The sequence below is a fragment of the Macaca mulatta genome, chromosome 4, assembly GCF_049350105.2.
Source record: "Macaca mulatta isolate MMU2019108-1 chromosome 4, T2T-MMU8v2.0, whole genome shotgun sequence".
NCBI lineage: Eukaryota > Metazoa > Chordata > Mammalia > Primates > Cercopithecidae > Macaca > Macaca mulatta.
In genome coordinates this window covers 4,817,494-4,953,933 of record NC_133409.1, presented here as the reverse complement: position 1 = coordinate 4,953,933, position 136,440 = coordinate 4,817,494, and the positions used below count along the sequence as shown (strand labels likewise).

General features: G+C 44.2%; 2 protein-coding genes and 1 long non-coding RNA gene across 3 annotated transcripts; 2 read left to right on the top strand and 1 right to left on the bottom strand.

Moving 5' to 3' along the window:
* Window positions 1-16,003: 16,003 nt before the first annotated feature.
* On the bottom strand, window positions 16,004-18,893 carry GPR31 (G protein-coupled receptor 31). Its single transcript, XM_015137662.3, has one exon. It carries the CDS (start codon window positions 18,706-18,708, stop codon window positions 17,623-17,625), a length of 1,086 nt encoding a protein of 361 aa, XP_014993148.3. The 5' UTR covers window positions 18,709-18,893; the 3' UTR covers window positions 16,004-17,622.
* An 11,061-nt stretch (window positions 18,894-29,954) lies between these two features.
* LOC100423845 (uncharacterized) lies at window positions 29,955-45,691 on the top strand. Its single transcript, XM_078001026.1, is given in 15 exon segments — window positions 29,955-29,985; window positions 30,331-30,723; window positions 32,964-33,072; window positions 33,147-33,293; window positions 33,388-33,463; window positions 33,984-34,133; window positions 35,163-35,313; window positions 35,316-35,377; window positions 36,063-36,067; window positions 38,577-38,669; window positions 38,908-39,032; window positions 39,407-39,474; window positions 39,992-40,150; window positions 40,640-40,751; window positions 42,257-45,691. Coding segments are annotated over 15 exon segments (1,851 nt in total). The 3' UTR covers window positions 42,427-45,691.
* A 4,800-nt stretch (window positions 45,692-50,491) lies between these two features.
* On the top strand, window positions 50,492-134,556 carry LOC144340703 (uncharacterized). Its single transcript, XR_013416971.1, has 3 exons — window positions 50,492-59,735; window positions 61,498-61,606; window positions 132,756-134,556. It is a non-coding gene; the product is annotated as an uncharacterized LOC144340703 (long non-coding RNA).
* The last annotated feature ends 1,884 nt before the right edge of the window (window positions 134,557-136,440 follow it).

Here is a 136,440-nt window from a genome sequence, read left to right as displayed (position 1 = left end):
TAAATGTTCAGATAAATGAAACTGACTTCTTTAAGAATAACTTTTTAAACATTTTAGCTATGATGTATAAAAATGTTTCTAAAATATACCACATACTGTATTTCTTCTTAAATATAGTACATTAGGTAACATCATTTTTCTTGCTGTCTTGGGCATCAGAACAGGTGCCATGGTAACTTGACACTCTTAGGAGACATTAAGATAGAAGGGGCTGTTCTTCAGTGGTTCCCATTGATTCTCCCCATATCGTTTCGCTTTCAGGCTCTGACCGTCTCTTCCTGAACCTTAACTGTCTGCCCTTAGTCCTCCTCTCCACTCATTGCAACCATTATTCTATATGTTTGGTGGGGAATTTAGCTCTCTGCGCTTGTCAGAATTGTCTGTTAATAGTGGCAATGTGTTAGAACCTCCCAGTATTCAATTATTTCTAGATACGTGAGATCTTACTATATGTAAATCTCAACATTTAGGTTCTTAAGTATTACCTTACAAATTGTACATGATTTGCTTCTAAGGACAGACAGACTGGATTTTAAATGAGGCCAGGAAAACACAGTATTTTCAAATCCTTTTAAGACTTGTAATGTGTGCAAATGACAGGCATTCTGGAGATATATGTACAGAGAATGTGGTCTCCATGAATGTAGTATATATGCTAAAGTACGCTAGAACATTGGTTTGCTGGGGCTGCCCTGACAAAATACCACAGACTGAGTGGCTTGAACAGCACATTTATGTCTCACATTTTTAGAGGCTGGTTAAGGTGTTGGCAGGGTTGGTTTCTCCTGAGGCCTCAAATGGCTTTTCCTCTGTGAGCTGAAACTTCTTATAAGGACACTAGTCAGATTGGATTATAGCCCACCCAAAAGGCCCTTTTCAACTTAATCACTGGTCTAAAATGCTTGTCTGTAAATATCATCACTTTCTGAGATACCGAGGGTTAGGACTTTGACATATGAATTTTAACGGGACACCATTTGGCCCCTAACATCTATTTCCCTGAAGGTAGGGCATATTTTCCTATTAAAGTTAACCTAGACACGTGAGAATTTCTTTCTACATAGTTTCCTCCTTTCCAATAAGTTATGTTCCAAACATTCATTCCCATTTCGGCTTTTCAGGTGCAGATCTCACAGAGAGACAGCAGAGAAGGGCTGTGGTCCCTGGTGAGACAACACCTGCCTTTCTAACCTGCACAGCCTTGAGCTCCAGCACCCACCCGTGCACAGCCTTGAGCTCCAGCACCCACCCGTGCACAGCCTTGAGCTCCAGCACCCACCCGTGCACAGCCTTGAGCTCCAGCACCCACCCGTGCACAGCCTTGAGCTCCAGCACCCACCCGTGCACAGCCTTGAGCTCCAGCACCCACCCGTGGTGCAAGTTTCAGTATCTGATCCCAGTGGTTCACCTCCTGCCTTGGTCCCTGCCCTGAGGGGTAGCATCTCCTCCCCTCCCAGTTCTCTGGCAGGGAAGTGGGGAATTTCCCCAAGTCTGAGTGGCCTCCATATTCAAAGCAGAGACATCCCCCTCTCAAGGACCTGAGGATGGTGATCTCAGCTGTGACAGCAGAAAGCAGCTGTGATAGTCCAGGGGGGGGCCAGGCCCTGTTGTGCCCCCTATTTGTATAAACAGAGCATTCAAGACTCATGACTTCAGGGGGACTCTCTCTTGTCTTAATCTCATTCTTGGGGCACATTCTTCTGTAGGACACAGAAGGAGGTGGCATTTTACATTTACCATTAGACGATTTGAGTCATTGCAGCCTCACAGAGCACAGCTGCCCTAATGCATTCTACATTCTGCTGGCTGCTCTGTGGAGAACCCGACGTATTCATGGTCTTTGTGCTCAGGGATTTCACGGAATAAAGAGGCTGCAGCATTCGGATGAAGGCCACCCTCGCTCTGGCGTGTTTGCAGAGCTTGGGGTGGTCTGCATGCTACATTCTGCTGGCTGCTCTGAGAACCTGACGCACTCACAATCTTGTGATTTCACAGAATAAAGAGGCTGCAGCATTTGGACGCAGGCCCCTCACTCTGGTGTGTTTGTGGAGCTCAGGGTGGTCTGTTATGACCTGATTTCATGCTTATGACTCAATATGCACAGCTGCAATCTTCTTCCTTGCACTGCATTTGCCAATAGATGATATTCCTGATGCCTTATTTTAGTAAATTCATATAAGAGCGAAGGCAGGAATGATGATGATATTCCTGTGCCTTATTTAGGTAAATCCATATAAGAGAGAAGGCAGGAATGATTTATATTTTCTACTTCTTGGCTGATTCCTCTCTCGAGTCCAGGTGGACAGCCGGGGATGATGGGCAGAGTACTGTTCTCCTTACCTCAAAGCTGTCCTCAGCCCAAGGGAGCTGCGGTACCTCCTTCCAGCCCATTTCCATTCTAGACAACAAGAAGCAGGATGGGGGAAGCAGGTGGCCTTAAAGACACAACTGGAGAGCTGTGGAAGTCATTTCTGCTCCCAGCGTGGGAGCCTTCACTTAGTCACATGGTTACACCCAGGTGAAAGAAAGTCTGGGACGCTCTTTAGCGGGTGGTCATGTGTCCACGTGCACTCAGTAATCACAAACACACCATGTATGAAGGGCGAGAGATACTGAGAAAAGCAGTTTCATGGAGGGGAGGCAGCCGGACTCCTCTCTTTAACCAGAGGGGAGGGCCTGCCTCTCCACAGCGGTAGATGAGTGGTAGCCGAGGCAGCCTACGAGGCCAAGGCCGTTCAGGAGTTATGGCTGGCGCTGTGCAGCGAGGCTGGGGTCACCTGGGATGCGCCTTGTACACAGGAGCCTTTTCTCCTGTAGCCCACTAATAATTACCACGGTGCCCGCGGCCGGGCCATCTAAATGTTCAGAACACTGTATTTAGAATTAGTGTTAACATTTGAAGAAGGTTTCATTTTCCTGCCTAACATTGAAAGAACTGGATTCTTGGATGTCACATGACATTTTGGGTCCCCTTTTCTGAACCTGGAATGTAAACAGATGAGCTCGCACTTCACGCCAGTGGGGAGCAAATGTGATTCCTAAAGTTCTGGCTTTACCAGGAGCCGAGCTCCTGAGCCGGCCGAGAGTGCCCCTGCCCTGGACGGGGTGCTACTGCCCTCTGGTGCACGAGCCGCCTCCCAGTGCCTGCACCTTTTCCTGGAGTCTCTCACCTTCCTTAGTGGGGAAACTCTACAGCTTATTTTGGATAACAAGTATGTGAAATTAATAGAATCTTATACTAACTTTTTGCACCCGTGGCGAAAAATCTTCAGAAAAATATCCCTGCACTATTGCTCCTGTTCATTTTTTTTCTTTGTTGCTTTTAACATTCGCAATAGTAGATTGGCTCTTTCCTTTTTATTTTATTTTATGTTTTTGCTATGTGAACATATACGTAGCAGAATAAATATATATTTATTCCTGTGTAAATCAGGAAATACAGCCTCTCTATATTTTTATGGCAGATAATGTAGAATGACATTTAGGATATTAAGTTAATAAAAAGAAGATATATAAAATGATGTGATCTCTACTCACCAAGAATTCATTATACAAGTCCAAAATTGAGGAGAAAGGTGAATAATCATTCCAGGCAACCTCTCTTTTCCAGCTTGGTGAATCCTGGCACATAGGACTATTTTCCTCTGATTGTGCACTAGGACGGCAGAGGAGTGCGTGTGGCCCTGGGCGAGCTGGCTTTCATGGTTGTCCTTGCTGTCTTTGGGCCCCCAGGTGTCCGGGTGGGGCGGGAGAGGTGGTTCTGCCTGGAGGCAGCCTCTCCTTAGGAAAAGCCTTCTCAGGACCCCTCTTTCTCTAGTCCTCCGCAGACCTGACTTGACTCTGTCTCACACAAATGCATCAGAGGCCGTGGCCAGGGGTGCCCTCTGAGAACCAGCACCCTGGCCCTGTCCCTCAGCCTCCTGGGCCTCCTCACTCACATTTCTCCAGGGAACGTGACAGAGACAATGTGGCTGTGTGGCGGGGCTGGGGGTGCAACCAGGGAAGTGTTCATGACCTGAGATCTCTCCTATCAGCTGTTTGCTCGGCTCGCCGCTCACTCTAACCAGCTACAGAGCATCTATTTTGCAGCGTGGACAGCTGCCCACCACCCTTGCCTCCTGGGCCCATGGCTGAGCCACCTTGCCCAGCCCCTGGGGACTCTGTGGGGCATGGAACTGAGGTCTGGCCGGAGATGCTTGAACACAGGTGAAATGCATCATTTCCAGGTCTGGTGCTCAGAACCACTCACGGGTGCGCCTGCTGGCTTTCTCCTGATGGCCGGAGGGAGCAGGCCCAGGAGATCTTGGAAGCAGCTGCTGGAAACAGCAGAACCTGAATACACTGACCCTCCACGTGCCTGGTGCTCCTGTGTGAGCAAGAAATGAACTTCTGTTGGGTTTGAGTCAACCTACATTGAATTTTGTTTCATGATTTACTCATCTGAGGCATGGGCCATCGTTCTGAGCTGTCCCCAGGCCTGACGCTCCATGGCTTTGGCCAGGGTCCTTCCACCTGCCCCCCTTCTTCCCCACTCACGTGTGCCCATAGGCCTTGGTGGAAGCTTTGCACAGGAGATGTGGCATTGTAGGGGCTCTGCCATCTTCTGTGGCCAGTTCCAGGGCCCAGGGCTTTGGCTCTCCCCTGATCCTTTTTTTTTTTTTTTTTTTTTTTTTTTTTGAGACGGAGTCTCGCTCTGTCGCCCAGGCTGGAGTGCAGTGGCGCAATCTCTGCTCACTGCAAGCTCCGCCTCCCGGGTTCACGCCATTCTCCGGCCTCAGCCTCCCGAGTAGCTGGGACTACAGGCGCCCGCCACTGCCCCCGGCTAATTTTTTTCTATTTTTAGTAGAGACGGGGTTTCACCATGGTCTCGATCTCCTGACCTTGTGATCCGCCCGCCTCGGCCTTCCAAAGTGCTGGGATTACAGGCGTGAGCCACCGCGCCCGGCCTCCCCTGATCCTTTGTCGCCAGCTTCAAAGGTAGAAGTCACCCTTCCCAGCAAAGGCCGACCTGGTCTGGGCTTGGATGCACCTGTGGTGCCTGTTGATTGTCCTAAACTCCACTCCCAGTAGCGGTGCTGCCACGCCCACACCCCTGCCCCGGGCCTGCCGTGGGTCAAGTGGAAGATTGTTCCCATCTAATAGTAAAAAGGAAAGTGAGATGGACACAAACTCTGAACCCCACTTCTGTATTCTGCCCTCTCTCCTCGTCTTCTACCTGTTTCCAATGCTCCCATTCACTCTGGAGCCCCTGAAGTTTGGCCCCTGCCCCTATCCCACCAAGCTATCTTTGAGAAGGCTGCCCTGTGCTTTATGCAGCCAATGCAGCAGACGCCTCTCAGCTGCCTCCTGCAGGTAGCACGAGCCCCTCTCCAGGGCCTGGGCAGTGGGCTTTGCTCTCCTCCCTCTTAGGTGGGCAGCTCCATCTCTGCCTCACTTTGGCCCCTCCAACTCTATTTGACCCTGACATGCAGTAGTGGTCCTGATGCCAGGCTGGGTTTCCCTTTCTCCTCTCCCTGCATGCTCTCCCCAGGCCACCCTGTCACCCCTGGACTTCAGGACGGCACATAGGCTGATGGCACCAGCATGTGCACCTCAACTCTAGACCTTCCTCAAAGACCCTGCCAGGCCTGACCCCATGCAGTCCTCACTGCCACACTCATCTCTGGCCCCTTGGCATGGATCAGGTGGGCTCACCCTGTAAGGTTGTACTTGAGGACCCTCCTGCCAATGCTGTACCCTCTTCTTGGCCTCCTTGCTTCACATACACTCGCCTATCTGCCTGTTCATGGATTTGTCCTGTGCATCTTACCTTCCATAGCCTATGTCTCCCATGGAGGTGAAGCAAAGTTAGGGCTGCATTGTGTCATGCAGAGTCATGCACTCAAGACCCATGTCTAGTTAATATGCAGGTAAAGAAAAGGCTGTTAGTACCACTTCAAGGGCCATGTCCATCCAACCATCCTTGACTTCTTGGTTTGGGCTGCACTTCTGTTTCCAATGTGCTTTGTAAATAAATACCACCTAGAGCAATTACAAATGCATCACATTTATTTTCGTTTGCATGATAGGAGGCCCCTAAAGTGAGTTCTTTGGCAGGGAATAGCTTTTCAACTCTGAGTCCCTAGTTCGTCCATCAGGCATATAATTGTCACTCAGATGTTTTCTTCTCCATAAACTCTTCAGTCCAACCTACAGCACCAATATTGCTGTTACAGGCTTGTCTTGGTAAGATGAGTCACAGGGGTGGGTGAGATGTTTTGAGGTTGCATCATGGAATAAGCAGTGAATTTATTAAGCCATGGTTAGTAGTAATAAGTTGAGTGTGAGGTGGGTCAAAGCAACATGTGCTATTATATGAGTCTGTTTTGATGCCAAATTTCTCCGAGAAGCAAATGTGTAACCCTCTTTTTGGGTATTACGTAGATCTTGTCTTTTAAATGGTAGGTTTGGCTTCCTTGACTCTTGTCTGGAGATTTTCAGACCATGTCAATATTTTGCAACTGAAGAAGGGATGCTGGGCCGGCCGGCTGCCAACCACGGCTACCCTGAGGCTCCTGCTGGCTGTTACAGTTGCCATGGTTCAGAGGGCAGCTGGGGCCCCACAGGGTCCCAGTGAGGGTGGGCTGGGCTGAGGGGAGGGTGCCCACCTACCAACCACCAGTGCCCCGTAGGGTCCCTCCATCTGCCATCTGGATATGAATGGGTGTTGCGCCTGTGGTGGTTCCAGATCAGTCTGTGTCATCTTCTAGTCCCACCCCTCTGCCACCCATGAAGGGTGGTGGGTATCCTCTGCCCCGTCTGCCAATGAAGCTATTTTCATCAGTTCCCTCACCCACACACTCCTTACGTACCAAGCAATTCGATGATGAAGTCACTTGTTGTCAGTATATTTTGCCTACATTTTAATTGTTTCCTTCCTTTGTTTTTTTTTTTTGTTTTTTTTTAAAGCAGGTTTTTATTTGTAACCTTACTATTGGCAAAAGAAACAACTAATGCATTTTTCTAGACAGCAAGCTCTTAAAATTGTGGGATTCTGGTGTTCGAAATTTTTTGAAATACAAAATGTTTTGGAATACAATAAAAGCTCTAATTGCTTTTAGACCAATTGTAGGTAAAATAATGCAATCACACGTGTGCTCCAGGCACCGTGGACTCCTTATTATGGAACTGGATTGGAGCCTTTTGAAAACAGATATATGAGGGCTTCAGAGTTTTAGTAAATATGAGAAGAAGGAGTCGTTAAAGACGAGAGTGTTTCCTTTCCCGGAGGAATTCTCCTAGCCACTGATGTGCGCGTTAGAAACCAAAACCCTCCTGGCAGGTTCTGCCAGCAGCACAGAGGGGCCATGTTCCGGCAACACGTTTCCTGCTCTAGAACGTCCAGTGTGCTCCAGCCCAAGTGCCTGCTCAGGTTTAAAGGGGGTTCCTTTTGCCAGTACTTAAAAAAGTTAAAAATAATCACTATTGTTAAATAGATCTTTAATGTGTTTTAAATGGCAAAAGCACTTCACTCAGAATTGGTGATTCATTTCACGCATGTGTTAAGTGGGGATAGGTTTGTGGCGAGAGTTGGCTGCTTTTATCTTGCTGAATGAAGAAAGTATAATATAAATATATAGCTAACAGAGCAATTTGAGTTTCTGGGCCCTGTCCAGAGGTCAATAGGAAATCTGGTGAATTTCCATTTTTTAACAGCACTATACAAATATACGACTGGTGTGGTGTTGCGTGAGAACTGTTTGGTTTTGTGTAGAACAGAGCCATGCCACAGCTCTGGGGGCCACAGAGCACAGCATAGTAGGGGAGTCTGGGGGTCACCATGCTGTGTGATGCGGGGGGCACGGGGTGGGAGGAGAGGAAAGCCTGAAAGTAAGAGGCACAAAGCACACGTGGGTGAGAGAAGCTGGAGGTGGTGAAAATGGAAATGAAGGGGTAAAAGGAAACCTTTTGAAAATCTGCACCACCAGCCATCCCCGAAATCGCTGCCTCTGGTTGCACAGCACATTCCTGACTGTCAGCCGTGGCTCTCCAGGAAGGCAGAATCACAAGTGGTGCATGTAGATTAAGGGATTTATTTAAAGGCATTGGTGCCCAAGCTTGAGGCAGGCGAGTCTGAGACCCGTAGGGCAAGCTGGCAGGAGGGAAACTCAAGCGCAGATTGGAGGCGGGATTCCTTCTCCAGGAACCCGCGGATTTTGCTCTTAAAGCCAAGGGATGGGATGAGGCCCACAGGCATTGTGGAGGGTCACCTGCTCTACTCAGAGTCAACTGAGAATAGGCGCTCATCACAGCCGCAGTGAACCTCCGCCGCAGCGTCTAGACTTGCGTCTGACCATCGGGCACCATGGCCCAGCCAGGTTCACTTATGAAATTAAGCATTATACTTCCCAAGGAAGGGACACCAAAATGATGTTTGAAACCCAGTGAGGTGTGGTCCACACACATACATGCCTGCAGGGATGAGGCAGGGACCTGAATGGGAGAAGGGTGAGCACACCCCACCTCTGGGCGCCAGCTCCTCGGCCCAGCCAATGCAGAGCGGGAGTGAGGGCTCAGGGCTTGCAAATCTTCTGGTGTTCAAGAAGAGCTGAAATCTAGCCTTTTAAAAATGCAGAGACTCACCTGAAAAACAAAAATAACTCAACTAAATATAATGTGCACATTTTAAAATTATTTGTGAGCCAATCAAAATTTGTCGGTCAGCTGAATTTAGGCCTTGGACAGCCAGTTAAAGGGTTGTGAGATGAAAGGTATTTAAGTGGCCAATACACAGCCGCCAGCCCGGGAACTTGCTCCCCACCCTAACTGCCAGGTCTGTGACGGCAAAGCAGGTGTTCTGGGTCTAATAGAGAGCGCATGTCTGGGTCTGATGTCTTCTCTCCTTCCCTCTCATCTACTTCCTCCTCCTCCCCCTTCTCCCTCTGTAGACAGAGATGCCTCTTGCCTGGAAGGGCTGCCTTGGCATCTAGGAGCAAAGGGAAACTCTCTGGGGCTGATTTCCATCCCACTCTTGTCTCCAGAAACTGCTAGAGATGTAAAGTGAAAATGGTAGCAGAAATGTCACAGAAGGAAGACTCAATTCCCTTGTTGACTCAAAGTGGTGCATTAAGCAAACTGTCCCTTTTGAATGAAGATGTGGGGAGCATTTTGTTCTCCTTTCTATGGGCTGAGCTGGGCTGACAGAGAGGATTCCCTCATGTGCTCCAAGCGGCCACAGCCTGAGTTGGCAGCCACATCCCAGGGGAGGAGGTTGACACACACAAAGTTAGTGGTCTTGGCCCAACTCATTTCCTTGGCAAACTCAGTTTTTTTTGTCTTTGTATGACTTTTGGAAGCAGGTGGCTGCTGGGAAATGCAGTCCGTAGGTTTCACCAGCAGATAGGAGAGAGGGCAGAGCCATCCCCTAGAGCCTACATCTGGCATTTGAGTCCTAGTCTTGTCCCTTGCTGGTTGTGTGAGTTTGTGTGAGTTATTCCAACCCTCACATTCCCAGTTTTCTTATCTGTAAAATGGGCATTAATGATAGTACTTATCCCATGTGTGTTTAAGATAAATAAATACTGTCTTAGAGTAAATATGTCATAAACATCGTCACAATTCAGACAAGAGCATCCTGGGGCCTGCATGGGAAGGTGGGGTGTAGGCAAGAAAGTCAGGGTGGACAGGGTGGAAACTGGTTACCAACTGCTAATGAGCCATGGAGGAGACCCAGCCTCTTCCCCAATTCCTACAATTCCTACCATGTTGGACTCAGTTGGCTTAACTTAGGAAACAAGAAGTAGTTTGGGCCCAATATTAATGCTGCTATCCTTTATTGGAATGTTAAATACAACAAAACAACTGTTCCATGTTATTGTATACTTTTGGAAGAAAATCTGTAAAAGAGAAATCCTGCAAAAGAGAAATCTGTAAAAGAGCACTTTTTGGTTGCTCTTACATGTCTAAGTTTTCTTTTCACTTAAAATATTCCCTCAAAATAAACTTAATTTCCCATATCCATAGATGCATTGCTGTTTTATTCACTCATTACAAAAAAGCAGAGTCTGATCCATTGAGGGTGCAGAATTCAGTGTTTCCCAAACATACTTCATCATGGAACTTTCTTGTGGGGCATCTCCAAGGACAAGCGTTGGCATGAACTCATGTTTAAGGAGGCTGCTTTAGCAATTCAATGTTTCCAAGAACCTTACTGGGTACAGATTAGCATGACCTCCCTTTTATAGACATGAAACAAGGTAGTTATGTGACTTACTGAAGAGTGTAAGTTACAACTGACACATGGAGAACCTGAAACTTTAATCCAAGGATGTCTGGCTCTATGCACCATCTATCTCAGCCTCTTGCCTTGTTTCAGTTCTTTGGAAATCAAAGGCCTTGCCTTTGTCATCCTCCAGTTACTAAATGATAAAGCTGTGAAGCATTTCACTGAGTTTCTTCTGGGTGCCTGGGTTTGGTGACTGTATGGTGGCCTTTAAGAAGATATTTCATGGCAAGATGTTTCCAGGTGCAGGTGATGCATTTGAGTTGACAGCAAGCATGTTGCCAGGGTCAAATGCTGGCCAGGACCACCGGCTTCTGGCACCTTTCCAAGTCCAAGCTTAGCATCTGTTCTCCTTGCCAACACTTGTAGACGGTTTTCTATTGGGGTCTGCAGGCAATTCTTCTTTGGATGCCTTTAATATATTTCAGTTCTATTCTAGTCTTCTATTCTGCACGGGTGACAGCAGGTCAAGAGTGGCAGACACACAGCTCTTGGGGACTTGATGGCACAGCAGAGAAGGGGTCATAGGCAGTGACGTTCTGGAGAGTCGGCTGTGAAATATTTAGAAATTTGGACAGCCAGTTGTTAAAACTGCTGGTAGCTTAACATCAGCCATGCTGGGAGTATATATACAATGGAAACTAGAAAATGCTACTTTTCTACTACTTTCCTTTTTCTACAGAGAGTCGGTTTGCCAGAACACCTCTGGATATAAAGAAAATCAAAATATAAGTGAGCAAACATAAGCCCAAAGACAAAGGTGACAAAGAGGAGAAAAATGGGGTCTATAGTCTGAAGGTTAGTGTTTCCCACAAAATTCATGTTAAAACCTGTGGTGGTAGGATTGGGCATGGTGGCTCATGCCTCTAATCCCAGCACTTCAGGAGGCCGAGGTGGGTAGATCACTTGAGGCCAGGAGTTTGATACCAACTTGGGCAGCATAGCGAAACTCTGTCTCAACTAAAAACACAAAAATTAGCTAGACATGATGGTGTGCACCTGTAATCCCAGCTGTGTGAGGGCACAGCAACATGGTGCCATCTTTGAAGCTGAGAACAGCCCTCACCAGACACTGAATCTGCTGGCACCTTATCTTGGACTTCACAGGCTCCAGAGTTGCAATCAACGCATTTCTGCTATTTATAAATTACCCAGTCTACAGTGTTGTGTTAGAGTAGCCCAAAGAGACTAAGACAAGAGGAGACCACAACATAAGAGTGCTGGAGCAGTTCCAGGAGATCTAGGACTGCATCTCGGTTTTGTCATTTAGTGGCCATGCAGGCTTGGCCAAGCTCCTGAGCCTCTTGGAGTATCAGTTTTCTGATCTATAAATGAGGATATTGATACCTTCCTTGCTTATCTCATAGGTTTTGTCAACAACAACTACTTATTATACCACAACACTGGGGCCTTTTGCATTTTGGCTGTGCTGGCTTATGGAAGCAGACATACATAGACTGTCTACACTCTCAAACCATGTGTCTGATTTATGGAAAGGTGTGTCAGTGTATGAGTCCATTTTCTCTTGCTGTAACTGAATACTACAGACAGGGTAATTTATAAAGAATAGAGGTTGATTTAACTCATGGTTCTGGAGGCTGGGAAGTACAGGATCAGCAGCTGCATCTCATGAGGGCCTTCTTACTATGTTATCTCACAACGGAAGAGTAGAAGGGCAAGCAAGTGTGTGTGAAAGAGAAAGCCCAAGGGGCCCATTCTTGCTATAACTAACCCATTCATTCATGTGGGTGGGGCCCCATGACCTAATCACTTCTTAAAGTCTCACCTCTCGCCCTGTTAGAATGACAATTAAGTTTCACCTTGAGTTTTGGAGGGGACATTCAAATCACAGCAGGCTGATTATGAGGAATCAAGATAAAATAGCCAGGGCCATATAGGAGTGCCTGTCACATTCTCATAAAGGAAGGTCATTAAATGAACTGGGTTTTGAAATGTCAGAGAGTGAAGGAGTAAGGGAGCATTACCTGAAGAGAAAGAAGAAAACAAGAGGGCTGGGCTCTCTGTGTAACAGCAGCATTGCTGCAATGCTGGGAGGAAGAAAGGTGAAAGGGTCCTACCCAAGGAAGACAAAAGAGAAGATCTTTTGCTCTTCTGTTTTCACTGTCCCTTTGTTTTCTCACCACAACCCACACAATATTTTTTAAGGGTCCCCTTTTTATTGAAAAATCTTGTGCCATTTGTGGAAAGGAGAATGTGGCCTTCTAAGTTACACTGAGGGAAATGCTGATCTCTTCTCTGCATGTTGGGCAGGGCCTGGCCTGCAGGCAGCTGAATCCCCATGGTTGGTTTTGAGTGGTACTTCCATGTGTTTGTTCAGCCGTCTTCACAGTCCCTTGAAGGTGTCACTGTCTTCATTTTTTCAGATAAAAAAGTAGACACCACGTGATGATGTGCCCAAGATGACACAGCTACAGAGCAGCAGAGACAAGACCCAAACTAAGGGCCTACAAACTTCCAGTCCAGGGAACCCACAAACCAAAATGTGGAGTATGAGATGAGTGGAGATGCTGCAGTTTCCTGGACTCGAGGCCTGTAGGCCCTTAGTTTGAGTCTTATCGCTGCTGCTTTTTAGCTGTGTGATGGAACAGGAGGTTCAGGCTCCTATTCTAATTGCAGAGCTCGGGGGCATGAGAGGAGATGATCCAATGGCACATGGAGCTGCCACGAGGACACTCTGCTGCTGACCACGGTCATGCTGACAGAATTCCTGGATACACTTGTCCTCTAACTTTCGATTTCAGTGACAAAGGAGACTTAAAAATGGAAATGGCCTGTGATCTCATGGACTAGAGTGTGGTGTGGCCACATTATACACTTATTGTTGGCCTAGTTGTAGTGTCCAGGGTCCAGGTTCTTCTTAGTTTCTGAAGATACTAAGCATTTCCTGATTTTCAAAGAAGCATTTCTCCACCTCACATCATTAGGAGAGCTACTGTAAAAACAAACAGACAAACAAGCTGGAGAAGAACAAGTGCTGGTGAGGATGTGAAGAAACTGGAACCCTTGTGTGCTGTTGGTGGGAATGCAAAAAGTGCAGCTGCTGTGGAAAACAATATGGCAGTTCCTCAAAACATCAAACATTGAATTGTCATATGACTCAGAAATTCCACTCCTGGGTAAATATGCAAAAGAACTCAAGTAGTTTCCAAGAGATGTTTGTACACCTGTGTTCACAACAGCACTATTTACGACAACCAAAAGGTGGAGGTAACCCACGGATGAGTGGATAAGCAGAATGTGGTGTATGCAAGCGGTGGAATATTATTCATCCTTCAAAAAAAGAGGAAATTCTGGCATAGGCTGTCACATGGGTGAGCCTTGAGGATATTCTGCTCAGTAGAATAATCTAGCCATAAAAGGAAAATCCTATAGGTTTCCAGTCATAGAAGGAACATGGAGCGGTCAAATCCATAGTGAGAAGAAGTAGAGTGGTTGTTGACGGGGGCCGGGGAAAGGGAAGTCTGGGGTTGCTGTATAATGGGGCAGAGTTTCAGTTTTACCAGCTGAGGAGAGTTCTGGAGATGGCTGGTGGTGGTGGTTGCACAGCAATGTGAATGTACTTAATGCCAATGAATTGCACTTAAAAATGATGAGAATGATACGTTTTATGTGTCTTTTACCACACATGCTAAAGAGGCATTGTGAGGATGGTTATTATTTGAGGACCTCACAAGCACTTAGTGGAATGTTCTGGAAGCCCCTGAGAGTCTCAAAATGCATTTCACAGTCCCCAGCCACGCCCACAAGCAAATGCAGAGTCCTTTTATTGTCCTGACCTTTAAGAAAATCGAAAGCGTTTATTTTATTACTGGCAGAAATGATCATGAGAAGACAGACGACGAGCTTTCTCTAGCTGTTGCCCAGTAGGTTTTAGAAAGAGAAACAACTAGCGGAGTTTCCCAGCCGATAGCATTGCCTCTGTACGGAGAAGAAATTCATTCCTCCCGTGGAGACTGAAGCTCCCAGCGGTCCTTCCTGGATCTGCCAGAATTCTGACCGTGCTGATTTGCATGGCTCTCAGACATGACAGTGCCCTTGCCTCATCACAACAAGTGAGTCACAGCAGAAAAGAAACTGGAACTTGCTACTGGCAGCAAAACAGTCGTGGTCCTGAGACTCGCCACTCACCGTCTGTCCACACTTCCCTTTTGAGTCATTTCCTTATTCAGAGACAATAACCTGGAGAAAATAAGACCCTTGCTATCTCATCTCCTTGAAGAAGAAACACCATCTGTGTGCAGTGCTGTGGATGCTCCTTTGATGCTATGGGGCTGGACACGTGAGAAATATCCCCAGAGGTGGTGGCCACTCACGTGATCCTCAGCCTCCTGAGGGACAAGAAAAGTCCCATTTCATAGATGTGAGAAGCAAAATGAGGCACACGGAAGGACCACAGAAGATCCCAAAAGGATCTGCTACCCAAGAAGAATGATAATCAACCTTTGATTTCACAGAACTTGTCAACTTCCAGTTCATAAAACACCCTTCCCATGCCAGGTTCTGTGTTGAGAATACAGAGGGGAAAACCATGTCCCCAAAGGCCCCACAGTCTGGTTGGGGAAGTAAGCAATGAAAATAGAATTGTGTGATCACTGAAAAACAGCAAATTAGTATTTACTGAACGCTTATGACATACCAGGCTCTGTGCTAAATGTTTTGTGCTATTTTACCTCATCCCCACCATAATCCCACAAGGTACATTTTTATCCCCATTTTACAGAAGGGGAAAGTTGAGAGTAGTGAAGTGATTTGTCCCGGGTCACAGAGCTAAGAAGTGATGGGGCAGGATGTTGTTGCCCAGGCCCTGAGCCACTCACCTGGTGAGTCTCAGACTTGGCTGCCCATGGATAGAATTAATGAGGGGACTTCAGACCTACCAGGGCCCAGGCTCCTCCCCAGGCCAAGTGAACCAGAACACCTGGGGCTGGCCGAGGTATCAGGGCCTCCTAAAAGCTCTGGACCCCCTAGGCTTGCAGCACTGCATCAGGCACACCTGTGAGCAGAGTGGAGGGCGGCCAGCTCCACCCAGGCGATGTCAGAAAGAATTCGAGAGACAGCAGTGTGGAGCTGAGACCTCCCCAGAGACAGGGGATTTCGCCCAAGCTAAAAATGCATGCAGTGAGGGCAGAGAGTACAGAAAGTCGCAGCATGCTGGAGAAAAGACAGTGCACCCCTAGGGAAAAAGGCATAGATCACGGCGTTTGGGAGAGTTGGTAGCCCCATGAAGTCCCCATGCAGAGTGCTGACCTGCAGAGCCTTTCCTGTGAGTGGAGGGGCGGGCTGTATCCCTCCTGTGGGGGTCTATTCCTGCAGGGCGCCTGTCCCCATCTGTGGGGGTCTGTTCCTACAGGGCGTCTGTCGGGGGGTCTAATCCTACAGGGCGTCTGCCAGGAGGTCAACTCCTACAGGGCGTCTATCGGGGGGTCTAATCCTACAGGGCGTCTGCCAGGGGACCATGCCACTTCACTGCGTGGATTCCACCTGCGCAGAGTTACGGATCTCAACATCCAACAGCAGAAAAACAGTTAAGAAACACCCATGGTGTAGACTATTGTGAATGCTTATGGGGGGTTTATTATGATATAAAAAATGATTCTGTTAAATGTTAGGTTTTTCAAAGCGGCATTTAAAATTTATATATGCGTTAAGATCAGGGGGAGAAAAACGAAGATATTTCTTTTCTGTTTCAAGGGGGAGAAAACAGGCACAGCGTAGAACATGTCCACCTTAAAGAATTTTATTCAGCCATCTCACAACTATCTGGTCACTGTTCCTTTCTTAGCCCTTTGAAATTCTTTTAACTTAGGAGGAAATAAAACCTCAGACAGTAGCAAAGTAATGCTGGTAGAATTCCAAATGATACTCCTTTTGTTAGGCAGATTTTTACATCCTTTCTTAGAACAGGCGGAACCCACTCCCGCATTTCAAATTTGGTTCTGATAAGGAACCTCCCTGGCAAGCCGTCAGCTCTGCAGATGGGAGATTTGCCATTTTCTGTTGCCTAAAGCCATTATTTTTGGCCTCGAATTTGACAGAAAGCTTGGGACTACCCCTGTGGGATAATCGAAGGCATCAAAACACCATAGAACTGATATTTAGTACAAAAGTGTTGTATCGTGTTAGGAGATAAAGAATAGCTTCTGTACACGAATAACAGGAGTGCAGCTGCAGGGAGGCTGAAGGGAGGCTCAGGAGGCCCATGTCGGTGACAAGGCAGGCCTTCCACCTCCTCTGGGCATGGTGGTGACTGCTTTTTGGTCCTAAGCAAACTTCGAGGTTTGAGCAGAGAATGAGAGATAAGGCAACAAGGAAAGTGACTTTGGAAATCTTTTATCATCATCATGAGACTCAGTTTTGGAACACAATTCACAAGGAATGAGATGAAAAGATGGAGCCATTGTAACGGCATCCAGGGGCTGGGGTTGGACACCTGCCCAGCTTCACACTGTGGCCCATGGAACCCTGGCAGGTCCCGTGTACCGTTGTCCACCAGCTGTGCCAGCGGGGTTAGAAATGACCATTTCAAACGCCACGAGATATCTTACATTGTGTACTTCTCCCAGGAGGCATAAAGTTCTGTGACCCTTTTTTCACATCAGGGGAAGCAAAGTACATTTCAAAAGCCTTTTAGGCATTCAAACTTAAAAAGCAGCTCTAGAGGCAAATTCCAGAAATGTATCAGGAAAAAGTTTCTAACAGTAAACTAGAGAACTCACTACATTTTCCTTAACATGATGTATAATCTAGAAAAATGAAGCAAAATTTTATGAAAACAAAAACGTTATGCTCCAAATAAAGCCTAGCATGGACAACAGTACCTTATAGACAGCAGAGCCTCCTTTTAGAACCAGGGCACTTTCTGATGTCGGTCATCCCCAGTCTGCATAGCAGGTGAGAAGAAAACATAGCTTTTTTTGCATTTAAAACTGAAGCACAGTAAATGAAAGTGACTTGCTGAGACCAAGTAGAGTTGCAAAGATGCCAGCACCCGGCTTTCTTCTCTTCCTTCACTGATTTAGCAAATTACATTTCTTCAAGTGTGGAGATGCAGTAGCTGCCCGACTTTTCAGTTCAGCGACTGAATCTGCATCATAGTTGGGTAGGAGGAGGTTCTGGCTTGTTCATTTTGATTTGCCACTCTACAAGGTAAAATCACAGAGGACCATCCCGGTCAACAAAGTATAAGACCACACCTGCAGCAACTGTGCCCATGTTTATGCTCTGATCCTTGTATTGCAGTCTCAAGATTTCCTCTTCTTCCAGAATCCCAAAGTAGGAGTGATTATGATTTAGGTCGCAGGTAGTTCCATAAACACGGGTGTTGAGGACGCTGGCTGTTGTCAGGAATAGGAGTCTCTGGGGTCGAAACCTGGGGGCTCTGCTGCCTGCCCTTTGCCTCGGAGGGTGTGGAAGACCCTCCGATAGGAGCTCCTGAAGGTGGGGCTGGAGAAGCAGTACACCACGGGGTTGAGCACACTGTGCAGGTAGGTGAGGCTGTCCGTGACTTCCGAGGTATGAGCCACTGCGCACAGGGCCCTGAAGCTCCCCAGATTCTGGAAGATGTGCATCAGGACTCTGGTCAGGAAGCAGGGCAGAAAGCATAGAGTAAACAGCACCACCACCACGGTGACCAGTGCCTGGGCCCGCCGAAGCTTGGGCTGTTTCTCAGGCTCCCGGAGTCTTTTCTGGAGAGCTCTGATGATGCCTGCATTGCAGAACACGATGAGGCCAAAGGGGAGGACAAACTGAAGGCAGGAGAGTGCTTCCTGCCAGACGACGCTGAAGGAGCCATCTGCCGTGGGGTAGAAACTGTGGCACCTGGTGAAGTTCTGGGCGGCCTCAGAGATGAGCAAGCCTGGGCAGGTGAGGGCAACCATCAGGAGCCAGACGAGGCCCGAGACCCCCAGGGCTGCCCGAGGAGACAGCAGGTTGACCTTAAGCTGACGGTGGACCACACGGAGGTACCGGTCCAAGGCCACGGCGGCCAGGAAGGCCACCCCCACGCCGCGGCTGAGGTCCAGCAGGAAGCGCAGGGCCCAGCAGCCCACGTGGCCCAGATGCCAAGCCTGGAGGCTCAGGTAGAAGATGGCCAGGAACGGCAGACACGAGGCCAACAGCAGGTCAGCCAGGGCCAGGTTGAGCAGGTAGACGGCATACGGCTTCCACACCCTGACCCGGAACAGGAAGGTCCACAGCGCCACTGCGTTGCCCAGCAGACCCAGCCAGCACTCCAGCCCCAGCAGGACACCCACAGCTGTGGCCACCACAGTGTTGGGGGCTGAGCAGTTTGGGAATGGCATCACCTGGCTGTGCTGGGCTGCAGGCACCGCTGGAGCAGATGCAGGAGGAACTCTGTGCTCTTTCTTACAAAATGAAAGAAAAGGCCTTTTCCTGCCACAGAGTAGGCAAGATCTACATTTCCCCATCAAGAACAGTTCCTCAGCCAAACAGGGTTCACAGCAAACCAAAATTCATTTGGGGAAAGAGGACGAGCAGGGGAGGGAAAAGCCCCTTGCTGTTGTGTTCTGTTTTCTTCCACCATAAGAAAGGGGAAATCGTGTTTCGCTTCACATCACCAGGCTGCAAAGCTGAGGAGTAACGTCCTACGACGTCTGGGGGACCAGGGCTTTGCATCCAGTTATGAAAGAAGGAAAGGTTTAACTATGCAAAGACCCCTATGTCTGTATACAATTAAAATAACAATGGAATCAAAAAGATTGTTCTCTACTTTGAGTATGTTTCACGGGGAAATTTTCTTCTTCCTTTTCATACGTAAAGGACGCTTGCTGGAATCCTTCTGCATGGGACTTGATTTTACACACTGGTCAGATGTGGTCTCCCCATTTACTTGAAAGGGGAACTGAGACAACCTGCTCATTCCATAGTCGATGGTTTCATTTGTACTTCTATTTTGTTAAATACAAATTTATCTTATTTTCTCTGCTGGACTCTTTCCTGCCTAGTATACCACTTGAATTGGGATCTGGACCAGCAGGGCCTGGAGTGGGCTCTGGAAGCATGGAAAAATCAATGGCTTGTAAAGATGCGTAGAATCCACTAGAAAGTTAGGTTCGTCAGCCAGGGACATACTCCACATATCCATGCGTCGCTAGTGACAAACGACGCCTGGCACACAGCATTATCAACAGGTATTTCTTGGATGGATAAATGTGTGCAGTCATCGTTACCCTCTGGTGACCCTAATACATCTCAGTCCTTATCCATCGATAACACTATTATGCTTGGTTCTCACCCAATGTTGAACCTAATTTACCTTGGTCCTTACCCACTATTGACCCTAATTCATCTTGGTCTTCACTCAACGTTGACCCTACTTCATCTTGATCTTTTCCCACTTTTGATCTTACTGCATCTTGGTCCTTACCCACTGATGATCCTAATTTATCTCAGTCCTAACCATTCTTGATCCTACTTCATCTTGGTCCTTACCAACTGGTGACCCTACTTCATCGTGAGTCTTACCCCCGTTGACCCTAATTTATGTTGGTCCTCTCCCACTGTTGACTCTAATTTATCTTGGTTCCATTCAGCCTGGTTTGAATTTTGGAGTTAAGTAAACTTCAGTTATAATTTTTGTTTCTCCACTTATTAGCAGTGTGGTTTTGGGAAAGCAAGTTAACTTCTCTGTACTCCAAGTTCTTCACCTGAGAGGTAAAGATGGTAACACTTCCTTGTAGAGTTCTTTTGAGTAGTCAAGGTACTGTTACGGGTAAAGCACTTAGAGCCATGTCTGGGCATTGTGAGAGCTTGATGCTTCTATTAGAATATTTATTAATGCCTCTCTGAGGCATAGGCTTAAAAAAACTATTCTTATTATCTCCAAACACGATAAAACACTTTTGTATGAAATATCAGTTCTATGGTGTTTTGATGCCTTCAATTATAAGATCCAAGTTTAAGACTTTAATAATTATTATACTAAAGTATACTGCATGTTTATTGCATGTCAATAATTGTTAGTGCTGGCCTAAGTTATTTCAATGAACCAAACAATAGTGAGATGAAGTAGATACAATGTGAAGCTCTATTTTATGAATAAAGAAATGGAGGCATGGTAAGATTAGGTAATTTGCTCAAGGTCCCAGGCAGGTAAGTGGTGGGACCAGGACCCTCCCAGCCCAAATTTCAACCAGAACTGGGTTCATAGCTTCCCTATAGTCCTATGGCTAATGGGTTATGCTTCACTCCTTTTCAAGTCCCACAGTGCTGTGAATTTGTATGATATCGAGGTAATTTGACTTGCATTCTTCTTGCTTTCATTATTCTGGTATTTTTAAAAATGAGACTACCAGCCCACAAATCATCCCATTTCTGTGTCATACAAATCCGCATGCCTTTTCGTTTTCTAAGGAGGTGAATTTGGAGAGCCCTCCAAGCATCTGGAATTGTGGAAATGTCCCAACTAGTCTCTGCACAGTGACACCTTCTATGAATGAGGATCTCTGGTTGCATGCTCATTACGACTTGGTTCTTGGGGAGCAAGAGGATGGAGCACAGCACTGACCTTTGGGTGGTGTGGTTAGTCTCATTTGGACGAATGTTGTCAGGCACAAAATGACCCTCAGAAAAGCTGGCAGCAAATTCAACTCTTTAGTGCTTAAAGTTTCATAAATGCAGGACAGAAATGGATTGAAATATATCTCTTGCAACACATTAAAAACTTTAACAGACATTAAAAACTACTCCTTAATTTCAGATTTCAGTTTATACCAATAACTTCCTAAATTATAAATATTTTAGCTCAACTGGCATGTGAACATTAATAATTACATATTTTCCTTTTTAAAAACTTCTGCACCTTTTTGAAGTATTTTGATTCATCTTCTTAACTTCTGAAAGACACTAAATTGTTTTTCAGACCATCTCTTTTAAAGTTATAATATTTGAGCTTCTCCCTTAGGGATTTTGATTTATTAAACCTTATCACCCCTAGAGACTATTTTCAGTCATTACTACTATTTCTTCAATACTCTACTTGTTTAGGAAACTTCTTTGTGCTCATTTTAATTTTTATGATGTATATTTTATTTACACGTGTGCCTAACTTTAAATGAAAACTAAATTATTGCTTAAACCCACACATACACTTAAGAGTTTTTTGTTTGTTTGTTTGTTTAGAGACAGGGTCTTGTTCTGTTGCCCAGACTGGAGTGCAGTGGCACTATCATAGCTCACTGTAATCTCCAACTCCTAGGCTCAAGGGATCCTCCTGCCTCAGCCTCCTGAGTAGTTAAGACTACAGGTGTGTGCCACCAGACTCAGATACAGAAATTTAATTCTCTGCATTTTTCCTTTCTAATTTTTCTGTTATATCTTATAATAATCAGAGAGATGGTTATTCATAAAGAATGAATGAATACTCAGACTTAGATTCTCCTGCTACTTATTGCGTAGTTAGCCCGCTGTGAGGTCTAGGGAGACAATACAGTTCCCACAAGACCACCTTCTGCCTGACATTAACTTAAAATTTGGGGATCCCCAAGACCACTCTCAGGTTAGATAATTCTCTAGAAGGACTCACAGAACTCACAGGAAGCTGTTACATTCTTAGCCATATCTTTTTTTTACAGTGAAAAGACACAGGTTAAAATCAGCCAAGGGAAGAGGTACATGGAACAGAACCCAGGATAATTGTAAGCATGGGGCTCTTTTTGCTGTGTTTTTGTCCTTTTGCTGTGAGTCAGAACAGTGTTACTTTCTCAGTATCGATGGATGACAGTGCCCAGACCACTGCCACGCTGCGAAGATCACCTGGGTCTCCTCATCCAGAGTCTTTACTGGAGTCCCTCACCCAGGCATAGCTGGCCACCTGTGAGGCTGTCTTTAGTCTCCAGCTGCTCTGAGGGCTGAGCCAAGGCTGCAGGACCAAAGCCCCCACCCTAAACCACATTATTACTGTCTGTCTAGCTGAGGGTCCCCAGGCAAACAAAGACACCTCCATTGGGCATGACATCCTAAAGCCTGGGAGATGACCTCCTGGCTACTGAGGGCCAGGATCAGACCTCTTTAACTTTGCCTTTTGGGAAAAGTTAAGCTCTTTTCTTATTTACTCAACAAATTTAGAACACATTGCATGTTACTCATTTCATACTGAGGATACAAATGCTTATAGTGTTACCAGAAAGGGGTCCAGATCCAGACCCCAAGAAAAGGTTCTTGGACCTAGTGCAGGAAAGTATTCAGGATGAATTCATAGAGTAAAGTGAGAGCAACTTTATTAAGAAAGTAAAGAATGGCTACTCCATAGGCAGAGCAGCCCCAAGGACTGCTAGTTGGCTATTTTTATGGTTATTTCTTGATTATATGCTAAAAAAGGGAAGGATTATTCTTGATTATTCCTCCCCTTTTTAGACCAGATGGGGTAACTTCCTGGCATTTGTAAACTGTCATGGCACTGGTGGCAGTGTCTTTTTAGCATGCTAATGCATTATAATGAGCATATAATGAATAGTGAGGATGAGCAGAGCTCACTTTTGTTACCATCTTGGTTTTGGTAAGTTTTGGACAGCTTCTTTACCACATTCGTTTATCAGCAAGGTCTCTGCAGCCTGTATCTTCTGCTGACCTCCTATCCCATCCTGTGACTAAGAATGCCTAACCATCTCGGAATGCCGTCCAGTAGGTCTCAGCCTTATTTTCCCCAGCGCCTATTCAAGATGGAGTTACTCTGGATCAAACAATAGTACACTCTGACTTTAAGGGGCTTATGTTCTAGTGGGAAAGACGAATGTGGGAACAGACTTGTAGAGAACAATATGATACAACTAGCTAGAAGGTGCCCCTGCAGTGGGGGTGGGTGTTATGGAGAGAGGTGTCATGGAGAGAGGAGAATGAAGAGATGTCAGCTAGGGGGCCGAGGGAAAGGGGAAGCTCTGGACAGGGAATGTCCAGTTGGGCATAAGGAAGGAGACCACCCCTCATATCATCTTGTGCCCAATTTCTGCCTCCAAAGAAAGAAGAAGTAAAAACTAAAAGGCAGAAATGAAATCCACAGGCAGACAGCCTGGTGCCACACCCTGGGCCTGGTAGTTAAAGATTGACCCCTGACCTAATCGGTTATGTTATCTATAGATTACAGACATTGTATAGAAATGCACTGTGAAAATCCCTATCCTGTTTTGTTCCGATCTAATTACTGGTGCATGCAGCCCCCTGTCACATACCCCCTGCTTGCTCAATCAATCATGACCCCCTCACACACACCCTCTTCGAGTTGTGAGCCCTTAAAAGGGACAGGAATTGCCCACTCAGGGAGCTTGGCTCTTGAGACAGGAGTCTTGCCGATGCCCCTGGAAGAATAAACCCCTTCCTTCTTTAACTCGGTGTCTGAGGAGTACTGTCTGTGGCTCACCCTGCTACACTTAGGCAGTATTTGAAGGACTCCTATGGGTATAGGGAACATACTGGGGAAAGGAAAGACACAGTGTTTTTCTTAGAATTTGAAGAAATTTCTGTAATTGTTTTTTGGAAGAAGAAGTAAAGTATGGAACGCCATAATTTAAAATGAGATACTAAATTGTACTCTTGGTTATAAAAATTAAAACACTCTCATCATGATGCAGAAATAGGAAGATCCATGGAAGAGAAGAAAAAAGAAAATAAAGTTGAGAATGTGGAATATGATAAAGGTGCCTCCACGTGCATTGTACTTGTTTTAAAGAATGTATTCTGCACATTGTTTTCTGTTCCACAATACAGAATTACAGATGCTCTTCCAGGTGGCAGACCTGAGTCAGTCAGGAACTGTCAACCTGGAGATAAGGTGCCTCACTGGGTGGCCTGTGCATCATGTGTGATGAGGGAAGTGCCCCTGCTGTCACTCAGCCATGAATTCCTGCACATGGTGGGTTCCAGCAGTCAGCCAGAGGCCATCATCAAAATTGTTTTGCTTTGTATTAAATTAAACTCTAGAAACAGTACCAGGTCAGGAAAGGCAGTCATCAAGGCCATCGACCTCTAGGACTTTACATTTGCTGTGAGTAGACCTTAGTGTGCCAGAAGAAGTTACACATTGAAACCCAGCTTCCACCAGCAAAGAAAGGAGGAAGCCAAGTCAGGACCAGAGCCCCCTCTCTCCTGCAGATGGAGGATACATTCAGGAACTCAGAACCTGTAAGAGAGGTGAGCAGGGGGTTAGCAATGATATGGTTTGGATTTGTGTTCCCTCCCAAATCTCATGTCGAATTGTAATTCTCAATGTTGGAGGAGGGGCCTAGTGGGAGGTGATTGGATCATGGGGGCAGATTTCCCCTTTGGTGCTGTTCTCATGATAGTAAGTGAGTTCTCAGGAGATGTAATTGTTTGAAAGTGTGTGTCCCCTCCCCTTTCTCGTGATAGTGAGTTCTCAGGAGATCCAATTGTTTGAAAGTGTGTAGCCTCTCCCCCTCCTTGTGATAGTGAGTGAGTTCTCACGAGATCTAATTGATTGAAAGTGTGTGGCCCCTCCCCTTTCTCTCTCTTCCTCCTGCTCTGGCCATGTAAGATGTGCCTGCTTCCCCTTCACGTTCCACCATAACTGTAAGTTTCCTGAGGCCTCCCTGCTGCCATGATTCCTGTGCAATCTGTGGAACCGTGAGACAATTAAACCTCTTTTCTTTATAAATTACCCAGTTTCAGGTAGTTATTTATAGCAATGAGAGAATGGACTAACACAGCAATGATGTCTGACATTGCAAATAACTCATAGCTTCCCTTTCCCAGAGAGTGTGCTCCCACAGGAACATAATTCATCAAATGGCACAATTCCTGTGCACTCGATCTCATGGGCTGAGGATTCTGCCACAGCAATTCTTTCTCATGTTTAAACTCACCATTCTGTAACTTAATTTTAAAATTTATAATTGGTTTCTTATTATCAAGGTAATGTATTCTGTTATAGAAAATATAGGAAAGTGTAAAGTGACATAGAAATAATAATCATCATTTGTAATCCTGCTACCTAGAGATAGCTTCTTGCTAAGATTTTAGTAAATTTCCTCCTAGTATTTTATATAAAGAAGCAAATTGGGTGCTACCGCACACATAATTTGCATTGTGACTTTTTCTCCTCCATTTAATCTGTAATCTTATATAACTTATCATATTAATGTTATTTGAAATATTTAGAACATGAAAAATTTAGTACCATAAGCACAGTATAATGCATATCCATTCAGCCACATCTTTGTTTATTTAATTAGCTTTGCTTTATGAAAGATTTCAATAACTGGAATTGTGTGTGAAAGGCTCTAGAAGAATTTTTTGCATGTGTTTGATTTTATTTTTTTCTGTTTGCTTTTAAATAATTAAGTGTAAAGTCAACCAAGAATATTTTACATTCCTTTTGTATTCTTTCTACACTTGCTAGGCCAGGAATTGAGGAAAGAAAATAGTACTTTGGAAGAATTTGCTGAGGAACAACATAAGATGGATTCTCTGAAAATAGAAAATTGCGTCCAGCTACTCAGGGCACAGGTGCAGCTCCTTGGTGTAGACGGGCTATGGGGTCGTTTTGTCCATCCATGGGGAATATGTTTGTATCCTGTACAAAGTGTGGCCCTGTCACCTTGTCAGTGGCCTGAAGAGTTGTGGCATGAAGAGGGATGTTTTAAATTCTAATTGAAACTGACTTTCTGTGAGCCTGGATTCCGAGAAGTGCTGCCTGATTTCCATCCAGCTCGAGGCCCTTGGATCCTGCATTTTAGGGACAGGCCCTCATTTTTGTTTCTCTGACTCATGGCTGGCGTTTCTTCCCCAAGCTGTGATGCTCCATGAGTCAGGCCCTTGTATGGTTAAGTGGTGGGTTCCCACAGGGGTCAGGAGGAGCCCCAGGGCTTGGAGGTCAGGACAATTTTTAAAGACAATCAGATTTTATCAATCAAATATTCATTTTCATGTATCTATAGTCATACAAAAACTGAAATGACACTCGTACATAAGTCCTCACAGTTTGGGAGGCTCAGGGAGAAGGAGACTCTGACTTGATACTCAGATGGCAGAGAGTGATGTCTGGGGGAGGTGGGCCTGCCCCTAATATGGCCAACTTCCACAATAGAGAGCTTCACTATGACAGAGGAAAGGAGAGGAGAAGAGGAGCTGGTGCTCCCAGAGGACCTCATGCAGGGCCAGCAGGGCCCCTCAACCTGAGATCTTCCGTGGGGTGGGGGAGTCAAGGGAGCATTTTATATTGTGCCCTAAAATACAACATCTTGGCCACAGTAAACTAGACATTCTCCAGTGCATTTGAAGAATGTTATGATCTGATTTATGAAATTGTTCTTATTGAGGAGATTATAAGGCACAATTACTATATATTATTTTCAGTGTTTTTTCCTCAATGGTCATCCTTAACCACAAATGATCTATGAAATCATAGAATCACAGCTTTTTGGAACTAATTGAGGTCTCAGAAATTAACTGAAATCTCTCACTTTATAGATGAAGAAAACAAACCCTGTGGAGATTTATTGCTTTGACTTTGACCAGGTTCCCTTGATTCATGTCTTTTTTCTCCTTGCATCTTCCTAGAATCCTCGACTGCATCCAATGCTGTGGACAATACTCTCCTGCAATGCCTGGTGCCCTCAGGGCCCGCATGGCCCTGATTCTTCTAATCTGCTGTTTTGTTGGCCAGCCCTCTCTCCTCCTCCAGGTCTATGGTTCCCTGTGGGCAGATCCTTGCCCGGTCCCTCTCTCCTTGTAACTCCAATAACCCGATCTAACTTCTTCCCCTCGACTATCAAACTTGTGCAGCGAGTTGACTCTGTATCTTCAGTATCCTGCTTGTAGCTTAGCTTCGAGCCCACAGTTTCGGATGCTTCCTGCATTAGGGCACCTGGTCAGCCATGCTGCAGACCCAGTGCAACCAAGAGGGGACTCTCCCCTCTGCGGGCCTTTCCTCTGTGCAGCCACTCAGCCTCCTCCTTCCTCTCTGGCTGGAAACGTGAGACCCATCCTGGCCCGGGTGCTTCTTCATCATCATCAGAGCCTCATCGATTTCCGGAACCTCCATTTCTGTCCGCCTAGAGTTAGTAGTGGTGGCTCTTTCTTCATATTTCTGTTCCTTACCATCAGCCATGTTTTCTTAAAGTGTCATTCTTGGCACTTGGTCAGAGTAACTTGGGGCACTTATTCCAAATTCATATTCTCAGCCCAGAACTATTGAATCAGAATTTATGTGGGTAAGGCCTAGGAATGTACATTTAAAAAGAGTTTCTGCTGTAACAAAGTACTGAAACTTAGTGGTTTAAAACAACAATCATATGTTCTCTTACAGTTCTGTATGTCAGAATCCTGGCTGAGTCTCGTGGAGCTACAGATCAGGCCTTGGCAGGCTCGTTCCTTCCAGAGGCTGGAAGTGGGCTCTGCTTTCTTGCCTTTTCTGAGGTTGAGAGCTCCTGGGCTCCTGGTCCCTTCCTCTCTTCAGGCAGGAGTGGAGCCTTCTCAAACCTCTCTTTTCCTTTTTTCTTTCTTCTTCCTTTATTTCTTCTTTCTTTCTTTATTTATCTCTTTCTCTTTCTTTCTTTTCTTTCTTTCCTTTTCTTTCTTTCCTTTTATTTTCTTTCTTCTTCCTTTTTAATTTCTTCTTTCTTACTTTCTCTCTTTCTTCCTTTCTTTCTTCTTTTTCTCTTTCTTCTTTCCCCTTCCCTTCCTTCCTTTCTTTTTCTTTCTTTCTCCTTTTTGTTCCTTCCTTCCTTCCTTCCTTCCTTCCTTCCTTCCTTCCTTCCTTCCTTCCTTCCTTCCTTCCTTCCTTCTGTTCTTTCTTTCTTTATTTTCTTTTCTCTCTTTCTTTCTTTCCTTATTTATTTATTGAGACAAAGTCTCACTCGTCTGCCCAGGCTGAAATGCAGCAGCACTATCTTGGCTCACTGCAGCCTCTGCTTCCCAGGCTCAAGTGATCTTCCCACTCCAGCCTCCCAAGTAGCTGGGACTACAGGTGTGCACCACCACACCTGGCTAATTTTTGTATTTTTCATAGAGATGCGGTTTCATCATGTTGGCCAGACTGGTCTTGAACTCCTGGCCTCAAGTCATCCACCCACCTCAGCCTGCCAAACTATTGGGATTACAGGCATGAGCCACCACACCCGGCTGCCCTCCTTTCATTGTCACATTGTCTCTGACTCTGACCCTCTGGCCTCCTTCATGTAAAGACCCTAGTGATGACATTGAGCCCGCCCAGATCATCCAGGATAACCCCTCCATCTCGAGATCCTTGACTTCAGCACCCCACAGTCCCTTTTGTAAGGTGACATATTTCCAAGTTCCAAGGATTAGGATGTGGGCATCTCTGGCGACCATTATTCTGTCTATCACACATTTTATGCACTAAATATGTAAACTTGGTAGCTTAGACCTTTTTCCCTCATGACTGGATTACTAAGTGGTTTCCTAACTGGGCTTGGCTTCTCTCTCCTCCTCTTCCAATTTCTTTATATGCTTCTGCCAGAATAGTCTTTTATAATCTACAAATTTCATCATGGTAAACTTAAAACCATTCTGTTGATGACCATGTTAAGTCCAGGTTGAGTGTCTGAATTTTGAAAGGATCATGATCTGAGCCATACTATACCTCCAGGTTTATGTCCTGAAGAACAGCTCCTCTACCATTGGGCCAGTCTTTACACAGCTCCCCACAGGTGAGGAAGCACAGGAGGGGAGGCACAGGTGAGGAGGCACAGGTGACGAGATGTAGGTGAGGTGGCACAGGTGAGGAGGTGCAGGTGAGGAGGCACAGGTGAGGAAGTACAAGTGAGGAGGTGCAGGTGAGGAGGCACAGGTGAGGAGGTGCAGGTGAGGAGGTGCGGGTGAGGAGGCACAGGTGAGGAAGTGCAGGTGAGGAGGTGCAGATGAGGAGGTGCAGGTGAAGAGGTGTGGGTGAGGAGGTGTGGGTGAGGAGGTGCAGGTGAGGAAGCACAGGTGAGGAGGCAGGGTGAGGAAGCACAGGTGAGGAGATGCAGGTGAGGTGGCACAGGTGAGGAGGTGCAGGTGAGAAAGTACAGGTGAGGAGGCACAGGTGAGGAGGTGCACGTGAGGAGATGCAGATGAGGTGGCACAGGTGAGGAGGTGCAGGTAAGGAGGTGCAGGTGAGGAGGTGCAGGTGAGGAGGTGCAGATGAGGAAGTACAGGTGAGGAGGTGCAGGTGAGGAGGCACAGGTGAGGAGGCACAGGTGAGGAGGTGCAGGTGAGGAGGTGCAGATGAGGAAGTACAGGTGAGGAGGTGCAGGTGAGGAGGTGCAGATGAGGAAGTACAGGTGAGGAGGTGCAGGTGAGGAGGCACAGGTGAGGAGGCACAGGTGAGGAGGCGCAGGTGAGGAGGCACAGGTGAGGAGGCACAGGTGAGGAGGCGCAGGTGAGGAAGCACAGGTGAGGAGGCGCAGGTGATGAAGCACAGGTGCAGAAACACAGGTGAGGAGGCACCCACTGCTTCCTCCTGGGCTTTGGTTGACCACCTTCCTTTGGAAATATCCCTTCTCTCTCTCTGATTCTACAGAAAGCTGCCTCAGCTCAAGACCTGGAAAGGTGTCCCCTCTTGTGTGAAATATTCTGCTCAGCACCATGCTATTAATATCTAGATGCTAATTGTCCTACTGCAGTCTCTTTGTCTCTCTTACTATGCCCTGACTTCTCAGGCACCCGGGACCACATCTCATACTCGTCTTTAAGCCTTGCAATGGCCTGCACAGTGCTGGGCACTGGAGATTGTCGGTTAGTTTACAGTTAATGAATTAGAATATAACAAGTAACAGAATAGAAACATGTTGCATTGAGCTTTTACCTTCACTGATGACTCAAAAGTCCCATGATTTTGTAGTATTTCGAGACTAATATTATGAGCATTATTTTCATTTTTCTGGCAACTATTTTAGTTATGTCTAACAGAGCTCTGACTGGATAAGTATCAGGTCACAGAATATTTACCATGGGTTCATATGATGGAGTAAACCTGTGTCTTTCATGGGGGCTTTTAGCTAAAGTAGTAATTAGAGGTATCTGTAAGATGAACTCCTTAGCTAATTGTTAAGCTGTACCTGACGTCTCCCGTGAAGACAAGCAGTTAGATCCTGACGTCTCTCATAGTGACGAGCAGTCAGATCCTGACGTCTCCCGTGAAGACAAGCAGTTAGATCCTGACGTCTCCCATGGTGACGAGCAGTCAGATCCTGACGTCTCCCGTGATGACGAGCAGTCAGATCCTGAAGTCTCCCGTGGTGATGAGCAGTCAGATCCTGACATCTCCCATGGTGATGAGCAGTCAGATCCTGATGTCTGCCATGGTGACGAGCAGTCAGATCCTGAGGTATCCCGTGGTGACGAGCAGTCAGATCCTGACATCTCCTGTGATGACGAGCAGTCAGATCCTGAGGTCTCCCATGGTGACGAGCAGTCAGATCCTGATGTCTCCCATGGTGATGAGCAGTCAGATCCTGAAATCCATGACGGTGACTTGTGAAAGTCTAATGGATATTCTGCAATGATGTGTCATGAGCCTCTGTCATTTCACCTCACTATCATGCCACAAATTACTACTCACAGCTGAGAGTTTAGACCTAGAAGAGGCAATAAAATTGAGTTCAAATACTGTATTAAGGGACTTGTCCAAAATTACATAATTCTTTTGTGTAAAGGCCAAATTATACAAATCCTTAGATTCTGAGGTCAGAGTTTCTTTTCCTATAACATGTTTCTTCAAACATGGCTGTATCCACATTTCATATCGAGCAGATCCAGGAAAAATCATGAATAATCAGATAGCATGAGATGGACACAAGGTCATGAGCAATAAAGGGTTTGGATAGAGCTATTAGGAAGAGCATGAGGCCCACGAGCAGTAGGAACATTGTTCTATGTATTTATTGGCCTTGTAACTATGGTTTAGAAGTGGTGGGGATCCACAGAGGTATACCTACAGAAAGATTTAAAAGAAGTAAAACTCCCAGCCTCAATGTGGTATCATCCCACCCTCAGCACCACTGTCTCAATCTTGGCCTTCATACACATATCAAGAAACTTTCCACTTCTTGTAATACAAGAACTTTCAGATATTAAAAGCCTTCTCGGGATTCTCTCTCCTCTGTGGCCTCTTCAGCACTGGTATTGGAAGCCATGAGTTGATGTTATCTGGCTGCGTGGCTTATCTAGAAATGTCTCCTGACCCCAGTCCCTTTAGGTCTAAGTTAGCTTCTTCCCCTGTCCGCACTCATTCTCAGCTGGTCACTGACTATGTGATATCCTTTCTAATCACTTGGGTCCTACTACAAAACAAAATAACACAACATAGAGTAAATACATTATCGGGATGGCTAACAATTATTGGACATTCTTCTCTGTTCATTACCTTGAAGAGCATAATGTGCTCTCCCAATTCGTTTTAAACAAAAAACTTTAGAATGTAATTATTGTAAGTACTCACTAATGTGGATTAAGTAGTTTCTGTATGTTGCCTTATCACCTTGTTTAAAGGGGCAATGTCTTTTCTTATTCTCAATTTTTACAAAATATTGTACAGAGAACATGCTTAAAGAGTGTGTAATCCCAGCACTTTAAGAGGCTGAGGTAGGTGGATCGCGTGAGTCCAGAAGTTCAAGACCAGCCAGTGCAGCACCTGAGAGGAGCACAGAAACTAACACAACCCTCACACACCTCAGGACACACACACAACACCTCACACACCTCAGGACACACACAAAACCCTCACACACCTCAGGACACAGACACACACACACACAACTCCTCACACACCTTAGGACTCACACAACCCCTCACACACCTCAGAGACCCACACACAACCACTCACACAGCTCAGGACACACACACAACACCTCACACACCTCAGGACACACACACAACCCTCACACACCTCAGGACACAGACACACACACACACACAACTCCTCACACACCTTAGGACTCACACAACCCCTCACACACCTCAGAGACCCACACACAACCACTCACACAGCTCAGGACACACATACGACCTCTCACACACCTCAGGACACACACACACACCCTCACATACCTCAGGACCCACGCTCCCACGGTTAGAATGACGCTCAGGGACAAAAGTGCCTCTGTTTCCTCTTTGTGGTAGTTTCTTCATTCATTCACGATGTCGGTGTTTACTGCCTATTGCATATGAGTCGCTTGCAGAACTATCCAGGTGACACACAGCATAAGCAGGCTCAGGGGAGCCCCAGGCGTGTTTTCCACAGGCAGCACGTGGATGAGAAGGACGGCCAGGGCTTAACAGGAACATGGACTCTCACTTGCTCCTCATTCTCTTCTCTATCACAAAAATCACATGACAATTCAGATGGAGATGCATTTTGTGAAATGATGAAAATTTGAATCCTGTCTCCTATTTAAACTCACATATAGTATTTTCCCTTCATAAAATTTTTTTTCTAGTAAATAATTTGACATCCAAAGAAAGTTTATATTTCTGAAGAATGTATGCTCAGAGAAATGAGCTCTTACTACACGTTGCATATTGAAGACCTGACATTAAACACATGGTTTTTGTCAATGAGAAGGAGCAGTTTGACTCTTTCCAATGTCCTTTGTGGATGGATGGACTCCACTGACGAGCTTCTTTGTTCGAATTGCAGGTTTGGGATGTTTAATTATTGTCTGAGCTGGTCCAGTGGTGATGCTGAGTGAGACGCTCATGCCCCTTTAAGACAGAAAGTCCGTTGGAACCGTCTGCTGCTCCCTGGTCTCCGGAGATGAGGCGGGAGGACTTGGGGACAGCTGTGGGGACACGGCCCAGATGATCCGGTCCCGGCAGAAGTGACTGGCGGGGATCAGGTGAGGTGAGGAGGTCTGGTGTTGGGGCTGAGGGAAGGGGTCTTCCCTGGACTAAGGGGTCACGAGTTTGGGGTCAAGGACACTGGGGTATCCCCTCGGAGGAGCCGGAAAGAAGGAGCTTTCTCAGGGCTGAGGACCCGCCCACTTCCGCAGAAACTGTCCCAGTCCCCGCGGGGAGGGAACGGCCAGGGATCTGCTTACTGGTTGGTCTTGCTCTTGACCTTCGATTCGCTTCCATCAGGAGACTCTTTTAAACAGCATTTCTGCGATCACTGTGGTTAAACTGTTCATTCTCAGGTTTGTATACAGTGAGAAGTTTATGAATAAACAGTCGGGGTTTTGTTGGGGTCACTCGCTTCCTAAAACCGAGAGGGTGAGGCAGGGGTGGGAGCGGCTTTCAGAGAGGACCCTGCGGGCTTGCAGGAAGGTTTGCGTTTTCTCTTTTGTTTTAGTTTTCTGATTGCTGTGAGCTTCCTAGAACTGGCATAAATGCTGTACCTATAAAAAGGGGTTTCCTTTCCACATCTTCACCACGAATTCACAAAAGACATCTGATGGTTCAAGACTCAGACTAAACACAGTGGAGGGTCTGCCTGTGTCCTCACACCCTGTGACCATCCTGCTCACACCCGCTCACACTCTGTGACCATTCCATTCACATCCCACTCACATCTGCTCACACCTGCTCACATCCTGCTCACACTCAGTCCCTCCATCTGTGGTGTCCTTTCACCTGGTCAGCTTCAGGCTTAGGAATGTGCACAGGACCCCAGGGGAGAAGAGCGGCTGTGGTTCCTGCTCGCCCTTAGGTTGAGGTTGGGGCCTTTAGCCCACACTGACAGGGTAGCGGGGGTCCATTCAGGCCTCACTGTAGCCCTTCACTTCCCAACCAGGATGCTGGAGGGTCAGGCCAGTTCGAGGCCGGGGAGCCTAAGGAGGGCACTCACCCGGAGGACCTGTGCCCAGGAGCTGGGGCTGCCATGGATAAGACAGCTGCAGCAGCTGAATTCCCCAGGGAGGATGGCAATGCCAGGGAGATGCTGGTGAGCTGAGCTTTGTGGGGACAGTCAGTCTCACCAGGCGGGACCCTGATTCCTGTCCCTGAGGCCTGTCATTGGAGTTTCCCTCGCTGGGCCCCTGTAGGAATGATCCACCCTGGGATGCTGATGCTGAACTTCCTCTCTGAGGGGCACGTGGCTCTCTTCCTCTCTGCAACCTTCTCTCTTGGTGGATGGGAGGCAGGGCAGGGAGTTAAAGAAAATATTAACATTCCAGCTTTGCTCCTTTAATCCAGAAGAAGGCACCAGACTTTAAAAACTTCATTAAAGACAATCAGAAGGTTGATATGCCTCACATCATCCCAGCACCACCTTCCTCACCAGACCCTGTTGGACAGTGCTTGCTCTGATGAAAGTGCCACGGGTCCCTGTGGCCAGGGCCACGCAGTGCAGGGCTGTACCTTTATCACGATCCTGCTTATTATTCAAAAAAGGAAGGAAAAAGAATACCAGCCTCTTATTGCTGTAGTAGTGTTTTAACAAAGAATCATAATTCACTAACCATCTTTATCTGGTTATAGTATGTGGACTAACTCATAATAAACACTACTTAATAAGAATAAAGTTGTGGCCAGGCTTGGTAGCTTATGCCTGTAATCCCAGCACTTTGGAAGACTGAGGTGGGTGGATTGTTTGAGCCCAGGAGTTTGAGATCAGTCTGGGCAACATGGTGAAACCCCATCTCTACTAAAAATGCAAAAGTTAGTCAAGTGTGGTGGTGCATGCCTATAGTCCCAGCTACATCAGAGGCTGAGGCAAAAGGATCACTTAAGCTCATGAAGTTGAAGCTTCAGTGAGCTGAGATCATGCCACTGCACTCCAGCCTGGGTGACAGAGTGAGACCCTGCCTCAAAAAAAAAAAAAAAAAGACTGCGATTGTCCTGTTTATCTCATCGGGTATCTTTTTGTCTAGAAAGATGTTGGTCTTACATCAGAGAGGGCTTAAGTATTTTGCAGATGAATGTGCTGGTTGTGTGTCTGAGAGATTTTCTGGTGTTCTTTTCCCAATAACAGCCATTACAGCAGCAGATCACCAGACTCCACCAAGAGCTCGGGAGATAGGAGTCTCTGTGGGCTGATGTTCACAGAAAACTACAGAGTCAAATAGATGCTTTGAGGAAGCAGAACCTGGAGCTCTGAGAAGAGCTGAGAGGTCTGCAGTGGCAGAGTGGAAAGCCAGGAAGAAACCTGCAGTGTCCCGACACGCAGGGCGAGAATCACACACTCTGGTACCAAAAGTGCATTTCCGTTTTTGTGTCGTTTGCATTATGTAAAAATAGCGTCCCCGTAAAGATGTGTATTTTATCGCTGGGTGACGTGGTATCACTCACGCTCCAGGTGGTGGGGGGTTCCCTATCTTTCCATCAACTCCATTTCCCATAAGTTCCCATGATTAAAGAACTGGATACATCAGGCCTCTCAGCTGGCGCTCCAGCAGGCAGAAGCACAGCCGCCTCCAGGCTGCGTGTCTCATGTCTAGAATTCTAAGACATCTCATAATGCTTCAGGGCAACAGCAGCAGACCCTTACTGTGGACTTTACATGGGCTAGGTAGGGAGCTTTACCGTCTTACTCTCTACGACGACCCTATGAAATGGATATTATTACTAACTCCATCACAGTCATGGGCTGGAGAAAGCAGAGCTGGGATTCGAACCCAGACTGACTCCAGAGACAGCTCAGGGGCCTGGTGTCCTTCTGTTCATCCACTAGGACAGCTGTGTAGAATGCAATAGAGACCTGTTGAAATGGGAAAAGTTCCCTTGTCCTCCTCACAGGGTGTGCGATGCGGGTGTGGCTCACTTCCTCAGTGTCCCACTGCTCAAACCTCCAGGGGAGTGTAGAGACCGGCAGGCTGTGCAGCTCTGACCCCACGGCAGTGTCTGGGGTGAATGTTTACAGCTGAAGCCCCAGTGGGCGTGTGTTACAGGGCGCTCTTTCAGTTTAGCTGTCTGTAGGCGGCTTGTGTTTATCAGCTCAGTTAGACCCTCTGCCCTATCACTAGGACAGAGGGCTTTCTGTATCCTGGGTTCTTGCTTTGGTGTACTGGAAAAATAAGATCACATGTGGGCTTGGAGGATGGGTGCAAGGATTTTTACTGGGTGATGGTAGCTCTCAGCAGACGGGGGAGCCAGAATGGAGATGGAGTGGGAAGGTGGTTTTCCCATGGAGTTGGGCTGCCCAGCGGCCATGCTCTCCTCTGACTGCCCTGACCAATCTCGGTGTCATTCAGCCAGTCAATGGCTTGCTGGCATCTGCCAATGTGTTCCTTTTGAGGCCAGCCACTTGTGTCTCTGCCTGCTAGGGTCTTGGGATTTTTATAGGCATAATATGGGAGTGTGGTGGGCCAGGGTTTTTGGGCACAAAAGCAGAAATGCCTGGGTCCGTGGGCACAGGCCCGGGGGCGGAGCCCTAGCCAGGGACCTGCCCTTCTCTACCCAGGACTTTCCTGCCCCCGTCCCGTGTCACTGCCCTGCTCTCTCCCAAAGGAAGAACCAGCATTCTCATGCTGAAGTAGTCAGTGCCTCCCAGCACCTGCCTGCCTTTATAGAACACTGAGCTTTCGAGTTTGATCACATGTGGCTCAAAGACCGAGCCTAAGAGAGTGTGAATGTGGCCAGCGTTACCACTGCCTTGTCTGGGCTCTGTTTCCCGCACATGGGTCTAAACAGCTTGAATCATTAAAATTGTATGTACAGGTAACGACACATGGAACCATGTGAACACCCTCCAAATGTAAGTGAAGATGTTTCTCAGTGGGTTAAGAAAAGTACTAACATTTCCTATCTGCACTTATGGTGTGAACTTTTAAATCGGTACTTCCAGGACTTAGAATAGTTCCTATACGGCACAGTGATTACAACACACACACACACACACACTCACACACACACATACACACACACGCGCACACACACGCATGCACACACGCACCCACGCACACACGCATGCACACACGCACACGCATGCACACACGTGCACATGCACGCATGCATGCACACACGCACACCCGCACACGCACGCACATACACACACGCACACATACACACACACATACACACACACACGCACACACATACACACAGGCACCCACGGAATACATTCCAGAGGAGCTTGCTCTGTGGTCGGTTCTCCCAGCATGGCAAGAACAGCCACAAATTCCTCTACAAGAAATTACGGGAAATCTTGGAAGTTACTCCCACTCTTCGGGAGCTCTGCGAGAGCTTTTTCTCCATGGAGATGGCTTCTGTTGCCTCAGAAAGAAAGCGGGTTTAGCCTCTCAGCACAGCAAAGCACCCAGTCCTTCGGTGGAAGGAAGAGTGGAAGCCGGGCAGGCTGTTCCTCCGTCAGAGGTAGAGAGAGGGAAATTGCCACAAATACTGGCCGGGATTGTTTGCCTTCTGTGGGGAGACCCTGAAAAGACCCACAGGGACTTTTTTCGCTGCGTATACTGTATGCCAGTTCCTAAAAAATAGCATCTACTGCCCCATTTGCATCATTGTATGTTGGTCGAAATGTTACCATAACAATAACCCCAAGAGTCAATGAAGTCTCATTCTGTCTTCACACTCCCTGCAGTTTTGATCATTCTCTTATTTCGAGACTGGAGTTTGGTGAATTTCCAAATGTTTTTGATTCTGTGCATCGTACTGGCCACCATGGGGCTGTTTATGAGAAGAGGATCTATGCTCACAAGAGCAGACCTGATGTGAAGAAAGAGGACGGGACATGTGAATCCCACACTTCAAATATGCGTAGGTGTATCTGTGTAGTCGCAGTTTTAGGGACTGAGTATCTAAAAGGCTGAGGCACGAGCACCCACGGAACGCAGGCACGGCTGTGTGGGTGAGCCACTCCGGATCTGGTATTAAGGGTTCATTCATTGCAACCGTCTCCCCTTCTCACTCCCTCCTCCTCCTCAGAGGGGACAGCGGGGGATAATTAGACATTCCAGACCGAACACACCTCCTCCCACCTGAAGGATCATGCTGTTCAGGTCAGTCTGCTGGTAACAGGGAAAGTTGGGAATTTGCATTTCGAATCTTAGACAAGTTATAAAGACAACACTAGAATGAGCATCACACTTTCCTCCTCCGTTACCACATTCCCTGTTGAAGACACAGGAGCCTAAAGGACGATACGTTGGGTATTGTGTATTCTGTGGCCTTTGGGAGCCTGTGATCATTTTGAAACAGGGAACCACAATAAGAAACACAAAGCAAACATGGGCTCCGCAAAGGTTCCTTCACAAACGCTGGGTGAGGGTTTGTGTTCTTATCAACATGTTAGGGGGAAAACCCAGTCCAAGTCCCCCCACCTTGTACCCTAATATTTTCTAGGACTGTCCAGTTATTTTTGATTGTATTAAAATTTGAATTTATTTTCCCTTCGAAAATGTGAACATTTTCCCTGCATTTTGTCTTTTAGGCATGGGAATCTGCTTTTGGAAAAATTTCATCTCTGTCATTTGATGAGGAGACGATGCCCAAACACATTTGCCACAAGAGTCAGAGTGCCACTGTCCTGAGACAAAGGTCGTCATCTAACAACTTAACTCCTTCAAAGGTGACCCTTCATGCTTATCATCTATAAAGAGCAGCAGAGGTTCTGGACGCAAACACACACACCCCGTCAGCTCCTCACCACACAATCTCACCTCCCTGGGCGAGCATGGTGCTCCCTGGAGTCCCGCGTTCTTCTAAGGACCTGGGTGCGTGCCTTTCAAACAAGATCCTAACCCACAGCACTTCCGCTGTAGAGCACATTCCAAGTCCTCCCAGCGGCTTCCCTCTGAGCACACTCACAGCAGCAAATGTCTGGCTGGGGCCAAGTGGACTCAGGGCTTTGCTTCCGTGGATGCCACCCATGGAAGTGACATGCATGGTGCTCTCTCCACACGCCGTGGCCCATGTGTCTTGGGGCTCACAGCCTCCTGAGCTCCCTGCTTCTGCACTGCGGTCTTGCACCTGCTGCTTGTCAGCGTGGACCCCTCAGAATGGGGGCTGTGCTGCTTGCTTGGGAGCCACAGTGCAGGATGCTATTTTGTCTCCATCACATTTTTCCTTGTTAAAATTAGCTCCTCTTTAGAACATTCTGCTGGCCAGTGTGTCTCTTCCCGTCCCAGCTTTGTGTCACCCTCACACTTGGGAGGAAATCTCGTGAGTCCTCAGCCAACAACTGAAACTAGTTGATGTGGATGGAGAAGACAGCCCCCCAACTCCTGAAGATGATTTATCCCCTCGCATTCTTTCCCAAAGCAACTGCTGAGCAGATAATACTTTATTCCCTGAAGGAAGATCAGATGTACTCCAAGCATTTGTCACAAGTAGGAAAATAGCCTTTTCAGATCCTATGAGTACAAAACATCGAAAGTCTCAGGATGGACTGCATATGTCCAGCCTCCTGTGAGATGTGGACTCCTCTCACACTCCCTCATTGACCTGAGTTAATCACAGGTGTGCCGGGCAATGTACGAGTAAATAGATAACTGAATGGGTGGCTTATCCACGCCTCGAAACCATGAATTTTTAAACAGCAGAAAAGGTAGAACATTATTTTCATTATGCATTTTTGAATTGAGTTTCAAACACTTTATTTCACTGTTGACTTTATTCTACAATATCAGCCATACAGTTCCTGAATTCCTCAGGAGCGTGGAAGGTAAAGTGTAAAACGTAAAATGGGGAATGAGAGACACCAAGCGTGGATGCCTCATGTGTCCTTCTGTAGGAAACGGGGGTAGAATCATCTAGATTCTGTGGTAGCTGGTGTGATGTGTTGCTTAACATTTTAAAATAATATGATGGTTACTAATGCAAAAATATTCCCACATTTATTTTCAGCCAATGAGTTTAAAGACAGAAAGAATTAGCTTGGGGAAAACACCACCACAGGAAGATAGAGAGAAAGGTCCTCCCGGGAGACATCAAGACGGAAATCCGACACCCACTGGAAGGCCGACTTCCGGTGCAGAAAGACGGGGGGTGTCTGAAGACGGAAAGGTGACTTTGGAAACCTGGGTCACTCTACACTGGCCGCATGGAAAATTCAGATTCAGATAAACTTCCACTTAGGTCTATTAAGAGTACTCAATTTGGTATTCAAAATAGACCTAGTATTAACCTAATTATGTTTTAATTTATGTATTAATATAAATAAATAACATTATTTATTAACCTAAATATGTTTCTATAGATAAAACCTTGAATTTCTTCAGACATGTCTTTAATGCTAAAAAACTGAACAACTTGAATTGGGTTTGAAAAATCAATTGCTTTCTCGAGCTCTGGAGTTGGTACATTTCTGCAGAGTCTTTAAAAGAATTGACCTACCTTGTAGTGTGGAGTGCAGGGCTGTTGGGTGAGCCCTGGGTTCTTGCTGGAAACTGTGGATGGCTGAAGATGGCTTCATGCTCCCAGCCTTTGGGCACGAGGCATTGCTGGCTGCAGGGACCTTGTGACAAGGGGGGCCTCTGACTGTCGTTGCCCCAGGTTATTCACCCATCTTCCCGAAGTCCACAGAACTCCAGTGGCAGAAAATCACCAGTGCAGGCTTCCCAGGCCGCCACGCTGCAGGAGCAGACGGCAGCAGCTGGAGGAGCTGGTGAGCAGGGTTGGGGACTCCTGTTTCCATGCTTCCTGTAAAATGTGGGGCTTTCTTGTCGATACGCATGAGTAGAACATCCTACTATAGCAAGGACATGTCCTTCATGGAGCTGCCTAATTTCTGGCCACTTTTTGTCTGATTCCCTCATTGGGTCCTCACCTGGGAGTCTTGCCGACACCCCCAACTGCCACCCCACACACAGCCCACATGCTGGTCTCCAGGGCCTGTGGCTGCAGATTCCGAATCCTACTGGCTGCTTCCCCCTGAGCACACTCCTAGCAGAAGGCTGGGCCTGGGTGGCCTCAGGGGCTCTGTTCCATTTTCTCTGTTTGCCTGCGCATGGCATTGCTGCCACCCTGATGGAGTGCCCTCTCATCTGGCACCTGCCTGGCCCCTTTCCCAAGCCCCAGCTCTGTCCATGCAGCTGTGGGTGCTTTCTGCATCAGGGGTCCCAGCAGGAGGAGCCAAGAGTGCCCCTGGGAGAGTCGGGAAATAATTCCTTCCTCACGTTGCTGCCAGAAAATGACCATAGCAGCTTCACGAATCCCGCAGGAACCTATCTTGGTAAAGAAACAGAGGCCTTGTAGTGGGCAAGCCTCAGGTGTGGTCCTTATGCACAACACAGCCCAACCCCGTGGGCACCACATCCCCTGGGCTGCTGGCACCTGGACTCCTTCCCATCCTTGGCCCAGGCCTGGGTGGCCCTGCAGGGCAGAGCCCAACACTGTTTTCTTCCCAGGTCTGCTCCCTAGGCCTTCTGTCCCCCAGGCTGCTTCATGGCCTCTGCAGGGAGCTTCGTAGAGGTGAGGCTGGTGCCATCTGTCCGCTTCAGATCACCCCAGGCTCTGCGTGCCCTCACAGTACCCTCTGTGCTCCTCTGCGGGGCAGGGAAGCCCTTCCCATCGGGTCTGCACCAGCCTGGCCACCTTGTTCCTGCCGCCCCTTTCCCTTCAGGTGCCCAGAAAAGACATTAGTTTACTTGCTGGTGCCCGGCAGAACGGGAGGCCTTGTCTCCCACATACCTGCTGGCACCTCCGCAACCTCCAGGCATCATCTCAGCTGCCAGTGAGGCCACCCTGGGGAAGCCCCCGCTGATCCCTGGCTCTCCTGGAAGCCTGTGATGCTCCTTCACCACGGCCCTGTCCCTTCGTAGGTCCCATAAGCCAGTGGCGCAGGGATCCGGCTTTTCTCTCCTGTGTCTGCCTCCCGCAGTACCGGGAGAAGCTTCAGGGCCGAGGCAGTGCCTTTCCATCCATGAATCACCTGATCCATCAGAATACTCGAAAGAGAGCGAAGCCCAAGAAATACTGACTGAGTGTATTCATTAAAGAAGTAATGTTCCTTACAGGATCACCTGTTGTTGAACTGACCTGACATGTGTATAGTGATCTCATGAACAAGAGAGAACCTGTTCACCCGTTCACTTAGCAATTGCATTAGAATAATGATATTTCCACAATATATATGCACTGTCCTTCTAAATTTAACTTTTTGCATTTTAGACGGAAGCTCATCAGTCTTAGAGAGTTCTGAAGGCAGATTTCTCAGCCACGTTGAAGCTGACGAGTTGACCGGTTCTTCCCCAAACATTGAAGAGCGGCAGGTAGGTGAGCTGAGTGGCTTCTGCGAGGGTGGCTGGCCCAGCTCTCCTCAGGGAGACCTGAGAAGGTGACCTTTTCATCTTGGGGAAGTGAGATTCGGAGCGGGTGTCAAAAGACGGTTGCATCTTCCCATTTTCTCGACAAGAACAGAAAATTAAGATGATTCCAAATGTCTCTTTATTTCCTGAGGTTCAGCCTTTCAAACAGAGACTTTCTTTTAAAGCTTTAAGTTGGTTGCGTTTAGCACATAGTCAAACAAGATTAATATTTTTCATGACTTATGAGTTCCCCGTGTCAAAATTTCATTTTTTATCATTTTGATTTACAGTTTTCAGTTGACATTAATAGACTGGAAGGCAAGAATAGCAAACATACTTCTAAGCCCTAGCTAGTGGTCCACTTGTAACATGCTATATTTTACAAAAAAGTGTCTGTAAAATGAAATTATTTTCTCTATGGCAGGAAATTTGGGCTGTGAACTTACATATGATGTAAAAGTAGGCACCTGGCAGAAGCCCACATTCTGTTCTACCCTTTCCGACATCTTCAGTTGGGGGATGGGTAGGAACATCTTTCTTAGGGTTTTGTTTTGTTTGGAGATCCAGCTAATGAGTTCACCTGGAAGCCTCAGGGCTAATGATCTGCATTTAGAAAGGGCGGTAGCCACAGCAGGTGGTGTCTCTGTATTGTTTGTATCAGGTGTTGAATGGGGCAGTTGTCACTGTGGCCACCCTGGCCCCAGGGCAAACATACAAGTAGGAGATAAGCACTTTAATAAAACATACAAGTAGGAGACAAGCACTTTAGTAAAACACAAAACATAGTCCAAAGTCCTGGTGCTGATTGTCTGGGGCTCAGCTGCGCCCACCGACTTAGAGGCAGAGGCTGCAAAATGCCAGGGCGAGGTGCATTTCTCCCACCTCATACTGCAGTGTTCATGGAGACTACGGGAGACTAGGATTATGCTCTTTCTGCAGAATCTTCCTGTAAACCCACCCCCTTCCCTAGAAACAGCACAGGCCATGGACACTAAGATGAAAAAGGAGGAAATACAGGAAGAAAAACGACATCCAAATGGCAAGGCAGATGGCAGCCGGTGGTCCGGTTTCCCCGAGTCAATTTCCAGGAGCTCTGCATTCCGCTCCCTCCAGACAGGCCACGGGGCCCTGACCTGGAGGCCAGACATTTCTAGCATTGTTGACTGCCAGTTTATTTCCAGCAAATAAAGCAATACACTTTTCAGGAGGAAAATTTGTTTTAAATACTTAAAAATTCCCCAAAACTATAGCCTCAAGTATCTTCCAGCCACATTTTAGCCCTTGAGGAGAGCTCAGTTCCGGAACACGTCAGTTCCAGACACGTCAGAGTGGCGGTGGTCGGCATTGACTCAGGAAGGGGTTAGAAGAGGCACCAGCTGAGGCTGCAGCCACGGTGTTTTGTGAGCTCTGAGGAGACCCAGTCCTGCTTGGGGCAGCACATCATTGCTGCTTCTTCAGCTCGACAGGTCGTTCATCTCGCACCTCTTGTTGGTCTGTTAGAAACTGGAAGTCGGCCTCATGCTTGCTTTGCTGAGTAAACTCTGCCTCAGTGAAGGCGAATTTATGTCTTGCAAGTGCATAAAGCATTTGGACAAGTGAGCAACAGGGAATGCTACTTGCAGTAACAGTTTGAATTCACTGAAATGCTTTTGTCTTTAGTGCAGTGGTTGTAGCAGTTTGTCAGGGGAAAAGGAAACCCACATCATTTGAGTACCTGATCTTGCCGTCTCCATAGGTAGGTCCATGAGACATAAGTGATGTTCCTCCTTGGCTAAGTGCATGGAGGAATGAATCACTCAAGCTCATGAAACTGTAAAGGTGAGGACATAAAAACTAGGTAACGTGCTGTGCCCTCTGCTAGTGCCATCCTTCCCTTCTCCCCACAACCAATGGTCTCCCACCTCTGCCTGCCCCTATGTCCGTGGCTCCCCCACCCTCCCTCCCAGGTCTTCATCATGTTCCTCTTCTCGTGACTCATCTTGCCTCTACTTCTTGTGTATCTTGCACTGGATATGCCAAAGTTCTTTCCGTGTTTTGTTTCTTTTAATAATATAAACTCCAAAATAGATTGTATGATTCTTTTCATGTGGAACGTTTTAAAAATTATTTGTGCTTTATTACTTCTGATTCTTTAAACGATGCTGGAGTTTTTAGTGTTGGTTAAAAATTCACCTTCGGATACAGAACTGAACACATCCTTGCTTCATTCACCGAGTTGGTTTGAGAGTAGGTGAAGGAGTCGTCTTGGTTCAAACCCCATCAAATAGGAGGCTGCTGTCCCGGCCAGCAGGTGGCGCACACCGTCAAGGTTTGTTTGGTGGATGGTTGAAGACAGTTTAAGCAGTCAAGCATTCGCTTTTATTCCCTTTGTGTTTTCTCAGCTGAATTAACGCCTATATTTCTGAGCTATGGTTAAGAGTGACAGTGTGATATAAATAACGAAAACACATTTTGCCATTTGGAATTTTCAAATGCACTTATCTTAACTCCCCAGATCTTGAGACTATTTCTCTCAGATATTTTCTTTTGCTAATTTTCACGAGTAATATTTTCAATGCGAAGACAAAGATATTCTTTCTACATTCCTTGTCAAGCATTATGCATATGAGGTTATATAATATTTGCTGATAGTTAATGAGAATCAATATATCTTTGGGATGGGCCGTAGGAGCATACAGATCAGAAGAATGGGATGAAAAGGAAAGAAAAAGGTGCCAAGAGTAATTTTTACATAGTAATTACCACAATTCCTATGGCCCAGGATTCTAAACTCACCAAGTCACCAGCCATGGATGATCTAGACTGATGGCCACTGTGTGACACAAGCTCATAAAAGACGGATGTTTGTGGGACAGATTGTAGCACTTATTCATTACTGATAACCACACTCATGGATGGGAATTTGGACCTGATCTATTCCGTTAGTACAATCTGGGGGGAAATATCACAGCTGGTGTCAAGAATGCTATGTAGGCGATAATCATATAACAATTCTGAATAGGAGAAAAAAAAATGAAACCACAATAATCAGGCTTTACATCATTTTTCATCTTGGAGTTTTTGTGTTTCCATGAAGGTAGGACGGGCACCGAGCGAAGGTTGTGCCATCACCACCTTCCCCGACACCAGCCAGAAGGACCCGAGCATGGATAAGAAGACGACCATCATCCGGTTTTCTAACGGCAACGTGAAGAAGGTCAAACCCGATCAGAGAGTGGTGTGTACAATGGATCTTTTTTTTTTTAAAGAGTCTTTTTTTTAAAGAAATCAAAACTAACTCAGTTATTAGGAACGATTTTGCACGTCCCATACCCCTTTCCTCTGGGTGTTCAGGATGGGTTGAGGGGGAACAGGCAGAGCACAGGCTGTGGAGTCGGGCAAGCCTGTGTGTTAGCCTGGCTGTTCTGCTTCCTCGGTGCACTCAGGCGAGTAAGACCCTGTTGTCAAGACCCTCCGATGTGCGTGGTGACACAAGAGTGCACCAGCACCCCTCCTGGCTCTGAGTTCAGTCATTGTTTTCAGCTTTTCTAAACCTCTGCAAAATGTGGTGGATAATTACGAACTAACTCAACAGATGGCTATGGAAGTTAACTAACATAGTCTACTAAATAAAGTCTCTTCTGCAGAACTCTCTAGAAACACAATGGCAAACACTTAGTAAATGTGCATTGATTGTAGAACTAGCATTAGTATTGCAACAAAGTTAGAGTCAGGAGCTAATCCCTGGTACAAGCTGGAGGTGAGATCCAGGGAGATGGTTTTTACAGCCGGGAGGAGGCACTGTGCCCGGCAGCCACCTCGCAGGTGGAGCAGAAAGCATGGACTTGGGGTTCACAGGCTTGGCCGACTCGCAGCTCTGCCAGACCAGCTGTGCCAACACCAGCCAATTAATTGATCTCATCAATTTCTGCATCGAAAAAAATCAGGAAATATTCCCAGGTCTTCTTCTCAACTGGGGGCAATTATTCTCCCTGCCTTGAGGGCATTTGCAATGTCTGGAGACATATTTGGTTGTCACAACTGGGGGTGGTGTGGGTGCTACTGGCATCTAGATAGTGGGGCCTGGGGATGTTGTTAAACATCCCAATGCCCAGGAGAGCCCCCCCAACCCCACAAAGTTATCCTGCCCAAATTGTCAATAGTTCTGAGGCTGGGAAAGCCCCTTGTAGGTTATTATAAGGACCAAAGTTATGCCATGCATGTATTGCTTGGCACACAGCAAGTACTCAGCAGTTGACAGCTGCTGCTACCATGACGATCTTCACTGGTCAAAGCCCATGAGGTGTTTGTGGAAGAAAAGCCGCAGATGACAGTAGTTGGGGCCCACTTGATGCTGAGGAGCTGTGAAGACACTGTGACCCCTGGTTCCCACTACATGTCTCTGTGTGTCCAGGGGTCACAGACGGAAAACACAGACGTTGAGGAGTCTGGAGGGTTTCCAGTCAAGGTCTCCAGGGTGGTAACACTTTTGTACAGATAATCCAGGGTATAACTTGATTCTAACTGAAGAAAACCTGGGTAATTTACAAAACAGATTGTAAATAAGGTGAGATAAGGGAGGTTAGGGCAGGGCTTGTAGTGCATTGAGAATAGTCTCTTAGTACCCACACATTACCAAATTGTATTCTAAACATTTCCTTCTTTAGAATGATCAATTTCCCTGTTGTTAGCCAAGCTTTGGGTACAAATTTAGAGGCACAGGGTCCAGGAGTTCCAAGAGACTGCAGAGCGCGTCTCTGGTTTTTGTGTTACTTGCTTTAATGAGAGGTGCCTATTTGTGGCTCTGTGATTTTTATCCCAGCTGAGCTTCTCAGCCCTTCCTGAGGGTGGATGCTAGAAGCCCTGAGTGTGGACACAGGCGTGGTGTGCCCATCACGTGCTCTTCCACCAACCTGAACTAACTCGCATGCTCCCTTTTTCACAGGGAAATGCAAACAAGGAGAGCTTGGATGACCCCCTTTAGACGGTGGCCTGTGTTATACCACGGCCCAGTGGAGGAATCTGTGATACTGATCTCATAGCCTGCCCCAGCCTTTCATTGTGAGGTCTGGGTTTCTGTCACTTTAGAGTAGGAAATAGCTATTTCTTAGCCAGACGTGCAGGTGTAGAGAGTCAGAGTGTGACAATTTAAGAATTGATGAGGTGAGGATGAGTCAGTGGGAGAGAAAAGGGCCTGGCACAGGTCTTGGAAGGACATCCTCGTGTTCCAACCTTTTGCGTAGTCAGAGGTAATGGCCACTGCAGGCTAGTGAGTGTGCACCTCCCCAGGTCTCCTGAGGGCACCTCCATTCCCTTCAAACCTCTCTGGTCTCCTAAGGGAACCTCAACCCCAGCAAGGAGCCAGAGCTTGGACTTGATCATTATTGGAATGATGCAGAATTGAGCATTTGTGGCTTTCTTCTGACATTTGGACAAATTTCCCATGTGAGAAAAATGCCTTTAAAATAATGGCACAGAAATAGTTCCTTCGACTTCAGTGTGGTGGTTTTTCTAAATAAGTCACCTCTCCTATTCTCTCCTGCCTTCTCTCAGCCTTTCTTTGACGGGCAGCGATGCTCTTGCCATGATAGATGCAGACACACAGTGACCTGCCAGGGTCCCAGAGCTCGGGAGAGAGTGGATGCCTGTCCGTGGTCCCTCTGCAAAACGAACATGTACTTCCCACGGTTTTCTAGTTCTGAATCCTTAATTTTTAAATAATTCCCCCTCCCCTCTTGGATGACTGTCCTCTTCCAAAGCAGCTCTTCCCCTCTTTTTTTCCCCAGTTTATTGGAAACCAGAGGGGGTCACAATGGTGGGAAACTTCACAGTAACATGACAATTCGAGGCACAACCCGGGGACAGTTGATGACTGGAGCATTTATGTTGTTTGGAGCTGCTGGGAGACCCTTGGTCTGTGAGCTGTGGGGTTTGGGTCTTAGGGTCTTAGCTTTAATTTTGAAGATTATATTGATTTCATTTGCTCTTTTTCAAATCCACCAAAAATTTTTTCTCTTTCATTTTTAATTTTTAAAATATTCTACAAACATTTGCCTTATATCTGTTTCTGGTAGCATGATACTTGCCGTCTCAGAGCTCTGTGTGGTGCTGGCTGCCACTGGCTTGTCTCTGCTGGTACTTCCTCATGGTGTTGCATTCCCTCACCTATTTTATGTTTGTGCTGGCAGCTTGTGTTGGTGGCAGTCCTATGGGGCCCAGTCTGGGAGATACTATCCAGAAAGCTTTGTGTTTGCTTCTGCCAGGTGGCCCAGGGCACGACCAGCCTGGAATCACTTCACATTAGCTTCTTAGTTTAAGGTGTTCCAGGTACAGGTAGCAGAACTGCAATTGCTGATGGTAAATGAGGGTCACCCGGTAGTGACACATTTTTTGGAAATAGCTCAGAGATAGACAGCCACACTCCTTGTGCTCTCCATCTGCCAGCAGGGAGATATTTTCTAGTTCCCTCTTTCCTTGGGGCTCTAACCTTCAGAGAGTGTCCTCTTTAAGCATGGACGCAGTTTCAATTCCCAGACAAAGCCCTTCATCCTATCCCAGCAGAGTGACTAAGGGCCAAACCTCCTGGAGACTGCAGAGGACAACAGGGCAGCCGCAGGTCAGGTTCGGGTCTGCGTTCCAGCACCCTCTGGGATTTGTGGCCCCTTCCATGAACTTGGGTATTCATTTCCCAGGATTTTTGTGATTTGCTTGAGCATTCCTCAGGATTTGTAGTGGATGTGTGGGTGGGATGTCTGATCTGCCCACTGCAATGGCAGAATCAAGGCCTCTGTGGGTCATCTCCTCCTCTGTGACACAACAAACCTCCAGATGGGCCCTTGAAGCTGCTGAGACTTAGGCTGTCCTACGAGTTCCTGGCTCCCAACCCTTTTTCTTTTTGTCCTAATATTTCAGCCAGTGCAGCTGTGTGTCTTGTTAGAATTTTTGCCGTCATAAACTGTCATTTAGGCTCTGACTGGGTATGTAGCAGCAAAGTGGGCACTAGAGCAATTATTTTCTTGAGTGACCTCCAGCAAACATTCAACAAAAAAAAATTACACTTGCTAGTTTGCAAAGGCCATGCTGAGCGATTGATTAATATTAGTGCCAGTCTTTTGAAAAGTATTTATAGGTCTGTATTTTATTTTTGTTTAAAAGGCCTAAAACTGACTCTCAGCTGGTCCATGTAGAAGGTCTCTGATCAGTTCATTTTCCAGCAGGAATTCTAAGTTCTGTTACTATTCTTGGATATATTTGTCATACGTTCAACAGTTTTGCCTATGGCTGACATTTCCAGAACAGAGTGAAGCAGAAGTGCCATTGTTTCCACTCCTTCCATTTTACAGGTGCAATTGTGTGTGACGTGCATGGTTCTTATACATTCAGTCAAGAGTCGTGCATTGATATGGACCAGGCAGTGAGTGAATTCATTTGCTCTCAGCTGTGGACACAAAGAAGAGCCCCCGTTTCTCCAGGGTGTTCCATTAATACACAACAGGAAAACAATCTTTTACAATTTTGTGCTAAAAATCATTTTAAGGGGTAGAATTTTTCCTCAGTTGTCAGGTTCTTCACTGTATTCATTTTTCTTAAATATATTTTGTGGGTTGGGCACACACTTAAATATATTTTAGTGTGTGGGCTCACACTAGTTATCCTGGTGCTTTGGGAGGCCACAGTGGGAGGGTCTCTTGAGGCCAGGAGTTAGAGACCACCTGGGAAACATAACAAGACCCTGGTCCTACAAAAAATAAAAAATTAGCTGGGCATCGTGGCATGCTGTTATAGTCCTAGCTACTTGGGAGGCTGAGGCAGGAGGATCACTTGAGCTCTGAGTCTGAGGCTGCAGTGAGCCATGATCACACCACTGCACTCCAGCCTGGGCGACAGAGTGAGGCCTTGTCTCTAAACACACACACACACACACATACACACACACTAAAAAAGAGGCAAATGGATGTTAAAAGAACAAACGGAGGCCGTGCATGGTGGTTCACACTTGTAATCCCAGCACTTTGGGAGGCTGAGGCAGGCAAATAACTTGAGATCAGGAGTTCGAGACCAGCTTGGCCAACATGGTGAAACCCTGTCTCTACTAAAAATACAAAAATTGCCAGGTGTGATGATGTGTGCCTGTAATCCCAGCTATTGGGAGGCTGAGGCAGGAAAATCGCTTGAACCTGGGAGGTGGAGGTTACAGTGAGCTGAGATCACACCACTGCACTCCAGCCTGGGTGACACAGTGAGACTCTGTCTCAATGAAAAAAAGAACAAATGGAAACTCATCAATTAAGTTTAATTTGGCAGCTTTTCTTTTGTTCACAAACACATCAAGCAGCTGTGCATGTACCCCACACGCAGGCACTGTAATCACGTTCCTGTTCCTATAATGAAATAGGCACAGTGCAGCAGTATTTCAGCAGGCTCCACAGCCAGTTCCTCTGCGTCCAAGGGTTCTGTCTCCAGTACAAGGTGAAAATCACTGTTAATCATCCCTGGAAGATACTGTAGAGGGTGAATTGTGGCCCTTTCCTACAATTTATTATCCAGCTGAAAACTGCAAATCAATATGAAAATGTAAAGTTGAATGTTTACCATAGTGAGTCAAAAGCATTCAGAAGCAGAGGGCACTGACTGTGCGGTTAATAATGGACCTTTGACCTCAAACACAGGGACTCAGGGAGTCAGACAGCATATGGGAGGGAAAGGAAAATTTCAGCCAGAGATGACTCAGCAAAGTTGGGAGAATCTAAATTTTGTGTTTTAATGAGACCAAGATCATTCTGCCTCGAGCAAGACGTTCAAGTGTAAATAAAAAATGACAGAGCAGGTACAAAACTGCATGTTGAATATCGGTTCTTTATGGAGTGTGCCTTATCCTGTTCAGGCTGCCATAGCAAAATGCCACAGACTGGCTGGCTTGCCAACAACGGTGTTGGGGGCTGGAAGTCCATAATGAAGGTGCCGGCAGCTGCAATGTCTGGTGAGGAGTGCTGCCTGGTTCACAGGTGGCATCTTCTCTTTGCAGCCTCACAAGGTGGAAGGGGCGAGACAGCTCTCTGGGGTCCCTTTAGTAAAGGCGCTAATCCCATTCATGGGGCTCCACCCTCATGACCGCATCACTGCTCAAAGGCCTCATCTCCCAACACCATTGCTTTGGGGATTAGGTTTCAACACAGGAATTTGGGGAGGGCACAGCATTCAGCCCATGGTAGAGCAGATCACCACAAAATATATTTAAGCATCTAAGTGACACACAAGTGTCCTGGTTTACAAATACAAATCTACTGAATTTGCAAAGATAGGTGTGTATGTTATTTACATCCTGGTTGAAACAGTGAAACACAGTAAATGCGCTCGCAGATGTTCACACAGTTTTTCTTCTTGAGTATTTTCATATAGTATTGAAGTCCTTAAACTCTTATTATAAGTAGGGTTGCCAGATTTAACAAATAAAGATTCAAGTCCCTCACTGAATTTGAAATATCAGATACTCAACAAGTAATTTTTGGTATAAAAGTATGTTCCATGCAATATTTGAAATATACTTATGTTAAAAAGTATTCATCATTTGGCCAGGCACAGTGGCTCACGTCTGTAATCCTAGCACCCTGGGAGGCCGAGGGAGGTGGATCACCCGAGTTCAGGAGTTCAAGACCAGCCTGGCCAACATGGTGAAACCCTGTCTCTATTAAAAATACAAAAATTAGCCAAGCCTGGTGATGCATGCCTGTAATCCCAGCTACTCAGGAGGCTCAGGCAGGAGAATTGCTTGAACTGGGGGGGCAGAGGTTGTAGTGAGCCGAGATCATGCCACTGTACTCCAGCCTGGGCAACAGAGTGAGATTCTGTCTCAAAAAAAATAATAATATAAATAAATTATTCATCATTTATCTAAAATTCAAACTTCACTGGCCATTTTGTATTATACCTGGCAACCCTAGTTATAAAGCCAGATGATTAGAAAATACTCTCTATATAAATCTCAGGAATATTTTATAGATTACTAGGATAGAACATGTTTCTAAACAGATTCAATGTAACATACACTTAAAAACTGCATTCTGCAGAAAAATTCTACCCCGATGGCTCCAAAGAAATTGTGTTTCCTGCCGGGACAGTGAAACATCTCAAGGATGGACAGGAAGAGACCTTATTTCCTGATGGGACAATCGTAAGGGTGGAAAGGTCAGTAATGTCAGACAATGCGAACCCGAAACATCCCCAGTTTTTGTTTGTGTATTTAATAATTTCCTTATATTAATTTAGATTTTTGCAAACATTTAAGTGCTTGTATAAAAAAATAGAAAATAATGTCATTGACTCTAGAAGTTTCGTCTTATGGCCTTGATTTAAATCCCTTTATAGAGACTGTGGGTTTCAAATGGACTTTTAGGTATTTACTTCACCGACATTAGCTGCCTTTGAATTACAACCGTAAAAATCACTCCAGTTTTCAGTGCCCACTTCAGACCACGTGGTCTAGAAGCCCGAGTCTATTGCAGAACATGTGCAAGCAAATATTTAAGGCACACCAAGGAAGAGCTCATCAGAGCTACAATTTCAATGCTAGTTTGTGCAGAAAGTAAAGATCCACCCAGCTGCCTGAGGGAAAGTGTGGGAAGTTTAGACCTTCCCTTTCTTTCCTGATATCAAAGTGAACACCGAGCGCTGTGGGCTCTGTCTCCTCGCTGCCCCACCTCCACCCTTTCTTTGAGTTCTGCCGTCTCCCCCTCTCACCATTTCTCTCCTGGACAATTACAATAGACTCCCATAGCTTCCTCATGGCAGTCAGAATCTTTTCTGAAATGATTCAACGTGTGTCTCTGTCACTCCCTGTGTCAACCCTGCTGTCCCTCTCACCATCAGAGCCAGCTGTCAGCACAGGCTTCAGCCTGCAGGTGAGCAGATGCGACTGACCTCCCGCCCTGCCTCCTGGCCCTCCCCACCTGCCCCCTCTCACCCACACTGAGTTTCTGCCAATTCCCTGAGCTCCCCGTGCACCTTTCCTGCCCCTGCCTATGGCCTTCTGCACCCTCATCTAACGAGATTTGGAAGGAAGGCTCCAGACCCGGGTGGGGGCATTATTCTGTGCTCCCTCACCCCCCACTGGCCGCCACACTGGCAGCACTGGCCCTGGTGCAGGCCACCTTACCATGTGTTTCTCCTCTTCTGGGAATGGCGACAAAACCATTGTGCTCACCAATGGGCAGAAAGAAATCCACAAGACCCAGTTCAAGAGAAGGGAGTACCCAGATGACACCGTAAAGACTGTGTATTGCAGCGGCTGTCAGGAAACCAGGTACATCTCCGGGAGGGTAAAGATCAAAGATGAAGCTGGAAACATCATCCTGGGCAAGAAACAGATGAGCCTGCAACACGCAGCATCACATGGGAAATGCCAATTGCAGTTTTTTGCTAAAACAGACGAAAACTAATAACACATTAGCTGCCCTAAATGATCTTGGAGAACCACCAAAACTTTAGGACTACCCAAGTCATCTAGAAATTGCAAAGGAAAAGACATTCTCTCCTCTATTTAGGAAACTTGGTTAGAGCAGCACGCATCGGAGAACAGGAGGCTCACAAAATAATGATTTCCAGTGCCCCCAGCAAGGCTGCACCCTCTTTGATCATGACGGGACATTTCTGCCTTGTGATGAATCCAGGAGGTCTCTGCAGAGCAACTGCCCTTGGAACAGCTGATTCACAAAGTGCTGAGCCCCTCTTCCCTGTGTGGCCCACCCCAGGCATGGCTCATTCCTCCAGCATTACAGAAACTTAGCCTGGAAAGTTCACCTCTGCTCACCGACACCCCTGTCCTCGCTGGGACAAGAGGGAGACAATTCTAGTCACTACAAGGATACTCAAGTGGCGTCCAAGTCAGGTCAGGTCTCCAATAGTGCAGTTATCATGGCCTGTCGCTGCCCGGGGAGCATGTTGCCTCCTGAAACTCGAGATTTTTAAAATCCCGATATAAAAATAATAACCAGTTACTTACTTCTTTTGTTGTTTTGCAGGCCACCTAGAAATATAAAAGCAGACTGGCATTCATCTAATTTTTACACTGAAATGTAGATGCCCCCAAACGTGATTTTGGAAAGAGATAATTTCTTGAAAATCTTATCAGAAGATGCATAGTTATTTAATTTTTTCCAGTATGTACTCATGTTTTTATGAAATACAATACCATATTTTAGTGCCAGGGATTATTTTAACCTTAAACAATATTGTGCACACATCATCGTAGTCCTCAATATATAGTAATGCTATTTACAGTAACTCAAGAACCATGTGCTACCTGGCTTTGAAGGAAAAAAAAAGAATTCTACTACATTACAGTGGATGGAGGCCTTTTGTTTTCAGATGAATGCTACAGCAATGCGAGGCCGTTTGTCAGGCATAACTGGCAAAACAAATCCATTATTAAAAAGCCACTTTGGACTTTCCTATTGCTCTGATTGTTTTAAATCAGTTTATACTAAAAATTGTCACTGAAGCAAACAAAACGATACACGGCTGTACTGAAAAAATGCACTTCTCTTTATCTGTGGGAGATCAGGGAAGAATCAAACATGCAATTTTATCAGGAAGCCGTGCGCAGGCATCAGATCACCTGCCTGACTGGAAGTTTTCATTAAATATCATCTGCAGTACACTCTCCAGTAGTGACGGGTGCAAAATCTGTCATCCAAATAAGATTAATTCAGTGTGCGCATTCGGCGGGAAGCCCTTTGTGGAATATATATTCTGCAATATTGTAAATCAGTACAAGCTTATTAAAACAACATTTCATATTGATTTGCAAAAAGCCAGAATTTACTTTTAGTTCTTAACAATTTCCTGAAGGCTTCTCATTAGATGTACAATCTGATTTATTACATTAATTTTGAGGAGGGGGGTCTCTATCCAACTATTTGCAAACACGTTTATTTGAAAATCGTACCAAGCATGTTTACTTGTTCAAAAAGGTAGCATTAAGACAATCATAAAACAACGATGGAGTATAAAGAGCTGGAAGATGGGATGAGTCACACCTATCTGGGTCACTGTCTACTGCCACCTTGGAAAAAACCCTCAGCTGTCCCCCACTTCCTTTTCCCTAAGTGGGTGACATTTCATCCCCCGCATGGCTCAGGGATGCTGGGGGATGGATGAGAAGGGACCAGGACAGAGTCGTCCCATCCATTCCACCCAGGTGCTGCTCCTGAAGGGAGTCTTGGATGCAGCCCTCCTCTCTCTGCACGTGGAGTCCTGTGGAGCTCCATGTTTTCCTAAGGAGCACAGGCCCTTTCAGAGCACGGGCCCCAAGTTTCATGGCCATCAGGTGCAGCCCCTCTGCCTCTTCTGTCCTTGCAACAGAGCAAGTCACACAAATATTTTGTTTTCCCAGTGCCTATAAAAGTTTGGTTTATGTTATACTGTAGTCTATTAAGTGTATAATAGCATTATGTCTAAAACACGAACATATCTTAAAAGTACTATATTGTTTATAAAAAGGCTAATGATCATCTGAGCCGTCAGTGAGTTATAATTGTTTTACTGGTGGAGGGCTTTGCCTGGATGTTGATGGCTGCTGACTGATCGGGGTGGAGGTTGCTGAAGGTTGGGGTGACTGTGGCAATATCTGAAATAAGACCACAATGAAGTTGACTGCATTGATTGAATCTTCCTCTCATGAAAGGTTTCTCTGTAGCATGTGATGCTGTTTGATAACATTTTACCCACAGTATGACTTCTTTTAAAATTGAAGTCAATCCCCTCAAACCTTACCCACTGCCTCATCAACTAAGTTTACGGACTATTCGAAATCCTTTGTTGTCATATCAATAATGTTCACAGCATCTTCACCAGGAGTCAATTCTATCTCAAGAAACCACTTTCTTTGCACAACCATAAGAAGCCGCTCCTAATCTGTTCAAATTTTATCCTGATATTGCAGCAATTCAGCCACATTTTTAGGCCCCACTTCTAATTCTAGCTCTTTTGTTATTTCCACCTCATCTACAGTTACTTCCTGCACTGAAGGCTTGAACCCCTCAAAATCCTCCATGAGGAATGAAATCGACTTCTTCTAAACTCCTGTTAATGTTGATATTGTTTCTCCTCCCATGAATCATGCATGTTTTTAATGGCATCTAGAATGGTGAATGCTTTCTAGATGGTTTTTAATTGACTGCCCAGATCCATCAGAGGAATCACTATGTATGGCAGTTACAGCCTTTTGAGATGTATTTCTCAAGTAACAAGACTTGAAAGCTGAAATTACTCCTTGATCCATGGGCTGCAGAATGGATGTGGTGTTTGCAGGCATGAAAGCAACATTACTCTCCTTGCACATCTCCAACAGAGCCCTTGGGTGCATTGCCAACGAACAGTAATATTTTGAAAACGGTCTTTTTTCTGAGCAGTAGGTCTAAACAGTGGGCTCAAAATATTTAGTCAACCATTCTGTGAACAGATGTGCTGCCATCCTGGCTTTGTTGTTCTACTTATAGAGCAAAGACAGAGTAGATTTAGCATAATTCTTTTTTTTTTCTTCTTCTTTCCGAGATGGAGTTTCGCTCTTGTTGCCCAGGCTGGAGTGCAATGGCACGATCTTCTCTCACCGCAACCTCTGCCTCCTGGGTTCAAGCAATTCTACTGCCTCAGTCTCCTGAGTAGGTGGGACTATAAGCACGTACCACCATGCCTGGCTAATTTTTGTATTTTTTTTTTTTTTTTTTTTAGTAGAGACGGGGTTTCTCCATGTTAGTCAGGCTGGCCTTGAACTCCCAACTTCTGGTGATCCACCCACCTTGGCCTCCCGATTTAGCATAATTCTTAAGGCCCCTAGGATTTTTGGAATAGTAAATGAGATTGGCTGCAAGTTTAAGTCACCAGCTGCATTAGCTCTTAACAAGAGACATCCTGTCCTTTGAAGCTTTGAAGACAGGCATTGACTTTTCCTCTCTAGCTATGAAAGTCCTGGATGGCATCTTCTTCCAACAGAAGGTTGTTTCATCTACACTGACAATCTGTGGTTTGGTGTAGCCACCTCCATCACTTATCTTCACTAGGTCTCTGGATAACTTGCTGCAGCTTCTCCATCAGCACTTGTTGCTTCATCTTGCACTTTTATGCTATGGATATGGTTTATTTTCTTAAACCTAATGAGCCAACCTCTGCCACTTTCAAACTTTTCTTCTGTAGCTTTCTCACTCCTCTTAGCCTTTGTGGAACTGGAGAGAGTTGGGGCTTTACTCTGGAGTAGGCTTTGGCTTGAGGGAATGCTGTGGCTGATTTGATCTTGCATCCAGACTACTCAAACTTTCTTCATATCAGCAATAAAGCTGTTTCACTTTCTTGTCATTAATGTGTTCACGGAAGCAGCACTTTTAATTTTCTTTAAGAGGTTTTTCTTTGCATTCACAACTGGGCTAACTCCTGGGTGCAAAAGGCCTTGCTTTCAGCCTATCTCAACTTTGAACAGGCCTTCTGCACTAAGCTTAATCATCTCTAGCTTTCAATTTAAAGTGAGAGATGTGTGTCTCTTCCTTTCACTTGAACACTTAGGGGCCATTGTGGGTTATTAATGGTATAATTCCACAATTGTGTCTCAGGGAATAGGGAGGCCTGAGGGGAGGGAAAGAGATGGCGGCAGCTGGTCAGTGGAGCACATGGAACACACCTGACATTTATTATGTTTTCCGTCTTACCTGGGTGTGGTTGTTGGTTCCCCAAAACAATTACAAAGTAAAATCGAAGATCACTAAGTACAGATCACCATGACAGGGATAATTATAATGAGAAAATTCAAAATATTACAAGAATTACCAAAATGTGACACAGAGATATGAAGTGAGCACAAGCTGTTTGAAAATGGGACCCATTCATGTGCCCCAACGGAGTTGCCACAGACTTTCAATTTGTAAAAACAAGTGCAGTATCTGCAAGGCACAATAGAGCAAGGCGCAATAAAACGAGGTCGGCCTGTGCGTGCAAACCCCTCACAGAGCGCTGAAAACACAATGTAGGAACATCATGGAAAAGCCCGTTCTGAGCACCGGGCTACAGGGGGCGCTGTTGGGTAAACAGGTTATTTGGCGGCACAAAGCAGCTCACGGCCCATCTCTGAGGTAACGCGGTCAGATCTACCTTTTCAGCATGTGCCGGGCCACAAACTGGGTCACTGAAAACCGCGGAAGTTCATTCTTCGCCCCCGGACCAGGCGGGCTGCGCCCTCAGGGAGCTGAGCGGTCCCCGTGAGGCCCCTTCGCTGCCCGCGCAATTCAGCTGTGCCGACCCCAGCGCGGCGGTGCCGGGACCTGGTGTGCAGAGGAATCGTGGTGAGAAATGTGCACACGTCGTCCAGACAGACGGCCCCGTGAGTCTCCCGACAGAAAAGAGGACGGCGAGGCGGAGTCCTGAAGGCGAGGCTTGCAGAGGCGGAAGAACCAGGCAGACGGCCGCGGGCCTGCGGGGCTCCAGACGGCGACGAGGGCGGCGCCCCCCACACGCCTGCGCTCCGGGAAGGCGGAGTCTGTCAGCGCCGCCTGCGGGGTGTGGGAGCTGCGCGCTCCTTCCCTGTGGGGCGGAGCTGGCTGGAGCCTCCGCCTGAAGAAACTGGGCTGTGTCCTCCGCTCCGGGGAGGGGAACGTGGCCAGTGGAAGCCGAGTTCCTTCTGTTGCCTCCCGCAGCCCACAGCGAAGTCACTCTGAAGAGCACCTCGCGGGCCTGCCCTTCTGCTTCTCGTTGCCTTCTAGGCGGCTCTGACCCTGACACCCCTTTCCTCCTCTTGTCTCCTCGAATCCTACAGTAAGGGAAATGGGGGTCCTGTTTTGAAACAAAATGAGAAAGAACCGTAACCTTCAACTTCAAAACACTTCCAGTCTCTTGAAGATTTTTCACATTCAGAGATCTCCACCCATTTCCCAGGGTCCTTGAAATATTTCCTGGAGCCGCGCCTCTCCCAGTGCTCTGGCTGGAGACAGCAGCGGGGGCTGTCTTCCTTTGCGTCCTCGTGAACACCCAGTTTGGGGTGGAAGAGTCAAAAAGAAAACCCAGGAACGCCCCATCCTGTCGTTCTCAGGGTCCCCCAGATCCTCGGGGCTTCGTCTCTCCGCCCCTGGTCTTCCTGCGTTTGTTTGACGGGCCCTGCCCGAAGTTTCCGGTTGCACCTGCGGGAAGGAGGAAAACGCACGCCTGTTCCATCTTCCTAGGAGGGGAAATCTGAGGCTTTTTGAATGGCCACCGTATATTGCCTTAATTCTCCTTCACTTTCAGCGGTTTTGTCTGCCCCACCTCAGGAAGACCGTCTGTGTTCTCCATAGCCCGGGCACCGAAGGCACATGCCTATAAATTTCCTGTCTGCTGTCAAACTCTAGGTGAGCTCGTTATTTCTTCAGTTTAATCTGCGCACGTTTCACCCTAGGAGAGACACTGCCCAGATGTGGCAGCTTTTCCTGACAGATAGCCCGAGGCTATTCTTGCCCTAAAACTTGAAATGCTCACTTAAAATCATCCTTCATAACAACACAGGTTTTCCCATTTCTATGAGGTTGACCTTTACACCTGAAGAGTCATCAAAACCCAGCTGGTGATGAAGAAGTGACGATTTCAAAAAAACGGAGGGAGAATGGAATCTGGTCTGTGGTTTTCAAGTGATTCCAGTTGCTTGATTTGGTCTCATTGGAATGTCTGAGTATTTGTGGAAAAGGCCCTTAACTCGATTTGCCAAACCCCATAAAGCAGGAGCTAAACTGACATTTAAGTCTTTCTTGTGTCCTTTAAATCTTTTCTGGAAAGATTTTTCTCTGGGTTCACTCTTACATTGCATGAAAACAGGCAATGAACAAAGTGTTCATTCCAGCCTCATGTCGAAACCCCTGGAACATGTTTTTTCTCTTGTCTTTTTTTCTGAACTCCTTGCTGGTCAAGTCACAGGCCTTATTATTTTTTTTTTTTAAAGACAGATTCTCACTCTGTGGCCCAGGCTGGAGTGCAGTGGCGCGATCTCAGCTCACTGCAACCTCCACCTCCCAGGTTCAAGTGATTCTCATGCTTCAGCTGAGAGTAGTTGGGATTACGGGCACACCCCCATGCCTGGCTGAGGTCATAGGCTTTATCAGCTGTACCCTCAGCCTCCCTGTGACCCAGCCACGGTTAGAGGTTGCTATATTGACCCTGACAGTGACCCTTGCTCTTTGCAGTTGTGCCGCCCACTCTGCATTCCTATTCGCAGCAGCTCAATCTTGTCTCTTTCAAAATAATTTCAAACAACAATAATTATATATATGTATTAGGTACAATGTGAATATATGTTTTGATATATGTTTGCATTGTGAAATGATAGAATCAAGCTAAATAACATTACTGCACATCTTTTTTTGTGAAGAAACCATTGAAAATCTGTTATTTTAGCAATTTTGAAATATGCAATACAATATGTTGACTATCATCACCATGCTATGCAACAGATCACTAGAGCTTCTTTAAAAAAAAAACACACTTAACTTTATTTCTTCATTTTTCACTTAAAGCTTGATTTTATAAAACAAGTGTTTTTAAGAATTCTGCATCACAAGACACTAAACAGCAGAAATATTCATTGCTTCACAGGTTCAAGTTATAGAAATTAAATCTGTAAATTTATTCAATATGGAAAGCTAGATGATGACATAAATGTGAAAAGGTCCCGGTAGAGCAATATTGCTTTGCTTATGGATTATTGGTTACTTTCAGGATTTAAATAAAGATTCTAAGTTTAGACTTCTTTCATTGTATTTTATATTTAAATATCTCCCTACCTGTACTGAGTTAAGCTACTTGACCAAAATGTCTGATTTAGGGAAGCATTTCATTTTTTCCATCTACAGTTACCATCTGCAATGGAATTTACATTAGGGTGCTGACAAAAACCTCCTGGTTCCTTTTGAACAATGTGCAATGAATTCATTATGTCAACCCCATGGTGAGTCAAACAGGTATCAAAAAACATGGAACAATTACACACAGTTCAGTAAAGTATAAAATTGATTTTTCCCATGTAAACATTAACCAATGAAATAAAATGTATCAGCTGTAGTTGACTTGGTTTCAGGAAAACCACATTCGAAAATTACATTATCTTCCTCTTGTCATCCTCAGTCGTTGTGGGCCACCATGCTGTGAGCTGTGTGGATGTAGCAGTAAGTGAACGAAGGCAAATTTCCTCGGATTGGTAATGAACTGAGGTCCTCACTCTTCCATCTTCCAGGTACAACCAGATCTTTGCATAAATCACATATCAAATAAACATGAAAATTCCAACAGTGGCAGAAATGTCATTAACTATGGGGCATCTGATCCCTGGATGGATTGTGTCCTGGATAGCTCTCTGAGGCTTTTCTCAGGGTCCACTGTCGTCTTCTCTCAGGGCACACTGTCTTTTCTCTGGGTTCACTGTCACCTTTTCTCTGGGTGCACTGTCATCTTTTCTCTGGGTTCACTGTTGTACTTTCTGTGAATTCACTGTCGTCTTTTCTTTGGGTTCACCGTCATCTTTTCTCTGGGTCACTGTTGTCTTTTCTCTGGGTTCACTGTTGTTTTTTCTCTGAGTTCACTGTCGTCTTTTCTTTGGGTGTACTATCATCTTTTCTCTGGGTTCACTGTTGTCTTTTCTCTGGGTTCACTGTTGTATTTTCTCTGGGTGCACCGTTGTCTTTTCTCTGGGTGAACTGTCATCTTTTCTCTGGGGTCACTGATTTATTTTTTCTGGCTTCTCGTTTTTTCTCTGGGTTCACTCATATTTTCTCTGGGTGCACTGTCGTCCTTTCTCTCGGTGAACTGTCATCTTTTCTCTGGGGTCATTGTCATCTTTTCTCTGGGTTCACCATTGTCCTTTCTCTGAGTGAACTGTCATCTTTTCTCTGGGGTCACTGATGTATTTCTCTGGGTTCACTGTTGTTTTTTCTCTGGTTTCACTGTTAACGTTTTCTCTGGATGCACTGTCATCTTTTCTTGAGGTTCACCATTGTCCTTTCTCTGGATTCACTGTCACCTTTTCTCTGGGTGCACTGTCATCTTTTCCCTGGGTGCACCGTTATCTTTTCTCTGGGTTCACCGTTGTATTTTCTCTGGGTTCACTATTGTCTTTTCCCTGAGATGGCTATTGTATATTCTCTGGATTCACCATCGTCTTTTCTCTGAATTCACTGTCATCTTTTCTCTGGGTTCACTGTTGTTTTTTCTCTAGGTTCACCATCATCTTTCCTCTGGGTGCATTTTCATCTTTTCTTTGGGTTCATCGTCATCTTTTCTTTGGGTTCACTGCCGTGTTTTCTCTGGGTGCACCGTCATCTTTTCTCTGGGTAAACTGTCATCTTTTCTCTGGGTTCACTGTCGTCTTTTCTCTGGGTTCACTGTCGTCTTTTCTCTGGGTTCACTGTCCTCTTTTCTCTGGGTTCACTGTTGTTTTCTCTGGGTACACTGTCATCTTTTCTCTGGGTGCACCATTGTCTTTTCTCCAGGTTCACCGGCTTCTTTCCTCTGGGTTCACTGTTATCTTTTCTGTGGGTGCACTGTAGTCTTTTCTCTGGGTTCACTGTCATATTTTCTCTGGGTTCACTGCTGTATTTTCTCTTGTTTCACCGTCATCTTTTCTGTGGGTTCACTGTCGTCTTTTCTCTGGGTTCACCGTCGTCTTTTCTCTGGGTTCACTGTCGTCTTTTCTCTGGGTTCTCTGTTGTCTTTTCTCTGGGTTCACTGTTGTATTTTCTCTGGGTTCATGGTTGTCTTTGCTCTGGGTTCACTGTCCAATTTTCTTTATGTTCACCGTCGTCCTTTCTCTAAATGCACTGTCATCTTTTCTCTGGGTTCAGTGTTGTCTTTTCTTAGGGTGCACTGTCATCTTTTCTGTGGATTCATGGTCATCTTTTCTCTGGGTTCACTGTCGAATTTTCTCTATGTTCACTGTTGAATTTTCTCTACATTCACCGTCATTCTTTCTGTAAATGCACTGTCATCTTTTCTCTGGGTTCACTGTCGTCTTTTCTCTTGATTGACTATCGTCTCTTCTCTGGTTTCACTGTCATCTTTTCTCTGAGTGCACTATCGTCTTTTCTCTGGGTTCACTATCATGTTTTTTCTGGGTTCACTGTGGCCTTTTCTCTGTATTCACTGTTGTCATTTCTCTGGGTTCACTGTCCGTTGTCTGATTTCACTATAGTCTTTTCTCTTGGTTCACCGTCGTCTTTTCTCTGGGTTAAGTGTGGCCTTTTTTCTGGGTTCAGTGTGGCCTTTTCTCTGTATTCACTGTTATCTTTTGTCTGGGTTCATTGTTGTATTTTCTGTGGGTTCACTGTAGTATTTTCTCTGAATTCACATCTTTTCTCTGGTTACACTCTTGCTTTTTCTTGGGGTTCACCTTTGTCTTTTCTCTGGGTTCACTGTTGTATTTTCTCTGGATTCACCATCATCTTTTCTGTGGGTGCACTGCTGTTTTTTTCAGGGTTCACCTTCATCTTTTTTCTGGGTTCACTTGTCTTTTCTCTGGGTTCACTGTTGTCTTTTCTCTAGGTTCACTGTCATCATTCCTCTGGGTTCACTGTCATCATTCCTCTGGGTTCACTGTCATCTTTTATCTAGGTTCACTCTTGTTTTTTCTTTGGGTTCACTGTTATATTTTCTCTGGATTCACTGTCATCTTTCCTCTGGGATCACTGTCATGTTTTCTCTGGGTGCACCATCGTCTTTTCTCTGGGTAAATGTCTTTTCTCTGGGTTCACTGTTGTCTTTTCTTTGGGTGCACTGTCATCTTTTCTCTGGATTCACTGTTGTCTTCTCTGGGTTCACTGTTATATTTTCTCTGGGTGCACCATCATCTTTTCTCTGGGTTCACTGTTGTATTTTCTCTGCGTGCACCATCATCTTTTCTCTGGGTTCACTGTTGTATTTTCTCTGGGTGCACCGTCATCTTTTCTCTGGGTTCACTGTTGTATTTTCTCTGAGTTCACTGTTGTATTTTCTCTGAGTGCACTGTCATCTTTTCTCTGGATTCACTGTTGTATTTTCTCTGGGTGCACTGTCATCTTTTCTCTGGGAGCACCGTCGTCTTTTATCTGTGTTCACTGTATTTTCTCTGGGTCCACTGTCATATTTTCTCTGGGTTCACTGTTGTATTTTCTCTGGGTGCAGTCGTCTTTTCTCTGGGTTCACTGCTGTATTTTCTCTTGGATCACCGTCGTGTTTTCTCTGGGTTCACCATCATCTTTTCTCTGGGTTTACTGTCATGTTTTCTCTGGGTGCACTGTTGTATTTTTTCTGGATTCACTGGTGTATTTTCACTGGGTTCACTGTCATCTTTTCTTTGGGTTTGCTGTCATCTTTTCTCTGGGTTCACTGTTGTATTGTCTCTGGGTGCACTGTCATCTTTTCTCTGGATTCTTTGTCTATTTTCTCTGGGTTCACTGTCATCTTTTCTCTGTGTTCATCGTCGTCTTTTCTCTAAGTTCACTGTTGTCTTTTCTCTGGGTTCACTCTCATCTTTTCTCTGGGTTGACTGTCATCTTTTCTCTATGTGAACTGTTGTCTTTTCTCTGGGTTCACTGTTGTATTTTCTCTGGGTTCACTGTCGAATTTTCTCTGGGTTCACTGTCGAATTTTCTCTGTGTTCACCATCGTCCTTTCTCTGAATGCACTATTGTCTTTTCACTGGGTTTACTGTAGTTATTTCTTTTGGTTCACTGTTGTCTTTTCTCTGGGTGTACTTTCATCTTTTCTCTGGGTTCACTGTGGCCTTTTCTCTGGGTCGACTGTTGTTTTTTCTCTGGGTTCATTGTCATATTTCCTGGGGGTTCACAATTGTATTTTCCCTGAATTCACCATCGTCTTTTCTCTGGGTGCACTGTTGCACTGTTGTTTTTTCTCAGGGTTCACCTCTGTCTTTTTTCTGGGTTCACCAATGTCTTTTCTCTGTGTTCACTGTGGCCTTTACTCTGGGTACACTTTTGTCTTTTCTCTGGGTTCACTGTGGCCTTTTCTCTGGGTTCACTGTGGCCTTTTCTCTGGGTTCACTGTTGTCTTTTCTCTGGGTTCACTGTTGTCTTTTCTTTGGGTTCACTGTTGTCTTTTCTCTGGATTCACTGTTGTATTTTCTGTGGGTTCACTGTCGTATTTTCTCTGAATTCACCATCGTCTTCTCTCTGGGTTCACTGTCATTTTTTCTCAGGGTTCACCTTCGTCTTTTCTCTGGGTTCACTGACATCTTTTCTCTGGGTTCACTGTCATCTTTTCTCTGAGTTCACTGTTGTATTTCCTCTATGTGCACTGTCATATGTTTTCTGGGTTCACTGTCATCTTTTCTCTACGTTCACTGTCGTCTTTTCTCTGTTCTCAGTCGTCTTTTCTCTGGATTCACCATCACCTTTTCTTTGGGTTCACTTTTGTGTTTTCTCTAGGTTAATTTTTTTATCTCTCAGGGCGCTATCATTTTTCCTCTGGGGTCACTACTGTCTTTTCTCTGGGTTCACTGCTGTCTTTTCTCTGTGTTCACAATCGTCATTTCTCTGGGTTCACCGTCATCTTTTTTGGGGGTTTACTGTTGCCTTTTCTTTAGGTTCATTGTCGTTTTTTTCTCTGTGTGCACTATCATCTTTTCTTTGGGTGCCCTCTAATTTTTTCTCTGGGTTCACTGTCATCTTTTCTTTGGGTGCACTCTCATCTTTTCTCTGGGTGCACGGTCATCTTTTCTCTTGGTTCACTGTTGTATTTTTTCTGGGTACACTTTCATCTTTTGTCTGGGTTCACTATCGTCTTTTCTCTGGGTCCACTGTTATATTTTCTTTGGGTTCATTGTTGTATTTTTTCTGGGTTCACTGTTGTATTTTCTCTCTTCACTGTTATTTTTTCTCTGGGTTCACTGTTGTTTTTTCTTTGGGTGTGCTGTCGTCTTTTCTCTGGGTGTACCGTCATCTTTTCTCTGGTGTCACTGTCATCTTTTCTCTGGATTCACTGTATTTTCTGTGGGTTCACTGTCGTATTTTCTCTGGCTTCACTATCGTCTCTTCTCTTGGTTCACTGTCATCTTTTCTCTGGGTTCTCTATCGTCTTTCCTCTGGGTGCACCATTATGTTTCTCTGCGTTTCTCTGTTGTATTTTTTCTGGGTTCAATGTCGTCTTTTCTCTCGGTGCGTTGTCATCTTTTTTCTGGGTTCACTGTTGTCTTTTTCCTGGGCTTACCATCGTCTTTTTTCTATGTTCACTGTCAAATTTTTTCTAAGTTCACCTTCGTGTTTTCTCTGGGTTCACTGTTATCTTTTGTCTGGGTGTACCGTCGTCTTTCTCTGCATTTCTCTGTTGTATTTTCCCTGTGTTCACTGTTGTATTTTATCTTGATTCACCGTTGTCTTTTCCTGTTTCACTGTCATCTTTTCTCTGGTTTCACTGTTGTGTTTTCTGTGAGTTCATCATCTTCTTTCCTCAGGGTTCACCATTGTCTTTTTTTCTAAGTTCACTGTCATCTTTTCTCTGGGTTCACTGTTGTATTTTCTCTGTGTTCACTGTCGTCTTTTTGCTAAGTTCACTGTTTTCTTTTTAGGTTTTGCTGTCATCTTTTCTCTTGGTGCACCATCGTCTTTTCTCTGGGGTCATTGTTGTCTTTTCTCTGGGTTCACTGTATTTTCTCTGGGTTCACTGTATTTTCTCTGGCTTCACTGTCGTGCTTTCTCTGGGTTCTCCATTGTCTTTTTTCTGGGTTCACTGTCTTCTCTGGGTTCACTGTCGCACTTTCTCTGAGTTCACCATTGTCTATTCTCTGGGTGCACCATCATCTTTCTCTGCATTTCTCTGTTGTATGTTTTCTGGGTTCACTGTCATCTTTTTTCTGGGTGCTCTGTTGTCTTTTCTCTGGGTTTGCTGTCATCTTTCCTCTGGGTTCACTGTCGTCTTATCTCTGAGTTCACTGTCATCTTTTCTGTAGGTTCACTGTTGTCTTTTTTCTGAGTTCACTGTTGTATTTTCTTTAGGTCTGCCATCGTATTTTTTCTGGATGCGCTGTCATCTTTTCTCTGCATGTCTTTTCTCTGGGTTCACTGTTGTCTTTTCTCTGGGTTCACCTTCGTCTTTTCTCTGGCCTCACTGTTTTCTTTTCTCTAGGTTTACTGTCATCTTTTCTCTGGGTTCACTGTTGTCTTTTTTCTGAGTTCACTGTCATGATTTCTCTTAGTTCAATGCTGTCTTTTCTCTGGGTGAACCTTCGCATTTTCTCTTCGTCTACCGTCGTCTTTTCTCTGGGTTCACTGTTTTATATTCTCCGGGTTCACTGTCGTCTTTTCTTTGAGTGCACTATTGTCTTTACTCTCGTTTCATTGTCTTTTCTCTGAAAGCAACGTCGTCTTTTCTCTGGGTTCACCATCTGTTTTCTCTGGGTTCACTGTCATATTTTCTCTCGATTCAGTGTCATATTTTCTCTGGGTTCACGTTGTATTTTCTCTGTGTTCTTTTTTGTCTTTTCTGTGGATCCACCATGTTTTCTCTGGGTGCACTCTCATCTTTTCTCTAGGGTCACTTCTGTATTTTCACTGGACTCACTGTCATCTTTTTTATTGGGTCACTGTCATCTTTTTTTGTGGGTTCACTGTTGTCTTTTCTCTGCGTTCACCATCATCGTTTCTCTGCGTGAACTGTTGTCTTTTATCTGGGGTCACTTTTGTATCTTCACTGATTCACTGTCATCTTTTTTCTTGTGTTACTGTCATCTTTTTTCTGGGTTCACCATTGTCTTTTGTCTGGGTTCATGGTCATCTTTTCTCTTGGTTCACTGTCATCTTTTCTCTGGGGTCGTTGCCTTTTCTTTGGGTACATGCTCCTCTTTTATCTGGGGTCCTGTTGTCTTTTCTCTGGGTTCACTGTCTTATTTTCTCTGGGTTCATCATTGTCTTTTCTCTGGGTTCACTGTCACCTCTTCTCTGGGTTCACTGTCATACTTTCTCTGAGTTCACCGCCATCTTTTCTCTGGGTGCACAGTCATATTTCTCTGCCTTTCTCTGTTGTATTTTTTCTGAATTTACTGTGTTTTTCTCTGAAAGTACTCTCATCTTTCCTCTGGGTTCATTGTCACGTTTTCTCTGGGGTCACTGTTGTATTTGCTCTGGATTCACTGTCTTGTCTTCTCTGGGTTCACTGTCTTCTTTTCCCTTGGTTTACTGTCATCTTTTCTCTGGGTTCATTGTCATCTTTTCTCTGTGTTCATTGTTGTCTTTTCTCTGGGTGCACTGTCATCTTTTCTCTGGGTTCACTGTTATATTTTTCTCTAGGTGAACTGTCGTATTTTTTCTGGGTGCACTGTTGTCTTTTTTCTATATTCACTGTCGTCTTTTTTCTAGGTTCACTGTCATCTTTTCTCTGTGTTCTCAGTTGTCTATTCTCTAGGTTCATCATCATCTTTTCTTTGAGTTCACTTTCATCTTTTTCTAGGTTCGTTTTCTTTTCTGTCGGTACACTATCATCTTTTCTCTTGGTACACTATCATCTTCTCTCTGGCTTCACCGTTGTCTTTTTTTCTGGGTTCACTGTTGTATATTTTCTGTGTGCACTTTTGTCTTTTGTCTGGGTTCACTATCTTTTATCTGGGTTCACTGTTGAATTTTCTTTGGATTCATTGTTGTCTTTTCTCTGGGTTCACTGTTGTAGTTTCTCTTTGTTCACTGTCATCTTTTCTCTGGTTTCACTGTTGTTTTTTCCTCAAGTGCACTGTCATCTTTTCTCTGGGTGCACCATCATGTTTTCTCTGGGGTCACCATCGTCTTTTCTCTGGGTTCACTGTATTTTCTGTAGATTCACTGTCATATTTTCTTTGGCTTCACCATCGTCTATTCTCTGGGTTCACTGTCATCTTTTCTCTTGGGTTCACTGTCCTACTTTCTCTGAGTTCACTGCCATCTTTTCTCTGGGTGCACCATCATGTTTCACTGCGTTTCTCTCTTGTATTTTTTCTGGGTTCACTGTCATCTTTTCTCTGGGTATACTTTCATCTTTTTTCTGTGTTCACTGTTGTCTTTTCTCTGGGGTCACTCTTTAATTTTTGGATTCACTGTATTCTTTTCTCTGGGTTCACTGTTGTCTTTTCTCTGGGTTCACTGTCATCTTTTCTGTGAGTTCACTGTGTATTTTCTCTGGGTTCACTCTCATCTCTTGTCTGCATTCACCATTATCTTTTCTTCAGGTTCACCATTGTCATTTCTCTGACTTCACTGTCATCTTTTTTCTTTGTGCACCATGTCTTTTCTTTGGGTTCACTGTTGTATTTTCTCTGGGTTCACCATCGTCTTTTCTCTTGGTTCACTCTTCTTTTCTGTGGGTGCACCATCCTCTCATCTCTGGGTTCTTTTTTCTCTATTCTTTAGGTTCATTGTTATATTTTCTCTTCATTCATTGTCGTTTTTTCTCTGGTGGCACTGTCGTGATTTCTCTGGGTTCACTGTTGCCTTTTTTCTGCATGCATCTTCTTGTTTTCTCTTGATTCACTATCATCTTTTCTCTGAGTTCACTGTTGTATATTTTCTGGATTCACTATTGTGTTTTCTCTCGGTATACCGTCATCTTTTTTCTGGGTTTGCTGTCATCTTTTTCCTGGGTTTACCATCGTCTTTTTGCTACATTCACTGTTACATTTTCTCTAAGTTAACCATTGTCTTTTCTCTGGGTTCACTGTCTTCTTTTCTCTGGGTGCACTGTCATCTTTCTCTGCATTTGTCGGTTGTATTTTCTCTGTGTTCATTGTTGTATTTTCTCTTGATTCACTGTTGTCTTTTCTCTTGATTCACTGTTGTCTTTTCTTGATTCACTGTCATAATTTCTCTGGTTTCTCTGTCGTTTTTTCTCTGGGTTCACCATCTTTCCTCTGGGTTCACCATCGTCTTTTCTCTGAGTTCACTGTTGTCTTTTCTCTGGGTTCACTGTTGTATTTTTTTGGGTTCACTGTCTTTTTTTTTCTAAGTTCATTGTTGTTTTCTCTTTGGGTGCACTGTCATCTTTTTTCTGGGTGCAGTGTTAACTTTTCTCTGGGATCACTGTTGTCTTTTTTCTGGGTTCACTGTGTTTTCTGTGGGTTCACTGTTGTATTTTTTCTGGGTTCACCGTTGTCTTTTCTCTCTGTTCATTGTTGTATTTTCTCTGAGTTCACTGTCGTCTTTTCTCTGGGTGTGCCGCCATCTTTCTCTGCATTTCTCTGTTGTATTTTTTCTGGGTTCACTGTCGTCTTTTCTCTGAGTTCACTGTCATCTTTCCTCTGGCTTCACTGGTGTCTTTTCTCTGGGTTTACTGTCATGTTTTCTCTGGGTTCACTGTCATCTTTTCTCTGAGTTCACTGTTGTATATTCTCTAGGTGCACAATTGTATTTTTTGTAAGTGCACTGTCGTCTTTCTTTACATTCACTGTCGTCTTTTCTCTAGGTTCACTGTTGTCTTTTCTTGGTGTTCACAGTCATCTCTTCTCTGGGTTCACCATCATCTTTACTCTGGGTTCACTGTCATCTTTTCTGTCGTTCAGTTCGTCTTTTCTCTGAATGAACTATTATCTTTTCTCTGGGTTAACTGTTGTCTTTTCTCTGGGTGAACCTTTGTGCTTTCTCTTGGTCCACCATCATATTTTCTCTGAGTTCACTGTTGTACACTCTCTGGGTGCTCCATTGTTTTTTTCCTCTGTGTTCTCTGTTGTCTTTTTCCTGTGTTCACCATCATTTTCTTCTACATTCAGTGTCGCGTTTTCTCTCAGTTCGGCGTCATGTTTTTTCTAGGTCCACTGTTATCTTTACTCCTGGTGAATCATCATCTTTCTCTGTGTTTCTCTATTGTATTTTGTCTGGGTTCACTGTTGTATTTTCTCTTGATTCACTGTCGTCTTTTCTCTTTTCGCTGTTGCCTTTTCTCTGGTTTCAGTGTTGTGTTTTCTCTGGGTTCACCGTTGTCTTTTCTCTGGGTTTGCTGTTGGTCTTTTCTGTTAGCTCATCGATGCCTTTTTCCGGGTTTATTTTCTGTTCTCTGGGTTAACTGTCGTCTTTTCTCTCAGTTCCCTGTTGTCATTTCTCTGGGTGCACCGTCGTCTTTTCACTGGGTTCGCTGTTGTGTTTTCTTTACATTCATTGTTATCTTTTCTCTGTGTGCACTATCATCATGTCTCTGGGTTAGTTGTTGTCTTTTCTTTGTGTGCACCTTCATCTTTTCTCTGGGTTCACCTTCGTCTTTTCTCTGGGTTCACTGTCATCTTTTCTCTCGGTTCACTGTCATCTTTTCTCTGATTTCACTGTCGTCTTTTTTTTCTGGGTTCACTGTCATCTTTTCTCTGAGTACACTATCATCTTTTCTCTGGGTTCACTATTGTCATTTCTCTGGGAGTACTGATGTCTTTTTTCTGGGTTCACTGTCATCTTTTCTCTATTTGCACCATCATATTTTCTCTGGGTGCACTGTCATCTTTTCTTTATGTTCCCTGTCGTCTTTTCTCTAGGTTCACTGTTGTCTTTTTTCTGTGTTCACAGTCGTCTTTTCTCTGGTTTCACCATCATCTTTTCTTTGAGTTCACTGTCATCTTTTCTCTAGGTTCATTGTTATCTTTTCTCTAAGTGCACTATCATCTTTTCTCAGGATTAACTGTCATCTCTTTTCTGCGTTCTCTGTCATCTTTTCTCTGTGTTCACAGTCGTCTTTTCTATAGATTCACCGTCATGTTTTATTTGGGTTCACCGTGGTCTTTCCTCTGTCTTCATTGTCACCTTTTCTCTGGGTGCACTATCAATTTTTCTCTGGGTGCACTATCATTTGTTCTCTTAGTTCACTGTTGTCTTTCCTCTGTGTTCACAGATGTCTTTGCGCTGGGTTCACTGTCATCTTTTCTTTGGGGTCACTGTCATCTTTTCTCTAGGTTCATTGTCGTCTTTCTTGTGGGTACATTATTATCTTTTCTCTGGGTTCACTGTTGTCTTTTCTCTGGGTTCACCATCATCTTTTCTCTCGGTACACCATCATCTTTTTCTGTTGTGCACCATCAGCTTTTCTCTGGCTTCACTGTCGTCTTTTCTCTCAGTGCACTGTCATCTTTTCTGTGCGTTCACTGTCATCTTTACTCTGGGTGTACCATCGTCTTTTCTCTGTGTTCACCATCATCTTTTTTGCTGGGTTCACTTTTGTATTTTCTCTGAATTCACTGTCATCTTTTCTCTGGGTGCACTGTCATCTTTTCTCTTAGTTCACAGTCATCTTTACTCTGGGTGTACCATTGTCTTTCCTCTGGGTTCATTATCATCTTATTTCTTGATTCATTGTCATATTTTTTGTGGGTTCACTGTCGTTTTTTCTCTGTGTGCGCAGTCATCTTTTCACTGGGGTCAGTGTTGTCTTTTCTCGGGGTTCACCGTCGTCTTTTCCCTGGGTTCATCATCGTCTTTTCTATGGGCGCGCTGTCATCTTTTCTCTGGGTGCACCATCATCTTTTCTCTTGGTTCAGTTTTATTTTCCATGGGTTTACCGTCATCGTTTTTCTGGGTTCACTGTTGTATTTTTTCTGGATGCACTTTCGTCTTATGTCTGGGTTCATTATCATCTTTTCTCCAGGTTTACTGTTGTATGTTGTTTTGGTTTCATTGTTGTCTTTTCTCTGGGTTCACTGTTGTATTTTTTCTGTGTTCACTATTGTCTTTTCTCTGGGTTCACTGTTGTTTTTTCTTTGGGTGCACTGTCATCTTTTCTCTGGGTGCACCATCATCTTTTCTGTGGGGTCTCTGTCATCTTCTCTGTGGGTTCACTGTATTTTCTGTGGGTTCACTGTTGTATTTTCTCTGGCTTTAACATGGTCTATTCTCTGGGTTCACTGTCATCTTTTCTCTGGGTTCACTGTCATAGTTTCTCTGAGTTCACCGTTGTCTTTTCTCTTGTGTTTCTCTGTTGTATTTTTTTCTGGGTTCACTGTCATCTTTTTCTTGGGTACGCTTTTGTCTTTCTTCTGTGTTCACTGTCATCTTTTTTCTGGGGTCACTGTTGTATTTTCTCTGGATTCACTCTCTTCTCTGGGTTCACTGTCATCTTTTCTGTGAGTTCACTGTTGTATTTTCTCTAGGTTCACTCTCCTCTCTTCTCTGCGTTCACTGTTATCTTTTCTTCAGGTTCACCATCATCATTTCTTTGGGTTCACTGTCTGTTCTCTGGCTTCATTGTCGTCTTTTCTCTTTCTTCACTGTTGTGTTTTTTCTTTGTGCACCGTTGGCTTTTTTTTGGTTGCACTGTTGTATTTTCTTGGTGTTCACCATTGTCTTTTCTCTTGGTTCATTTTCGTCTTTTCTGTGGGTGCACCGTCCTCTCATCTCTGGGTTCTTTGTTCTCTATTCTCTAGGTTCACTGTTGTATTTTCTCTTCATTCATTGTCATTTCTTCTCTGGCTTCACTGTCATTATTTCTCTGGGTTCACTGTCGTCTTCTGTCTGGGTGCACCTTCGTGTTTTCTCTTGGTCCACCATTGTCTTTTCTCTGGGTTCACTGTTGTATATTTTCTTTGTTCACTGTTGTCTTTTCTGTCGGTGCACCGTGATCTTTTTTCTGGGTTCACTGTTGTCTTTTTCCTTGGTTTACCCTCATCTTTTTTCTATGTTCACTGTGACATTTTCCCTAAGTTCACCGTCATCTTTTCTGTGGGTTCACTGTCATGTTTTGTCTGGGTGTACTTTCATCTTTCTCTGCATTTCTCTATTGTATTTTCCCTGTGTTTGCTGTTGTATTTTTTCTTGATTCACTGATTTTTTTCTTGGTTCACTGTCATATTTTCTCTGGTTTGACTCGTGTTTTCTCTGGGTTCACCATCTTCTTTCTTCTGGGTTCACCGTCATCTTTTCTCTAAGTTCACTGTTGTCTTTTCTCTGGGTTCGATGTTGCATTTTCTTTGGGTTCACTGTTGTGTTTTTTCTAAGTTTACTGTTGTTTTCTGTTTAGGTGCACTGTCATCTTTTCTTTGGGTGCACCGTTATCTTTTTTACTGGGGTCACTATTGTTTTTTCTCTGGGTTCACTGTATTTTCTGTGGGTTCACTGTCATATTTTCTCTAGATTCAACATTGTCTTTTCTGTGGGTTCACTGTCATCTCTTCTTTGGTTTCACTGTCATACTTTCTCTGAGTTTACAGTCATCTTCTCTCTGGGTGCACTGTTATCTTTCTCTGCATTTCTCTGTTGTATTTTTTCTGGGTTCATTGTCATCTTTCTTCTAGGTACACTGTCGTCTTTCCTCTGGGTTCACTGTCATCTTTTCTCTAGGTTCACTGTCGTCTTTTCTCTGGATTCACTGTTGTCTTTTCTCTGAGTTCACTGTTGTATTTTCTCTAGGTGCACTGTCCCATCATTTCTGGGGGCACTGTCATCTTTTCTCTACATTCACTGTCATCTTTTCTCTGGATTCCCTGTCATCTTTTCTCTGGGTTAACTGTCGTCTTTTCTCTGTGTTCACTGTTGTTTTTTCTCTGGGTTCATTGTCGTCTTTTCACTGAGTTCACTGTCGTATTTACTCTGGATTCACCATTGTTGTCTCATCTTTTCTCTAGGTTCATTCTTGTCTTTTCTCTGTGTTCACAGTTGTCTTTTCTCTGGGTTAATCATCGTCTTTTCTCTGGGTTCACTGTCGTCTTTTCTCTAGGTTCACTGTCATCTTTTCTCTGGGTGAGCTATGTTCACCTTCATCTTTTCTCTGGGTTCACTGCTGTCTTTTCTTTGGGTTTACCGTCCTCTTTTCTCTGGGTTCACTGCCATCTTTTCCCTGTGTTTACTGTCGTCTTTTCTCTGCATTCACTCTCGTCTTTTTTCTGGGTGGACCCTCGTCTTCTTCTTGGTGCACTATCTTCTTTTCTCTGGTATCACTGTCATCTTTTCTCTGGATTTACCAGTCTCTTTTCTCTGGGTTCACTGTCGTCTTTTATCTGAGTTCGCTTTTGTCTTTTCTCTGGGTTTACTGTCATCTTTTTTCTGGGTGGACCATCATCTTTTGTCTGGGTGCACTGTCATCTCTTCTCTGGTTTCACCGTCGTCTTTTCTCCAGGTGCAGTGTCATCTTTTTTCTGGGTTAACCATTGACATTTCTCTGGGTTCACTGTCATATTTTCTCTGGGTTCACTGTTGTATTTTCTCTGGGTTCACCGTTGTACATTCTCTGGGTTCAGCATCATCTTTTCCCTGGGTTCACTGTCATCTTTTCTCTGGGTTCACCAGAGTCTTTTCTCTGGGTTCACCATCGTCTTTTCTCGGGTTTCTCTTTCATCTTTTTTCTGGGTTCACTGTTGTTTTTTCTCTAGCTGCACCTTCATCTTTTCTCTGGTTGAACTGTCATCTTTTCTCTGGATTCACTGTCATCTTTTCTCTGGGTTAACTGTCGTCTTTTCTCTGTGTTCACTGTTGTTTTTTCTCTGGGTTCATTGTCGTCTTTTACTGAGTTCACTGTCGTATTTACTCTGGATTCACCATTGTTGTCTCTGTGGGTTCATCATTGTCTTTTCTCTGGATTCACTTTTATTTTCTCTGGGTTCACTGTCATCTTTTCACTGGGTTCACTGTAGTGTTTTCTCTGGGTTCACTGTTGTTGATTCTCTGGGTTCACTCTCATATTTTCTCTGGATGCACCGTCCTGTATTCTCTGGGTTCTGTTTTATCTTTTCTCTCGGTTCACTGTAGATTTTTCTCTGGGTTCACCATCATTTATTCTCTGGGTTCTGTTTTATCTTTTTTCTGGGTTCACTGTCATCTTTTCTCTGGGTTCACTGTCATCTTTTCTCAGGGTTTCCTGTTGTCTTTTCTCTGGGTTCAGTGGCATCTTTTCTCTGGGTGCACTAAGATCTTTTCTCTGAGTACCCTGATGTCTTTTCTCTGGGTTCACTCTTGTATTTTCTCTGGATGCACAGTCATCTTTTCTCTGTGTTCACTATCATCTTTTCTCTGGGTCAGTGTCGTATTTTCTCTGTGTTCACCATTGTCTTTTCTCTGGGTTCACAGTCGTCTTTTCTCTGGGTTCACCTTTGTCGCTTCTATGGGTTCACTGTCATATTTTCTCTGGGTGCACCGTGCTCTATTCTCTGGGTTCATTTTCATCTTTTCTCCGGATTCACTGTAGAATTTTCTCTGGGTTCACTGTCGTCTTTTCTCTGGGTTCACCATCGTCTTTGGCTGCACCTTTGTCCTTTCTCTGGGTTCACTGTTGTATTTTCTCTGGGTTCACTGCCGTCTTATCTCTGGATGCACCATCTTCTTTTCTCTGGAATCACTCTTGTCTTTTCTCTGGGATCACTGTTGTATTTTCTCTGGATTCCCGGAGGTCTTTTTTGCTGGTTCACTGTTGTCTTTTCTGTGTGTGCACTGTCATGTTTTCTCCGGCTGCACTGTGGTATTTTTCCCAGGTTCCTTGTCATCTTTTCTCTGAGTTTTCTATTGTATTTTGTCTAGGTTCACTGTCATCTATTCACCGAGTTCACTGTCATCTGTTTCCTTGGTTCACCATCATCTTTTCTCTGGGTTCCCTGTCATCTTTTCTCTGGGTTGACAGTCTTTCGCATGAGTGCGCTGTCATCTCTTTTCTGGGTTTATCATCGTCTTTTTTCTGGGTTCACTGTTATATTTTCTTTGGGTTTAACCTCCTCTTTTCTCTGGATTCACTTTGCATTTTCTCTGGGTTCACTGTCATCTGTTTTCTGGGTGGATGATCATCTTTTGTCTCGGTGCACTATCATCTCTTCTCTGGCTTTATCGTCGTTTTTTTCTCTGAGTTTACCATCCTCTTTTCTCAGGGTTCACTGTCATCTTTTCTCTGTGTGGACCGTCATTTTTTGTCTGGGTGCACTGTCATTTCTTCTCTGGGTTCACCGTCGTCTTTTCTCTGATTCACTGTAGTATTTTCTCTGGGTTCACCATTGTTGATTCTCAGGGTTCACTGTCATATTTTCTCTGGGTGTACCATCTTCTATATTCTGGGTTCAGTTTTATCTTTTCTCTGGCTTCACTGTAGAATTTTTTCTTAGTTCACCTTCATCTTTTCTCTGGGTTCACCATCATCTTTTCTCTGGGTTCACCATCATCTTTTCTCTGGATTTACCGTCATCTTTTCTCTGCATTCACTGTTGTCTTTTCTGTGGGTGCACTATGCTCTTTTCTCTGGGTACACTGATGTCTTTTCTCTGTGTTCTCTGTTGCCTTTTCTCTGGATTCACTGTTGTGTTTTCTCTGGGTGCACCATCGTTTCTTCTCTGTGTTCACTGTCATCTTTTCTCTTGGTCACCACCGTATTTTCTCTGGGTCCACCATTGTCTTTCCTCTGGGTTCACCATCATCTTTTCTCTGGGTTCACTGTCATCTTTTCTCTGGGTTCACTGTCAGATGTTCTCAGGGTGCACTGTCATCTTTTCTCTGGGTTCACAATTGTCTTTTCTTTGGGTTCACTATTGTCAATTCTTTGGGTTCACTTTTTTATTTTCTCTGAATGCACCATCCTCTATTCTCTGGATTCACTTTCATATATTCTCTGGGTTCACCTTAGGTTATTTTCTCTGGGTTCACCTTAGTATTTTCTCTGGGTTCACCACCATCTTTTCTCTGGGTGCAGTATCATTATCTTTTCTTTGGGTTCAACGTTGTCTTTTCTGGGTTCACTGGTGTCCTTTCTCTGGGTGCACTGTCGTCTTTTCTTGGGGTTCATTGTCATCTTTTCTCTGTGTTCGCTGTTGTCTTTTTTCTGGGTTCACTGTCATCTTTCTCTGGGTGCACTGTCATCTTTTCTCTGGGTGCAGTGTCTTTTCTCTGGGTGCAGCGTCTTCTTTGCTATAGATTCACTGTCATATTTTCTCTGGGTTCACCATCGTTTTTTCTGTGGCTTCTCCTGTATTTTCTCTGGGTACATGGTTATCTTTTCTCTGGGTTCACTGTCATCTTTTTTCTGGGTCATTCTCGAATTTTCTCTGGATGCCCCATTGTCTTTCTCTGGGTTCACTGTTGTCTTTTCACCGTCATTTTTTTCAGTGGGTTCACTGTTGTCTTTTTTCTAAGTTCAATGTTCTCTGGCTTCACTGTTGTCTTTTCTGTGGGTGCACTTTCTTCTTTTCTGTGAGTTCGCCGTGGTCTCTTCTTTGAGTGCACGGTCATCTTCTCTCTGGGTTCACTGTCATATTTTTCTGGGTTTACTTTTATATTTTCCCTGGGTTCATCATTGTATTTTATTGGGTTCCCTGACGTCTTTCCTCAGGGTTCACTGTCATCTTATTTCTGGCTTCACTCTCATCTTTTTTCTGGGTTCTCTGTCGTATTTTCTCTGGGTTCATCGTATTTTCTCTGCGTTCATCATCGTGTTTTTATGGGCTCACTGTTGTATTTTCTCTGGGTTCACTGTCATTTTTTCTCTGGGTTCACCATCATCTTTTCTCTAGTTTGATCATTGTCTTTTCTCTGGGTGCATTGTCATCTTCTCTGGGTTCACTCTTGTCTTTTCTCTAGGTTCACTATTTCTCTGGGTTCACTATCTTTTTTCTTCTTTCCCTGTCATATTTTCTCTGGATTTATTGTCATCTTTTCTCTGGGTTCACTATCATCTTTTCTCGGGGTTCATTTTCATGTTTTCTCTGGGTTCACTGTCGTGTTTTCTCTGGTTTCACCATCGTCTTTTCTCTAGGTTCCCTGTTGTCTTTTCTTTGGGTGCACTATTATCTTTTTTCTTGATTCCATGTTGTATTTTCTCTGGGTTCACTGTCATCTTTTCTCTGGGTTCAACATCATCTTTTCTGTGGGTTCACTGTAGTCTTTTCTCTGATTTCACTCTCTTTTCTCTGGGTACACTGTCATCTTTTCTCTAGGTTCACTGTTGTATTTTCTCTAGGTTCACTGTTGCCTTTTCTCTGGGTTCACTTATGTATTTCCTCTGGTTACACTATCATCTTTCCTCTGGGTTCACTGTCGTCCTTTCTTTGGGTTCACTGTCATCTTTTCTCTGGTTTCTCCATCATCCCTCTCTGGGTTCACTACCTTATTTTCTCTTGGTTCACCATCATCTTTTCTCTGAGTGCACTGTCATCTTTCTCTGCGTTTCTCTGTTGTATTTTTTTCTGGGTTCACCATCATCTTTTCTCTGGGTCCAATGTTGTCTTTTCTCTGGGTTCACTGTTATCTTTTCTCTTTGTTCACTGTTGTATTATCTCTGGGGTCACTGTCATCTTTTCTCTGGGGTCACTGTCGTCCTTTCTTTGGGTTCACTTGCATCTTTTCTCTTACTTAACTGTCATTATTTCTCTTGGTTCATTGTCATATTTTCTCTGGGTTCACTGCCATCTTTTCTGTGGGTGCACCATCATCGTTTCTCTGAATTCTCTGTCATATTTACTGTGGGTTCACTGTTTAATTTTCTGTGGGTTAACCGTCATCTTTCCTGTGGGTTCACTGTGGTCTTTCTTTGGGTGCCCTGTCATCTTTTCTCTGGATTCACTGTCATCTTATCTCTGGACTCACTGTTGTCTTTTCTCTGAGTGTACCATCGTCTTTTCTCTGGGTGCAGTGTCATTTTTTCTTTGGGTACTTAGTTGTCTTTTCTCTGGGTAAACTGTCTTGTTTTCTCTGGGTTCACAGTCATCATTTCTCTGGGTTCACCATCGTCTTTTCTCTGGGTTCACTGTTTTTTTCTTTTGGTTCACAGTCATCTTCTCCTTGGTTTCGTCGTCATCTTTTCTCTAGATTCACTCTCATCTTTTCCTTGACTGCACCGTCATCTTTTCTTTGGGTGCACCATCCTCTTTTCTTTGGGTGCACCGTCATCTTTTCTTTGGGTGCATCGTCATCTTTTCTCTGTGTTCACTGTCATCGTCTTTGGGTCACTCTCGAATTTTCTCTGGGTTCATTGTCTTTTTTTCTCTCGTTTCACCACTGTTTTTTCTCTGGGTTCACTGTCATCTTTTCTCTCGGTTCTCCATTGTCTTTTCTCTGGGTTGACTGTCGTCTTTCCTCTGGGTTCCCTGTTGTCTTTTCTCTGGGTTCACCATTGTCTTTTCTCTGGCTTCACCGACATCTTTTCTTTGGGTGCACTATCATCTTTCCTCTGATTTCACCATCATCTTTTCCCTGTATTCACTGTCTTTTTTTCACTGGTTCACTGTCGTCTTTTCTTTAAGTTCACTATTCTCTGGCTTTACTGTTGTCTTTACTCTGGGTGCACTTTCTTCTTTTCTGGGAGTTTACCATCATCTTTTCTTTGGGTGCATGGTTGTCTTTTCTCTGGGTTCACTGTTGTATTTTTTTTGGGTGCAGCATCATTTTCTTTCTAGGTTCACTGTCATCCTTTCTCTTGTTTTACTGTCATCTTTCCTCTGGGTTCACCATCGTATTTTCTCTGGGTTCTCTGTCGTCTTTTTTGGGTGGTTCACTGTCAATTTTAGTTTCCCTGTCGTCTTTTCTCTGGGTTTTCTGTTGTCGTTTTCTGGTTTCACCATCATCTTTTCTCTGGGTGCCCTGTCATCTTTTCTGAGGTTCACTCTTGCATTTTCCCTGGGTTCACTGTTGTATTTTCTCTGCGTTCACTGTTGTATTTTCTCTGGGTTTACTGTTGTATTTCCTCTGGGTGCACCTTCATCTTTTCTTTGGTTTCATCGTCATCTTTTCTCTGGTTTATCCACTGTCCCTTCTCAGGGTTCGTGGTCTTATATTCTCGGGGTTCACCATCATGATTTCTCTGAGTGCACTGTCATCTTTCTCTGCGTTTCTCTGTTGTATTTTTTCTGGGTTTACTGTCGTCATTTGTCTGGGTGCACCATCCTCTTTTCTCTGAGTTTACCATCATCTGTTTTCTGGGGTCACTGTTTTACTTTCTCTGGATTCACTGTTGTCTTTCCTACGTGTTCACTGTCATATTCTCTTGTAATTCACTGTCGTCTTTTCTCTGGGTTCACCATCTTTTCTCTGGTTTAACTGTCATCTTTTTTTCTGGGTGCACTGCCTTCTTTTCCCCAGATGTACCGTTGTCTTTTCTCTGAGTTAACTGTCATCTTTTCTCTGCGGTCACCTTTTTCTTTTCTGTTGGTTCACTGTCGTATATTCTCTGGGTTCACTGTCACATGTTCTCTGGGTTCACTGTCATTTTTTCTCTAGGTTCAGGGTCATCTTTTCTCTGGAGTCACTGCCATCTTTTCTCTGGCATCACTGTTGTCTTTTCTCTTGGTTCACTGTCATCTTTCTCCGCATTTCTCTGTTGTTTTCTGGGGTGGGGGAGTCACTATTGTCTTTTCTCTGAGTTAACCATCATCTTTTCTCTGGTTTCACCATTGTCTTTTCTCTGTGTGCATTGTCCTCTTTTCTTAGAGTTCACTCTTGTCTTTTCTCTGGGTTCACTATTTCTGTGGATTCACTATCTTTTCTTTTCTTTCTGTGTCATATTCTTTCTTGGTTCACTGTTGTCTTTTCTCTGGTTTCACCGTCATCTTTTGCCTGGGTGCCCCATCGTCTTTTCTCTGGGTTCACTGTCGTATTTTCTCTAGGTTCACTGTCATCTTTTCTCTGGGTACACCATCGTCTTTTCTCTGAGTTCATCGTATTCTTTTCTCTGATTTAACTGTCATCTTTTCCTGGTTTCACCATCATCTTTTCTCTGGCCGCCCTATCATCTTTTCTCTAAGTTCACTCTTGCACTTTCTCTGGGTTCACTGTTGTATTTCCTTTGAGTGCACCCTCGTCTTTTGTTTTGGTTCACTGTCATCTTTTTTCTGGTTTCCCCATCATCCCTTCTCAGGGTTCATGGTCTTATATTCTCGGGGTTCACGGTCATCTTATCTCTTAGTGCACTCTCATCTTTCTCTGCATTTCTCTGTTGTGTTTTTTCTTGGTTTACTGTCATCATTTCTCTGGGTGCACCATCCTCTTTTCTTTGGGTTCTCTATCGTCTTTTTTCTAGGGTCACTGTTTTATTTTCTCTGGATTCACTGTTTTTCTCTGTGCTCACTGTCATGTTTTCTTGTAATTCACTGTCGTCTTTTCTTTGGGTTCACTGTCATCTTTTCTCTGGTTTCACCATCGTATTTTCTCTGGGTTCACTGCTGTCTTTTTCTTGCGTTAACTGTCGTTTTTTCTTTGGGTTCATTGTCATCTTTTCTCTGGATTCACGATTGTCTTTTCTCTGGATGCACCATCTTTTTTTCTCTGGGTTCACTGTCATCTTTTCTCTTTGTTCATTGTTTTTGTTGTTGTTGTTGTTTTTTCTGGATTCACTGTCATCTCTTCTTTGGGTACACCATTGTGGTTTTTCTGAATTCAATGTCATATTTTTCTCTGGCTTCTCTGTTTTATTTTCTCTGGGTTCACTATCATGTTTTCTCTGTGATTACTGTTGTCTTTTTCTGGGTGCACCGTCATCTTTTCTCTGGGTTCACTGTTGTCTTTTCTCTAGTTTCACTAGTCATCTTTTCTCTGGGTGCACCATCGTCTTTTCTCTGGGTTCACTGATGTCTTTTCTTTGGGTGTACCATTGTCTTCTCTCTGGGTAAACTGTCATCTTTTTTCTGGGTTCACTGTTGTCATTTTTCTTGGTTCACTATCGTCTTTTCTCTGAGTTCACTGTTGTATTTTCTTTGGGTGTACCATCATCTTTTCTCTTGGTTCACTGTCATCCTTTCTCTTGTTTCACTGTCATCTTTTGTCTAGGTTCACTGTTGCATTTTCTCTGTGTTCACTGTTGTCTTTTGTGGGGATTCACTGTCAATTATAGTTTCACTGTTGTGTTTTCTCTGGCTTCATCTTCATCTTTTCTCTGGGTTCACTGTCGTCTTTTCTCTGCGTGCGCTGTCGTCTTTTCTCTGGGTTCACTGTTGTCTTTTCTCTTTGTTCACTTTTTTTTTTTTCTGGATTCACTCTCATCTTTTCTCTGGGTGCATCATTGTCTTTGCTCTGAATTCACTGTCATATTTACTCTTGGTTCACTGTTTTATTTTTTCTGGGTTCACTGCTGTCTTTTCTGTGCATTCAGTGTCATCTGTTTCTGGGTGCACTGTCATCTTTTCTCTGGGTTCCCTGTTGTCTTTTCTCTGTGTGCAGTGTCGTCTTTTCACTGGGTGCACCATAGTCTTTTCTCTATTTCTTTGGGTGCACCATTGTCTTTTCTCTGGGCAAACTGTCATCTTTTCTCTGGGTTCACTATCGTCATTTCGGTGGGTTCGCTATCGTTTTTTCTCTTGGTGCGCTGTGGTCTTTTCTCTGAGTGCACCGTTGTCTTTTCTTGGGTTCACTGCCGTCATTCCTCTGTGTTCACTGTCGTCATATCTCTGGGTTCACCATCGTTTTTTCTCTGGGTTCACTGTTGTATTTTCTCTTTGTGTACCCTCATCTTTTTCTGGGTTCACTGTTGTTTTTTCTCTCTGTTCACCATCATCTTTTCTCTGGATTCACTGTCATCTTTTTTCTGGTTTAACTGTCATCTTTTTTCTGGGTGCATTACCTTCTTTTCTCTGGATGCACCATTGTCTTTTCTCTGAGTTCACTGTCATATTTTCTCTGCATTCACCATCGTCTTTTCTTTTGGTTCACTGTCGTATTTTCCGTGGGTTCACTGTCATCTTTTCCCTGGGTTCACTGCCGTCTTTTCTCTGGCATCACTGCCATCTTTTTTCTCGGTTCACCATCATGTTTCTCTGCATTTCTCTGTTATTTTTTCAGGGGTTTCACTGTCATCTTTTTTTCTGGGTTAACCATCATCTTTCCTCTGGTTTTACCATTCTCTTTTCTCTGGGTACATTGTCCTCTTTCCTTAGGGTTCACTCTTGTCTTTCTCTGGTTTCACTATTTCTGTGGGTTCGCTATCTTTTCTTTTGTTTCCATGTCATATTCTTTCTTGGTTCACTGTTGTCTTTTCTCTGGTTGCTCTGTCATCTTTTCTTTGGGTTCACTGTCCTATTTTCTCTGGGTTCACTGTCGTGTTTTCTCTGTGTACACCATCATCTTTTATCTGGTTTCACTGTCGTCTTTTTCTGGTTTTACCATCGTGGTTTTTTGGGTGCCTTGTCACCTTTTCTCTAGGTTCACTGTTGTATTTTCTCTGCATTCACTGTCACCTTTTCTCTGAGTTCACTGTTGTATTTCCTCTGGTGCACTGTTGTCTTTTCTTTGAGTTCACTGTAATCTTTTCTCTGGTTTCTCCATCGTCCCTTCTCAGGGTTCATTGTCTTATATAATTCTCTGGGTTCACCATCATCTTTACTCTGAGTGCGCTGTTATCCTTCTCTGCATTTCTTTGTTGTATTTTTTCTGGGTTTACCGTCATCATTTCCCTGGGTGCACCATTCTCTTCTCTCTGGGTTTTCTGTCATCTTTTTCCTGGGGTCGCTGTTTTTTTTTTTTTTTTTTCCTCTGGATTCACTGTTGTCTTTTCTCTGTGTTCACTGTCATCTTTTCTTGTAATTCACTGTTGTCTTTTCTCTGGGTTCACTGTTGTCTTTTCTCTGATTGCAGCATTGTCTTTTATCTGTGTTTACTGTCACCTTTTCTCTTTGTTCACTGTTGTATTATCTTTGGTTGCACATCATCTTTTCTCTGGTTTCTCAGTTACCTTTTCTCTGGTTTCACTGCTGTATTTTTTGGGGGTTCACCATCATCTTTTCTCTGCATGCACTGACTTCTCTGGGATCACTGTTGCTATTTCTCTGGGTTCATTGTCATCTTTTTTCTGGGTGCACTGTGGTCTTTTCACTGTGTTCACCATCATCTTTTCCTTGGACTCACCATCATCTTTTCTCTTGTTTCACTGTCATATGTTCTCTGGGGTCACTGACACCTTTTTTGGGGGTTTACTGTCCTCTTTCCTTTACTTTTACTGTCATCTTTTCTCTGGGTTAATTGTCATCTTTTCTCTGGATTCACTGTCATCTTTTTCTCTGGGTGCACCGTCGTCTTTTCTCTGGGTTCACTGTCATCTTTTCTCTTTTGTTCACCTTTTAAATTTTTTTCTTCTGGTATCACTGTCATCTTTTCTCTAGGTGCACCATCATCTTTTCTGTGAATTCAATGTCATATTTTCTCGGGTTCTCTGTTTTATTTTCTCTGGGTTCACTGTCTTCTTTTCTCTGTGATCACTATCGTCTTTTTCTGGATGCATCGTCATCTTTCCTCTGGGTTATTGTTGTCTTTTCTCTACGTTCACTGTTGTCTTTTCTCTGGGTGCACCATCATCTTTTCTCTGGGTTCACTGTTGTCTTTTCTTTGGGTGCACCATTGTCTTTTCTCTGGGTAAACTGTCATCTTTTTACTGGGTTCACTGTTGTCATATCTTTGGGTTCACTATCATCTTTTCTCTGGGTTCACATTTTATTTTCTTTGGGTGTACCATCATCTTTTCTCTTGGTTCACCGTCATCTTTTCTCTTGTTTCACTGTCGTCATTTCTCTGGGTTCACTGTCGTCTTTTCGTTCACTGTCCCTTTTTTTTTTCTGGATTCACTGATGTCTTTGGGTGCAACATCATCTTTGCTCTGAATTCACTCTCATATTTACTCTGGGTTTATTGTTTTATTTTCCTTGGATTCACCATCACCTTTTATCTGTGTTCACTGTCATCGTCTTTTTTCTGGGTGCACCATCATCTTTTCTCTGGGTTCACTGTTGTCTCTTTTCTGGGTGCACTCTCATCTTTTCTCTGTGTGCACCATTGTCTTTTCTCTAGATTCATTTTTTTTTTTTTTTTTTTTTTGTGGGTGTACCATTGTCTTTTCTCTGGGTAACTGTCATGTTTTCTCTGGATTCACTGTTGTCATTTCTCTGGGTTCACCATTGTCTTTTCTGTGGGTTCACTGTTGTATTTTCTCTTTGTGTACTATCATCTTTTCCCTGTGTTCACTGTCGTTTTTTCTCTTTGTTCACCATTGTCTTTTCTCTGGGTTCGTCATTGTCTTTTCTCTGGGTTCACTGTCATCTTTTGTCTGGTTTAAGTGTCATCTTGTTTCTGGGTTCACTACCTTTTTTTCTCTGGATGCACCGTCGTCTTTTCTCTGAGTTCACTGTCACCTTTTCTCTGCATTCACCATTGTCTTTTCTTTTGGTTCACTGTCGTGTATTCTCTGGGTTCACTGTCGTCTTTTCTCTGGCATCCCTGTCGTCTTTTCTCTCGGTTCACCATCATCTTTCTCTGCATTTCTCTGTTGTTTTGGGGTGGTGGGATCACTATTGTCTTTTCTCTGGGTCAACCATAATCTTATCTCTGGTTTCACCATTGTCTTTTCTCTGGGTGCATTGTCCTCTTTCCTCAGGGTTCACACCTGTCTTTTCTCTGGGTTTACTATTTCTGTGGGTTCACTATCTTGTCTTTTGTTTTCAAGTCATATTCTTCCTCGGTTCATTGTCGTCTTTTCTCTGGTTTCACCATCATCTTTTCTCCCGTTGCCCTGTTGTCTTTTCTCTGGGTTCACTGTCATATTTTCTCTGGGTTCACTGTCATCTTTTCTCTGGGTTCATTGTAGTCTTTTCTCTGATTTGACTCTCATCTTTTTCTGTTTTCACCAACATCTTCTCTCTGGGTGCCCTGTTATCTTTTCTCTAGGTTCACTGTTGTATTTCCTCTGGGTGCGCGGTCGTCTTTTCTTTGGGTTCACTGTCATCTTTTCTCTGATTTCTCCATCGTCCCTTCTCAGGGTTCACGGTCTTATATGCTCTGGATTCACCATCATCTTTTCTCTGGGTACACTGTCATCTTTCTCTACGTTTCTCTGCTGTATTTTTTTCTGGGTTTGTTGTTGTCACTTCTCTGGGTGCACCATCCTCTTTTCTCTGGCTTCTCTGTCGCCTTTTTTCTGGGGTCACTGTTTTATTTTCTCTGGATTCATCATTGTCTTTTCTATGTGTTCACTGTCATAGTTTCTTGTAATTCATTGTCATCTTTTTTTGGGGTTACTATCATCTTTTCTCTCAGTTCACTGTCATATTTTCTTTGGGTTCACTGTCTTTTCTTGGGTTCACTGTCATCTTTTCTTTGGTTTCACTGTCATCCTTTTTCTGGGTTCATCGTCATCTTTTCTCTGGGTTCACTGTCATCTTTTCTCTTTGTTCACAGTTGTTTTGTTTGTTTATTTATTTTTCTGGATTCACTGTCATCTTTTCTCTGGGTGCAGCATCGTCTTTTCTCTGAATTCAATGTCATATTTTTTCTGGGTTCTCTGTTTTCTTTTCTCTGGGTGCACTGTCATCTTTCTCTGGGTGCACCATCATCTTTTCTCTTGGTTCGCTGTTGTCTTTTCTCTGGGTTCACCATCGTATTTTCTCTTGGTTTACTGTCATCTTTTTTGAGTGTTCACTGTCATCTTTAGTTTCACTGTCATCTTTTCTCTGGTTCATTGTCACCTTTTCTCTGGATTCACTGTGATTTTTTCTCTGGGTGCATCATTGTCTTTTCTCTGGGTTCTCTCTCATTTTTCTCTTGGTTCACTGTTTTTTTTTTTTCTTTTTTCTGCATTCACTCTCATCTTGTCTCTGTGTGCACCATTGTCTTTGCTCTGAATTCACTGTCATATTTTCTCTGGGATCACTGTCCTACTTTCTCTGAGTTCACTGCCATCTTTTCTCTGGGTGCACCATCATGTTTCTCTGCGTTTCTCTCTTGTATTTTTTCTGGGTTCACTGTCATCTTTTCTCTGGGTATACTTTCTTTTTTCTGTGTTCACTGTTGTCTTTTCTCTGGGGTCACTCTTTAATTTTTGGATTCACTGTATTCTTTTCTCTGGGTTCACTGTTGTCTTTTCTCTAGGTTCACTGTCATCTTTTCTGTGAGTTCACTGTTGTATTTTCTCTGGGTTCACTCTCATCTCTTCTCTGCGTTCCCTGTTATCTTTTCTTCAGGTTCACCATTGTCATTTCGCTGGGTTCACTGTCTGTTCTCTGGCTTCACTGTCACCTTTTCTCTGGTCGCTGTCATCTTTTTTCTTTGTGCACCATGCCTTTTCTTTGGGTTCACTGTTGTATTTTCTCTGGGTTCACCATCATCTTTTCTTTGGGTTCACTGTTGTATTTTCTCTGGGTTCACCATCATCTTTTCTTTGGGTTCACTGTTGTATTTTCTCTGGGTTCACCATCGTCTTTTCTCTTGGTTCACTCTCTTCTATGGGTGCACCATCTTCTCATCTCTGGGTTCTTTTTTCTCTATTCTTTAGGTTCATTGTTATATTTTCTCTTCATTCCTCGTCATTTTTTCTCTGGCGGCACTGTTGTCATTTCTCTGGGTTCACTGTTGCCCTTTTTCTGCGTGCATCTTCGTGTTTTCTCTTCATTCACTATCATCTTTTCTCTGAGTTCACTGTTGTATATTTTCTGGGTTCACTATCATGTTTTCTCTTGGTGTACCGTCATCTTTTTCCTGGGTTCACTGTCATCTTTTTCCTGGGTTTACCATCGTCTTTTTGCTACATTCACTGTTACATTTTCTCTAAGTTAACCATTGTCTTTTCTCTGGGTTCACTGTCTTGTTTTCTCTGGGTGCACTGTCATCTTTCTCTGCATTTCTCGATTGTATTTTCTCTGTGTTCATTGTTATGCTTTCTCTTGATTCACTGTTGTCTTTTCTTGACTCACTGTCATAATTTCTCTGGTTTCTCTGTCGTGTTTTCTCTGGGTTCATCATCTTTCCTCTGGGTTCACCATTGTCTTTTCTCTAAGTTCACTGTTGTCTTTTTTCTGGGTTCGCGGTTGTATTTTTCTGGGCTCACTGTCTTCTTTTTTCTAAGTTCACTATTGTTTTCTCTTTGGGTGCACTGTCATCTTTTTTCTGGGTGCAGTGTTAACTTTTCTTTGGGATCACTGTTGTCTTTTCTCTGGGTTCCCTGTGTTTTCTGTGGGTTCACTGTTGTATTTTTTCTGGGTTCACCATTGTCTTTTCTCTCTTTTCACTGTCGTACTTTCTCTGAGTTCATTGTCGTCTTTTCTCTGGGTGTACCGCCATCTTTCTCTGCATTTCTCTGTTGTATTTTTTCTGGGTTCACTGTCGTCTTTTCTCTGAGTTCACTGTCATCTTTCCTCTGGCTTCACTGGCGTCTTTTCTCTGGATTCACTGTCGTGTTTTCTCTGGGTTCACTGTCATCATTTCTCAGAGTTCACTGTTGTATATTCTCTAGGTGCACAATCGTATTTTTTCTAAGTGCACTGTCGTCTTTACATTCACTGTCATCTTTTCTCTAGGTTCACTGTTGTCTTTTCTTGGTGTTCACAGTCATCTTTTCTCTGGGTTCACCATTGTCTTTACTCTGGGTTCACTGTCATCTTTTCTGTCGGTTCACTGTCGTCTTTTCTCTGAATGAACTATTATCTTTTCTCTGGGTTAACTGTTGTCTTTTCTCTCGGTGAACCTTTGCGCTTTCTCTTGGTCCACCATCATATTTTCTCTGAGTTCACTGTTGTATCCTCTCTGGGTGTACCATCGTTTTTTTTTTCTCTGGGTTCTCTGTTGTCTTTTTCCTGTGTTCACCATCATTTTTCTTCTACGTTCACTGTCGCGTTTTCTCTCAGTTCGGTGTCGTGTTTTTTCTAGGTCCACTGTTATCTTTACTCCTGGTGAACCATCATCTTTCTCTGTGTTTCTCTATTGTATTTTGTCTGGGTTCACTGTCGTCTTTTCTCTTGTTTCACTGTTGTCTTTTCTCTGGTTTCACTGTTGTCTTTTCTCTGGTTTCAGTGTTGTGCTCTCTCTGGGTTCACCGTCATCTTTTCTCTGGGTTTGCTGTTGGTCTTTTCTGTTAGCTCATCGATGCATTTTGCCGGGATTGTTTTCTGTTCTCTGGGTTAACTGTCGTCTTTCTCTCAGTTCCCTGTTGTCATTTCTTTGGGTGCACCGTCGTCTTTTCACTGGGTTCGCTGTTGTGTTTTCTTTACATTCATTGTTATCTTTTCTCTGCGTGCACTGTCGTCATGTCTCTGGGTTAGTTGTTGTCTTTTCTTTGTGTGCACCTTCATCTTTTCTCTGGGTTCACCTTCGTCTTTTCTCTGGGTTCACTGTCATCTTTTCTCTCGGTTCACTGTCATCTTTTCTCTGATTTCACTGTCGTCTTTTTTTTTCTGGGTTCACTGTCATCTTTTCTCTGAGTACACTATCATCTTTTCTCTGGGTACACTATTGTCATTTCTCTAGGAGTACTGATGTCTTTTTTCTGGGTTCACTGTCATCTTTTCTCTATTTGCACCATCATATTTTTTCTGGGTGCACTGTCATCTTTTCTTTACGTTCCCTGTCGTCTTTTCTCTAGGTTCACTGTTGTCTTTTTTCTGTGTTCACAGTCGTCTTTACTCTGGTTTCACCATCATCTTTTCTTTGGGTTCACTGTCATCTTTTCGCTAGGTTCATTGTCGTCTTTTCTCTAAGTGCACTATCATCTTTTCTCTGGATTAACTGTTGTCTCTTTTCTGGGTTCTCTGTTGTCTTTTCTCTGTGTTCACCGTCTTCTTTTCCATGGAATCACCATCATGTTTTATTTGGGTTTGCTGTCATCTTTCCTCTGTCTTCATTGTCATCTCTGGGTGCAATATCAGTTTTTCTCTGGGTGCACTATCATCTGTTCTCTGAGTTCACTGTTGTCTTTTCTCTGTGTTCACAGATGTCTTTGCCCTGGGTTCACTGTCATCTTTTCTTTGGGGTCACTGTCATCTTTTCTCTAGGTTCATTGTCGTCTTTTTTGTGGGTGCATTATTATCTTTTCTCTGGGTTCACTATTGTCTTTTCTCTGGGTTCACTGTCATCTTTTCTCTCGGTACACCGTCGTCTTTTTCTGTTGTGCACCATCAGCTTTTCTCTGGCTTCACTGTCGTCTTTTCTCCCGGTGCACTGTCATCTTTTCTGTGTGTTCACTGTCATCTTTACTCTGGGTGTACCATTGTCTTTTCTCTGTATTCACCATCATCTTTTTTGCCGGGTTCACTTTTGTATTTTCTCTGAATTCACTGTCATCTTTTCTCTTAGTTCATGGTCATCTTTACTCTGGGTGCCGTCGTCTTTTCTCTGGGTTCATTATCATCTTATCTCTTGATTCACTGTCATATTTTTTCTGGGTTCACTGTTGTCTTTTCTCTGTGTGCGCAGGCATCTTTTCACTGGGGTCAGTGTGGTATATTCTCTGGGTTCACTGTTGTCTTTTCTCTGGGTTCACCATCGTCTTTTCTCTGGGTTCACCATCGTCTTTTCTCTGGGTTCACCGTTGTCTTTTCTATGGGCGCACTGTCATCTTTTCTCTGGGTGCACCATCATCTTTTCTCTTGGTTCACTGTTTTATTTTCCATGGGTTTTACCGCCATCGTTTTTCTGGGTTCACGGTTGTATTTTTTCTGGGTGCACTTTTGTCTTATGTCTGGGTTCATCATCATCTTTTCTCCAGCTTTACTGTTGTGTGTTTTTTTGGTTTCATTGTTGTCTTTTGTCTGGGTTCACTGTTGTATATTTTCTGTGTTCACTGTTGTCTTTTCTCTGAGTTCATTGTTGGTTTTTCTTTGGGTGCACTGTCATCTTTTCTCTGGGTGCACCATCATCTTTTCTGTGGGGTCTCTGTCATTTTTTCTCTGGGTTCACTGTATTTTCTGTGGGTTCACTGTTGTATTTTCTCTGGCTTTAACATGGTCTATTCTCTGGGTTCACTGTCATCTTTTCTCTGGGTTCACTGTCATCTTTTCTCTGAGTTCACTGTTGTATTTTCTCTAGGTGCACTGTCTCATCATTTCTGGGGGCACTGTCATCTTTTCTCTGTGTTCACTGTTGTTTTTTCTCTGGGTTCATTGTCATGTTTTCACTGAGTTCACTGTCGTATTTACTCTGGATTCACCATTGTTGTCTCTGTGGGTTCATCATCGTCTTTTCTCTGGATTCACTTTTATTTTCTCTGGGTTCACTGTCATCTTTTCACTGGGTTCACTGTAGTGTTTTCTCTGGGTTCACTGTTGTTGATTCTCTGGGTTCACTCTCATATTTTTTCTGGATACACCGTCCTGTATTCTCTGGGTTCTGTTTTATCTTTTCTCTCAGTTCACTGTAGATTTTTCTCTGGGTTCACCATTTTTTCTCTGGGTTCTGTTTTATCTTTTTTCTGGGTTCACTGTCATCTTTTCTCTGGGTTCACTGTCATCTTTTCTCAGGGTTTCCTGTTGTCTTTTCTCTGGGTTCAGTGGCATCTTTTCTCTGGGTGCACTAAGGTCTTTTCTCTGGGTACCCTGATGTCTTTTCTCTGGGTTCACTCTTGTATTTTCTCTGGATGCACAGTCATCTTTTCTCTGTGTTCACTATCATCTTTTCTCTGGGTCAGTGTCGTATTTTCTCTGTGTTCACCATTGTCTTTTCTCTGGGTCACAGTCGTCTTTTCTCTGGGTTCACCTTTGTCGATTCTCTGGGTTCACTGTCATATTTTCTCTGGGTGCACCGTGCTCTAGTCTCTGGATTCATTTTCATTTTTTCTCCGGATTTACTGTAGAATTTTCTCTGGGTTCACTGTCGTCTTTTCTCTGGGTTCACCATCGTCTTTGGCTGCACCTTTGTCCTTTCTCTGGGTTCACTGTTGTATTTTCTCTGGGTTTACTGCCGTCTTATCTCTGGATGCACCATCTTCTTTTCTCTGGAATCACTCTTGTCTTTTCTCTGGGATCACTGTTGTATTTCCTCTGGATTCCCGGAGGTCTTTTTTGCTGGTTCACTGTTATCTTTTCTGTGTGTGCACTGTCATGTTTTCTCCGGCTGCACTGTGGTATTTTTCCCAGGTTCCCTGTCATCTTTTCTCTGAGTTTTCTATTGTATTTTGTCTAGGTTCACTGTCATCTATTCACCGAGTTCACTGTCATCTGTTTCCTTGGTTCACCATCATCTTTTCTCTGGGTTCCCTGTCATCTTTCCTCTGGGTTGACAGTCGTCTTTCGTCTGGGTGCACTGTCATCTCTTTTCTGGGTTTATCATCGTCTTTTTTCTGGGTTCACTGTTATATTTTCTTTGGGTTTAACCTCCTCTTTTCTCTGGATTCACTTTGCATTTTCTCTGGGTTCACTGTCATCTGTTTTCTGGGTGGATGATCATCTTTTGTCTCGGTGCACTATCATCTCTTCTCTGGCTTCATCGTCGTTTTTTCTCTGAGTTTACCGTCCTCTTTCCTCAGGGTTCACTGTCATCTTTTCTCTGGGTAGACCGTCGTCTTTTGTCTGGGTGCACTGTCATTCCTTCTCTGGGTTCAATGTCATCTCTTCTCTGGATTCACTGTAGTATTTTCTCTGGGTTCACCGTTGTCGATTCTCAGGGTTCACTGTCATATTTTCTCTGGGTGTACCATCTTCTATTTTCAGGGTTCAGTTTTATCTTTTCTCTGGCTTCACTGTAGAATTTTCTCTTAGTTCACCTTCATCTTTTCTCTGGGTTCACCATCGTCTTTTCTCTGGGTTCACCATCATCTTTTCTCTGCATTCACTGTTGTCTTTTCTGTGGGTGCACTATGCTCTTTTCTCTCGGTACACTGACGTCTTCTCTCTGTGTTCTCTGTTGCCCTTTCTCTGGATTCGCTGTTGTGTTTTCTCTGGGTGCACCATTGTTTTTTTTTCTGTGTTCACTGTCATCTTTTCTCTGGGTCACCATCGTATTTTCTCTGGGTTCACCATTGTCTTTCCTCTGGGTTCACCATCATCTTTTCTCTGGGTTCACTGTCATCTTTTCTCTGGGTTCACTGTCGAATTTTCTCTGGGTGCACTGTCATCTTTTCTCTGGGTTCACCATTGTCTTTTCTTTGGGTTCACTGTTGTCAATTCTATGGGTTCACTTTTATATTTTCTCTAAGTGCACCATCCTCTATTCTCTGGGTTCACTTTCATATATTCTCTGGGTTCACCTTAGTATTTTCTCTGAGTTCACCACCATCTTTTCTCTGGGTGCAGTATCATCTTTTCTTTGGGTTCAACGTTGTCTTTTCTGGGTTCACTGGTGTCCTTTCTCTGGGTGCACTGTCATCTTTTCTTGAGGTTCATCGTCATCTTTTCTCTGTGTTTGCTGTCTTTTTTCTGGGTTCACTGTCATCTTTTCTCTGGGTGCACTGTCATCTTTTCTCTGGGTGCAGAGTCTTCTTTTCTATAGATTCACTGTCATATTTTCTCTGGGTTCACCATTGTTTTTTCTATGGCTTCTTCTGTTGTATTTTCTCTGGGTGCATGGTCGTCTTTTCTCTGGGTTCACTGTCATCTTTTTTCTGGCTTATTCTCGAATTTTCTCTGGATGCCCTGTTGTCTTTTCTCTGGGTTCACTGTCGTCTTTTCTCTGGGATCACTGTCGTCTTTTCACTGTCATTTTTTCCAGTGGGTTCACTGTTGTCTTTTCTCTAAGTTCAGTGTTCTCCGGCTTCACTGTTGTCTTTTCTGTGGGTGCACTTTCTTCTTTTCTGTGAGTTCGCCATGGTCTCTTCTTTGAGTGCACAGTCATCTTCTCTCTGGGTTCACTGTCATATTTTTCTGGGTTTACTTTTATATTTTCCCTGGGTTCGTCATTGTATTGTTTTGGGTTCCCTGACGTCTTTCCTCAGGGTTCACTGTCATCTTATTTCTGGCTTCACTCTCATCTTTTCTCTGGGTTCTCTGTCGTATTTTCTCCGGGTTCATCGTATTTTCTCTGCGTTCATCATCGTGTTTTTATGGGCTCACTGTTGTATTTTCTCTGGGTTCACTGTCATTTTTTCTCTGGGTTCACTGTTATCTTTTCTCTAGTTTGATCATTGTCTTTTCTCTGCGCACATTGTTCTCTTCTCTGGGTTCACTCTTGTCTTTTCTCTAGGTTCACTATTTCTCTGGATTCTCTATCTTTTTTCTTCTTTCCCTGTCATATTTTCTCTGGGTTCATTGTCATCTTTTCTCTGGCTTCACTATCATCTTTTCTCTGGGTTCATTTTCATCTTTTCTCTGGGTTCACTGTCATGTTTTCTCTGGTTTCACCATCGTCTTTTCTCTGGGTTCCCTGTTGTCTTTTCTTTGGGTGCACTGTCATCTTTTTTCTTGATTCCGTGTTGTATTTTCTCTGGGTTCACTGTCATCTTTTCTCTGGGTTCAACATCATCTTTTCTGTGGGTTCACTGTAGTCTTTTCTCTGATTTCACTATCTTTTCTCTGGGTGCACTGTCATCTTTTCTCTGGGTTCACTGTTGTATTTTCTCTAGGTTCACTGTCACCTTTTCTCTGGGTTCACTTATGTATTTCTTTTGGTTACACTATCATCTTTCCTCTGGGTTTACTGTCGTCCTTTCTTTGGGTCCACTGTCATCTTTTCTCTGGTTTCTCCATCATCCCTTCTCTGGGTTCACTACCTTATTTTCTCTTGGTTCAGCATCATCTTTTCTCTGAGTGCATTGTCATCTTTCTCTGCATTTCTCTGTTATACTTTTTTCTGGGTTCTCCATCATCTTTTCTCTGGGTCCAATGTTGTCTTTTCTCTGGGTTCACTGTCATCTTTATTCTTTGTTCACTGTCATATTATCTCTGGGTGCACTGTCATCTTTTCTCTGGCTTCTCTGTTATCTTTTCTCTGGTTTCACTGTTGTATTTTTTCTGCATTCACCATCATCTTTTCTGTGCGTGCACTGTTGTACTTTCTCTGGGGTCACTGTCATCTTTTCTCTGGGGTCACTGTTGTCCTTTCTTTGGGTTCACTTGCATCTTTTCTCTTACTTAACTGTCATTATTTCTCTTGGTTCATTGTCATATTTTCTCTGGGTTCACTGCCATCTTTTCTGTGGGTGCATCATCATCTTTTCTCTGAATTCTCTGTCATATTTACTCTGGGTTCACTGTTTTATTTTCTGTGGGTTAACCGTCATCTCTTCTGTGGGTTCACTGTGGTCTTTCTTTGGGTGCCCTCTCCTCTTTTCTCTGGATTCACTGTCATCTTTTCTCTGGATTCACTGTTGTCTTTTCTCTGAGTGCACCATCGTCTTTTCTCTGGGTGCAGTGTCATTTTTTCTTTGGGTACACTGTCGTCTTTTCTCTGGGTAAACTGTCTTGTTTTCTCTGGGTTCACAGTCGTCATTTCTCTGGGGTCAGCATCGTCTTTTCTCTGGGGTCACTGTTTTTTTTTCTTTTGGTTCACAGTTGTCTTCTCCTCGGTTTCATCGTCATCTTTTCTCTAGATTCACTCTCATCTTTTCCTTGGCTGCATCGTCATGTTTTCTTTGGGTGCACCATCCTCTTTTCTTTGGGTGCACCATCATCTTTTCTTTGGGTGCATCGTCAAGTTTTCTCTGTGTTCACTGTCATCGTCTTTCTGGGTCACTCTCAAATTTTCTCTGGGTTCATCGTCTTTTTTTCTCTCGTTTCACCACTGTTTTTTCTTAGGGTTCAGTGTCGTCTTTTCTCTGGGTTCCCCATTGTCTTTTCTCTGGGTTGACTGTCGTCCTTCCTCTGGGTTCCCTGTTGTCTTTCCTCTGGGTTCACCATTGTCTTTTCTCTGGGTTCACTGTCGTCTTTCCTCTGGGTTCCCTGTTGTCTTTTCTCTGGGTTCACCATTGTCTTTTCTCTGGGTTCACCGTCATCTTTTCTTTGGGTGCACTATCATCTTTCTTCTGATTTCACCATCATTTTTCCCCTGTATTTACTGTCTTTTTTTCACTGATTCACTGTCGTCTTTTCTTTAAGTTCACTAGTCTCTGACTTTGCTGTTGTCTTTACTCTGGGTGCACTTTCTTCTTTTCTGGGAGTTCACCATCATCTTTTCTTTGGATGTCTTTTCTCTGGGTTCACTGTTGTATTTTTCTTGGTTTACTTTCATATTTTCCCTGGGTTCATTGTTGTATTTTTTGGGTGTTTAGTGTCATCTTTTCTCAGGGTTCACCATTGTCTTGTCTTTGGGTGCTCCATCGTCTTTTCTCTGGTTTCACTCTCATCTTTTCTCTCGGTTCACTGCAGTATTTTCCTGGGTTCGTTATAGTATTTTGTCTGTGTTCACTCTCATCTTTTTTTCTTGGTTCACTATTGTATTTTCTCTGGGTTCTCTGTAATATTTTCTCTGGATTCTTTGTTGTATTTTCTCTGGTTTTACCCTCATCTATTCTCTGGGTTCTCCATTGTCTTTTCTGTAAGTTCATTGTTGTCTTTTCTCTGTGTTCACTGTCATTTTTTCTTTCTTCATCATTGTCTTTTCTCTGTGTTCATTGTGTCTTTTCTCTGGGTTATTGCTGTCTTTTCTCTGGGTGCACTGTCCTCTTTTCTCTGGGTGCACCATTGTCTTTTCTCTGAATTCAGTGTCATATTTCCTCTGTATTCTCTGTTTTATTTTCTCTGGGTTCACCGTAGTCTTTTCTCTGTGATCACTGTCATCTTTTCTCTGGGTTATTGTTGTCTTTTCTCTGGATTCACTGTCATATTTTCTCTGGGTGCACCATCATCTTTTCCCTGAGTTCACTGTTGTATTTTCTTTGGGTGCACCATCATTTTCTTTCTGGGTTTACTGTCATTCTTTCTCTTGTTTCACTGTCATCTTTCCTCTGGGTTCACCATCGTATTTTCTCTGGGTTCTCTGTCGTCTTTTTTGGGGGGTTCACTGTCAATTTTAGTTTCACTGTCGTCTTTTCTCTGGGTGCCCTGTCATCTTTTCTCTAGGTTCACTCTTGTATTTTCTCTGGGTTCACTGTTGTATTTCCTCTGGGTGCACCTTCATCTTTTCTTTGGTTTCATCGTCATCTTTTCTCTGGTTACTCCACTGTCCCTTCTCAGGGTTCGTGGTCTTATATTCTCTGGGTTCACCATCATGATTTCTCTGAGTGCACTGTCATCTTTCTCTGCGTTTCTCTGTTGTATTTTTTCTGGGTTTACTGTCGTCATTTGTCTGAGTGCACCATCCTCTTTTCTCTGAGTTTACCATCATCTGTTTTCTGGGGTCACTGTTTTACTTTCTCTGGATTCACTGTTGTCTTTTCTATGTGGTCACTGTCATGTTTTCTTGTAATTCACTGTCGTCCTTTCTCTGGGTTCACCATCTTTTCTCTGGTTTAACTGTCATCATTTTTCTGGGTGCGCTGCCTTCTTTTCCCCAGAAAAGAAGTCTTTTCTCTGAGTTAACTGTCATCTTTTCTCTGCGGTCACCTTTTTCTTTTCTGTTGGTTCACTGTCGTATATTCTCTGGGTTCACTGTCATTTTTTCTCTAGGTTCACGGTCATCTTTTCTCTGGAGTCACTGCCATCTTTTCTCTGGCATCACTGTTGTCTTTTCTCTTGGTTCACTGTCATCTTTCTCCGCATTTCTCTGTTGTTTTCTGGGGTGGGGGAGTCACTATTGTCTTTTCTCTGAGTTAACCATCATCTTTTCTCTGGTTTCACCATTGTCTTTTCTCTGTGTGCATTGTCCTCTTTTCTTAGAGTTCACTCTTGTCTTTTCTCTGGGTTCACTATTTCTGTGGGTTCACTATCTTTTCTTTTCTTTCCATGTCATGTTCTTTCTTGGTTCACTGTCATCTTTTCTCTGGTTTCACCATCACCTTTTCTCTGGGTGCCCCATCGTCTTTTCTTTGGGTTCACTGTCATATTTTCTCTAGGTTCACTGTCATCTTTTCTCTGGGTACACCATTGTCTTTTCTCTGAGTTCATCGTATTCTTTTCCTGGTTTCACCATCATCTTTTCTCTGGCCGCCCTATCATCTTTTCTCTAAGTTCACTCTTGTACTTTCTCTGGGTTCACTGTTGTATTTCCTTTGAGTGCACCCTCATCTTTTGTTTTGGTTCACTGTCATCTTTTTTCTGGTTTCTCCATCATCCCTTCTCAGGGTTCATGGTCTTATATTCTCAGGGTTCACCATCATCTTTTCTCTGAGTGCACTCTCATCTTTCTCTGCATTTCTCTATTGTGTTTTTTTCTTGGTTTATTGTCATCATTTCTCTGGGTGCACCATCCTCTTTTCTTTGGGTTCTCTATCGTCTTTTTTCTAGGGTCACTGTTTTATTTTCTCTGGATTCACTGTTTTTCTCTGTGCTCACTGTCATGTTTTCTTGTAATTCACTGTCGTCTTTTCTTTGGGTTCACTGTCATCTTTTCTCTGGTTTCACCATCGTATTTTCTCTGGGTTCACTGCCGTCTTTTTCTTGCGTTAACTGTCGTTTTTTCTTTGGGTTCATCGTCATCTTTTCTCTGGATTCACAGTCGTCTTTTCTCTGATGCACTGTCTTTTTTTCCTGGGTTCACTGTCATCTTTTCTCTTTGTTAATTGTTTTTGTTGTTGTTGCTGTTGTTGTTGTTTCTGGATTCACTGTCATCTCTTCTTTGGGTGCACCATTGTATTTTCTCTGAATTCAATGTCATATTTTCTCTGGCTTCTCTGTTTTATTTTCTCTGAGTTCACTATCATGTTTTCTCTGTGATTACTGTTGTCTTTTTCTGGGTGCAATGTCATCTTTTCTCTGGGTTCACTGTTGTCTTTTCTCTGGTTTCGCTAGTCATCTTTTCTCTGGGCATACCATCGTCTTTTCTCTGGGTTCACTGATGTCTTTTCTTTGGGTGTACCATTGTCTTCTCTCTGGGTAAACTGTCATCTTTTTTCTGGGTTCACTGTTGTCATTTTTCTTGGTTCACTATCGTCTTTTCTCTGAGTTCACTGTTGTATTTTCTTTGGGTGTACCATCATCTTTTCTCTTGGTTCACTGTCATCCTTTCTCTTGTTTCACTGTCATCTTTTGTCTAGGTTCACTGTTGCATTTTCTCTGTGTTCACTGTTGTCTTTTGTGGGGATTCACTGTCAATTATAGTTTCACTGTTGTGTTTTCTCTGGCTTCATCGTCATCTTTTCTCTGTATTCACTGTCGTCTTTTCTCTGCGTGCATCATCATCTTTTCTCTGGGTTCACTGTCGTCTTTTCTCTTTGTTCACTTTTTTTTTTCTGGATTCACTCTCATCTTTTCTCTGGGTGCATCATTGTCTTTGCTCTGAATTCACTGTCATATTTACTCTTGGTTCACTGTTTTATTTTTTCTGGGTTCACTGTTGTCTTTTCTCTGCATTCAGTGTCGTCTCTTTCTGGGTGCACTGTCATCTTTTCTCTGGGTTCCCTGTTGTCTTTTCTCTGTGTGCAGTGTCGTCTTTTCACTGGGTGCACCACAGTCTTTTCTCTATTTCTTTGGGTGCACCATTGTCTTTTCTCTGGGCAAACTGTCATCTTTTCTCTGGGTTCACTATCGTCATTTCGGTGGGTTCGCTGTCGTTTTTTCTCTTGGTGCACTGTGGTCTTTTCTCTGAGTGCACCGTTGCCTTTTCTCTGGGTTCACTGTCGTCATTTCTCTGGGCTCATTGTCATCATATCTCTGGGTTCACCATCGTCTTTTCTCTGGGTTCACTGTTGTATTTTCTCTTTGTGTACCCTCATCTTTTTCTGGGTTCACTGTTGTTTTTTCTCTCTGTTCACCATTGTCTTTTCTCTGGATTCACTGTTGTCTTTTTTCTGGTTTAACTGTCATCTTTTTTCTGAGTGCATTACCTTCTTTTCTCTGGATGCACCGTCGTCTTTTCTCTGAATTCACTGTCATATTTTCTCTGCATTCACCATCGTCTTTTCTTTTGGTTCACTGTCATATTTTCTCTGGGTTCACTGTCATCTTTTCCCTGGGTTCACTGCTGTCTTTTCTCTGGCATCACTGCCATCTTTTTTCTCGGTTCACCATCATCTTTCTCTGCATTTCTCTGTTATTTTTTCAGGGGTTTCACTGTCATCTTTTTTCTGGGTTAACCATCATCTTTCCTCTGGTTTTACCATTCTCTTTTCTCTGGGTACATTGTCCTCTTTTCTTAGGGTTCACTCTTGTCTTTCTCTGGTTTCACTATTTCTGTGGGTTCGCTATCTTTTCTTTTGTTTGCATGTCATATTCTTTCTTGATTCACTGTTGTGTTTTCTCTGGTTGCTCTGTCATCTTTTCTTTGGATTCACTGTCCTATTGTCTCTGGATTCGCTGTCGTGTTTTCTCTGTGTACACCATCATCTTTTATCTGGTTTCACTGTCGTCTTTTTCTGGTTTCACCATCGTGGTTTTTTGGGTGCCTTGTCGTCTTTTCTCTAGGTTCACTATTGTATTTTCTCTGCGTTCACTGTCGCCTTTTCTCTGGGTTCACTGTTGTATTTCCTCTGGTGCACCGTTGTCTTTTCTTTGAGTTCGCTGTAATCTTTTCTCTGGTTTCTCCATCATCCCTTCTCAGGGTTCATTGTTTTATATACTTCTCTGGGTTCACCATCATCTTTACTCTGAGTGCACTGTTACCTTTCTCTGCATTTCTTTGTTGTACTTTTTTTGGGTTTACCATCTTCATTTCCCTGGGTGCACCATCCTCTTCTCTCTGGGTTTTCTGTCGTCTTTTTCCTGGGGTCACTGTTTTTTTTTCCCACCCCCCCTCCCCCCCGCTCTGGAGTCACTGTTGTCTTTTCTACGTGTTCACTCTCATCTTTTCTTGTAATTCACTGTTGTCTTTTCTGTGAGTTCATTGTTGTCTTTTCTCTGATTGCAGCATTGTCTTTTATCAGTGTTTACTGTCACCTTTTCTCTTTGTTCACTGTTGTATTATCTTTGGTTGCACATCATCTTTTCTCTGGTTTCTCAGTTACCTTTTCTCTGGTTTCACTGCTGTATTTTTTGGGGGTTCACCATCATCTTTTCTCTGTATGCACTGACATCTTTTCTCTGGGATCACTGTTGCTATTTCTCTGGGTTCATTGTCATCTTTTTTCTGGGTGCACTGTGGTCTTTTCACTGTGTTCACCATCATCTTTTCTTTGGACTCACCATCATCTTTTCTCTTGTTTTACTGTCATATGTTCTCTGGAGTCACTGTCACCTTTTTTGGGGGTTCACTGTCATCTTTTTAGTTTTACTGTCATCTTTTCTCTGGGTTAATTGTCATCTTTTCTCTGAGTTCATTGTCACCTTTTCTCTGGATTCACTGTCATCTTTTCTCTGGGTGCATCATTGTCTTTTCTCTGGGTTCTTTCTCATTTTTCTCTTAGTTCACTGTTTTTTTTTTTCTTTTTTCTGCATTCACTCTCAAATTTCTCTGTGTGCACCATTGTCTTTGCTCTGAATTCACTGTCATATTTTCTCTGGGTTCACTGTTTTATTTTCTCTGAGTTCATCATCATTTTTTCTCTGTATTCACAGTAATCCTTTTCTGGGTGTACTGTCATCTTTTCTGTGGGTTCACTGTTGTCTTTTCTCTGGCTGCACTTTCATGTTCTCTGTGGGTGCACCATCGTCTTATCTCTACGTCCACTGTTGTCTTTTTTTGGGGTGCACCTTTGTCTTTTCTCTGCATAACTGTCACCTTTTTTCTGGGTTCACCATTGTCATTTCTCTGGGTTCACTATCTTTTCTCTGAGTTCACTGTTGTATTTTCTTTAGGTGCACCATCATTTTTTCTCTGGGTTCACTGTCATCTTTTCTCTTGTTTCAATGTCATATTTTCTCTGGGTTCACCATCATATTATCTCTAGGTTTACTGTCGTCTTTTTTTTTTTTTTATTTGTGGTTCACCATCATCTTTTCTTTTGTTTCACTGTCGTATTTCCTCTGGGTTCGTGGGTTCATCATCACCTTTTCTCTGGAATCACTGTGGTCTTTTCTCTGGGTGCACTGTCATCTTTTCTCTGGGTTCACTATTGTTTTTTGGATTCACTGTCATCTTTTCTAGGGTGCATCATCATCTTTTCTCTGAATTCAATGTTGTCTTCTCTCTGGGTTCACTGCCATCTTTTGTCTTTGTTCACTTTTTTTTTTTTTCCTGGATTCACTGTTATCTTTTCTCTGGGTGCACCATTGTCTTTTCTCTGAATTCACTGTCATATTTCCTCTGGGTTCACTGTTTTATATTCTCTGGGTTCCCTATCATCTTTCCTCTGGGTTCACCATCGTCTTTTCACTGAATTCAATGTTGTCTTATCTCTGGGTTCACTGTTGTCTTTCCTCTTTGTTCAGTGTTTTCTTTTTTCTTTTCTTTTTTTTTTTTTTCTGGATTCGCTGTCATCTTTTCTCTGTGTGCACCATCATCTTTTCTCTGAATTCCATGTCATAGTTTCTCTGGGTTCACTGTTTTATTTTCTCTGGGTTCACTGTTGTCTTTTCTCTGGGGGCCCTGTCATCTTTTCTCAGGGTGCACCATCATCTTTTCTCTATTTCTTTGGGTGCACCATTGTCTTTTCTTTGGGTAAACTGTCATCTTTTCTGTGGGTCACTGTTGTCATTTCGCTGGGTTCACTATCATGTTTTCTCTTGGTGCACTGTGGTCTTTTCTCTGAGTGCACCATTGTCTTTTCTCTGGGTTCAGTGTCGTCATTTCTCTGGGTTCACCATTGTCTTTTCTCTAGGTTCACTGTTTTATTTTCTCTTCATGTACCATCATCTTTTCTCTGGGTTCACTGTCATTTTTTCTCTGTTCACCATCGTCTTGTCTCTGGGTTCACCGTCATCTTTTCTCTGGTTTAACTGTCATCTTTTTTCTGGATACACTACCTTCTTTTCTCTGGATTCACCATCATCTTTTCTGTGAGTTCACTGTCATCTTTTCTCTGTGTTCACCATCGTCTTTTCTTTTGGTTCACTGTCATATTTTCTCTGGGTTCACTGTTGTTTTTTCTCTGGGTTCACTGTCATCTTTTCTCTGGGTTCACTGCCATCTTTTCTCTGGCATCACTCTCATCTTTTCTGTCCATTCACCATCATCTTTCTCTGCGATTCTCTGGCTTTTGCGGGGGTTTCACTGTCTTTTCTCTGGCTTAACAGTCATCTTTTCTCTGGTTTCACCATTGTCTTTTCTCTGTGTGCATTGTCCTCTTAGGGTTCACTCTTCTCTTTTCTCTGGGTTCACTATTTCTGTGGGTTCACTATCTTTTCTTTTCTTTCCATGTCATATTCTTTCTTTGTTCACTATTGTCTTTTCTCTGGTTTCACCATCGTCTTTTCTCTGGGCGTCCTGTTGTCTTTTCTGTGGGTTCGCTGTCATATTTTCTCTGGTTTCACTGTCATCTTTTTCTGGTTTCACCATAATCTTTTCTCTGGGTGCCCTGTCATCTTTGCTCTAGGTTCACTCTTGTATTTTCTGTGGGTTCACTGTCATCTTTTCTCTGGGTTCACTGCCGTCTTTTCTCTCATTTCACCGTCCTGTTTCTCTGCATTTCTCTGTTGTTTTCTAGGGGGATTCACTATCATCTTTTCTCTGGGCTAACCGTCATCTTTTCTCTGGTTTCCCCCTTGTCTTTTCTCTGGGTGCATTGTCCTCTTTTCTAGGGGTTCACTCTTGTCTTTTCTCTGGGTTCACTATTTCTGTGGGTTCACTATTTTTTCTTTTGTTTCCATGTCATATTCTTTCTTAGTTCACTGTCATCTTTTCTCTGGTTTCACCGTTGTCTTTTCTCTGGGTGCTCTGTCATCTTTTCTTTGGGTTCACTGTCATATTTTCTCTGGGTTTACTGTCGTCTTTTCTCTGGGTACACTATCATCTTTTGTCTGGGTTCATTGTGGTATTTTCTCTGATTTCCCTATCGCCTTTTTCTGGTTTCACCATCATCTTCTCTCTGGGTGCCCTGTCATCTTTTCTCTAGTTTCACTGTTGTATTTTCTCTGGGTTCACTGTTGTATTTCCTCTGGGTGCACCGTCATCTTTTCTTTGGGTTCACTGTCATCTATTCTCTGGTTTCTCCATCATCCCTTCTCAGGGTTCACAGTCTTATATTCTCGGGGTTCACCGTCATCTTTTCTCTGAGTGTGCTGTCATCTTCCTCTGATTTCTATGTTGTATTTTTTCTTGGTTTCCTGTCATCATTTCTCTGTGTGCACCACCTTCTTTTCTCTGGTTTCCCTGTCATCTTTTTTCTGGGGTCACTGTTTTATTTTCTCTGGATTCACTGTTGTCTTTTCTACGTGTTCACTGTCATCTTTTCTTGTAATTCACTGTCGTCTTTTCTCTGGGTTCACCGTCATCTTTTCTCTGGTTGCACTGTTGTCTTTTCTCTGGGTTCACCGTCGTATTTTCTCTGGGTTCACTGTCATCTTTCTCTTGGGTTTACTGTCATCTTTTTTTTTGTTTCACTGTCGTCCTTTGTCTTTTCTCTGGTTTCATCGTCATCTTTTCTTTGGTTTCACTGTCATCTTTTCTCTGGATGCACCATCATCTTTCCTCTGGGTTCACTGTCATCTTTTCTCTTTGTTCACTGTTTTTGTTTTGTTTCTGGATTCACTGTTGTCTTTTCTTTGGGTGCATCATCTTTTCTCTGAATTCAGTGTCATATTTTCTTTGGGTTCTCTGTTTTATTTTCTCTGGGTTCACTTCACCATCATCTTTTCTCTGTGATCACTGTCATCTTTTTCTAGCTGCACCGCCATCTTTCCTCTGGGTTCACTGTTGTCTTTTCTCTGGGTGCACTGTCGTATTTTCTCTGGGTGCACCATCGTCTTTCCTCTGGTTTCACTGTTGTCTTTTTTTTGGATGCACCATTGTCTTTTCTCTGGGTATACCGTCATCTTTTTGCTGGGTTCACTGTTGTCATTTCTCTGAGTTCGCTGTTGTCTTTTCTCTGGGTTCACTGTTTTACTTTCTTTGGGTGCACCATCATCTTTTCTCTTGGTTCACTGTCATCTTTTCTCTTGTTTTGCTGTCATCTTTTCTCTGTGTTCCCTGTCATATTTTCTCTTGGTTCACTGTTGTCTTTTTTGGGGGTTCACTGCCATCTTTAGTTTCACTGTCGTCTTTTCTCCAGGTTCATCTTCATCTTTTCTCTGGATTCACTGCATCTTTTCTCTGGTTTCTCCATTGTCTTTTCTCAGGGTTCACGGTCTTATATTCTCTGGGTTCACTGTCATCATTACTCTGAGTGCGCTGTCATATTCCTCTGCATTTCTCTGTTGTATTTTTTCTTGGTTTCCTGTCATCATTTCTCTGAGTGCACCGTCCTCTTTTCTCTGGGTTGTCTGTCATCTTTTTTCTGGGGTCACTGTTTTATTTTCTCTGGATTCACTGTTGTCTTTTCTAAGTGTTCACTGTCATCTTTTCTTGTATTTCACTGTTGTCTTTTCTCTGGGTTCACCATCGTCTTTTCTTTGGTTGCACCGTCTTCTTTTCTCTGGGTTCACTGTTGTCTTTTCTCTGGGTTCACCATTGTATTTTCTCTGGGTTCACTGTCATCTTTTTCTTGGGTTTACTGTCATTTTTTCTTTAGTTTCAGTGTCGTCTTTTCTCTGAGTTCCTCGTCACCTTTTCTCTGGTTTCACTATCGTCTTTGTCTGGGTGCACCATCATCTTTTCTCTGGGTATACTGTCATCTTTTCTCTTTGTTCACTTTTTTTTTTTTCTGGATTCACTATCGTCTTTTTTTGGGTGCACCATCTTGTATCTGGATTCACTGTTGTCTTTTCTCTGGGTGCACTGTCATCTTTTCTCTGGATGCACCATCATCGTTTCTCTGGGTTCACTGTTGTCTTTTTTTGGGTGTACCATTGTCTCTTCTCTGGGTAACTGTCATCTTTTCCCTGGGTTCACTGTCATCATTTCTCTGGGTTCACTATCATCTTTTGTCTGGGTTCACTGTTGTATTTTATTTGCTTCCACCATCGTTTTTTCTTTGGGTTCACTGTCATCTTTTCTCTTATTTCACTGTCATGTTTTCTCTGGGTTCACCATCATATTTTCTCTTGGTTCACTGTCATCTTTTTTGGGAGATCACTGACATCTTTTCTTTTGTTTCACTGTTGTCTTTTCTCTGGATTCATGGTCATCTTTTCTCTGGATTCACTGTGGTCTTTTCTCTGTGTGCACCATCCTCTTTTTTCTGGGTTCACTGTTGTCTTTTCTCTTTGTTCACTGTTTTTTTTTTTTTTTTTTTCTGGATTCACAGTCGTTTTTGTTTTTGCATGCACCGTCATCTTTTCTCTGGATTCACTGCTGTCTTTTCTCAGGGTGCACTGTCATCTTTTCTCTGGGTGCACCATGGTCTTTTTTCTGGGTTCACTTTTGTCTTTTCTTTGGGCCATTGTCTTTTCTCTGGGTAAACTGTCATCTTTTCTCTGGATTCACTGTTGTCATTTCTGTGGGTTCGGTATCATCTTTTCTCTGGGTGCACCATCATCCTTGCTCTAAATTCACTATCATGTTTACTCTGGGTTTACTGCTTTATTTTCTCTGGGTTCACCATCGTTTTTTTCTCTGTGTTTACTGTCGTGTTTTTCTCGGTGCACCGTCATCTTTTCTATGGGTTCACTGTTGTCTCTTCCCTGGGTGCACTCTCATCTTTTCCTGGGTGCACCGTCGTCTTTTCTCTGGGTTCACTGTTTTTTTTTGGGGGGGGTGCACCATTGTATTTTCTCTGGGTAATTGTCATCCTTTCTCTGGGTTCACTGTTGTCATTTCTCTGGGCTCACCATCATCTTTTCTCTGGTTCACTGTTGTATTTTCTCTTCATGTACCATCATCTTTTCTCTGGGTTCACTGTCGTTTTTCCCTCTGGGTTCACTGTCATCTTTTCTGTGGCATCACTGTCGTCTTTTCTCTCGATTCACCATCATCTTTCTCGGCATTTGTCTTTTGCTTTTTTAGGGGGTTCGCTATCATCTTTTTCTAGGTTAACCATCATCTTTTCTCTGGTTTCACCATTGTCTTTTTATCTGGGTGCATTGTCCTCTTTTCTCAGGGTTCATTCTTGTCTTTTCTCTGGGTTCACTGTTTCTCTGGGTTCACTGTCTTTTCTTTTGTTTGCATGTTACATTCTTTCTTGGTTCACTGTGGTCTTTTCTCTGGTTTCATCGTCATCTTTTCTCTGGATTCCCTGTCATCTTTTCTTTCGGTTCACTGTCATCTCTTCTCTTGGTTCAGTGTTGTGTATTCTTGGGTTCACTGTCGTCTTTTCTCTGGGTACACCATCGTCTTTTCTCTGGGTTCATTGTAGTCTTTTCTGTGGTTTCACTGTCATCTTTTTCTGGTTTCACTATCATCTTTTCTCTGGATGCCATGTCAACTTTTCTCTATGTTCACTCTTGTATTTTCTCTGGGTTCACTGTCGCCTTTTCTCTGGGTTCACTGTCGCCTTTTCTCTGGGTTCACTGTTGTATTATCTCCAGGTGCACCATCATCTTTTCACTGGGTTCTCTATTATCTTTTCTCTGGTTTCAATGTCCTATTTTTGGGAGTTTCATCATCGTCTTTCCTCTGCGTGCACTGTAATCTTTTCTCTGGGTGCATCGTCATCTTTTCTCTAGATTTACTGTGATCTTTTCTCTGGGTGCACCATCGTCTTTTCTCTGGGTTCATTGTCATCTTTTGTCTTTGTTCACTGCTTTTGTTTTTGTTTTTTTCTGGATTCCTTGTCATCTTTTCTCTGGGTGCACCATCGTCTTTTCTCTGGGTGCACCATTGTCTTTTCTCTTTGTTCACTTTGTTTTTTTTTTTTTTTCTGGATTCACTGTCTTCTTTTTTTGGGTGCACCATCATCTTTTATCTGGATTCACTGTTGTCTTTTCTCTGGGTACACTGTCATCTTTTCTCTGGGTGCACCATTGTCTTTTCTCTGGGTTCACTGTTGTCTTTTTTTGGGTACACCATTGTCTTTTCTCTGGGTAACTGTCATTTTTTCCCTGGGTTCACTGTCGTCATTTCTCTGGATTCACCATTGTCTTTTCTCTGGGTTCACTGTTGTATTTTCTGTGGTTGCACCATCATTTTTTGTCTGTGTTCCGTGTTATATTTTCTCTTGTTTCACTGTCGTATTTTCTCTGGATTCACCGTTGTATTGTCTCTGGGTTCACTGTCATCTTTTTTGGGGGTCCACTGTCATCTTTTCTTTTGTTTGACTGTCATCTTTTCTCTGGTTTCATCATCATCTTTTCTCTAGATTCACTGTCGTCATTTCTCTGGGTTCACCATTGTCTTTTCTCTGGGTTCACTGTTGTATTTTCTATGGTTGCACCATCATTTTTTGTCTGTGTTCCGTGTTATATTTTCTCTTGTTTCACTGTCGTATTTTCTCTGGATTCACCATTGTATTGTCTCTGGGTTCACTGTCATCTTTTTTGGGGGTTCACTGTCATCTTTTCTTTTGTTTCACTGTCATCTTTTCTCTGGTTTCATCATCATCTTTTCTCTGGGTTCACTGTGGTCTTTTCTCTGGGTGCACCATTGTCTTTTCTCTGGGTTCACTGTTGTCTTTTCTCTTTGTTCACTGTTTTGTTTTCTTTTGTTTTGTTTTTTCCTGGATCCACTGTCATCTTTTCTCTGGGTGCACCATTGGCTTTTATCTGAGTACACCATGGTCTGTTCTCTCGGTTCATTGTCATCTTTTCTCTGTTCAATTTTTGGCTTTTTTTTTTTCCTGGATTTCCTGTCGTCTATTTTTGGGTGCACTGTCATCTTTTCTCTGGTTTCACCATCGTCTTTTTTCTGGGTTCACTGTTGTCTTTTGTTTGGGTTCATCATTGTCTTTTCTCTGAGTAAATGCTCATCTTTGCTCTGGGTTCACTATCGTCTTTTCTCTGGGTTTACTCTTGTGTTTTCTTTGTGTGCACCATCATTTTTTCTCTGGGTTCACTGTCGTATTTTCTTTGGGTTCACTGTCATCTTTTTTTGGGGTTCACTCTCATCTTTTTTTATTTCACTGTCTTTCTTCTGGGTTCATCGTCATCTTTTCTCTGGATTAACTGTAGTCTTTTCTCTGGATTCACTGTGGTCTTTTCTTGGGTACACCATCGTATTTTCTCTGGGTTCACTGTCATCTTTTTCTGGGTGCTCCCTCATGTTTTCTCTGTGTTCACTGTTGTCTTTTCTCTGTGTGCACTGTCATCTTTTCTCTGGGTGCACCATCATCTTTTCTGTTGGTTCACTGTTGTCTTTTCTTTGGGTGCACCATTGTCTTTTCTCTGGGTAAACTGTCATCTTTTCTCTTGGTTCATTATTGTCTTTTCTCTGGGTTCACTCTTGTATTTTCTCTGGGTGAACCATTATCCTTTCTCTGGGTTCCCTGTTACATTTTCTCTGGTTTCACCTTCATATTTTTTCTGGGCTCACCATCGTCTTTTCTCTGCATGCACTGTCGGCTTTTCTCTGGGTTCACTTTCATCTTTGAGATCACTGTTGTTATTTCTTTGTGTTCACTTTAGTCTTTTTTTCTGTGTTCACCATCGTCTTTTCTCTACTTTCGTCTTTTCTCTGGGTTCACCCTTGTCTTTTCTCTGGGTCCATCATCGTCTTTTCTATGGGTTCACTGTCATCTTTTCTCTCGTTTCACCGTCATCTTTTTTCTATGTGCACTGTCTTCTTTTCTCTTGATGCACCATTGTCTTTTCTCTGAGTTCACTGTCTTCTTTTCTCTCGGTTCACCAATGTCTTTTTTCTGAGTTCACTGTTGTCTTTTCTCTGGGTTCACTGTCATCTTTCCTCTAGGTTCACTATCGTCTTTTCTCTGGGATCCCCATCTTCTTTTCTGTGGGTGTGCCATTATCTTTCTCTGCATTTCTCTATTGTATTATTTCTGGGTTCACTGTCATCTTTTTTCTTGGTGAACCATCATTTTTCTCTGGTTTCACCATCCTCTTTTCTCTGGGTTCACTATTTCTCTGCATTCACCATCTTTTCTTTGGTTTCCATGTTGTATTTTGTATCATTTCACTGTTGTCTTTTCTCTGGGTTCACCATCATCTTTTCTCTGTTCATTGTCGTGTTTTCTCCTTGTTCGCTGTCATCTTTTGTCTGGTTTCACCATCGTCTTTTCTCTTGGTGCCCTGTCATCTTTTCTCTGGGTTCACTGTCATCTTTTGTTTTGGTTTATTTTCATCTTTTCTCTGGTTTCACTGTTGTCTTTTCTCTGGGTGCACTGTCATCTTTTCTCTAGGTTTACTCTTGTATTTCCTCTCGCTTCATTGTCATATTTTTTCTGGGTTCACTTTTGTATTTTCTCTGGGTGCAGTGTCATCTTTTCTCTCAGTGCACTGTCATCCTTTCTCTGTGTGCACCATTGTCTTTTCTCCGTGTGCACCATCGTCTTTTCTCTGGGTGCACTGTCATCTTTTCTCTGGGTGCACTGTCGTCTTTTTTTGAGGTTCACTGCCATATTTTCTCTGGGCGTACTATTGTATTTTCTCTGGGTTCACCATTGTCTTTTCTCTGGGTGCACTATTATCTTTTCTCTAGGTGCCCTGTCATATTTTTTCTGTTTGCATTCATTTTTACTCTGGGTTCACTGTCGGGTTTTCTTTGAATTCACCATCGTCTTTTCTGTGGGTCTACTGTCATCTTTTCTCTGGATGCAGTGTCATCTTTTTTCTTGGTTCACTCTCGTCTTTTCTGTGGGTTTACTGTCGTCTTTTCTCCAGGTTCAACATTGTCGTTTCTCTCATTTCACTGTCATTTTTTTCTCTGGGTACACTATCACCTTTTTTCTGCGTGTACCATCATCTTTTCTCTGGGTGCACTGTCGTCTTATCTCTGGTTGTACCATCGTCTTTTATCTGGATTCACTGTCATCTTTTCTCTGGATTTACTGTTGTATTTCTCTGGTCTCACGTTCGTCTTTTCTCTGGGTTCACTGTCATCTTTTCTCTGTGTTTTGTTGTTTTTTCTCTGTGTTCACCATCATCTCTTCTCTGGGTGCCCCGTTGTCTTTTCTCTGGGTTCCCCATCGTTGTTTGTCTGGGTTCGTTGTTGTTATTTTCTCTGAGTTCACCATTGTCTTTTCTCTGGGTTCACTGTCATCTTTTCTCTGGGTTCACTGTCGAATTTTTTCTTGGTTCACCACCATCTTTTTTTTTGGGGTGCACTGTTGTCTTTTCCCTGGGTTCAGTGTTATATTGTTTCTGGGTTCACTATTGTATTTTCTGTTGGTTCACCATCGTCTTTTCTCTGGGTTCACCATCGTCTTTTCTTCGGGTTCACTGTCTGTTTTCTTGGTTCACTGTCGTGTTTTGTCTGGGTGCAGTGTCATGTTTTCTCTGGGTTTACCGTCGTCTTTTTTCTGCGTTCCCCCTTCATCTTTTCTCTGCATTTATTTTTGTCGATTCTTTGGATTCACTGTCATATTTTCCCTGGGTGACCCATTCTCTATTCCCTGGGTTCACTGGCATTTTTTTTTTGAGTTCACTGTTGAATTATCTCTGAGTTCACCGTTGTCTTTTCTCTGGGTTCACTGTTGTGTTCCTGGATACAGGAAATGTGGTATCTACTCTCTTAAGCTGAGTTTAGCCTAACACTGCCTCCTTGTAAGTTGGGTCTAAAGGATTCTTCATTCACAGTGAGCTGTCAGCTAACGGGAGGGTAAACAGACTATAACTTAACTGTTGTACTAAACACCAAGTAGTGATTAATACACTACTAATCAGCCGATCACAGGCAGCCAAGTGCTCGAACCATGTTCAAAAAAGACAAACACCGTGTTGTAACAATGAGGAGGTTCTGTACCTCACTTCCATTTTTTGTGCATCACTTTCCTTTTTCTCTCCATGAATTCTCGCCCACCTGGCAACAGTGTGGGGTCTTTGAACCTGTTCTGGTTTGGGGACTGCCAAATTTGTCAAGAGTTCTTGCTTAAACTCTGTTACTTTTAATTTATCTAAGGTTTTTCTTTTAACAATGAAATACTTCGGCCAAATTAAATTTACAATAGTTTAATTGAGCAATGAATGATTCATGAATCGTACAGCCCCCAGAGTCACAGCATATTCAGAGATACTCCAGAGGTGCCTCGTCATCAGAACAAATTTAGAGATATAAAAAGTAAAGTGACATATAGAAATCGGGAGTGAGGTACAGAAATAGCTGGATTGGTTACAGGTTGCTGTTTGCCTTATTTGAACACGGTTTGAACACTCAGCAGTGTATGCATGGTTGAAGTACGGCTGCTGGGATTGGCCAGGACTCAGTGATTGTTACAGGTGCACACTTCTAAGTTGGGGTTGCAATCTTGTCTAACTATTAAGTTGGGTTACGGTTCATCCACAAGGGCTCAAATATAGAAGTACAGAGCCCTTCTCAGGCCATATTTACTTCACTTTATCACTATTCAGCCACGAAACAGAATGAAATCCTATCATTCATGTCATCATGGATGGAACTGGAGAACATTATGTAAAGTGAAATAAGCTGAGAACAGAAAGTTAAACACCGCATGTTCTTACTCCTATATGGAAGCTAAAAAAACAGTGTATCTAATTGACGTAACAAGCACAACAGAGGATTCTAGAAGCTGGGAAGGCTAGGAGAAGGGGGCATAGGGAGACATATTTTAAAGCACACAAAGTCACATCCACACAGGAGGAAGGAGTCCTAGTGATCTACGCCACTGCAGGGTGACCAGGGTTAACAGTGGTGTAATATATAATAGTTTCAAATAGCTGGAAGGAGGATATTGAACATCCCCACCACAGGAAATGATAAATATTTGAGACAATGGATACGCTAATTACTCTGATCAGATCGCTATACAATATATATGACAAAACTTCACTAGGTACCCTATGAATATATACAATTATTATTTTTCAGTTAATAAAATAAAATAATGAAAATAAAGGGAAAATGACACTCATTTGTATTGAGTACCTCTTGGAAAGCAAAGTCGTGCAGGAAGAGGAAGGGGCACCAGTGCACCATGACCTCACCCTGTGTTCTCCCAGCACAGCCAGGGAGCAACTGGGTCTAGCTGACGATGAACTGAGCTGCAGACTTTCCCTGTTGGGTGCTGTTGAGCCCTGCAGTGTTGCGCACTGCAGAAGGGATCACAGGAATGCCTGTGCTGCCCTCCAGGGTCTCTGGCTGAGCTTCCATCCCGAACACTCTCCCTCACTGCCCTTTTTGGTCCTGGGGCCTGTGTAATTTGGGAAATGTCCATTGGCTGCCTTGCTGGCTGAAAATACGAGGCCACGGGTGTCCTTTTAATCTGTGTTCCTGGAAATGGTTCCCTCATGTTTGTGGAATAAGTAAATGAATGAACCAACACACCAAAGTGCAGGGAGGGAAGGACACAAGGGTCTAGATCTTTTCCTTTAAATTAATGGAGTAAAACATTTTGTATATTGTTTTCTGTGTGTGTGTATGTGTGTGTGTGTGTGTGTGTGTGTGTGTGTGTGATGGATTTTCACTTTTGTCCCCCAGACTCAAGTGCAGTGGCACACTCTGCTCCCTGCAACCTCCCCCTGCCTGGTTCAAGCGATTCTCCTGCCTCAGCCTCCCAAGTAGCTTGAGTTACTGGTGTGCATCACCATGCCTGGCTAATCTTTTCTTTGTATTTTTAATAGAGGCAGGGTTTTGCCATGTCAGTCAGGCTGCTTTCAAACTCCTGACCTCAGGTGATCCACCTGCCTTGGCCTCCCAAAGTGCTAGGATTACAGGCATTAGCCACCTTGCCTGGCCAGTACATTGTTTTCATTTCAACCATTGAAAAACCATACTGAGTACAAGTAATACAGATACACGATTCTCATTCCATTGCTCATATCTGCCTAAAATTCTTCCTCCATTGTTATAACATCTGTTATCTAGGTCAGAAGCCAAGGAAATTTATGGCTAACTTAACCCTCTTGGCTCTGAACCCAAAATTCAGTGGAATATCTACTCCCAATAAAAACAAACATCACAAAACCTGACATTTTACCAAATAGAGTGAGTCCTACACTTTTACCCTCAGTACTTAAATCAGTGTGTGTGTTGCATGTATGTGTATATATCACATCTGGGGGTGTGTGTGTATATATATATATGTGTGTGTATATGTGTGTATATATATATATATACACACACACACAATCATTTATATAATATAAAATATGCCTTTGGATATTTGGACTTTTAGCCTATAATACATCAGATGTGCTAGTAGGAAATTGGTAAGATGGTGATAGAACCAGACAAGAATGACTGCTAGCATAATAAAATTCATGAAGGATACAAATAACATAAAACCACAGTGGTCTGAGGCACCTGATTGCAGAGGCTGGGTCCTGGCTAGGCCCTGAAGGCATCCAGCAGCCTTTTCATTGGGCATTGGTTGCGAGGGTGGCTTCCATGGATCTCTGTGTAGCAGCTGCAGTGCCCAGTTGAAATGCACGGAGGCTGGAGGGAGTGCTGGTTGCCTGATGATGCAGGGCCTGCTCTCCTCACAAAGGGGAGGCCAGTCATAGACTCAGGGCGGGGCCCACAGCATGGGGATCCTTTAGGGACAGGAACCCAGCTTTAGCCAAAGCTTAAAATCAATCATTTAAATTATCTAGAGAAAATTAAATTAGGTTCACAGTACTCAGATTAAGAAGGCAAAGGAGCGTGTAATATGATACAAATGTACTATACAAATATACAAATATATTACAACAAAATTATAATGTGAAATTATGAATTATCTAATAATATTTGCCACTTATTTGGGGCAGAGTCTGGGACACCTGTCAATTTAACCAACCCTGTCTTGAGCATAGATGGAAAAACCCAATTAAAAGACCTCTTAGGGCCTACAAGCTTTATCTGAAAATAAGTCATTTAACATTCTCTCAAAATGTTGACAAACTGTATTTGGGTTTTCAGGGCCTCAGTGAGGGTTTTCAGCCTCACTGGGAAGTCACACTGTTGAGTCATGATAGTCTCTGAAGTGGTAAAAGTGTAATTTTTGTAATATATGTAATATGTTACATATGTAAACTACTAAGCAACTTTCTGATTATATCAGCAATGTCATGATGTCCACCTTGCACCACCAAAAGCTTCCCGAGGTGGGAGGCTGGGTTTCAGGTGTGCTCCGTGGGAGGGGTTCTGTGAGCAGATCCTCAAGGAGGCTGGGGCCACAGAGGGAGGGTTGGGCCCTTTGAACTGCAGACACTGAAAGTGCTCTTTTGTCAATGAGGCCTAGTACATAAAGAGTCCCTGCCTGGGAATCCCAGGAGAGTGCGGTCAGACCTCCACATAGAAGCTTCCAGAAGGAAACTAGAGCACGTCTGAGCTATTCCCCCAACCAGTGTTCAGGAAGGGAGGGGGGAGTGCACGCCCAGACAGTGGAGGGCCTTGTGCCCGTTTCCATAGGTAGGGAAAGCCCTACCCAGAATCTCACTATCACTGGTGAAGAACCCAGTACCAAGCTCAGAGAATGTAAACTCTGGGATCCTGGAGATTAAACAGAGTCATTGCCACACCACAGCCTACAATAGCAGGCAATGTAGGTGAATGTCCCCTTTGTGTATGTCAGACTCTGTTACTGTGAAATGCCACTCGCTAAAAACTCCTGAGGTCAGAGTCCTCATCTGGAAGGAAAATACCACCCACCATTCAGTACTGAGCCACCATTTAACCCAACTGCATATGCACCTAGAACAAGGAAACACATATGGCATCTTCCACCATGCAGCCAACAGAGAGTCACTGAGAAGCCAGCACAGCTCTTCCCTCCTCAAGGGCTAGAACACCCGTCAATATCATCAGGGCACAGACAGCATTCTAATGAGCAGGAGCCACCTGATTCTCTAGGAGCCACAGTCAAAATGTTAGTAAGTCATTATTACAATTGTGGAGATTTATGAACTCTTTGAGTCCGGTTCAGCCCTGGCTACAGACTCTCCTGGCATAGGAAGGAAGAAAGGGCCCTCCTTTTCCATACCTTGATGGTATTCCCGAGTGTACAGGGTCCCACAGCAAGGAAGTCGGCCAAAAACAATGTATTCCATCAGTGCGGGATCCTGATCCCTAGATCAGGGCCCACTGCTTTCCCCAGAAGACTGATGGACAACAGGATGCAGTAGTAAAGAATGACTCCCAGGGACCAGCAGCCTCCTTAGACAACAGCTCCTAGTTTTGGTGCTTTCTTCCATCCAAGACAGACTCTGCAAAAATAACCGTGAGTCCAGGCTTTTTGTTCACATTTTAACCTTTTTAGCACATTCAATGCTTAAAGGACAGACAGCCCCAGGGCAACTTTCTGTATGACCCGGGATCCAGCTGAAGTGTTAAACTATTTGATTCAACACTAGGAATTTCCACCAATAATGAACTGAAATGAGGAGAAAATAGTTTGGAGTAAGGGACAGGGGCCCTTCTTAGGGCCCTAATTTTACAGATGCTGTAAAAGCACTTTTCCCCAAGGTAGAGAACCAAATAAACATTGGCCAATGAATAGGCAGTGCTGCTCTCTACCGCTTACATGTGCAAAAGATAGAAAGACAACAGTACGGTTTTTATATAAAAAGATCTATACTTTTAGAATTTCAAACATTAATTACAAAAGCATCTTCCTGCCTTACTCAGAATTCCTAGAGGCTCACCATATATAACCTGCATGTTTCCATGTCTCTTGAGCAAATACGCACCACAGCACTCCAGCCTAGGTGACAGAGTGAGACTTCGTCTAAAAAAAAAAAAAATTGCAACTGCTTCCCTCTTATTGACCTTCCTTTCCCCCCCTTTCCTCTTTTCCCCAATGCCCACTCTTTTCCCTTTACTTATTAAGGTCCCCAGACCGTCTTCAGGAGAAAAAGCATAAGCCACAGACTTTTCCTGTGGTTCTGTGTTCTTTTTCCTGGGTGTGTCCTTAACCTTGGCACTTAAACTTCTTAAATGATTGAGATTTGCCTTCGCCAATTTCTTTGATTTACATTGTCTACCAGAGGCATCCAGTCTTTTGGCTTCCCTGGGCCACATTGGAAGAAGAATTGTCTTGGGCTACACATAAAATAAACACACTAATGGCAACTGATGAGCTAAAAACAAAAAACAAAAATCGCAAATAAACTCATGATGTTTTAAGAAAGTTTACAAATTTGGGTTGGGTCACATTCAAAGCTCTCCTGGGTTACATGAGACCCGAGGGCTTGGTGGACAAGCTTGGTGCAGACATACAAAATATTCCACCTCATTGGGTAGGAACACGCAGTAGCTGCAGGCCTTGTGCAGGATTGTTCTAAGTCAGTGAAACCATGTGTGGAGACCAGTTGCCCTCAAGCACTTGGCCTGTAAATGGTCAACATCCTGCTGGTCACCTTTCCTGATGCATAGTTGACAGCTGTGGCTTACGGTTTATATGGAATGTAGAATGCTTCTCACTCCAAGTACACACGAGACAGTCCCATTTTTTAAGTTGGCCAACTTAAAAAACTTCTTACATAAATATTCTTTTGAATAAAAGTTTGTATTGCTTGAAACCAAGAGTAATTATTTTATTATCAAACCAGAGACCGTGCACTATTTTTTTCTGTTAATTATCAGGAAAGTTCTTTTTTCTTAAGAAAGTTCTAAGGTACTGGAGGCCAAAGATCACATGTGTATGCTCAGCCCCGAGATACCCAGAGTAGCCTCTTTTCCAACAAACCTGGGGTAGACTGAGCTGCTTGAAATGCAAACGCCATCACTAGCCCAAGTTGGGAGAGCTGACTTTGCCCCTTTGCAGACGGGAGATGGGCAGGTGTGGTCTCTTCCCTCACCGTGACCTCTGCCTGCGGTGTGGAGGCCACAGGCCGGCATGCACTCAGGGCCTTACACCCATCCTCGGCCACTGTTAGGCCTGTCACATCCCGCTTCCCGCTCACGTGTGACAACAGGAGCCCAGTGCTTCAGCCCACCCTCCTCAGCCTCAAAGACCCCCAGAGCCCCTGAGTTTCTGCCGACGGAAGCCGCCTCTCCCAGGAAGCCCAGCATGAATGTCCCTCCTCCTCGGAGCCCTTCCTTTCCCCCACTGGGGGGTTCTCTTTTCCCCCGGGGGTCCACACCACTTCACACTTACCCTATGGAAACAATTATGCTCGGCCCTAAATTACAGCCATGTGTTTCCCAGGTGATCCCGATCAGTCTCTTAACCCCAGCATCTGTCACAGCTCCCAGAACACAGCAGCCTTCAATCGGTTTTGGTTGAATTCAGTTGAATTTCCTGTACCCACTATGAGATGCATTTAACTTACACTCCTCTCCTTTGGTAACTCAGTCTCAGAATTGGGTCTACTTCATGCCCTCTTACATAACTGGCACCTCAGCCCGCAGGAGGCACTGGACACCATACGAACTTTTTGGATTGAAAATTACCTGACTTCATACAACCCTGGACTGCTTTTCCTTTGAGGGAGTATGAAGGGCTGACTACCAATTGCCCCGGGGGTCCCAGTGCACACTTGCTGCTCCTAGCGACCCCGGCCCCTGTGCTCTCGGGAAGGGGCTGGTCTTAGGATGGAGGCTCAGGGCCACCCTCCCATTCTGCATGTCTCCTCCTGGGTTTACCCCGGCACCTGGGTTGGTGTGGAGGAACACAGGTCAGGCCTTCTCACTGGGTGCTGGTTCCGAGGGTGGCTTCTGTGGGTCTCTGTGTAGCAGCTGCCGCGCCCAACTGAAATGAGCGGGAGGCTGGAGGGAGCGCTGGTTGCCTGGTGATGCAGGGCCTGCTCTCCTCACAAAGGGGAGGCCAGTCATGAACTCAGGGCGGGGCCCAGAGTGTCAGGACCCCTTAGGGACAGGGACCCAGGCTTCATCACACCTTCCTTCCTCCAAGCTTCAGCGTTCTCTCTCCGCCCCAGCAGGCCTTTTGCCAGTCCCGATGCCTGAGGCCTCACAGGGCAATGCACAGGGGGCAGGCCTGGTGGGCTGCCTGGTGGGGAGGCGCCTGTTCTTCCTGGGGTCTCCTGTCACTTTACCCACATAGAATCTTAAAATATTTTATTTCTACAAAAAACAGTCGAGTTTCCAAAATGAATGTGTATCTTTTTGTTTAAGCCAGATTTGCACCAGAGATCCCAGTTGGAGCCCTCCTTCCAGCTCCCACCATGTGCCCGCCACCCCTGCAGTTCAGCACTACAGGAACTGGAGAGGCCTTCCCCGCATCTCAGAGTTGTAGACTCTCTACCCTCAGGCTGTGTCAGCTCTGGCAAGTGGCTGCCTCTGTGGATGACATTCGAATGTTTTATTGCCATCTATTCAATTACAGGCATCGCCGTCATCTTCCAGAAACAATCAGTTGCTTCACGTAACTCTATAAAACTGCACAACAAGCCACTGAAGAGGTTGCCCAAGTTCTGTCAAGCACAGGGAAACATGGCTAATTTCCTCATCCGCAAAGGCGAAGGGATCACGAGGTCAGGGGATCGAGACCATCCTGGCTAGCACTGCGAAACTCCGTCTCTACTAAAAATACAAAAAATTAGCTGGACGTGGTGGCGGGTGCCTGTGGTCCCAGCTACTCGGGAGGCTGAGGCAGGAGAAGGGCATGAACCCGGGAGGCAGAGCTTGCAGTGAGCCGAGATCAGGCCACTGCACTCCAGCCTGGGTGACAGAGTGAGACCCTGTCTCAAAAAAAAAAAAGTAATTCATAATACATAATCTGAAAGGCATTTTTCTTTTTCCATTTGACATGTTCATGCACGGTTAATTATTTATTGTTTTCCTCCCAGCACATGTGAGGATAAATTTTCTAAAAATGAAGTGAAATGAGGTTCTTCCACCAGGACTGTCTTCCTGAGCGTCATGTGAGGAAGAGTGGGTGGATGGGGTTTATTTATTTTTTTTTGGAGATAGAGTCTCGCTCTGTCACCCAGGCTGGAGTGCAGTGGCTCGATCTCCACTCACTGCAAGCTCCACCCCCCGGGTTCATGCCATTCTCCCGCCTCACCCTCCCGTGTAGCTGGGACTACAGGCGCCCGCCATCACGCCTGGCTAATTTTTTGTATTTTTAGTAGAGACAGGGTTTCACAGTGTTAGCCAGGATGGTCTCGATCTTCTGACCTCATGATCCGCCCATCTCGGCCTCCCAAAGTGCTGGGATTACAGGCGTGAGCCACTGCGCCCGGCCAGGTGGGGTTATTTTATCTGGGCTTCCTGCACTACCAGGGAAGGCAGTCCTGGCACAGGTAAGAGCCCCTGGGCTCGGATCACTGGTGTGTGGATTTGTAAATCCTGCGTTCACTCAGCCATGTTTCGTCTGTCCCTTCCACTGGAGATGTTGCACCTGCACCTCCGAGACTTCATGCTAACTCTCTGCTTGGGAATCTGGCAGAGGAAGGGCAAAGCTATCCAGACAAAAGGAGACTGCTAAGGGCACTTCGGCAAGAAAGATATGCAGTGTGCATTTTTTATAAAAATGTGATTTTTCCTAAAGTGAGCACTAGACGCAAACACATTTCCCCAAACCATTTGTCATTCCCTTTGATTATCTCCCTGATTTCACATGGGGCTCAGTTCTCTCCTTGGTTCAGTTCTCCATGAGACTCCTGGTTACCAGACATAGAAAGGCTTGGAGATGGGCTTTGCACCTCCTGGTGACTGACCACACAGATTTTGGATTTTGACGTCAGAGACCTAACCCAGAGGAGCCCTGCATCCCACCACAGTGTTGGTCCAGCATCTCCTCCCGCCCTGGCTTCGTGCTGCAGTCAATGTGCTTGGGGACTATGTTCTGTTATGTGGACCTCACAAATGCCCACTATTATGGCATAAATCTCTCCCCAGCTTCCCACTCTTGGCACCAGGACACACTTATTTTACATGCCTCCCTGATGGGATCAAGAGGAGGATAGATTTATTATGATGTTTACATCTATAATTTTGGCAAAGTGCAAGAAAACTCTGTACCGATATGAAGAATTTTCTCCATTTTATGACAGCCCTATCCTATCCCTCAACTGAGCACCAAGACTTGCATCCCAGGTGGTTGATGGAAGAAAAACCACTGAGAGAGAAAGACTTAAAAACAGCATGACTTAAGGGAACTCGGGGGGTCTTCTGTGCCTCCCAAAGATCTTCCCAACCCGGTGGCCGAACCCTAGACTTTTTTCCAGTTAGCATTCCCCAAGAACCCTACAAGAAGCACAGTACCTGATTCACTGGGGGAGACAGTAAATATTAACTGAGAAGGGACTTTTATTACCATCTTTACTTCAGTACTGTTTGACGACTATAATGAACATGATACTTTCATAATAAATGTTAATCAAGACAGAGATACATTGAATTAAGTGCATAAACCAAGCCTCCCGTTTTGGAAGCTGTTGCCTTGGGGGAAGTGGTGGCGAGGGGTCCCCAGGGTCTCGGCTGGTAACCCTGATGTTCTATGACTTGGTCTGGGTGCTGGTTACATAAGTGTGTTCTGTGTAAAATGCTTCAATCTCTACATGTGCACAGTAGTGCCCCCCTAATTCATGGTTTTGCTTTCTGTGGTCTGAATATAGGTGAGTGCAGCACAATAAGATATGATAAGGCTGAGACTTAACTCTTTTCACAGTATGTTATAATTGTTCCATTTTATTATTAGTTTTATTGTTAACCTCTTACTGTGCGTAGTTTTTTTAATTTTTTATTATTTTTTATTTTACTTTAAGTTCTGGGATATATGTACTGAACATGCGGGTTTGTTACATAGCTATACATGTGCCATGGTGGTTTGCTGCACCTATCAACCCGTCATCTAGGTTTTAAGCCCCGCATGCATTAGGTATGTGTTCTAATGCTCTCCCTCCCCTTTCCCCCTACTCCCAGTCAGGCCCTAGTGTGTGATGTTCCCCTCCCTGTGTCCATGTGTTCACATTGTTCAACTCCTACTTATGAGTGAGAACATGCAGTATTTGGTTTTCTGTTCCTGTGTTAGTTTGCTAAGGATGATGGTTTCTGAAGGGGTGGCCTGCTCCTCCACACCTGTGAGTATATCTTGTCAGGTGGGATGAAAGACTGAGAAAAGAAATAAGACACAGAGACAAAGTATAGAGAAACAACAGTGGGCCCAGGAGACCGGCACTCAGCATACGGAGGACCTGCACCGGCACCAGTCTCTGAATTCCCTCAGTTTTTATCAATTACTGTTTTCAGTATCTCAGCAAGAGGAATGCAGTAGGAGAGCAGGGTGATAACAGGGAGAAGGTCAACAACAACAACAACAAAAAAAAACAAAAAAAAACGTGAGCAAAGGAACCTGTGTCACAAATAAGTTCAAGGGGAGGTACTATTCCTGGATGTGCACATAGGCCAAATTTATGCTTCTCTCCACCCAAACATCTCAGGGTAGTAAAGAATAACAGAGCAACATTGTCGCCAGCATATCTCACCTTGAGCCACAGGGCGGTTTTCTCCTATCTCAGAATAGAATGAAGGTACAATCGGGTTTTATACCAAGACATTCGTTCCCAGGGGCATGCAGGAGATAGAGGCCTTCCTCTTATCTCAACCACAAGAGGCTTTCCTCTTTTACTAATCCTCCTCAGCACAGACCCTTCCTGGGTGTCGGGCCCACCAGGTCATATCTCAGGCTGTCTCAGTGGGGAGAAACCTTGGACAATACCCGGCTTTCCTGGGCAGAGGTCCCTGTGGCTCTCTGCAGTGCATTGTGCCCCTGGTTAATCTAGAATGGAAAATGGCAATGGCTTTTACCAAGCATACTGCCTGTAAACATATTGTTAACAAAGCACATCCCGCACAGCCCTAGATCCCTTAAACCTTGATTCCATACAACACATGTTTCTGTGAGCACAAGTTTGGGGTTAAAGTTGCAGATTAACAGCCTCTCAAAGCAAAACAACTATTCAGGGTACAGATCAAAATGGAGTACCTTATGTCTTCCTTTTCTACATAGTCACAGTAACAGTCTGATCTCTCTCTTCCCTGCAGTTTCCAACTTCATTCATGTCCCCGCAAAGGACATTAACTCATTCTTTTTTATGGCTGCATAGTATTCCATGGTATATATATGCCACATTTTCTTTATCCAGTCTATAATTGATGGACATTTGGGTTGGTCCCAAGTCTTTGCTATTGTAAATAGTGCTGCAGTAAACATTAAGGACTAACTACCAGGTGCCCCCAGGGGTCCCAATACATACCACTGCTCCTAGTGACTCCAGTCCCTGTGCTCTTTGGAAGTGGCTGGTCCTGGGACAGAGGCATGCATGGGGCCACTCTCCCATCTTTGGCTTGAGTTCTCCATGCAATTCCAGGTTATCAGACATAGAAAGGCTTGGTGATGGGCCTTTGTGTGCATGTGTGCCTGTGCCTTTACAGTAGAATAATTTATAATTTTGTGGGTATATACCCAGTAACCCATTGCTGGGTCAAATGATATTTCTGGTTCTAGATCCTTAAGGAATCTCTACACTGTCTTCCACAGTGGTTGAATTAATTTACACTCTCACCAATAGTGTAAAAGTGTTCCTATTTATCTGCATCCTTGCCAGCATCCGTTGTTTCCAGACATTTTAATGATCACCATTCTAACTGGCAATGCTAAATGAAATATCTCATTGTGGTTTTGATTTTTATTTCTCTAATGACCAGTGATGATGAGCTTTTCTTCATGCTTCTTGACCGCATAAATGTCTTCTTTTGAGAAGTGTCTGTTCATATCCTTCACCCACTTTCTGATGGGGTTGTTTTTTTCTCGTAAATTTGTTTATGTTCCTTGTAGATACTTAATATTAGACCTTTGTCAGATGGATAGATTGCAAAAATTTTCCAGTATTCTGTAGGTTGCCTGTTCACTTCTTTTGCTGAGCAGAAGCTCTTCAGTTTGATTAGATCCCATTTGTCAATTCTGGCTTTTGTTGCAATTGCTTTTGGTGTTTTCATCATAAAGTCTTTGCTCATGCCTATGTCCTGAATGGTATTGCCTAGATTTTCTTCTAGGGTTTTTATTCTTTTGGGTTTTACATTTAAGTCTTTAATTCATCTTGAGTTAAGTTTTGTATATAGTGTAAGGAAGGGGTCCAGTTTCTGTTTTCTGCATATGGCTAGCCAGTTTTCCCAGCACCATTTATTAGATAGAGAATCCTTTCCACATTGCTTGTTTTTGGCAGGTGTGTCAAAGATCAGATGGTTATAGATGTGTGGTGTTATTTCTGAGGCCTCTGTTCTGTTCCATTGGTCTCTGTATCTGTTTTGGTACCAGTATCATGCTGTTTTGGTTACTGTAGCCTTGTAGTATAGTTTGAAGTCAGGTAGTGTGATGCCTCCCGCTTTGTTCTTTTTGCTTAGGATTGTCTTGGCCATACGGGCTCTTTTTTCGTTCCATGTGAAATTTAAAGTAGTTGTTTTTAGTTCTGTGAAGAAAGTCAATGGTAGCTTGGTGGGAATAGCCTTGAACCTATAAATTACTTTGTGCAGTATGACCAGTTTCACGATATTGATTTTTCCTGTCCATGAGCATGGAATTTTTTTCCATTTGTTTGTGTCCTCTGTTATTTCTTTGAGCAGTGGTTTGTAGTTCTCCTTGAAGAGGTCCTTCACATCCCTTGTAAGTTGTATTCCTAGGTGTTTTATTTTCTTCATAGCAATTTTGAATGGGAGTTCACTTGTGAATTGGCTCTCTGCTTGTCTATAATTGGTGTGTAGGAATGCTTGCAACTTTTACACATTGATTTTGTATCCTGAGGCTTTGCTGAAGTTGTTTATCAGCTTAAGAAGTTTTCAGGCTGAGACAATGGGGTTTTCTAAATATATAATCATGTCATCTGCAAACAGAGACAATTCCACTTCCTCTCTTCCTATTCGAATACGCTTTATTTATTTCTCTTGCCTGAGTGCTCTAGCCAGAACTTCCAATACTATGTTGAATAAGAGTGGTGAGAGAGGGCATCATTATCTTGTGCCAGTTTTCAAAGGGAATGCTTCCAGCTTTGGCCCATTCACTATGATATTGGCTATGGCTTTGTTATAAATAGCTCTTATTATTTTGAGACATGTTCCATCACTACCTATTTTATTAAGAGTTTTTAGCATGAAGGGGTGTTGAATTTCACCAAAGGTCTTTTCTGCATCTATTGAGATAATCATGTGGTTTTTGTCATTAGTTCTGTTTATGTGATGGATTATGTTTATTGATTTGCATATGTTAAACCAGCCTTGTTTCCCAGCAAGCTCACTTGATCATGGTGAATAAGTTTTTGATATGCTACTGGATTTGGTTTGCTCAGTATTTTACTGAGGATTTTTGCATCGATGTTCATTAGGGATATTGGCCTGACATTTTCTTTTTTTGTTGTGTCTCTGCCAGCGTTTGGAATCAGGATGATGCTGGCCTAATAAAATGAGTTAGGGAGAAGTCCCTCTTTTTTTTTTTTATTGTTTGGAATAGTTTCAGAAGGAATGGTACCAGTTCCTCTTTGTACCTCTGGTAGAATTTGGCAGTGAGTCTGTCTAGTCCTGGGCTTTTTTTGGTTGTTAGGCTATTAATTACTGCCTCATTTTCAGAACTTTTTATTCATCTATTTATAGATTGAAATTCTTCCTGGTTTAGCTTTGGGAGGACGTATGTGTCTAGGAATTTATCCATTTCTTCTAGATTTTCTAGTTCATTTGTGTAGAGGTGTTTATAATATTATCTAATGGTAGTTTGTATTTCTGTGGGATCAGTGGTGATATCCCCTTTAACAATTTTTATTGTGTCTATTTCATTCGTCTCTCTTTTCTTCTTTCCCAGTCTGGCTAGTGGTCTGTCTATTTTGTTAATCATTTCAAAAAACCAGCTCTTGGATTCATTGATTTTTTGAAGGGTTTTTCTTGTCTCTCCCTTGCACTTCTGCTGTAATCTCAGTTATTTCTTGTCTCCTGCTAGGTTTTGAATTTTTTGCTCTTGCTTCTCTAGTTCTTTTAATTGAGATGTTAGAGTGTCAATTTTAGATCCTTCTTGCTTTCTGATGTGGGCATTTAGTATTATACGTTTTTCTCAGAATCTCTGTGTCCCAGAGATTCTGGTACATTGTCTCTTTGTTCTCATTTGTTTCAAAGAACTTTGTTATTTCTGCCTTAATTTCATTATTTACCCAGTAGTCATTTAGGAGCATGTTGTTTGATTTCCATGTAGTTGTGAGATTTTGAGTGAGTTTCTTAATCCTGAGTTCTAATTTGATTGCACTGTAGTCTGAGAGGCTGTTTGCTATAATTTCAGTTCTTTTGCATTTGCTAAAGAGTGTTTTACTTCCAATTATGCAGTCGATTTTAGAATAAGTGCTATGTGGTGCTGAGAAGAATGTATATTCTGTTGATTTGGGGTGGAGAGTTCTATAGATGTCTATTAAGTCTGCTTCATTCAGAGCTGAGTTCAAGTCCTGAATATCCTTGTTAATTTTCTGTCTCGTTGATCTGCCTGATGTTGACAATGAGGTGTTAAAGTTTCCCACTATTATTATTCGGGAGTCTATGTCTCTTTTTACTTGTTTTCTGAATCTGGGTGCCCCGTATTGGGTGCATATATATTTATGATAGTTAGCTCTTCTTGTTGCATTGATTCCTTTACCTTATTGCATTGATCCTTTTACCATTATGTAATGCCCTTCTTTGTCTTTTTTGATCTTTGTTAGTTTAAAGTCTGTTTTATCAGAGACCAGGATTGCAACCCTGCTTTTTTTGCTTTCCATTAGCTTGGTAAATATTTCTCCATCCCTTTATTATCTCACATGTCTTTGCATGTGAGATGTGTCTCCTAAATACAGCACACTGATGGGTCTTGACTCTGTATCCAATTTGCCAGTCTGTGTCTTTTAATTGGGGCATTTAGCCCATTTACATTTAAGGTTAATATTGTTATGTGTGAATTTGATCCTGTCATCATGCTGCTAGTTGGTTATTTTGCACACTAGTTGATGCAATTTCTTCATGGTGTCGTTGGTCTTTATATTTTGGTGTGTTTTTTGCAGTGGCTGCTAATGGTTTTTTTCTTTTTATATTTAGTGCTTCCTTCAGGAGCTCTTGTAAGACAGGCCTAGTGGTGACAAAATCCCTCAGCATTTGCTTGTGTGTAAAGGATTTTATTCATTGTGAAACTTAGTTTGGCTGGATATGAAATTCTGGATTGAAAATGCTTTTCTTTAAGAATGTTGAATATTGGCCCCCACTCTTTTCTGGGTTGTATGGTTTCTGCAGAGACATCCACTGTTAGTCTGATGAGCTTCCCTTTGCATATAACCTGACTTTTTTCTCTGGCTGCCCTTAACAGTTTTTCCTTTGTTTCAAATTTGGAGAATCTGACAATCGTGTGTTTTGTTGTTGCTCTTCTCGAGGAGTATCTTAGTTGTGTTTTTAGTATTTTCTGAATGTGAATGTTGGCCTTTCTTGTTAGGTTGGGGAAGTTCTCCTGGATAATATCTTGAAGTATGTTTTCCAACTTGGTTCCATTTTCCCCATCACTTTCAGGGACCCCAATTAGTTGTAGGTTTGATCTTTTCACATAGTCTGATATTTCTTGGGGCTTTGTTTGTTCCTTTTCATTATTTTCTCTAATCTTATCTTCTGGCCTTATTTTATTAAGTTGATCTTCGATCTCTGATATCCTTTCTTCTGCTTGATCAATTCAGCTATTGATACTTGTGTATGCTTCACGAAGTTCTTGTGCTGTGTTTTTCAGCTCCATCAGGTCATTTATGTTCCTCTCTAACCTGGTTATTTTAATTAGCAGTTCCTGTAACCTTTTGTGAAGGTTCTTGGTTTCCTTGCATTGGGATAGAACATGATCCTTTAGCTCAGAGGAGTTTGTTATTACCCACCTACTGAAGCCTACTTTTGTCAATTCATCAGACTCATTCTCTGTCCAATTTTGTGCCCTTGCTGAAGAGGAGGTGTGACCATTGGGAGAAGAAGAGAGGCATTCTGGATTTTGGAATTTTTGACATTTTTGTTCTGTTTTTTTCCTGATCTTTGTGGATTTATCTACCTTTGATCTTTGAGGCTCATGACTTTTGGATGGGGTTTTTCTGTTGATGTTGTTGTTGCACTTTCTGTTTGTTAGTTTTTCTTCTAACAGTCAGGCTCCTCTTCTGCAGGTCTGCTGCAGTTTGCTAGAGGCCCACTCCAGTCTCTCTTTGCCTGGGTATCAGCAGCAAAGACTGCAGAACAGCAAAGATTGCTGCCTGATCCTTCCTCTGGAAGCTTCATCCCAGAGGGGCACCAGCCTGATGCCAGCCAGAGCTCTCCTGCATGAGGTGTCTGTCAACCACTGTTGGGAGGTCTCTCCCAGCCAGGAGGTATGAGGGTCAGGAACCCACTTGAGGAGGCAGTCTGTCCCTTAGCAGAGCTTGAACTCTGTGCTTTGAGAACCTCTTTGTCAGGATCCGCTGATTTCTTCTGAGCCAGCAGGCAGGAATGTTTAAGTCCGCTGAAGCCATGCCCATAGCCACCTCTTCTTCCAGTTGCTCTGTCCCAGGGAAATGGGAGTTTTATCTATAAAGCCCTGACTGGGACTGCTGCCTTTCTTTCAGAGATGCCCTGCCCAGTGAAGAGGAACCTAGAGAGGCAGTCTGGCCACAGCCTCTTTGCCACACTGTGTTGAGTTTTGCCCAGTCCTTAGTACTGTGAGGGGAAAAACCACCTACTGAAGCCTCAGTAATGGCGGATGCCCCTCCCCCCACCAAGCTCCAGTGCCCCAGGTCGACTTCAGATTGCTGTGCTGGCAGCGAGAATTTCAAGCCAGTGCTTCTCAGCTTGCTGTGGGGGTGGGACCTGCTGAGCGAGACCACTTGGCTCCCTGGCTTTGGCCCCCTTTCCAGGGGAGTGAGCAGTTCTATCTCGCTGTGGTTCCAGTCACCACTGGGGTATGAAAAAAAAAACCTTCTGCAGCTAGCCCAGTGTCTGCCTGAACAGCTGCCCATTTTTGTGCTTGGAACCCAGGGCTCTGGTGGTATAGACACACGAGGGAGTCTCCTGGCCTGCAGATTACAAAAGTCATGAGAGAAGCATAGTATCTGGGCCAGCAGCACAGTGCCTCATGGCTTCCCTTGGCTGGGAAAGGGAGGCCCCCCACTCCTTGCACTTCCCAGGTGACGTGATACCCCACCGTGTTTCTGCTCGCCCTCTGTGGGCTACATCCACTGCCTAACCAGCCCCAGTGAGATGAACAGGGTACCTAAGTTGGAAATGCGGAAATCCCCCACCTTCTGCGTTGGTCTCACTGGGAGCTGCAGACCAGAGCTGTTCCTATTCGGCCATCTTGCCGGATCTATCCTGCTTAGTTTTTAAACTAAACTTTGTCATAGGCGTGCATGCCTGAGAAATGTCATAGTGCATGCAGGGTTTGGTACTTTCTGTGGTTTCAGGCATTTTACTGAGGGTCTTGGACTATGTCCCTGAAGGATAAGGGGCGGTATAATTGTGCATTTTCTGTATCAGTGTTATAATTCAATGACAAGTTTCAAAACTGAAGTGCACGCATGGCAGGTGAAGAGCATTTGGAGTTACTACTACTAACTAGCGTATTAGTAGAAAAGTATCTTGGCCAGCAGTTATGAAACAGATTCCAGTCCCGTGTCTTCCACTAGCCAGCTGTGTGACCCAAACAAGCCACTAACCTGCATGAATATTCTAGCGTTCCTCGTCAACATCATGTAAGTAATTTGAACTACAATTAGTGTAATGCCCGGTCCTTCCCAATCCCCAAATCTCTCCCTGGGTCAGGACCTCCACATTGCACTCCAGCTGCTGCCTCCTTTCTGGGAAACCCTCCAGGAGGGGCTGGGCACCCTCACCAGCTGCACTTTTTCTCTGGTCTCTTTAGGCCACTCGATTCAGGTCTTCATCCCCAAAAACTCCATTGAGCTGCTCTGGCCGTGGATGCCAGTGACATGATCCCTGCTAGACCCAAGATTCACCCTCAGTTCACGTCTAAGCAGACACGCCAGCAGCAACTGATGCTGTCGCCAAGTCAGTCTTTCTGGGATCACCTCTATCTGGGCCCTGGGCTGGCACGAACTCTTAGGTCTTCATTTACCTCACTGGTTGTGTTTCTGGCTCCTCCCCGTCTTCCTGACCTCTAAAGACGGGAAGGACGGAGGATTCCGATGTCCACGCTTTGCTCTCCTCCATCCTCACTCATCACAGCTGGTCTCTTGACTTCCAGTTTCCTATCTCTCCAGATGGAATCTCCAATAGATTCCAGTCCTATGGATCTAACTGCCCCTCAGTAAAACTACCTGACTGTCTGCTCACATGCAGAAATTCACTTTCCCAGCCCCAAACCTTGATTTCTTTACCCCACAAACCTGTTCCTCTCCCAGGCTTCCTCAGTCTGAGTAAACGACTTCCTCGTTCTTCCAGGTCTTTGTTAGGGCAAAGGCCTGGAGCTTTCCTTGGCCGTCTCTCTCTACACTGGCGTCTCCCTAGACTTTACCTTTAAAGAACATCCAAAATCTGACCACTTCTCAGCACCTCCCCTGCCACCATGACCACCTTGGTGTGGCTGATGTTATTTCTTGCTGGGGTGATTTGACAGCTTCCTAACTCAGCCTTTTTGTCTTACTCCTGGGCTGATGGTGTCTTCTCCGTCTTGTAGCTAGAATGATCTTTTTATAAAGAAGTCACTTCATGCCACTCCTCTGATTAAGGCCTTCTAGTCGGTTCTGTACTGGGCTCAACAGTGTCCCCCAAAATTCATGTCTTCGCAGAACCTCGGGCTGTGACCTTTGGAAATGGGGTTGTTGCAGATGTGGTTAATCCAATACGACTGGAGTCCTTCTGTGGACACCAGTGACATGAAGTTCCTGTTCTTAGAGGAACTAGGCACAGAGACACAGAGAGGAGGAGGCTGAGCAAAGTCACAGACACACGGGGAAGAAGCCGCGTGGAGATGGCGGCAGAGATTGGAGGGGTCCATCTACAGGCCAAGGAACACTGGGGATGGCTCGCAGCTCCGGAAGCTGCAGAACCAACACGGATGCTCCCTAAGGGTTTCAGAAAGGCCTGGCCCTACTGCCATCTTGATAGACTTCTGACCTCTAAACTGTGGGAAAATGAATGAATTCCTGCTGTTTTTGCCACCCAACTGTGTGGTGCTTTATTATGACATCCTGGGAAACGAATATGGGTTCCCATGTGGCTCAGAATAAAGCTTAAGGGCCTTACCTTGGTGCTGGGCCCTGTGCGATCTGGGCCCCTCCGTGGGCCTCCTCTCTGACTCCAGCTCCGCTTTACCTCCCTGGCTTTCCTGCTGGGCGCTCCAGCCTCTCCCACCAGCTTGTCAGAGGAAGCGGCGTTTCCGCCCTGCACACAGCTGCGCCATGCCTGTCCTGACACCCTCGCCCTATTCCATTGCTCTTCCTGCCTCTGGCCACCCACAAACTGATTTTACATTTTTTCTGTAGAATAGAAACTTACTGAGAACAAAACATTGCTGTTTAATGCCTGCTTCATTGACTATATCTATGTCAATGTGTGGCACTTAGCAAATGTTTGATATTAAGTACATACTTCTTGGATGAATGAATAAATATCCTAATTTGCTTATTAGATAATTTTCTTATGTGATGAGAATGAGACCTGCTTGGAATTTGTCGGGCTTAAGGATGGAAGTTGAACAGATAGATGAGGTCTCAGGAAAGGTTGCTGCAAGAACAGAAATCACAATTGCCTTCTGTAGGACTGGGCAGGTGAGGGAGGAGTGAGGGGAGGGCCCTCCAAGGGGGCTGGCCTGGCGGGAAGGCCTGGGAAGGAGGGACAGGGATGCTGAGTGGGGCTTTCTTCCCTGCTTGGAGGCCAAGTGAGATCCATGGCTAAGTACTGAATGTGATGTTCCCAAATCTGCTTCTCTTCAAGGCCGCTGTGCTCTCCTTGGAGCGGAGTGTGTGGACTGTGCAGCTCATCGGATGTGCCCACAAACACACTGGTGCCCACGGGCACACTTCCAAGTTGAACAGGTAAACCCTCTGGGTTGCAGGGTCGTATTTTCAAAGGCCCACCCTGTCATCGGTGGCCTTGTAGGGCCATGGCTGGAGATGAAGCAAAGCCCGCACTGCCAGCAGTGGGCGGGAAAGAAGCATTCCCTGAGGAAGGAGGCTTCCTGTTGCCCACACGCATCAGGACAGGCAGACGGAGGCGTCATGGGAGATAAATAACTTGCTTTGCGTTCCTGGTGTGAGACTTTACCTTCCAAAGCAGACTGGTGGAACGCCTCTGTAGATTTTTGTTTTGTCTTATTTTTGCAAACAGAATGACTAAGGAAAGGGAGGGAGTCAGGGACTCAGGGAGGGACCCTTGCGTTGGGAGTCAGACGGATGCTCTCCAGACAAGGATGGTGAGTCAGGCACAGGCCGGAGGGAGCAGGGAGTGGGACATTTGCAACGTGGGTAGGATCGGGGCTTTACAGTCACCAGGGGAATCCCACGGCGGCGTCTGCCTTTCCCCATAGAGACTGTTCTCTGCGCATGCACGTTCCTTGAGGCCACGGTGACAGCCCCTCTCCACCAGGGCACCACGTCCCCGGCCACTGCTCCTTTGTGTGCTGGTCTGGCCGAGCAGGGGCCTGGGCAGGCGGTCTCGGAGAAGGAGTGTGGCTGGCCCCGTGGCACCTGCAGCTCTGTCAAGCGCCATTCCCACCGCATACGCGCTTCCTTCTGGATTTCCTGCCCCTTCCAGGGCGCTGACCCCATGGGAGGAAAGGAAGAAGGAGGAAGGAAGACAAAGCTTCCTGATTCTTGCCCCAGACTCAGACCTTCTTTCAGCGGGTGTGATCTGTCCTGGGGACCCTAGGAGAAGGTGGGTCGGGAACTTCTGAGAGAAAGAACATTCCAGAGGGACTGCAGTGGGATCCCGGGGACTCAGGCAGTTTTGACTTGGGCCTGGAAATGAACTTGGGAAGAAAAAGTAATGCCTGTCTCTTATTTGACTGTGAAGCTGGAACAGACTCAAGTACCTTTACAAAGGCCAGACACCTCAGTGCGCTGGAGCTCTCCTGTGGGTTACCTGTCTCGGTGTCATGGCTTTCACTGGGGTAAGGTAGCAATGGCTCTGCCTCACTGACTAAACAGACCCAGGCTCGGTGGGTGCTACAGAGGCCCTGAGCCCAGGCGTGGAAGGCTCTCATCTCAGGAGGGTGCACACTCCTGGTCTCATTAGCAGACCTCGCTCACACACGTTCAGAGAATCACGTTCCAACGGGAGCACTGCTGTTATCAAAGATCACAATCACAATCAGCCATAACAACCCATCAGAGAAGAGTGTCCACTACACTCGCTCCATGCTTTTTGGCTGGGGACCCACATGAAAATCCCCTTACATTTTGGCACCTAGAAAACAAATCTCTCTGCTGATGCTGGCAGGCCTCTTTTTATCAAAACTGACTATTTTATAATTTGCATTTATTTTTCTGCCATGGCTGCCAGGAAGCTCAGCAAGCTCTAATCTTAGAATGCGATAGTAACCGCAGACGGGAAACAGGTCTGGGTCAGCGGCACCCTCCCTCTCTCCTCATTGTATGCTCTTAACTTTTTAATTTCTGTATTTAAGGGCTTTCTTATAGATAAATTTTTGGATTTTAGAAAATTCTGTATAATATATTGTGGCATACATTATATTTTTAAAAATCTTGCCTTCATTAAATCTCTGATCAAGTAAAAACAGTGCATATTTGTCTCTGAGTCCTGGGAGCTGGGCCATGGAGACTTAAGACTGATGAATGACATGTTATGAAAGCTTAGAAGAGCTCATTGCGTTTAGGGATTGACTAAAAAGCACTGCATTTTAAGCTTGGTCTAGGGAATGACCGTTCTTATTGCTCCATTGTATAGCTCTTGATAGCATTTTATGATACACACAGTTTTAATTATTGTGAAGTAGGAATATTCCCATTTTACACACTGAATACTGAAAAAGCGAGGATAACTAATTTGCTTTGACACAATGGAAAGGGAGGCTCCTATTAAGAGTTTCACAAATTGGACCCTTAACCTGGAGACTGGTTAGAAGTTTTGTGATCAAAGTGACCTGGACGCACTAGCAGTCATGCGAAAACTGGAGAGAGAAACTTTTTTTTCTGTGGTGTTTAGGTGATCTGATTGAAATAAATGCTATCTGGAGACCCCAAAAACCAAAAATTTGCTTTGAAGGCCCATTACTGTGCAACTTTCCAACTAAGTACGTGCTGGGCTGGCAATACTGATATGACCCAGGGACCCAGCCATACATCTTTCCCCCCGGGACCGGGAAGAGATCGGAATCTGGTTTGCTCTCTTTCTCTAGGCTCTCACCAGGGCACTTAGGCACATCCACAAATGCTTCATAAGTTCCAAAATGCAAAGGATGAAGAAATCAGAAAAGTCCCCAATGCCACCGGCCACCTTCAGGGAGAGCCTGGATGTCCAGACAAGTCACTGGTCAGGTGTACAGCAGTGGGGAAATGCTGTATGTTGACGACATCTGTGTAGCTCCAGCTGGCCGCTCCTCATGGACTCCCAACAACCAGACCCTCCATCGAGCTCGACTGAACCCCTCCAGTGACTCAGAGGAGGCTTGGGCTCCTGTCACACAGAGCCTGGCACTTTCCTGTAAGCATTGATAGCAGCAGAATCCGATCATGGTCCAGTCTCTGAGCAGAATTCTGATGATCTTGCCACCTCAAGTGGACTCTTCTAAAGTAGCAAGTGCTCTGTCCCCAGAGTACTTGGCGAGGCTGCCCTGCTCCACCTCACTTCTGAAATGGAAATAGATCCTTGCTCCCTGTCACTGGGGTAAGGTTGGTCTTTGAGCCTGGAGTTCAAGATGGGGCCTCTCTACATGCTCCTCCTGTTTGAGTGTCTGCCACAGTGTGTCAGAAAAATACCAATGGGCCAGGGGATTCCCAGCATTGAAATCCAGTCTCAGAGACTGAGTATCTCCCACAACAGCACTGACCACTCCCGCCCTCTTTTAAGCCAGGTCATTCCACCCTGCAGCTCACTCCAACGTCTAGTAGCAAGCCACCCAAGCACTAGGAAACGTCCAGGGTTGAAGATCGATGAGGGCTCCTCCCAGCCTCCCTTTAAAACAATTACAATAATAATCAAGACTGCTTCTCACACTCCCCTCTGCCTCTGGGCCCTGAACCCTGGGACTGGTTTGGACACGTGCACAAGCACTCTCCAACTCCTCTCAGCTCTGGGTCCTTGCCTTCAGCCTGTGGCCCAGGGCTCACTCCTTAGTGCCCCACACACCTCATGAGCAGGCCTAGTTCATTGTCTCCAAGACATTCTGCAAAGGCCTCACTACCCCCGAAAGTTTAAGGAGTTCCTACTGACTTAGGGTTTACAGGGTTCAAAATGCTCTGAGCAGACTGAGAAACCAAAGACCAGTTCCAAATAGGACTTATCCTGAGGAGCACCAGGAGTGCCCATCATCAATTTACAAAATCTTAAACCTCCAAGTGGAGGGGATGTGATATGTCACCTCGCCCTCAGTGAAGGCCCTCTACACAAATACCCTAGCCAGTCTCAACTCCTTTTGACATGACTGGAGCTCTGTGTTGTG

Bases quoted from the DNA above. Each gene is read 5' to 3' on its own strand.
- GPR31 (XM_015137662.3), bottom strand. From the start codon at position 18,708: ATGGGGAAATGTAGATCTTGCCTACTCTGTGGCAGGAAAAGGCCTTTT.